We start from the raw sequence: 118907 nt of genomic DNA, 5'->3' as shown, positions 1-118907 counted from the left end.
TCCCTTTCCCCCGTGGGGAGGAATTTCGAAAAATCTCTTCTTAGTGTGCATTCTCGTGACGTACCCTAACTGTGTACCAAATTTCATCTTTCAACTCCTAACCGTTTGGGCTCTGCACTGATGATTATTATCATCATCAACTCGTCTTGATTATATATATAGATTCACTTAATTAGTGTGTCAGGTAGCATATACCATTTGCCACTCGGAGTTTTTCATTTCTACACGATACTTTCTTAATAAATGACCTCCACTAGTGGAATAGATAGGACCACCGAACACCGGTAGTTAGTTTGTAATGTAATAATTACTTTTTACATTAGTAACAAATACGTGTAACATCTTAAAGAAATGTTAATGTTGCTCACCAAAGTACCCTAACTTAGCTATTTATAAACAATGAAAATTATTGGTTTATATCTTAAAAAATACACACACTTTTTTAAATGTAAATTAGACTGGAAGAACAATTGGTTCAAAATTCATTTATAATTCTTCATCTGCTAAGCAATTATCTTTGCTTAACACTTTTAATATTAATTCTATATTTATTACAAGCAGAGACTAAGAAAACAAACGGAAAGGTGAAAAATAAAGGCAGAACACAATCATTATCTATTCAAACTAAAATCTGCGATTCTTAAAATTATTGGTTAACTTTATTTTGTCGGTATTAACAAAGGGATTTATGCAACCGGCTTGTACGCACTTTATGATAGTCATGCAAAAGTTTATCTAATCATTTATTGATAACTAGTAATCAAATATTATTGCTTACCTAAAATGAAATGTTTCTGACAAACTCTTGTATCGATATTCACTTTATTCGTATTGAAATTTTTCTGGTTAATTCTCGAGAGCCATGCAAATTGCCTTCGTCTTGAAAGCTCCTCAGTTTGGGGTCCTTCATGACAAATGATGCTGGGAATTTTAAAACATGACGTTCCTTTGTTCTTGAGTGAACTGGCATTGCACAACAATTCGCCATAGTGATATTCGCGACGAATAAACAATATGAACTCCAGCTAAACCATAAAGATGGCACCGGACAATTGGGCATGTTCATAACGTCACGCATGATGTCGACTTGAAACTTCTCTATACGTCTATCAGTTTTTTTCTTATTCAAATTGCAGCCCAATAAATAAATATTGCTTCACGGAGTAAAATACAATACAAAAAGTTTGCTTACTAGCGCTTTGAGTACGAACTCATCCCGATTCTAATTAGTATTACTAAGAGAACTGTCACCGTGGTAATATATGCATAGGAAATAACAGTAGCAAGAATAATAAATATTTTTATCATCATCAAAATAAAGAATTAACTACGTAAAAATATTTATTATTTAACTTAAACTTAAAATAATTGAAATTCTCATTATTAATTAACCACTTCCAAGTGTTAGGAAACATTTCAATCTCTCTTATGGTTAATTACATAATGCTATGAATCCACAGTAATTCTGCTGTTTTACTAGAATTACTAAATTTTTTTACATCTAATTTCTTTAAGATTTCGGTTTTATCCCATATTTTCAACATAATAATGTAACAATCTAAAATCTTTTACATACTGTTTTAGTAAAATTTCATTTTTAAGCTTAAATATACTTAAACAGTAAAAAATAAGTCTACACCTAGTATGCTGATTTATATACTTTCATTCTATTTGTGTGGAATAGATCACGTTTTCCTTTTTACTTCTTGTGCTGTGATCACACGAGTTTTTCTTTATTGAAAATAAAGTTAACCTTGCCCTAGATATTGTGCAGTTGTGATGTGTATCTCTGTCCACCTTCCAGTATCTACTGTATGTAGATATATACTGTATATACATACAAAAGAGAATTTTTCACACATCTACATTGCTAACTTGATGTGAACTGCTTTTTACTGGTGAAATGTGCATTTCTGTGGCAACCCCATTCAAATTCTCATTAAACTATGTTCAATTTTAATGGCCAAATGATTAATCACTAAATATGTAATAATTTTTTAAATATTAACTTACATTGAAGAAAAATTATTCCTAATGCTATATATAAAGCAACTTAAAATTGACAATTTTCATTTTTTTTTCTCATTTCATTATTCAATATGCAAGCTTCTTTAAAAAATTTTATCCCACTTTTTACTTACATGATTTTCAATTAGTTTGATTATGTTTTGTTAAATTAGTCTCCTAAATTCATGCATCTGCATCTCTACATGAATTAATAAATTTAATGGAGTTTTATAAGAAAAATTTGAACTTGAATATGAATATTTCACCAATAAAAATCAAGTCATTTTAGTTTTTGTCATTTGATTTGTTTTTTAAAAAATTTTCTTATCAGTTGATAAATTTTAATCCAGTGTATTGCATTTCATAGTGTACTTTAATTTTAGCAGAACCATGGCATAGGAAATAATTTACATTTGCAAAAATCATTTAATTCAAATTCAAAAATGATTGTAAAATTATATCTTGAATATGACATTGACAAAAATTCATCCAATAACATTATCCATGGTAGATGAAATTTTCTGTAAGTTAAAATATATCAATTTTGTTGGACAGTGCATATCCAAATTCAAAGATTTAACGATATTGGATAAATTATGTTATATTTCTGCAACAGCAAAAACTTAATGTTTATATTTGAGATTGTGGATAATTGGAAAAATTATTTGATAACAACTCTCTTTGTAAAAATAGTAGTAATACACTCTTCAAAAGTGAATTGCAACACCACAAAGGAATGCATGTAGCCACATACACACTGCAGGACCAGTAGATATGACAGATATATGAAAATGATTAAAAGAACAAAGATATGCAACAGACACCTGTTTATTCAGTTACGAACATGGCCCTCCTTTGAGCAGTTGTACAGACTGCTATAAGGTGAGACATACGATTAATGAGGTGATCAATGAGGTTACCTTTATCCAGGTATTATATTGCTGGAACGTCACATTGGGTGCAACCACACCAGTGGCTGAACTACAGGCCCCACGATTTGCACAACATACTGGTCTGCTGTCAGAATACCGGAAATGTGCAACAAGGACATCCACTGATTGAACATGATGCCGTATGATGCCAGATGAAAAGAGCTGGGACACAGTGTTCCCCAGGATACTGACTGCCACATTTGTCATTCCTCCATAGACAGAAGCAGAATCCATCCATAAACAATACTTGTTTATTACACCATTCAATTGTTCAGTTGCAATGACACCACCACCATGCAAGGCATGCAGCCCAACTTCATGCAACCTATTTGTGAATGGTTTGGGTGGACACAGATGTACCCATTGATATTTACAGATGGCTTTGGATGTCGTGTGCCGTATTGAACAGGTCCCAACATGCTGCTCAGCAAATCTGCCAGTCCATGCACTCTGTTGTGTACCTCTTCAGCACATTCGTAGATGTTACGGTGTTCATTGTGTCACACTAGATGGTACTCATGTTGTGCCCAACACGCTTGACAACTGCACATATCAACAAATCAAAATTGTGCAGCTCCAGGATATGATCTCATTCCCCAGCCGTTAACAGGTGGTATTCAGCTTGCTATCATCTCTGAAGAATTTTCTATGCTTCTTCAAAAGTTTGACTGCCATGAACAATCACTGATAGCATTTACTCCCCGAGCAGCTGCTGGTCTTTATACCCAGAAACTGTTACCACAATACCCAATGAATAAGCAAACTTAATCATTTACATCTCCTCTACTGGTACTGCAATTTAGATGTGGCTATGCACATTCCTTTGTGGTATTGCGATTTCATTTTTAAAGAGTGTAATAAATTTTAGTTTAATAGTTTCCAGAATCAAACAGTTTTTAATTATGCAACTTGAACACTAACTATATAGTGTAATTACTTGGACACATGGCAAATTTCATCACTAATTTTTATTCAGTTGACTGAGTGATGAAATTTGCCATGTGTCCGAGTAATTACATATAGTTAGTGTTCAAGCTGCAGAATAAGTACTGGCACGGTTTCATAAATACTACAATAGTTTTTAATTACTTTTTCTAAGTTTATTATAAGCACCTATAGAAAAAGTAATAAGAAAAACAAAGCAATTTCTTTTGGAAAATTTATTACTAGGCTAAATGCCTTTTTACAGAAAAATAGCTTATTATTTAAATTAATCAAAATTAACAGTTAATCTTCAGAATTAAATGTAAATCCAACCTAGTTCCTTCTTAGATGCTTCACTTTTATTTTTTACACACACAAATGAAATTACTAAAAAAATTTAATTAAATATTGTTTATCAGCTCTCTATTAACATTCAAATCTTTTTCGTTAATTTCCATTATTACCCATTTTCGTACTTCAACATTTTCATATCTAGAGTGTTTTTTGGTATGCTTTGTTAAAGATTTTTAATTTTTTGGCTATTCATTAAGAAGATTCTCATCCTGTTGATTATAAATAATATCACTTCCTTTTAAGTACAACTTCCTTTTGCAGAGTGAGTTCAGCCAGAAATTTATCAGTTTTCTTTTATTGTTATCACTATCTTTTCTCAATTATACAATTCAGGGAGGAGAAAAATTATTAACATTTTTAGATTTTATTCATGTTACGTGTCTAATTGTAAATCTTCGTCCAAATAATTATGATTAATTTTTTGAAGACAAAGTCCTTCCCAAAAAGAGGAACCACCATTTATTAACTTTGTGTTCCAGACATTACACTTTAGATGACTGACCTTTCCTTTTAGGCTACTGGCCGCAAAACAGTCCTTTAAAAACACAAACATATATTCAATTAAAAATATAAACATTTTTAAAAAACAGGAACTACTGATGTATTGATGTCTTCTATTCTGGATCAAACCTTCTTGGGGTTGTTTGGCTTTTATCTACAACAAAATAGGCGCTGGTAAAACGTAGATGAGAAAAGCTGCCCCCTGGTGATGATATTTTAAAAATGTTTTTGTAAATCTTCCATGTTTTGTAAATGTTCCTCTTTTTGGGAAGGACTTTGTTTTCAAAAAATTAATGTTTGTAATTCTTAGACTGTAAACTCAAGAGAGATGTATTAATATTAAATATAGTATTCAATTATTTTTATTTGTGAAATTTAAATGTTTGGTATATAACTAAATAAAAAGAAAAAGTAACAAACAATGAATGCAACTGCCTTTATTGGAATAAACATCAAACATTGTTTACAAATCATGTTCCTTTAACAGGTTCCAAAAATATTGACAAGTAAATGCAATATAACTTGTTTTGATCCTATCTGCAATTTAGCAACAATGATAAACAGCCTATACTCTGGCTATATATATATATATGTTTATGTATATAGATATATATATTTATATATAATTTCTTGTTCTAGGAAAATTAAAGTAAGTAAACATTCTGTTTTTACTGACAAGGAATGCTTGTTAATTCTGTAATACTGCAGAAAACAAGTAATTCTAATCAGCTGAAACAGAAAATGCTAATTTGCAGAGGGGATCAATAATTTGTACCAACATACATTTCTATAGAGGCATAACTAGGCACCAAACCAACTTCAAAATATGAGTCAGGAGAGTTAGTTTTCATTTTATAGTCAACAGATTTTTTTTTTAATCTGAATTTCCTGCTTGTAAAAGAGCACCAAAATATCTCAGTGCTTGTGTAAATACATAAACATTAAACATCTCAAAAGTGTAAACCCTGAAACACCTTACAGAATACTTATCATTTTCCTGTCTGCCATAAAGGCTTTCCTGGTCTGACAGACTTATTTAAAGAAGGTACAACCTATATTTTTGTATAAAATTTGGTTGGTATTGCTTGTAGTCTGTCAGTTCAAAACCTGGTGTTTTGTGTGTTTCTGTATTTCATGTATAGAAGTGTATGTGAGTGTCATGTATGCATGTGTATGTATTTTAATAGGTAGATATGGATTAGTACTATTATATATAGTATACAAAATAAATGAAAAAATCATCACAATCTCATATTGAAACCATGCTAGCGTAAAATTACAAGTGTCAAAAATTCACATACTGAAAAAGTATACTGCATAGCTAGAACATAAAACTGTCAAAAACAATTTAATTCTGAAAATGAACTTTGATATAAAATTATCATTATTTTCAGCAGTTGATCCCTGGCAGTAGTGTTCTAATAATAATAATAATAATAATAATAATAATAATAATAATATAATAATATAATAATAATAATAATTGTAAACTTTCTTGGAATTTTTTCAACTAATAAAGTGAGACTATCTAAATACGTGACAGATTTTTATCGAAAATAAGCATGTATGTTGGAGGTAGCATATAATTTGTCTGTTATCATCTTTATAAATGAATAATTATTGCCACAAAAAAATAAGCACACCATAAAATGCAAGTGTAACAACACTGAAGTAGTAGTAAATATATATATATATTTTTTTTAATATAATTTTCTCCTAATAATCTTTATATCTAACTCTTCTAAACTTCTCAAATAGTATATTTTTAAAGCCTCACTTGCATATCACTGTATAATAATGAGTTGCCCCATAAAAATATTGTGCTCCAAAGTTAGTTATTTTAAATTTATTCAAAATAAAAATAAAAAATAATAAATTTTCAGAGTTTGGTTAATATATTTAGAAATATTGCAGCAATCTAAGATACTCTGATTAATAAGAATATTAAGTTAAATATAATTTGATATGAGATAATGATTTTAAATCAATAAAATTATTTCTCCTGACAAATAACCACACAAATAAACAACATTTATATATATATATACATATATATATAAAAAAAAATTTTTTTTATCAGATCAACATAGGGAGCAAATTAACATGGGGATTTAGCAGTGCTTTTGAGTAAAAAAAAAGCAACAGCTATATATATATATGACTACAAATCAATTTGAATTGTGACATTAATTACAATATAATATATATTTATTTTTTCGGTTTCTGTTCATTTCAAACAGAACATTTCACTTGGAATTATTGCATACAGAACTTAATTTTATTGACTATAAACGAGTACAGGGCAGGAAATAAATTAAACAACTAAATTATCATCTAACTCATATTCAATATAATAATACTTTGGAAAAACAATGAATGAAAAAATATATATATATATATATTAGCAAGATAAAAAGAAATCTAAATATTTCATTGAATGAATTTGAAGATATATTTCAAGAAATCAAAAAGAAAGCCAAAGACTGATGGTATTTTGTACAATAAATTATATTGGAATCAAAGCAAAGACTAAGTACTAGAGGAAAAAAATTTTTATAGTTAAAATAAAAGATTTAAACTAAGTCCAACTTGGACACTATCTAAAGGAAATAATATGAAAAGGAATACAGAGAATTAATTTTAAAACAATCACTTATCCAAACCCCACTCTCAATAATCTGGTAATTATGTTGGCTGCCTATTAATGTAATTCTGACTAGATTTATTTTGTTTATGATAAAACATTTTTAAAGTCTTTACCTATCATTCAAGAAAAGGAAAGCTTGGAATGTCAGTAAAAATAACAAAGCTAGTAACATTGGGGAACAAACATAGTTACCCCTGTTATTTTTATAATTAAATGAACAAATTCTATATAACAATATTGAAATTTGTCCAGACTGCAACCATATTCCCTGCATTCCTTTTTTGTTGTTTTGAATTATCCATTATTGCAGAATGTAAATAACTTATTTACACTCAATTCTCATGACATGGGAACACACGAAAAAGTTGCAAGCTAAAAATTATATATTTGGTCTGACCGACACTTCCGGTCACACTTTGAATTAACAATAGATGATTGACAAAAAAAAATATAATAATAATAATAATAATAATATAATAATAATAATAATATGATGAAAAATATTAAATATAATTGTATATGAAAATGTATTAAAATAATAAAGAATACCAAATAAACACCTAACAGTCAAATAAAGGGTAATGACACAAAATGACCAATAAGCCTAGATTTGTGTACTTCCCATTTTTAATATCAATTTAAAAAAGTCTGAAGAGTGAGTGTTAATAGGATCATTCACAGAAACAGAACTCTGCAGAAATAATATCATATGTAATTATTTTCCATTCAAAGTATGTGAAAATTCTACAAGCAAAAATGTGCATGGGAAGACATTATAATATATTGACTAATCCCTGGATTTTTCTGCAGGTACTATGGTGTTGTTTCTTCTACACTCACTCACAGAAAAACAAAAATAATAATAATAATAATAATAATAATAATAATTAATATAATATAATAATAATAATAATAATAATAATGCAGACATTTATATCAACTAAATGGAATTGTGTTATATACTTTAAGCACAAATTCCAATTAAATTTGATCAGTTAAATGGCTGCATTGTTGGCACTCGCACAAAACTGCTATGAATTTTTTTCATTGCTTTGGAGAAAACAGCTCCAATATGAAGAGTGCAAATAAACCACAGTAATTTTAAACATTCCGTATAAGGACTAGGATTTTGAAATAACTTTGAATACATTTCTTTTAAAAATAAATAAACTTCTTATTATAAAGTCATGACTTGAATAGCTTTCAATGGACAAAAATTTACAAACACAATACTAAAGTATATCTGAAAACAAAAGTAAACAATATTAATTTATAGTAGCATATAGTCACAAATATTCTTTAAAAAAAGGAAAGAATTAAAGAAAAAAAAAGATAAAGAATAATAATGGTTACTCTGATGGTGTATATATGGTTGTTTCTGTTATTGGCTATTATTAAAATATCAGCTCAAAATGGAGCAAAAATTTCACAAATATCAGTTTAATAATTACTGGAGGGCAAAATTGTTTTAAAACACACCATAGACAATCCAATCTATTTAAGTACCATTCAAATTCTCCTCCAGCATACCTAACAAAAATAGATATAAGCTAAGTAGTTTGTATACAACCATATTAACCCAAGAGTAATTATATAAAGATCTTTTTAGAATTTTCAAAACATATTTTGTGTGTATGTGTGAATATGTGTATTATATATATATATATATTTTATTTATTTATATATATATAAAGTAATTTTTAATGAATATATGGACAAATCCAAACAAATTACTATAAAGTCAATAAGTGTAAACAAACTCAATGAGCAGATAGTTATATCACAGGCTCCATAGGCCTACTTCATGGAATGACCTACAACTTTTTAAAATTTATTTTAGATTGATTTTTATCTTTGGCTAAATATAATAAAGAAATAATCTTCATTTTTAGATCAATCCAAATTTCAGTATTTACCATTTCCAAGTTATTAAGAATGCAATTACTCTACTGTCCAATGCAAGAACAGTTATTAATAAAACTAGAACTAAATGCCTACTAACATTCTTTATGCAATTATCCATCATTTCTCATGTCTTCAGTAAATATTGGCAAAGTTAAATCTCATTATTTAAAAACAAATTTAACTACATAAAATTTTAAATCTGACATGAGTCTTAAGGTGTTATAATCAACCATACTTCTATAACGGACAACTTTGGATTTTATCCAGGCACTTTTCTGTATATATTTTTCTACCAATGTGCATTAAACATTAAATGCAGAACACAGTCATCCTAGTGGTAGCAACTAGTGTCTGTAGTAGACTGCATATCTGTGCTTCTATTCATTCACATGATGTATAATGTGTTGAGAATCAACATGTGGTGATTATTTTTAGCAAGGGTAACTATGTAACCTTCTGATGTTATTTTTAGACCACAACAACGGCTAACTTTAACATATGGACATTCAAATTCTGATAAAATTGACCCTTCACGCGAAAACACAACTACATGAAATCTATTTCCATGACTGTCACCAACAAGCACATCTCCCGCATCACTGATATCAATACCATTTGGAAAATTAGTAATATTTTCACATCCAATACGTCTCACAAACTGCCCATCTTCACTAAACACAATAACACAATGACCTTTAAAATCACAGATGTAGTATTCTTTACCACTGATTGCAATATCAGATGGTTCTCTCATGTACTCACTGCAATCAAACCAACGAACTAATTCTCCGCTTTCCGCAATCACAAATACTGTTGGAGAAACACTGTCAACAGCCACAATATTACCTTCTCCAGTAATTGCTAATCCAGCTACTATATCAATATAACGAATTGCTATCTTCTTTATAAAATGCCCAGTTTTAGTAAATAGCTGCATACGGGACCTTTCACTTCCTCGATCACAAATCACAAATTTTCCTGAACTGCGAATAACAGCCACCTTAGAAAAAAAAAATTATATAACTAAAATTATATATATATATCAACTTAAACATATTCTTCTGTAACTAGTAATCTGTGTATGAACAATGACATAGCAAAGTATACAAAATTGCAAATCTTAATTAACAAAAATTTACAATTTTCTGTATTGTAATAAAACAATAATATAATTGATAATTAAAAACAAACTTAAATATAAAAATATATTTTAAAATATACTTCTTTATTAAAACTTTATACACCCAATTCTGTTTATACACGGTAGATATGTTCCAGACAAAACCATGTAAAAAAAGACATGAAGTACATAGAAAAAAAAGGGATTAGTTCAATATCCTTCAACCCTGTAAAAAATAGTTAAAATAAAATGATATTTTTCTTAGGGCCCTAAAATTTAATAAAGATATCAATAAGTTCGAATATATATACTGTATGTACTGTATATAAATATGGCTTACCCATATTCTTATCGATTTAAACTTTTTTTTATGTCACTTAGTCAACAGCTTTTATAAGAACATGTCCAATTTTATTGAAACTAAACAAAAGACTTCTCCCACTCTTGAAATGGATTAATCTAGGTGTTAATGGATTAATGGATTAATGTGTTAATGGATAGTCCAGTGTCATGGTGATATCATGTAAGGAACATGATTGGTCGATTTGAACAGGTAACGAGCACTGCCGAGGAGAGATCGTTGATTAAATTTGAATTGATGGTGCATGCGTCTCAAGAACATTGGGCAATCGTGGAATGTAATGAAATCGTATTGTGAGAAAAAATAATAAAATAGTTTTATTATTAATTAATAAGTTTTCTTATACTTAAGAAAATATTAAATATTGAAAAATACTGTACAGTATACTTAAGCTGCTATGAAAATAAATTAGAAAGAAGAATTCCCTAACTATTTTATAAATACAGTACAGTAACAGATAGAAAAAAATTTCTAAAAGATTACGGTTAATAAAAATATTTTTCTTTAAAATTTCAATCAAATAGCTTTTTTTAATCGTGCTAAATCAAATAAAATCGTATAAAAACAGAATCAATCTTTTTTTTCTAGACCGTGTTAAATCAAAACCGTGTAGAAAAAGACTGTGTAAAAACAGAATTGGGTGTATATACATTTATTGCTTTCCAATTGTAGATCTGAATATTTCAAAAATATTATTTGTTTAAAATCGTTTTTCTTTTTGATACTGAATGATATTAAGTTTCATCTTATAACCCAACTGACAGTTAATGACTATTATCAATAAACTAATAAATACTATGTGAACAGTTGATTATGTTTTTATTAATTCCTAGCATCCCCCGTCACGACCTCGCTTGCTCTTATATACATATAGAACTTCAAAAATTTGACGTGATTGTTCATTAATTATTTTTGGGTGATCAATGTGTAGTATTGTAATAAAGTATTGCAAAATATAAAATCATAATACTTGTGAATAAGTTATATTTCGAGTTTTGAGATATAGATAAAGTTAGAATACAGAACTATGAAATAAATTTAACTTACAATTGCGATTTAAATCCACTTTTAATCAACATAGCAAAAAAAAAAGTTAATAATATATAAAATAGAAATATCTCCAATTCAAAAAATACACAGAAAAACTAAAACATCTTGATTTTTGTCATGTCAAATCATCAGGAACAAGTCTTCCATTGAAAAGACTACCTTTTATTAGAGGCTACACCCCTGCAAATTTTTAGTCTTTTTTATGTATTTTTTAATGTGTTATAATTCATCAGCCATTTTTTAAAAGAAATTACTGTATATTTCCGCAGATAAGACGACCATCAGATAAGACAAGGTATAAATTTTCATCAAAGTTTTATAGTTTTAGCATATATCTGTTCTATAAAATGACCCCCAAACTATCAACGGCCTATGAATTTAGTTTAGATCAGCAATCATCTGGATAATAATACTGTATATGGAATTATGTCCTATTCGTAATTTTTCAAATGAACAAATTTTATTTTCTTGCATCTGGCCTTGCAATTATTGCAAACATTCACACTGATTCAGGCATTCAGGTAATGACCTTGATATTCACAAAAATGTCGTATGGGCTATTCTATTTTGTGGACATACCCTACTTTCTACTAGTAAATAATTACAGTTTGTCCATTTTTTATAATGATTCTTTTATTTATATAAATTTCAATCTAATTTTTTTGTATCTGTCCTATAAGACAACCCTGGATTTTGGGGGGGCCTTTTTTTTATGATTCAACTATCGCCTTATCTGTGGAAATATACAGTATATATTATTTTAAAATTATTTGGCTTGTCACCAGTGAACTTTTTAGACATTTTTGCATGTTTTTGCAGGGGATGCTAGGCCCCCTGGACTGTAATAAAAGGTTGTCTCTGCAATGGAAGACTGTCGTTCCTGGTAATTCAACATGATAAAAATCAAGACATTTTAGTCTTCGCTACATATTTTTTAATGTGTTAATTTGTCAGCCATTTTTTGAGAGATCAAAATTCTTATTTATTTGACAGAAAAAAATGTAAACAAATGTAATTATTATTATCTAATTCTAAATACTTTAATCATGTTTAAACAATAAAATAATACACTTATGTATTAACTATAAACAGAAGTATAGTCTGCAGTATTATAAAGAGAAGGAAAGTTATTTGAATAGTATAGTTTATTTGATTCTAAGAAAATATTTTCCTTTGTATTATAAATTTTTGCATCCTTTTTTCATGAACATGATATTGCCCTTACAAGTAAAAAGTAAAGCCCTCTATAGTTGTGGATGAATGCAAGACTGTGTATATATGTATTTTTATTATTACATATAAATAGACATAGTAAGAAAGTACAAAAATCTATTTATTTTTTGGGATCTCCAGAACGAATTAATCAAATTTCCATAAAAATCTATGGTAACTTAATAATTGGTTAACAAGCAATTCAACTAGCAAACATGGTCTTGAAACAAATTATGTTCATTAACCGATCACCCACTGTATATACTGTAATGATACAGCACTAACAGTATTGTAAATAAATGTTTATTTTGCATGTTCCGTTTTATTTTGTATCGGGTTACAGATCCAACTAAGTATAGTTTCCGTTTTATGTTGGGAAATCACATTTTGATATGGTGTAGATTATGTGCTCACTGATTGGGTGAGGTTTGTAAAACGTATTAATGATGTATGATATAATGGCAGGTAGTATAAATTTTGTGGTTCACTGTAAGGAGGTACCTTTTTCCCTTGGGTTTTCGTCCTCACTCTTCACTTGGATCAACTGCTGGAACATCTGCTACGAGTAAAAAGGGGATTCATTCACCAGTGTAAAACCTTACACTGGTTTTAGAGAGAGAGAGAGAGAGAGAGAGAGAGAGAGAGAGAGAGAGAACTGTTGAAGAGGTGCTAACTGTAATCCAATTCCATCAAAGTGGATATTTTTGATTGTAGAAGAGAAGAAAGTGCAGTGAAAAAGGACAGACTAAGAGGGACAATTGTAAGGTTTTATTTTTTTGTTTTCTTCGTGACCAACCGCGATATTATACCCACACGTGAAGTCGTTTGTCTAATTGTATGCGGGACTAAAAGTTGGGATGACATGATCACGAGGTTCACTGCGTGTAAATAGATCATAACTTCTTGTATATATACACGTTTTCAATTGTACGGTACAATTTTTTTTTAAGGATACCTGACCTGTCTGGTGTCAAGACCTGAATTTTGTTAATTACACAGAATAAAACCAAATTCTCTTCAGTGAAGAAAGGCTCTTGTAAAGTCCTTATTTCTCCATTTTCTTACCCAAACCCTTAAAACCTAGTATACCACGGTATACGAGGGTAGAACAATACAAATATGTTCAAATTGACATTTAAATTTTTGCCAATAAGAATTAATTTAAAGAATGAGATAACCACTGTCTATTGGCCTTAAACTAGCTTGGCATCAGATATGGTAGGACAGGTATCTCTTGTGCATTTTCCAGGATGTTTGACAACATGGTGTTATGTCAGTTTGATTTTGGATCATGTGGTATGACTGACTATTCCTGGTACTGTCTTCCAGTGGACAAATGCCTGTTTTCATGTGGCATATGTTTCCATGTTTATCAAAAATTAAAATAGTATAAAACTCAAACAAGTATTTTAAAATCATTTGTGGTGTCTAAAAACATTACATTTTGCCCAGCAGACTGTATTGCATAAGATTGAAACTCCCTGATCAAAGGAATGTTTTTAAAAATAGCTTTTTTTTTTTTTTTAGAGTGAAGTAGTTCCCTTTTTGATGGTTTTAAAGAAATACTTACAAGTAAAGAATTCAGTAACTGAAATTTTGACCCTTTGGCTCACTCCTTCTATTGTCCATGCCAATATAGAAAACAGTGTTAGAAGGAGATGACACCTTTTTCTCAAGTTATGGAGAAAAGAAATTGCAACACATTTTAGAATTGGAAAAGCCCATAAATTTAAATTTTGATCTCTCCTTTCACTCATTCCTTTGATTGATTATGTCATATATACAAGAAAAAGGTATGTATCAAAAAAGAATATCAGAGGTTTTAATAATTTTTATGGTTATATAAGCAAATGTACATCTTTGTAACCTACATGTGAAAAGAGTGTAGCCATGCAATTTTAACTGGTAACATTGTAAAGCTATTTTCTCATCCTGCCACATAACAGCACCAGTGTACAAGATGGAAACTCTTGAGCAGTAGCTTTCTGTGTATTGGAATTTGCAAAAAGTAATTCAGTCATTACTGTTCAGTGAGCATTCAGACATGAATTTACAACTGATCTCCCATCTGACGACAACATTATGAGATGGTATACACAGTTCAGGACGATGGGATGAATATATAAAAGGAAGAGTATGGTGTGAACATATGTGTTAAACAAGGCAGTCAAAAGTGTGATTATGACTTTTGTACATAGTTCAAGTCAGTCAGTCTGACAGGCCAGCTGTGAATTAGGAATGTCAGCCATGACAGTGTGGAGGGTATTAAGGTGAGCACATACAAAGTCAAACTATCTGCAGCTATTACAGGCTCTAAAGCTTTCATACAACGACCAATTTCATCATCAAAATGAAGAAGCAAGCATCAACTGATGAGGATTTCCTTAGTTGTGTAATTTTTAGTGATGAAGCAATGAAGCAATGTTTTACCTTAGTAGTGCTAAAGTGAATACACAATTTCAATATATGGAGGATGGAGAATCTGCATAAAACAGCGCAACAAGAAAGGAACTCCCAAAAAGTTTGTTTGGCATGCTTTCAAAACAAGTTTATGTACATTCTTTTTCAAGGTACAAACTGTTACAGGACTTGCATATCTTAAAATGCTCCAGAATTGGCTCTTCCCTCAGCTGTGAGATGGATTACAGAATATCATTCAATAACAAGACTGTGCACCAGCCATTTTCTATGGAATATCAAAAGTGGTTAAATAAAGTTTTTCCCATTGCTGGACCAACTGTCACTGCTTGAATGACATGGCTCTGCTCACATGTCCACCAAGATTTCACAATATCATCCCATTCAATTTCTTTTTGTGGGGGTATGTAAAAGATCAGGTTTATGTGCCACCAATACCTTTGAACATACCAGACTTGAGACAGGATTGTTGAGGCTGTTGCAGCCATTACACTGAACACATTGATCAAAGTGTGGGAAGAACAAGACTACTGGGTTGAATATATGCCACGTAATAAAAGGTTCACATTGAGCACTTGTGATGTGTACTGTAAAAACTTTGTACATTCCTCTTTCACAGTGGGCATCGTTTATTATTTTATACTATAAATAAAAAAAATTATACAAATTTAAAATTCTGATATTCTTTTTGATACATTATAGAAAATACGCTATAGAAAACAATGTTGCAAGGAATTAAATGCCCATTCTTGAGATGTGGGGAAATATCTGTAGCATAATACATATTGCACTTTAGTGTGATTGCATCTCATAATACAATGTGTGGCTGTGATCTAACATAATCTGATTTATATATATATATATATATATAAATGAATGTAAATTAGATTATGTTATGCATATGTGTATATATAATATACATATGCTGCATATGTATATTATATATATATATATATATCTATTATATAAAGCTAAAAAAACGGGTAGTCTTTTTCTGTTGCGGTATGCCAAAAACGGCCATTAGGGGCACCCCTAGCTATTATTTAATTAATAATATAAATTATTTTATATTTATTTTATATTTTTACAGTATAATATTCAGTATATTATTATTTTTATTTGTAATTTAGTATGCCCTGATGCCTGCATCAAGCCTTTCAACTTGTATTGTATAAACATAGATTAGGTTTCAAGCTATGTGTCATCTCACAAGTTGTGATTGTACCAAAGTATAGAAAGTATTACGTTCAGATTTTCACTCAAAACTTGAATGGATTCTCAACTCCCTCAGAACATTATTTTCTATATGACATGATCAACTGAAGGGGAACAAATTTCAATTTACAGAATCCTTTACTTGTACCTCTTTTTTTAAAATCAGCAAAGCACTTATACAGAGCTTCCTCTGTATACAAAAAAATTACCAATAAAACAAAACACAGTTAAACACTGATTAGTAGCTTTAAATGAAGACACTACTTCCCATTAACTTAGCAATTTAAAATACTCTAAAATGTATTTCGTTTCTTTGGATGAGAGAACAGATATAACTGATGGAGTGCAACTTGCAATTATTGTTAAATATGAATCTGGAAACATTGGAGTTGAGTCATAAATAAGTTCTGTTAGTGGTTAGGTGTAAATGACTGTCAAATACTTTCCAGATGTTGTGTTGCTTCAACTGAGTTTTATTAGTGGCTATTAGCAAATAGTCTGTAAATGTAAATTTTAACACTAAAGTGTCAATAATGTAATAAAAAATTGTTTTTGAATTCATTTAAAATGGAACATTTGAAAGTGCATGTATGCCATATTATGTTGTGGGAGTTGTGGGAGTTTAAACTCGGCAATAATGCTACAGAAACAGCAAAAAAGATTTGCAATGTCTACTGCAGTGGTGTAATTTCAGACAGAGCAGTTCGAAAGTAGTTTACAAAATTTTGTTCTGGTGATTTGTCCTTAAAATATGAAGAAATACCAGGCCGCTCCTCAGACTTTAATGATAACGTTTTAAAGGTTCTGATTGAGCAGAATCCACGGCAAATGATAAGGGAGTTAGCAGAGAAGCTGCACACATCTCAATAAACCATCAATCATCATCTCCAAAAACTAGGAAAAGTGAGCAAGGTGGGAGTTTGGGTTCCACATAACCTCAGTAAATGGAATAAGGCTGACAGAAGGTTGATAGCTGCTACCTTGCTTTCTTGGCAAAAAGAGGAATCTTTTTTGGCTAAAATTGTTATGAAAGATGAAAAGTGGATCACATACTAAAATGTCATTCAAAAAAGACAATGGATTGACAAAGATGATCAGCCACAACCAGACCCTAAGCCCAGTGTGCATGGAAGAAAAATTTTGTTATGTGTATGGTGAGATTGTCGAGGAATTATCCATTTTGAGTTGTTGCCACACAATGAAACTGTTACTGCAAATGTATACATACAACAGTTAAAGTTTTAGCTGAAATTGCTCTAAGAAAAGTGTCCTGCACTTGTTAACAGGAAAAAGATCACCTTATTGCATCACAATGCAAGGCTGCACACAGTGAAAATTATACAGGAAAAAATTTTGGAGTTTGGCTGGTCTGTTTTGCCTCATCCACCATATTCACCGGCTCTGGCACAAACAGATTTCCATCTATTCTGGGCATAGCAGAATGCTTTACAAGGGCAATGCTTTCAAAATGATGACCAGGTTCACGAGTTCGTCCAGGAGTTTTTTGATTAATTTAAAACTAATTAAAAATTTTAATATTCTAAAATCCATGAGAAAATTTGAGACAACACCCATGCTTACTCAAATAAAAAAAATATCAAATAATGACATTTGAACTTAAAAATTGTAAAATTTTATGCGAAGGATTTCCAAAATTCTTGAACTGTGTTAGAGCAACACTATGTTGTATGAGGATACCTGTATTTGTATGTTATAATCACATTATTATTTTCTTTTCACTTGTATAGTTCAATTAATATCAGAAAAATAACAATAATGAGTTAAATAAAGTAAAATTTGTAAGGATTAAAAAATTAACAAAAAGAGTTAATTTTTTAATTATTCAAATTAAATATTTGACTTCCTATTTGAAGTTATTAAATTTCAAGTTCAATTTTGACCCACCTATTTCAATTTAGAAAAAGGTTTGCCACTGCTGACCTAGACAATAATTTCACAATTTTGGTGACAGTCTGCAATTCTGCACATAAAATTCATTTAATAATATAATTATTATTATTCAGGTTCCAATTTTCTTCTTAAAAAAGCCACAAATTATTCAGACTACTTAAACAGAATTTCTGAGTAAATCTAATGGAAAAACTCTTATATTTTGTTTGATCTTTAAACTTGAAATTTAATAACTTCAAATTGTATCGTTTATTATTTTATACTATAAATAAAACAAATTATACAAATTTTAAAATTATGATATTCTTTTTGATACACTGTAGAAAACAATGCTGCAAGGGATTAAATGCCCATAGAACCTGCAATTTTGTAGACCAAGCTACAAGCCTACTAATGACACAAGTCAGAAATGTTCTTTAACAAATATTTCACAGACCTTTATTAGATATTTAGAGATATCCAAATTATTAGTTTCCTTTTAAATTTAATCATAATTAAAAAGCTAATAAAATTTAAACTCAAAATATTATAATCAGTTTTTTGTTCTTAAAAAATAACTTTCTCATTATTATTGAATTATATATAATGCTCAATGATGAGGAAGTGTGTGTTTAGTCTATGAGGAACATTCAAAAAGTTCCCCAAAAGTGATTATTATTTGTAAACAGAATGCTATGTTTATAATTAATTGATGTGAGCATAAATGTATTGAGATTTGTTTTATCAGGTATTTGTGACAGTGCTGCATGAGACCTATATGTGGTGTTACATCAGTTTGAAACTGCCCTTGCATCTGCAAATATGGACTTTATTAAATGTGAAGTGTGCACTAAATTTAAATTCTTAGTTAAACTAGGTTGGGAAAAAAACCTATTATATATTTCTGATAATTAGCACTGAGTTCAGCGTTAACGTAGATTCTTCTTTTTATTGCAAGCACTTTCGACGAAAAATTACGATCGTCGTCTTCAGGCGAATTGCTACCCCCTATTATACCTACGATATGTTGACGACATCCTAGTAGCATGGGGGAATTCAGAGGAAGAATTCATCCGATTTATGCAGCGATTATCAAGTGTTTATCCCACCATCAAATTCACTTGGGAAAAGGAGCGGAACCAGACAATAACATTTCTGGATATGCAGATACAGAAATCGCCGGAAGGACCACGGTTTGCGGTAACCACAAGTCCGACATGATTCCCCACATCACTCCAGCTGACGCCTTCCAACCATCGCGGTATATCAATGCCGCCATAGCAGCTCTCATCAGAAGGGCGATACTGCTTCCCTCATCGCAGGACCTAATAAACGATGAATTGGAAATCATACGAATGGCAGTATTACACGCTGGGTTCACAGGCGCCAAATTTACGCATGTACTGCGTAGAGTGAACGATTCCATCCATCCGTTCACCACGCTACACAACAAAAAAGAAATGGCAATAGTACCGTCAACATTACCATATCTAGGAGCACAGTCCATACTCATTAGCCGTATATTCCGGCGGTACGGCTTCGTGCTCCCCTTGACCCCTCTACCCAGCCTACGCAGAACCATATGCAACGACCGAGACAAAATCAGCGCATTAGAAAAATCGGGGGTCTACGCGGTGCCACTAAAAAATCCAACAACAGGAGAAATAGAGAAATATATAGGGGCAACAACAAGAATGATCGCCTGCCGTATCGCGGAACACCAGGATGATATAAATAAAGGAAGGCAAACAACAGAGCTGACCAGAAAAGTTCTACAACAAGGTTACACTCCGCTTTGGTCAGAAACAGCGCTCCTAAAAAGCTCCAACAATAGAAAAATAATATTCATCTGGGAAGCGATCCTCACAATAACAGCAGAGGCATGCAACGTCCCCACCCTGGACTTGCCCGAAATTTGGGTCACTCTTTACAAGCGCATAAACACTCAAACACGCCGACAAGCGCACACGTAGCGTGTGTGCTTTTCAGCGCATGCACCGTCAATTCGTGCCGATCTAAAATCTCCTTCGAACCGGCGAAGTTACCGAACGCTAAAAGAATACATTATATTTTTTAAAAATTCGCCAACGAAAATCTTCCGTTATTCGGTTTGGAACGTTCGGCACGTGCCTCTTTCAAATTTGTATCTTTCCACATTCGCCTGAAGACGACGATCGTAATTTTTCGTCGAAAGTGCTTGCAATAAAAAGAAGAATCTACGTTAACGCTGAACTCAGTGCTAATTATCAGAAATATATGCAACTTTGGCGTGAGTTAACTTTTATTATTTTCTACAACCTATTATTATTAAGGCTACCACAGATGTTTAGAGACTGCACCAAAGTAAACCACTCTTTATGAATAGATTAATTGTTTTAGTGCAGGTAAAGAGAACATGTTGCAATAGGAAACCATCAACTTCAGTTTCTAAAGAAAATATCCATGCTTTTGAAAATATAGTAAAAAGTGATGACCAAATAACAGTGCAAATGATAGTTGAAACTTTAGGAATATCCATAGAATCAGCAGAGAGCATTCTAAAAGATAAGCTAAATATAAGCAAGCTTTAATTGTAATGTGTGATAAAGTTGTTACATCAAGATCAGCTGGTATTGAACATTAACTCCTCACTTCAAGTTTTAAACAAATTTGATGATGATTCCTAAGCTTTTCTAAAGAGGATTAATAAAACTTGGATCTACCAGTCTGATTCCAAGAGCAAGAAACAATCAAAGCAATGGTTACGAAATGGTTCAAGTGCACCCATATAAGTTACGCCAGAAAGATTAACAATGAAGGTAATAGCAACAGTTTTCTGGGATTCTGATGGTGTGTTACTTATAGATTTTCTTGAAGACCAAAGAGCTATAACTGTAAGCTATTATGAAACAGTATTAAAAAAAATTCATCAGTGTATCTTGTTCCATTACAATAACACACTGGCTCATTCTGCAATTTCTACCAGGGCAGTATTGCATGAATACAATGAGAGATTTCGCCACACCCTCCCTATAGATCAGATCCCATCAGACTTCTTTTTATTATATTTTCTGGGAACTTTTTGAACACTCCTTATATTTTCTTATATTATTTAAAGTTAAATTACCTTTCGAGGATACCATAACTGCCCTTCCTCTTTTCCAGGAATTCCAAACTGATATTTAAATTCTCCAACTTTATCAAACACTTGTATTCGGTGATTGTTTGTGTCTGCAACAATGATCTCTTCATCCAAACCCAAACAAAATCCATGAGGAGAACTAAACTGTCCTTTTGCTGGACCTAATTGTCCAAATTTACATCTACAAAAATAATAAACCAAATTAAAAATTTAGCAATAATTTGAAAAATTATATTAATTGTTATAGTATAATGAGATCTTATATCATAGGTTTCCAATCTGACTTTGGATAAATTACTAAAGATTAATCTTTCAGAATGGACAAAAAATTTAATTCTATTGTATTCTTAAATATAATAAAAATAATAATTAATCATCTTTAAATTTTAGTTTATGTTTAATAAAAAATTATTAATTCCTATTGAATTTTTAATCTCATCCAATTTTAAATTATTGTTTATATATAGATGCCTTACTTACTGTTGACATTATGAGTACTGTATACATTATGTAATCTGTATCTGATTAGTTAGCCAATATTTATTTGATTAAAGTTTGTTAATTTATGAAAAAATCAGATACAATCTGATGAATTATATCAAATGTTAATCAGCCAGTTCAATTAAATTGGCATGGTGTGACTGAACAGCTCAGTCAGTAACAAATCTGTATTGATCATGTCCATATAAAAATCTAAGGATTTATTCATTAAACACAAATTTTTAAGACAATACTAAACTGATAAAATTTTTACAAATTAAAATAACACTTTAATTTAAGCCCACATTATCATCATAGGATAGCACACACATATGCAATTATCAACTTAATGTAATACTCTAATTAATGAAAATAAAATATAAAAAATAACTAAAGACAAATATAACAAGTATTGACATCATATGGTTAACTAGAGTGAACTTTTTTACATTTAAGTATACAAAATTTTTGTATGTAAGTGGTAGTCAACCACATTGTTTATGAAAAATTATTTAAAAAAATGTAAATTCTTTTACATAGCAAGAAATTCAGATTTTTAAAAAGATATAATTTTATTCAGAACTTTGATTTTTCGACATCTACACTATTATTTTTTTTTGAAAACAACTGTATTTTTATGATTTTTTTAAGATATAGTAAAAATTGAAATTATCATCATTAAAATGTATGTATGGGAAAATATAAAAAATAAAGGAAAATATGTTTACAAAATAATCATAAATCTACTATTTAGCAATTTTTTCATGACATTTAAAAAGTTTTTCAATGCAGTTCATTAATATTCAATTTTCAGTGCAGAAGTGAAACAAATGGGTATATCATTTTAATTCAATATGACAAAAAATTTCAACTATTACATAATGTTGAAAACAGTTTTGAAATAAAAATCAATTTTCTTTTTTCAATCCCAGTTTTAATTTTCAAAAAAACCAAATCAGTGATTTGGTAATTGAGACAAACTCATCCCTACCAATTAAATAATTTCCAAAGAAAATTAATGCTTAAATTGTCAGGAAGAGAGTTCCCAAGCTTAGTGCTTATGTTTAAAAATTAGAAATTTATTGTTTTTATTACATTTTCAATAATTGTTGAAAATAATTCAATAATGACTGAAACATTCAGTTAAATGTGTGATAATGAGCCAATTGCCAATTAAATGGCAGTTTGTATTCCAGTAACTAGCTGATTAAAGATATCAAATTTTTAGCCAACTAACTGAACTTATCAATTAACAATCAATATAATGCATTAGATTGTTAATTTGTATGGGTAAAAATCAGATATCAACTTTAATTAAAGGCAACAGAAAATGAACTATCACTATATATATTATTTGTTTAAAAGAAATTAACATTAAATTATAACAAATGAGATCTTTTTGTAAGATATTCCATAAACAATTTTAATTCCATCGTCAGGAATTTATCAATTTTTTCAGCATTCGATAACATCTTAGACATTTCGAATCAAATATTTTAAAAGAGACAATCAAGAATAATAATTGATTTGATTACATAACAATACAGTCAAACACTCAGCTATTATATTTCCAACTACACTGGCTTATAAATTAAAAGCTATTAGATATCATAGTATCATGATATCTAATAGCTTTTGAGTCATTCTAAGAGACTTTTTACAATATCCTAGCTTACAATGTGCTTTGCAATGAGACTTCTTGTATTGGTAACTTATAGGAAATTTTTTTGTAACTTATATATAAGGTAGATTGAGAATCCAGTCTTAAACAACAAATTATTAATCACTTTTTTTAACTCCTGCATTCTATCACAATGTACTAAATATTGCATTTTGAGATCCATTTCTGATATTTAACTAGGATTATGCTAATTATACTGAATATTACTAATAAACCTATTTTCATATTTATATAGAATTTCCTTTTAATTTGTAATTTTGTTTTGGTTCCTTCTCAACCTGTCTATTTGATATTTTTGTTTTAATCTAGGACTAACCTAAACAAGATTTGCAGACTGTTCTCCATAGTCCAGTTTAGGTTAGATAATTGCTCTCCATTACATAAAATTGCATATATCAATATTTCACAATAAAAAATTGTATTGTTCCCCAAAAGGTGGTTTAGATAGTTGACCAGTCATCTAAATATTTCCATTGACTACTTAAAAATAATTATTTCTGAAATAAACAAAACTGTTAAAACTGTCTTTTGATCTTTCGAAGAATTGTTAACATTGAAAAACATTTTGTTTATTTCATATATAATTATTGGCATTAAAAACATACTTTATTTAATGAAATAATTATTTCATTTTTCATAATCATTTTTAAAACACTACACAGACTACTTCAAATATTTTATGAAGGCATTTATAAGGTATTAAATTAAGACAGTTACAAAAATAAATAAGTATCATTTAGACAAAGAAAAAACTAATCTTAAGTAATCATTATAAAATTAATGGTACTTTTGAGTAAATAAATAGATTAATAATAATATTCAAATATTTCAAATAAATATCTACAGTTATTTGTAACTGTATAATTTCCTACTTAATTAAACTTCCTACCTAATCTGCATGGTATTTAATCGAGAAGTTGAACTTCTTGGTGGTGGATTAAAAGCAGGCTGTCCAGGCAGAGAAGACAGTACTACAATATAAAAAAGTATGTATAATGAATTACATAAATTACTCATATATTTATTAAAATTAATATTTTTGAAAAGCTTAAAAATAATATAATATATTAAATAATGATTATTTTGATATAAAATATTAAATCATAATAAGATAGGCAAAATATTAAAAATTAATATATTTATACATATTTAGAACCGAATTCATAAAATCAACAGAATGTAATACAATTACACAAATCAGAAATATAGAAAACTATGCAGAAAATAATAAATTCATTTCTGAAAAATAATTTCTCTTCTTTCTTTTAATACATGTTTTTAAATATTTTTATAACTTTCTATCTTTAAATTCTAAGTCAATTTCATTGGAATGCTTCAATGACAGAAAAAAAATGTAAATATTTTAAACAAATTACATTTTATAAAATTAGTTTTGTATTAGTTTATACAAAAATTGTTTTTTTATTAAATTCTTATATTACACTAAATTTAAAAGTATACAAATATTAAATCATCCTAATCCCTTGGTCAAATAATAATAAATAAAATATGTCCATATGAAATTGATAAGTTATACTGTAATTTTTCAAGTGAAAACCATTGCTTAAATGTTTTTGCAATGAAAAATAGAAATTGTGATTTATACAAAAGTATGATTGTGTGTGGAAAACTTCATATCCTTTATGAATCAGGAGTATCATCATATAAACTAGTTGTGTTTGATAATATCAAATAATTGACATTAGGAAGTAAATGATTAAAGGAAAAATGGTTTTCACAAATTGCAAATTTTTTAAAAATTTACCAATTCAAAATGTTTTCTATTTTAAAAACTGAAATTATAAAAGTAACTTTTTATAAAAATTAAAACTATTAGTTAACTGTCTATATCTACTTAAAATTTTACAATACAAAAATTTTGGAAAATAAACTAAATGATGTATACTATTGATAAAAATGTTCATGTAAATGTAAGTATCAGAGTGTTTAACTAATTTTTTTTAAATTAAATTTCTTTAAACAAACAGTACTGTGTTACATAAACATAATAATCTAAAAACAACAAAATCAAAAGATATACTATAGAGAGGAATTTTCATGATGTAGTAAACTCTTGATTATTTGAAAATGCATCGACAAAGATGTAAAAATTATATTTATGTATAATCAAATTTTAATAATTTTCTTCTTGGGTTTTGTTTTCTATATAGTGTTACACAAATTTTGCATTTTCTCACTTAAATTCTTCTTGTCTTTCATTAGACAATATTCATAAATAAGTTCATATGTTAAGCCTATCCTACCTTAATTAAATAAAAAAAAGTAGGATAAATTATTTTCTAAATGTTTCCAGACTGAATATTTTAAATAAATAATAAATTAACTGACATTTTCAATTATCTGAAAATTTTTTTTTGTGTGACTTCTGATCAATCAAGAATTCACATTATAAAATCAATTATAATTAATTAATGTTTTCATATTATAATTCTTAATAATCAAACTGAGAATAATTACTTGAATTTGATGGCAGAAGTGGAGAAGGAGGAATATTTCGAGAAAAGGGAACATTCATTGTTGGACTGCCATTAAGTATTGGAGAATCTAAATGAGGACTACCACCACGCTGTATTGGAGTTGTTGAAGATGGTGATAAATTTACTCCTCCATTTAATAAATTGTTTAATCCATTATCTAAAGGAGACTGGGGAGTATGTTGCATGCTACGAATAGGATGTGAATGATTGCCAGATGCTGGAGTCACAGGAGATCTAAGTTGAGACATTGAATCCAATGTTAAACCTGGTACAACTTGGCCATTCAATAATATCTGACCTAAATAATTTTCAAATAAAAATTTATAAATCTTTCAACAATAAATATACAATTATTATTAAAAAATTTCTCTTTTTACTCACCTGAATTATTAAGAGAAACTGATCCCAACTTTGCTAAAGCAGAAAAATTGCTAAGAGTATTCAACTGTGATGCACAATCTGTACTATTTGCAGGAATCAAGAGATCTGAAATAGCTAAAACTGGATTTGGTGAACCACGTGAAGCACTTCTTTCTGCCATACCTGCTAACTGAGCCAGATTATACTGGGCAACAACATTGTTAGCCAAATCCATATCTAATGATGAAGGCACTGATGTATCAGAATGTAGGACACCTGACGGAAGAACAAATCCTTCACTTTCAAAAGATGAAGATGAATGCAAGGGTGATGGTTGTTGAATTGGTGTTGCCTCTTCCACCTTTAACGGTGATTCTGGTTTTCTTAGACTTCCAAATGAATCTTTTACTGCTTCTTCAAATTTTTCTTTGTTTGTTTCAAATGTGATTTCAACATTAATATCTGGTTTGGGTGTATTATTTATGAGATACAACAGCTGTGCACCAACCAACTATAAGCATATAAAAAACAATTTTATCTTAAAATTATAAAATTTTATTCATTTATCATTTTTCTATAAATATCACATCATTATTTTATGCACATTAGATGTGCAGAAAATAATATCTTTAATACACCTTTTAATAATTATTATTTTTTATTTTATTTTCTCATAGTTTAAAAAATAAAACACATGGAATGCAGTTTGATATTTGATTATATTGAATTTTATATATTTAGTAATGTAATTAAATATCAATCTGTATTTCATTTATAGTCAAACCCCATTTATAGGTTGTTCAAGAAAACAGAAATATAGAAATATAGTACATTTGAAAAATACATAAAAGGAAAAGTAAAGTTAGTCTAAAATTAAGTCATGCACTTTTAAAAAATTGATCAAGTTTTGTTTGTTTTTTATGGACTTGTCACATACTGGTACAATATAGGGCATCAATTATTTCCTCCTGCTAAAATGACAGTCATGTGAAAGAATAGTCATTCTAAAGATTAACTCACAACCTAACAACAAAAACACCCCCTCAAATCTAACCATAGGCCTCACCATGGCAAGGGAGTGTAACTGTATAGAGCTCTTACACAGGCTAACTATGGCAATGGCTGGAGAAAGACCTGGTAACTTACTCCAGTATTCCTCACCAACAAAATCATATGGATCGACAAAACACGAATGCTATGAATACAGTACTGGAAAGTAGGACTCCTAGGCTGGATGGTACTTCATTGGTGACTAGAGAGGTCAACAGTGAGTAACTTGGTAAATTATGAGACCAATGGGGTAAACCTTAAGGGAGGCCCACTGGCTGATGCAACCCCTGCCAAAAAGTGTGGCCCATGCTTTGAAGGGAGGAAATGCTAAAAATCGACACCTGGAATGTCTGAAGTATGAACCAAGGCATGCTAGACTTTATTAAACAGGAAGTGCTCAGATTAAAGGTTGACTTACTCAATGTTAGTGAAATAAACTTTCAACTCAGACAACTTTACTAGTTACTAGTTTCAAAAATGATTCCATCAGGAGAAAATGAGTAGCCTTCATTGTAACAAAGAAAATAGCAAGATCTGTTGACTGTTTTAGAACTATAAATGATTGTATTCTGACCATACATATTAATGGAAAGCTTTGTCATACTATGATAATGTAGTATATGCCCCCACCATTGATGCCTCCGTAGAGGAGTTGGATGATTTCTACTCACAAATTCAAAAGTCATTAAATGAAACATCAAGAAAAGACATCATCGTCATCACCAGTGACTTTAATGCAAAAGTTGTAGACAAATCAGAAACAGGAGTCTGCAAACAGTTCGACTTGGGAAAAAGAAATGACTCTGGGGATTGTCTCATTCAATTCTGCCAGAAACATCACTTCAAAATCATAAACATATGGTTCTGCCAAACTAAACAGCAGATTTACACATAGACTTCTCCAAATGGCTTACGTCGAAATAAGATTGACTACATCTTGCGTGACAAAAAATCAACTAACTCAATACATTCAGTTAAAACTTTTTCTGGTGAAGACTGTGGTTCCAATCATCAACTACTAGTTGCCAAATTCAAACTTAAACTTTGCAGTACCAAAAGATCACTGCCCAGACAAAGGTTTGATGTTGATAGGATACCACCAACGTATGAAGTTGACATTATAAACTGCTTAGAAGTGTTGAACAATCCCAACAGCAAACCTAACAATCTATAGGAAGAAATAAAAAAAATCATATCACTGATGCAGCTAAACACCACATTCCCCTTAAAAAGCCTTCAAAAAAATCTATATGGCTCACTGAAGAATCAATTGAAATTGCTAATCATAGATGGGAAGCTAAAGCTGATGGGAAGACATAAGTTAAAAAAATACATGCTGAGTTTCAAAGAGCAGCAAGAAAAGAGAAAGAAAAGTACTAGGCTAACTATGGCAAAGAGATAGAAGAGACCATTGTGAAAGGGTACACTAAATCTCTTTTTTTCCATGTGAAAAATACACACACTTCATTTGCTCCTAGACCAGGGGTGGCCAACAAGTCGATCGTCATCGACCGGTCGATCGCGATGCCAATTTTGGTCGATCGCGCGCGATGTCTTTGACTTAATGTGTTACACTTGTAACTGAACGCAACATGTGAACGTAACGCGCAAAAGCAACAATATGCATGCAGTTATGACTGGACTCATAGAAAAACAGCCTTTAGCTTGAATATTTGATACTGTCATGCGGTAGCTTCTTTTCTTTAGTATTAACAATATTATTATTATTAACCAATATTATTTATCCACGGTGACAACATTGAGTTTCAATTTTTCATTTGTTTAAAATGTAAGTACCTGTTCTTTATGTTTTAAATTAAATTATGGCTTTTCTTACCTATCTATTTACTTGATAAGTGAGCGTTTTTGGCAACAGACCTCTATATTTTTGGATTTTTGGAAATACGTCAACCGAGAAAAATATCCCAGTATCACCAAATGTAGCAAATATATTTATTCCTGTTTCGGAACTACATACCTGGGTGAATCGGCATTTTCATACTTAAAGTTAACGAAGACTAAACAACGTTCCGTCCTGACTGTTTCCCATACTGAAGACTCATTATTATTATCTTTGTCAGAATATACACCTAATTATGTTTCCTTGGTAAGAGACGTGCAAACTCAGTCCTCCCATTAATGTAACGTAATAAAATAAATTCTAAATCTGTTTTCATCAGTAGCTAATTTGAATTAATAAATATTGTTAATAATTACTCGTGTTGTTTTAATTCCCCTGGACATGAGTTTTTTGGCCCGTTAAATAATTACGTTGTTTTTTACGTAGGTAGATATACAGGGTGTTTCAGTACAAAGAGCACTCCCACGAGCTATTGATAGATTAGCAAAAAATAAGTCTAAAAATCTTATATCATTCTTCCATGATAAATTTTCCTCGCCCAAAAAAAGTCGCGAAAGTAAAATCCTATAATCAAATTATCAGCGGTACTGTGCAGTTTTATAACAACTTTTTCAAGTTTACGAACTAATAGTACCACAATTTATACATTGTAATTGATAAAAAAATTAAATTACATTTTAAGTTAATAAAAATCTATCTTGAAAGTGTCGAAAAATCGATTTTTTTAGGTGCCACCTGTACGGAATGAACTCGTAACTGCAAATATCAAAAGTTGGGTCTGGAAATTTATTTTCTTTATGAGCCTATATCTTAAAAATTTAATAAGTGATTTAAAAAATAAAAAATAGTTTAGAACATATATTTTCCTTATCTACCCATAGCTTGCGGGAGTGCACCTCGTACTGAAGCACAGTGTATAAACATAGTATGTATTTCACACCCCTCTTGCCACTTAGACTATGCCTACGACAACAAGTCGATCGCGACACATTTTTAAGATAAAAAGTAGATCTTATGTACACAAAAGTTGGCCACCCCTGTCCTAGACAAACAATGAAGAGGGACTGAGATGGCAAGAAACTGCATGACCAGATAACTATCAAGAATCACTGGTAAGAATATATCATGCAACTTTATGCTGACAACAACCATCAGCATCACCTACAGCCAGCTGAAAAGCAGGAAAGCATAGAATATGAGCCTTCTATAACAGAAATAAAACTTCAATGGGCTATAAGTCAATTACCAAGGAACAAAGCACTAGACATTGATAACTTAACAGCAGAACTGCTTCAAGAGGTACCCAAAAAAAACTCTACTCACTTTATGCCTAAGGATCTGGGAAACTAAATAATGGCCCAAAGATTGGACACACTCCATCTTCATACCAATTCCCAAGAAAGTGTCTCACGTCACTGTTCAAACTAACAAACCATTGCATTAATTCCACATGCAAGCAAAATATTGCTAAAGATTTTACAAAAATGGCTTACAGCCATTGTAGAGTGGGAATTGTCAGATGTCTAAGCTGGTTTAAGAAGAGGCAGAGGCATCCATGACCACATCTCAAATCTCAGACAAATCATGAAAGAAGCAAGAGAATATCAAAAGGACCTATCATCTGCTTCATTGACTATTGACTATGCCAAGGCAATTGATTGCATAGATCATACAAAACTGTGGGCCTGCCTCTCACAAATGGCAGTGTCATCTCATCTTGTTAAGCTAATAAGATTACTTTATCTCATGCAGGAGGCAATGGTAAGGACTCCTTTTGGTGACACCGACTGGATTAAGATCAGCAAGGGAGTGCACCAAAAGTGCATTCCATCACCAATACTTTTCAACATCTATGCTGAGTACAATCATGAGAAAGGCCAAGCTGAATGAATCCAACATCAGTGTTAAGATTGGAGGCAGGAATATAAACCTCCTCTGCTATGCAGATGATATTATGCTCCTTGTTGAAAACCAATAGGATCTAGAACAACTAATTCTGCAGGTGAAAATAAAAAGTGAAGCCAATGGGCCGTTTCTGAATATGTATTAAAAAAAATCCTGACAACTGCTAATGTAGACAAAGCCACAATGACAATTGGATGTGAACAATTTGAAACTAACCAAGATTATATTCTTAAAATCTAAAATAGTCTGTGATAATTATTCCAGCCTGGACATAAAGAGAAGGATAATACTAAGTCAGCCAGCTAAGTTAGGAATAGAGAGGTGCTGGAAGAGCAAAGATATAAGCACTAAAACCAAATATAGACTTATACTTGCTGGCTAGACACAATCAAGGCTGATTGTGGAAGCTGAAGGAAGCTGTCAGAGACAGATAGCATTGGAGAATTGTTATCCATATGGTGACCAAGGGTCGGCAATGACTGAATGATTATCACCATCATCATCAACAAAAAATAATGAAAACGTAGTTGTGCTTTTAACTTATTGATATTTTACAATATTTTGTTTTATCTGAACCTGTTAACATTAAAATGCCTATCCTTGCCCATGGGACAACAAATTTACTTCACATTAACATGGACTTCCTATAAGACCAATAATGTAATAAAAGGAAGGTCCAGCTGTCTAATTCCGTTCTAGATAGTGATGTAACGAATAGTATATTCGGCCTCAGCCGAATACCGAATATTCGGCCTGGAGCGTGGCCGAATGGCCGAATATTCGGCTTGATTAACGCACACATAAAAATTAGCGCGCAAACCTCATTATTCAAGGATTGCGCACCCTGCTCTTTATTGGCCCGATGTCACTACGATTTTTTCTTCCAGTAGGTCTAAATTATTTAAATTAATTAATTAAATTATAATTATTAAAGTTAATATGAGATGAAGCCTAACGTCTACCTCTAGTGCCAAATTGGTTTATAATTTATGTAATAGCCGTAAATAGCCCGATACGATTCGGCAGTTGTTGGTATTTAGATGTAAGTTATAACTTATAAGTTATTTTATTTGCAATCGATCTTTTTAACTCTTTAATTAAGCAGTAAAATTTTATTTTTACTATATATTTGTAGACTGAATAGTACCCTAAGGATATATACTTTAGTGGGGACATATGGTCTAGTTTCTCCCCAGATGTGGAACAGTTAAAATATATTATTGGGGGTTTCTATTTATGAAGTTTTGTGATAATTTGTTGCTGTTGTTTTTGTCAATATTTTTAAAATTAACATGATTTCAAATGTTATCTTTTGCATATAATGAGAAATGCTCATTCTTTGCTTTATATATAAAATAAATTATATATTAGTTACTCATCTTCTAGAAATAGATAAATAATTCTTTCATTAAATACGATAAGTTTCAATAAAACGTTTCGTAAATCATTTTAAAATATCGTAAAAAATATTAAAACTATACAAGAATACGAATATAACATAATTAACTAAACAATAACACTAATGCCCGATACATTCTAACCTACATGCCATCAATGCCATAAGATATCGGGCTAGATAAAGGCTATAATATTATTTTAATTACGAAATAATTTACTAGAGTTAGACACTATTTCTTATTAACTTTAATAATTATAATTTAATGTTTAGCATTAATAAAAGTTTCCAAAATGATTAATTTACTGTGTTTTTGTTATTTCTTACTCCTGTTTTTAGGTATTCGGTATTCGGCCGAATAGTGATTAAATATTCGGTATTCGGCCGAATAGTGATTTAAATATTCGGTATTCGGCCGAATAGGCCGAATACTGGGTAGTAACCGAATATTCGTTACATCACTAGTTCTAGAACATCAGAGAAAAATGGTGATCGTCAAAATTTTGAAGCGACTTTGTCTTCTATTTGTAAAAAATAAACTTACTCATCCGACGGAAAACCGTAATAAAAGGATTTGATTGTAATATAGTAACAGGTAGTAGAGTACATATTCAGGTAAAATTATTATAAAATTAAAAAAGTTTTAGAATTTATAAGAGAAAATAATGTATAAATTATTAAAAAAACAGTTACAATAAAATTTGACTTTTGGAATTTAATAAACAACAGAATTAAGTTTTTCTAATTACAGTGGAACTTGGTCAAGTCAAAATCATGTTTACTCGAAATTATTTTCTTTCCCCTGATCACCTAGTATGCAGATTTACATGTTAAACCAGTAACCTTAAATTTGTCAAACTGTTTAATTTGAATGAGGTTTTAATACAGTATTTTCATAAACTCTGAAATTATAATTTACCATTAAATAAAATAATTAATGTTCATCTATCAAATAAACTAATCAGAAACTTTCTATTAAGTGTAGAAACCACATATGCCTAAAAATAATCATGTTACGTAATGGCAAACAGGGATGGTGCTTTCAGACAGCATGTGAGACCTACATACACTGCCATTTGAACTTGCCTTTTTTTTGCCAAACATTTTTTTGTTTTATTTAATTGCTGATAAATTTCTATGACTAGCTGATGTAATAAAGAACTGGATTTTTAACATATTAATTTTAAAAAACAATTACAGTCCAATTCTATTTAATATTGTTTTCAAGTTTGAGCATGTTTACACAAGTATTTTGTTAATTGTGAAATGTTCTTATATTGTTTTTTACAATTATAAATTACAGCAAATAAATTCGTAAACCTCTGTAGCAAAATTTTAAAAATATAACAATTGTAAAGAGTGATTTTTGTGATTAAAAAAAAAAACATTGATTCTAGGTAAGAAATATCACAATTAAAAAAAAATCCTTACTAAACACTTAGAAGTGGATATACCAACCATTAAGAAAAGCATTTTTTAATAGCTTATTTAACCATTTAGTTAAGTATTTGAGTTTCTGAACAACACCGAGAGGTTTACATTGACACAATGATTCTATGTAACAAGACCCATGGAAATATCATATGGATACTTTATTATGAATTATTGATAAACCAAAGCACAAAATCTTGATTTTTAGCCAAACCTCTGTAACTCAAAACTTTTTAACACAAACTTCAAATTTTCCCTCAACTGATTCAGTTAATCAAGTTCCACTATATTTCATTTCAAAAGCACAAGAAAAGTAAACTTTTGCAATCTTGATTACATCTACTAAAATGGTAATATAAATTATATAGTTAAACATTTAATTATAGAATCCAGAATTGTACTAAATATGCAAGACAATTTGTATTTTTTACAATATGTTTTTTTAATACAAGACAATATATATTTAGTAAAATTTCCCAATGCAAGACAATATTCAAAAATTATTTTTGAAATCTGAAACAAAGATTTTTAAATATTTAATTCAACCATAATACACTGGAACCCCATTAATACAGATCTCTAGTTTATCCAGAATAAGAAAGATGAACATATAGAAAACCTATATATGCAAAAAAATCAAAGAACTAACTTATAGGTAGTATATTCTTGCCTGAATATAATGTTGCAGCTGTAAGAATACTGTTTCCCCTGGCTCAATGTCAATTTTGAACACATGTGACTTTATAAGAAAGGATCTGGTAACAAAAATAAATACAGTACAGTTTATCACAATAACTTCAAGTCAAATTAGTCCTTTGTTTCCCTATGAAGTGCTAAGCCTAATTACTGGCCGACCTTGAGAAAAGTCATAAAAAGAAGTTCTACTCCATATAAATGGTCAAGAAACTTATGTATATGTACTGTACCAGCTGATAGAAAACAATGAACTGATACTGTATGTAAACATGTCTTTTGCTTTATACTGTTAATATTGTTGTAAAAGTATATACAATGTGCAATAAATAAAATATAATGTACATCTAAACTGTGTTATTTATGTTGTTAATGAATTTTCCAGATTATGCAGATTGGGCCCAATCCCATATGAGTCAGATAAACAGGGTTCCACTGTACACTGATATAAAAATACAAAGAAATTTCAATTACCTGTTTTAAAGATAAAATCTCTATTGTATTTCCGTGCTTCAATAATCGATCAGTAAATTTCCACGCATCTTCAATTTTTTCAATTGTTTTCTCTACATTATGGAAAGTATCCATGATGTGTAATTCTTGAGCAGAATGTATTAATTTTAATTCTTGAATAATTTCTTCTTGACATTTTTCCAGTATTACTTTATAACTTTGAAAAGTCTCCTGAAATAAAAAAAAGTAATTATATATATATATATATATAATGAAAATAAGCAAACTGTGAAATAAAAGTTTTCTTTAGTCACATTTGTAAAGAAAAATGAAACCAGTCAGATATGATCTCAATTAATAAGTTTAAATTTTTTCCTGTTCCATTCATACACTTACTTCAAGCACAAATGCTTTAATCCTTTCTTATTTGTATTTATTTCTATTTTGAATTTATTTTTTATTTTAAAACACTAAAATAATTTTTAACATGTATCCATGAAACAAGGTTACAGCCTCCACAACATCATGTTTGACATCCTTGCCTACACATCAGGGCCTTAGTTCTCAACTAGACCACCACCTAGATTGGGCTGATTGGGCAGGTATCTCTCTCAATGAAACTAATGTGCATACCTTTCAGTTCTTGGCAAATCCCACACAACTGGTTCCGTTGGGCTTGACATTAAAGGAATACCAATTCCTGTTCTGGGTCCGGAAGATTTCTACAATCACTTAAGGATTCCCACTGGCTTTTCAACCGGCTGGACGGCACTGTCAGTGACTGATAAAGTCCTGACAGAACTTGAAAAACTCCACTTTTCTAAGTTAGCTCCCTGGCAAAAACTTGACGCTGTTAACACGTTCATCTTGCCAAAGCTAACTTTCCACCTCACTCTAGGTACAATGGCAAAAAAGAAAATGGACACCATTGATAAGGTTCTGAAGAGATACGCCAAGAAATGGCTCAATTTGCCACAACGTGCCAGTGCGGAAATCTTATACCTAACATATAACCAAGGAAGTTCAAACTTCCTTCCACTTAACACCTCTGCGGATCTTGCTCAAATTAACCACGCATTACATCTCTTCCAGTCCCGTGACAACAAGGTAATCAACATTGCAACAGGTGCTCTGAAAACAGTAATCCGGAAACGCATCAAATGCGGACATCTGTAAGTATCTTAATGGTTCTCTTCAGGATGAATTTGGCTTTACAGCTATGGACATCAGGTCTACCTCGACACGTCTATGGATGCAACCAGACGTCTTTGCAAGCTGTTCTCACTGAAATGGGTTCCTTGCGACGACTCTCCCCTCCTGGCAGTCAACAGCAACATAATCCACAAGAAAACCTGCTCCAACATCCTGAACGGTCTTGTCTAACTAAGGCACCTAAAGTCACTCCACAATAAGCCTGACCAAGGTAAGGCCTTTCACATCACCAATGCTTGCAGGGAGAGTAATCACTTTATGCAGGATGATAAATATACTCGATTTGCAGACTGGCATTTCATCCACCGTGCCCGCATGAGTGTGGTTGCGCTCCAGGGGCATAAGCGTTTTGGTAATTTTTCCAAGAAGGGTAGGTGGTGTACACACTGTAATGAAACCTTAGCACATGTTCTGTGCCACTGCCTTCTGAGCATGATGGATATAACTAAGAGACACAATAATATCCTACATCGCTTGGCCAATGCCTTTGACAAAAAAGGAAATCTTCTCATCAGTCAACGTGTCCCGGACTTTCCAGGTAACTGCTAGCCGGATCTGGTACTCCTCAATGAATCAGCAAAAGAAGCAACGATAGTTGATGTGACAGTGCCCTTCGAAAATGGGGAAAATGCCTTTACTACTGCTAGATTTGCAAAAATCGACAAATATAAAGACCTAGCTGACTTTTTAAAAGGTAGGGGATTTAATACGTTTATTGATGCGTTCATTGTAGGTGCTCTGGGTGGCTGGGATCCAGCCAATAAAGCAACCATCAGACGTCTGGCTATCCCTAGAAATTACGCCAGCATGATGAAGAAACTCATGGTCAGTGATACCATCTGTGCAAGCCAAGAAATATACATAAAACATCTCAACGGCAGTCACAGCAGCAACAACTACAGTTGAGCTGGGATAAAGAACAACACCTTTGTGAACCGTAGTAACCAGTACACCAATGCATACCCCTCTAGGTTGTGCTGAGCCGAACAAATAACTCCATCACCCAGACTCCTGCGTTCCACTGCGCAAACCACTCCTACGCTTATACTCACTGGCTGGCTATGTGCTCATGGTCATGCACCATCCTTCTCCTGTAAATAATGTACGCACGTTCAGCTGGCTCTGTGTCCATATTAACTTGTGTTACCTACATATCTGTGTGTGACATCTTTTGTGAAATCCTACATTCGGTAATAGGCTAAGTGCCCATGGCCACGCGTGTCATCAGCATTGTTGCTGACTTGACTTGTTTTTCTGTTTTCACATAACCAATGTATTTTAAAATTAGTTTATTAATAATAAAAGGCTTTTAAAAAGTTTCTTTTAACCTTTCAGTCAATTGATACACAGCAAAACCTATTATCAAATCCTGACATTTGTTTTCAGCAAATTTAATGATGATTGAAATCCAACTGCAGTGCAGAATCTATGGGATTCTAGACATTATCCATTTTCAAAACACATTAAAAATATGCATTCAACATTTCGAAAAATTAGCACATTCCTGCATTATTATTACTCCAATTCTCAATAAACATATTTTATAAAAACAGAAAAGGGAATATAGTTTGTTTTCTTTTCTGATATTCTCTTTCTAAGTTTTCACATTTCAAACAATAAAAAACAAAACATGAATGTACTTTTTAGTAAGAAAAATAGGATAAATATGAGACCTAAAGTTATGAAATTTGAGAGAAGTTAAATATACATACAATTACCATAAAAAATATCCAGAAAATTAATATTAGATGCATGTTTTCAGAATTCATGCCACAACTACAGAGTTAAAACAAATTTCCAACTCATGCAATATTGAATTTCATGCAAAGCTGAAACTGAATACTACACTCTAATATCTAAAACAAACATGTTTCTGTCAAAAATTGATAGTTTTACTTTAAATGAAAGAATTCTATGACATAGCCACAAGTAACTCTTAGCAGAATACAACAAATCTGTAAACAATCATTTTTCTTTCCTGAATCAATAATATTTACAAAATATAAGAATATTTATAATAAAAAAAATATTTTTTATTCAAAATTATTAATAATCTTAAACCATTAAAATGATTATACAATCATTTGATATAGATATATAATAACTTTTCTGTGAAATAAGATACAATTGAAAAGTAATAAACACTACAAAGGTTAAAAATTGGCAATTTGCTAATGCATGCACCAAATCTCTCTAGCATACTGTAATTTTATATAAATAAGCATATTTTTTATAAGATATTTTTATATAAATTTATTTCAAAATAAATAGTGTTAAAACCACAAATAGTAAAAAAGTTTGTTCCAAATTATTGATATTTTGAACAGAGATTTATTATTCCTGTACAGATAAAAAGAAATTGTTTGCTTAAACTGTCACTTTTTTCATTTTATCATATATACATATCATATCTTCACTTTAAAATCATTCATATATTTTATTCTAAAATATGTGAATAGTGTTATTTCAGACAATTTAAATGGAATAAGTAATGTATAAACTTGAAAAACATTTTACCATTCAATATTTGTAATTACTTCAAAACTATTAATTTTACATTGTTGCTAATATCTAAAGTTGCAATATAATGTTTAATGTCTACTGTCATGAAGCATTACATCACAGAAATTTGCACATATACTATACATGTGTATTTTACAATATATGGAACTAATTATGAAACTTATATGAACATATATGAAACTAATTTAACAAATCCTATAATTAAAAAATTAATTTATAATTATATTGGTACTAAAACTTCATAATTATCATGCAATATCTTCCTACCGATTCCAAAATAACAAATATTTGAGAATTATTAATAGATAAATGATGACCTAACTATATGAAAATTTTCAACATACTAAACAACATCTTAACTGTTCCAATTTTTAAATTTATGTTAACAACAAAAATAATTCAATAAATTCATCTCTCTCTTACTTCGATAAGAGATTTTGCATTATCACGCTGCAACTGTAATTCAGATAAACATGTTTGAAGAACAGAAGTCGCTTCTTCACAAAACTGAACTTTGCTTTTACTTTCTGTCATCAAGTTTTCCAATTCTTCCCGGTGTTTTTGTTCTACATCTGATGCTCGTTCATACTGATGATCTGGCTGCTTATGATCAATTACCATACATTCATTACAAATTGGTACCTAAAACAAATCAACTTTTAGTAATATTTTAAACTGAATGAAACATATTATCCATAAAATTATAACTATAATAACAATAACTCTTGATGTTAGAGAATATTCTAAAACAGTTATCAACCTGGTTGCTAGCAAACCGAGGGATCAGTTTTACCTAAGACCAGTAAACTATGAGAGATCATTTGGAGAGTCACTGGACAAACTTTTTAAATTTTTATTTAAAAATATAAAAAAAAATACAGTAGTGTGTCGTTTATCCGAAAGCTGGTCAACCAAAACGTCGGTTAACCGAAAGCTTTCCAGTCGGACTGTGTCCTGCTGAATTGAACGTTTTGATACTAGATTAACTTTTATAGTATAATTTTTTTGTTTTTATATTTTTCAATATATTTATTTTGTTTGTACAAAATAAAGTAATAATTTTTAACGATACAATAGCCTCGATTATTATTATAAAAATTTTCGGTAGGCTTAAAATCTATGAAAATTCAACACAAAGCAACACTTTCAACATTGAATAGGTTAATATATTTTTTCGTACATAATCGGTTATCTGAACAAATCACTTATCCGAACAACCCCAGTCCCCAATTGATTCGGATAAATGACGCTCTACTGTAATGCTATATATAATAACAACTAACATATCTTTAAATTTAAGGAAGTAATTCACATAATTTTGACTTTTAACTTATGTTTACAAAATATTATTATTATTAATTTCTATTCAATTTCATCCTATTAGTAATTTATCTTTATTTTATATCAAGTGGTTAGCAAATTATATCTGACTTTAAAAAGGTCTAGTAAGCAAAAGAGTTGGGAACCTATTATAAAATATTCTCTATCATGATTTATTATTATTTAATTGAACTATGTGTAATAACTTATAGGTTAAATATTGCTTAATAATATTTAAAACAAGACTAACAGAAACTATGAAATACTATAAAATTCTATGATACAAAATATAAATTGACCAAATGGTATAAAGAGATTTGTTTAAAGCAGCATGTTTTAGATGAACAGCAATTTGTTTTTAATACACTAGAGCAGTAGTTTCCAATAACTAATGTCACCCTTTATGGCAGTAGTATTATCTAAATGGTAAACAGGATGCAGTGGAGATGGTCTTCTCACATCACATTTTCCTTTATGATTGATAATCAACAATACTATAAGAGCAAATCAAAACAAACTGAGATTAATTTTAACTCAGTCATAAGTACTGAGTACTCATAATTAAAATACCATGCGAGAGATATTCAGCAATCTAAATGCAACCAAATCAGGTGAAATTTTAGGACACGCAAAAAACATTTCCATAAAAAAAATTAATATCGAAAACTCACCATTATGGTACTTTTGCAATGCATGCAACAAACATGTTATTCTTACAAAACACTCTTGTACAGAGACCTTAGCAATAAGGATATACTACTCAGTTTGGTCTCCAAGTCTGTTTCACAATCATCAAGTAAGTGAAATCTGCATAATTCAAAAAGTAATATTTTTGTAAAAATGTCCATATAATTCATGAAAAGTTTTTACTTTCTGCTTCTGTTTCACCAACTTTCCTTACAGATTTCTTAAAAATGTCCCTATTGGTTAAAATATGTGGTTAACTGATCAGTTAACATCAACAGAGAAAATGGTAGCCAGAATGTTCAATGATTTTACTGTCCTCAGATTGGCTGGAATGTTTACAATCTGCTAGATTTCAAGCAAGACTTGAAGATGAAAATCTGCCCTCAAACTGGTTGCAGAAACTGATCCATGTGATTTTACAGAGTTATGAAATGACTGCAAAGTAGAAAACTTGTGATTGCAATGCAAATCTATATCCACTTGTTTTCATGTAGCAAAGGGTAATTGCAAAACATGTTTAGAATCTGATGATGGTGAACAATACATTCAATGACCAACTATAACAGATCCTCTGCAATGCTTCTCACATGTACTATAGTTTCAAGCTTCTCAAATTTGCAACATGTCCTTAATAAACCATACTGTTTAAGTCTCACACAAATTAAAATCAGCAGAATGAGGTAGTCTGGTGGTAGAAAATGCATGAGTAATCACTGTTATTAATCAAATATTTTCAAAGAAACATCTGTATGAGAATCCAATATGTACTCTCTCTTGCATGAAAGTGACTCAAGGTAATGTTACTATTGCAGTTAGAGTATAACAAATATTAAACATCAATACCCAGACCTTTTCTCAGCATCTCTAGGTCATCATAAACATGTAACAGACCCATTCAAAAATTATATATTATGTCATTGATGGGCTATGGTCATTAGCCTAATAGGCCTAAACAAAATGATAATTTTGTACTTCTTAGTGCCCAAACTTGAGACATGACACACAATCCTGTTCTATCTCCCCAGCCCCGAGTTCCATATTTCAAAATTTAATAGCATCAATGTGCCTTGTATACCACACACAATTTCATTTCTTAATCTTTACCCCCCCCATTGTGAGATATTAAACAAAAAAGACAAACACACAAAATTCCCCTTTTTGACTCTTTTGGGTTCAGAAGTCTCAAAATGTCAAAATTTGTTAAATATCCAGAGGGTCAATTTTGACATGATTACGATAATTTTCCATGTTATAACAGCCAGAAAAGTAAAAATCAAAAATGTATCATATACCACCATATAAAAAAAAGTTTAAATTTTGAAGTTTTTTTGAAAATTCAATCATCATTCTTTTAAACATTGCTTAGCAATGACAACAGAGTATATGTATTCAAGATCCAGCCCATCAATCCATCCTTATTCTGGAAAATACTATAAATACATAAAATTTTTTTTAATCTATTTATGGTAATGCCAACAAATTCTTAACATCTCTTCTGTGAACAGAATGTTATAAAGTTGACAAATTTCTTTTTTCTTACACAAAGCATTTTTGTCAGATAGTTTATAAAATAAGTTTGGTAATTCCAGAAATAAGTGCTGTATAAATCAAAAAAACAATTTTTTTTAACTAATATATCGTTTGATGATTGTTTAATCATCATCAGATCAACTAAAACTACAAAATTTTATAATGAAACAATGTAAAAGTGACAGATGCAACTCAGACCTATTACTGTTATAATATACTGGAATTACAAAATATTATTTCAATTTATTTGTAATTATATTTGGTCTCAACTTAACCTACCGAAATAGTCTATGAACGCTTTTTTATTAGTGGCGATGATGTTGCTATTATATCATTCTACTGGTTCCATGGAAATTTAACACAAGAAAAAGTCGTTAACATATAGGTGTTAACAACTTTTCCAACCAAATGTATATGGTGTTCTGTTCTTTCATCAATAAACAAGTTTTACAAACTACAGAACACCATGACACATGTAAATAGAGCTTATGGGTGCCACCAATAAAAACACACTCATAGGCTCTATTGTGGTAGGTAAAGTTAAGACTAAGTATAATAATGATTCTGCAAGTATACCTAAGACATTTTGTTAATTTTGTTTTTAAATTCTAAGTTTAAAATTATTATAATTTTGCATTTACTGTATTTATATTTTATGAAGATAATGACTATCTTTAGATTTATAATAAAAAAAAATATCTAATATTTGATAATTTAAAATTATAATGAAAATAAGAACCTAAGTTACATTGAATCATATTGTAGAATAAAATTTCCAAACTGACTACTCTCAAAAATAATAATCCCCACCAATATTAATGTATACATCATAAATGAAAATACTAAAAATGATTTACCTCACAAGTATGACAGTAATACTTCAGTGATTCACCTGAATGTGCTGAACATGTTATTGGTTTATGAATTGCAATCCCATCACTGGATGATTTCATGTCTTCAAAGGATACTACCTAAATTAATAATAAACTTTTAAGTTTACAGATGTAATAGTAATTTCAGATTTAAAAGCACATGAGTTTTCAAATTCAAAAATAAGAATTTGAAATTCAAACTCTAACTTTTAATAAAATTAAAAATTTATGAACCTAAATTGCATAATTTTCTTACTGTATAATGATTTCTTAACATATCCTGTGTTATTCCCACGATATCTCAGGGTTGTGACCTCTGACCTCGACCAGTTGACCCGCTATCTTGTTACAGCATTGGAATGTTTTTGAAACTAGATGTTGCTAGTCGTTATAATTTTTATATTAAAACTAATTTTCAAAATATAATTTTTTTGGTTATTACATTTATTAATATATCTATTTTGTTTGCGATAAATAAAAAAATAATTAAACCAATACATCACCAACTGCCGTAAATAATCGGGCTAACTTTTGGATATAAACGATTATTTACGACTTAATGGTGATGTATTGGCTTAATGTTATCGGGTTTAGTGTGATGTTTATTTGTATAAAAAAATAATTTCAGATGATACTATAGCCACAATTATTCTTTTCAAAAACGTGTAATTTTCATTAGGCTTAACATCGACAAAAATTTAATATGGAATCACAGGCAACATTTAAACATCCGATAGGTTAATTTATATAAAGATTAAGGAGTATATAAGGATTTGGGATTACCATGCAATTTAAATTCATGTGAATTGTAAATAATCATAAAAAAAAATGTGAGTAACTTAGCTAAGTTACTCCTACTGGAACACCGCAATACAATATACATAAAAGCAAGCACACAAATGAAGCAAATGAGCAAATGGTCCCATTCTGTCCTCACATGACAGTTTCTTTAAATATATTTACCACAATTTATTTTAAATTTGGATAATTTAACCATGTATCAGTTTAATACAGGACATTCAAAAAGTGTACATCTAGTATATTACAACTTTATTCAGTTAAATTATTAATATAATAATTTAGCAGACTTTGTCTTCAGATATTTATTTATAATATAATTGTCATTGAACAAAAATCTACAAATGAAAGTTTATAAAGTATTGTCACCAGGGAGCAGCTTTTACAATCTACATTTTCCAGCGTCATTTCCTCATAGATGAAAAGACGAAACACCTCCAAGAAGGTATGAATGGAAACAGAGCCGAATTAACCCTCTTTGGGGCCCTAGACATTTTCTTCTTACCAGCCCTATCCCTCTCTCACAAAAAATATAAAACAATAAATAAAGCAAAACTAAATAATACGAAAAACTAAAACAAATCTTAAAATTTTTATTGATAAAAATATTTAATATCTATATATATAATCAAGATGGTTGATGATGATAATAAGTGCAGGGCCCAAACGGTTAGGAATTGAAAGTTGAAATTTGGTACACAGTTAGGATATGTCACAAGAATGTACACTAACTAAGAAGAGATTTTTTCGAAATTCCTCCGTGGGGAGAAGTGTTAACAATGGAAGTGTTAATAGAAAGTGGCATGCAAGATTTACAGGTGCAAATGTGGTAATTTGCATTTTTGCAGGAAATCAAATATATTTTTAGACCCATCTAAAAATTCTCTAATTAGTCTGGAAACAGGGGACCTAATTCTTGCATTCTGTGAAAATTAGTAAGATTGGCTATAATGTAATAATCTTAACCTTCACTATCATTACTTTTTGCCCAAGCAATGCTGGGCTTATCTGCTAGTACAACAATAAATTTTAGTTTTTCTAGAAAAATTTAAACAGTTTGTTTATAAATTTAAAAAAATTGAAATTTATTTTATTAAATGTCTAACAAAAGTTGTTATACAATAACAATATTACCTTAAAATATTAATTGTTTAACTTAACCATTTTGGTTAATATTTAAATAAAATAATATTTTACCCATGAAAGATTAATTGAATAATGAAAAAGATAATTTAAATAAAAGCCAAGGTAGTTTAAAAAAAATAAGTATATAAATATGAATAAACTTTATTTAAAAATTCAGAAAAGTAAACTATCTTATTTACAAATCTTTTCATAATAGACAGTTTGACCGAGCCCTAGACATTTGTCTATGCGATGATCCGGCCCTGGATGGAAACCATGAAGCCATCCATATGTCAAAATTCCTTGTTTTGTATTTTTAAATGGATATATTTTTTGTGTTTTTTAAAAGGACTTTTTAGATTTTTTGGCAGCAAGTAGCCTAAAAAGAAAGGTCAGTCACCAAGAATATGTGTAGCCTGGAACGAAGTTAATAAATGGTGGTCCTGTTTGGGTGGACTTTGTCTTCAGATATTTATTTATATTAATATAATAAATTATATATCAATTTAGCTGCATAACAATGTTTCAAGAAAAATGTATGCAAACATATACACACACACAAAAATATTATATCTTTTTAACTTTTCTTAACCAAAAGCAAGCATAATTTTTAACTCAAGAAATATTTTATTGTAGTTATAATATCATTGTTTCATTAAATAGTTACCGATTAAATATTTTGATTCCAATTCAGTTGTATTTAGCATCACTTAATTTTTTGTGAATTAAAAATGTAGTAATGATTTTCTCTGTTCATAAATTTTCATGCAATATTTTAAATGTAAAATATGTGTAGCAGAGAAACAAACTTTGGGCTGAAGGCATGTTATAACAAAACTGATGTAACCAATAAAGTAATCATGATATACCATGCTTTAAAATCTGGAGAAATTATTAAATAAAGATATTAAGAAAAATGACAAAAAATAATTACCTATGTATTTCTGCTTAAAAAAATCATGCAACTGTAGAAAGAATTTATATTTTTAAAAAAAATTATTTTTTAACTTGAGAATTAATAAATTATTGGAAAATATCTTATGTATGAAAATAAATCCTAGTGTTGTTAGAAAGTTAATTTCACTAAAATATTAAATAATTTCTTCTTATAATAAATTCCACGATATCTTTTTATTAACTTACAAAAACCCAAATTCAAAAAAGGGATAATTCTTATCAATGAAAAACTTTCTTTTAATAATGGTAAATATAACTAACACAAACAATATCTTCAAAAAAACTTTCTCCAATATTTAAAAAAACACAGAAACATCATAAATCAATTATTATTTGTGAAGTTAATAAATTAAGGTGTTAGAAGATTATTTTATAAATATTGATGGAATTAAAAATGCAGCATAATACACACATTTTTAGAAAAATTGTTATTTCTATCAGTTAAAAACAAATTCCAAAATGGGTTATGTTTCAATAAAATTTGAAAATGTATTATGCACAAAAGATAAATACAGCTATAACCTAATATTCAAACTCTATATCCAATTCTTAATACAATGAATGATGTTCTTTAGTATCCAAGGCAATACTCAGACTGAATAATCTTAGTACTGTAAAACCTTGTTATTTTGACATTGGATAATTTGAAGTATCATATAATTCAAAGTCAAGTCTACTCCATGGCCAAGAGAATGGAATTTAGCATATAGTTTAGTTTGGATAATTTGAAATAAGCATACAATTAAATTAAAAGTCATTATCTGGTCCCATAACCTGAAAAAAAATTGCATAATTCAAAATCTTCCATCATATTACATGTTTATAAGAAAAGTTTCCATGCCCAAGTGGCATTTTTGGTTTCAGTTTTACCAATTATACATTGTTGATTTTGTGGACGTCTGTTCAAGGTCATTTTGGCATTGTACAGCATCACCAATGAAAATAATTTTTTTATTTTCATGGGAGAAATCTGTCATTTAATTATGCAGGACATTTTCTGCAAAATTCTATTGTTTTAATAATTCCAAAGTTGATTAAATATATGTGTGTACACTAAAATTGTATAGATTGGAACCTATATTGTATACCTCCAGTGCCAAGAGCTTTATCCACTCAGTTATCATCATCCAAAGAGATGCAAAACTTCCAAAGACTTAAAAGCTAAACACTCAATTTTCATAGGCTTGTTTTTTGGAAATACTTGAGAAATGGGTCCTATTATTTTGGTCAAAGATCTGTATGTGTTTATACCTTCATGTTCACCAAGTTTTGTTCAAATCAGAGATCCAAACATTTGACCCTCTCCTTGTAAGTAATAACTAGTAATATTAATGCATCTGTAACTGAACAGATGAAATTATATAAGATAATGCCACAATTTTCTTCAAGAATTACAAAAAAAAAAAAATCTGATTCAAAAAAAGTTCAAACCCAAGTAATTCAGTCTTGTTGTTTTGGTCCCTTTAGTTTCGAAATAATGAGTTTTACTGTGTTATAAATTTATTCAGACCACATCTGTAAAAAATTCAAGTTGTGATAGTAATGTAAGGATGAAACCTGAATTTTTTAAAATTTTTGTTATTATTTCCTTTTGCTTTTAGTTTTGATGCACTTTGTTTAGTTAGAGGAAAACTTTACATCACTGTCAAAAATCAAGTAAAAACTGAACTTATGTGAAACGTATTTGGAATGTTCCATCATTTAGAACATATCACTGGATTGAGAGACTTTTGCAGTTTTGCTTTCTCTAATTAAAGTTTGCCAATGGAAGAATAAAGTTGAAAAAATTTATAAAAAATGAAGACTCAATATATAGAAAACTTTGGTCATGATTAACTTTATGACAGCAATTCTATAATGGTACACTCAGCAATGCTTGAATTGATGATGATCAAATTAATGACAAAAATTATTTTAAAAAATTTGTTAAATTTATTTTATGAATATTTTCTTGAGACTACAATTAATATTAATATGCTTTGGTGACATTATATTGCTTGGTATACTTTACTGAGTTATTGGTGTATGTAAATTATGTTTTCACTAGAACACACATTTTATTAACTGTTTATACTTACAAAGTTAATGAAATACACCAGATTCTGGTTTTTCATTAAATATAAACAGCAAGGTTCTTGCAAAGAAACTACTATCAGATATAATGAAAATTTTATATATTGTTCTTCAAAACATTGCTTTTGTTCTAGAAAGGACTGTTATAAGTAGTGATGGAATGATTAATTAGAATCAGAATTAGAAAAACTGAACATTTTTCAAGAATCATAATCAAGCAAATGTCATCATGATTTCCAATTCTTAAAATTATTCTTCCACATTTAATAAGTAAATCCATTATTTGTTTCAGTTGAAAATTAAAACATTTTAAAATTACAATATTAAGTATTAATTTATTGAAAACATTCATGTTGACAAAGCAGAGAGTACACCACATCCCATACATGTGGCAATGTTTTCCATGGCAAACTCCTTTATTTTGTATAGGCAGCCTGATGGAGAGAGTGCATTTGGTCAATATTAACTGCCCCCATTTTAGGAGAGATGTGCCATGCTGGGATAGTTCTGTAGTATTTAACACAACTTGTTTTGAAAGAGAAAAGTTACTGTCATGCTTGATCAAGCATTTTCTTACATGTATGCATGTAATATGTAGAGTAATTATATGGGGAAAGGAAACTGTGTTGATAGCTGTCACTTCATAATGGAGTTACCCCCAATTTTACTTTTTCAATATTAAATTTTTTTAGGTTTTATGAGCTGCAATTTGAAAAAATTGTAGACCTATAAATTTCACTCCTGTCTATCCATTTGTATTTCCTTAACCCTGGGTTAGTGCAGTGAGTTTTTTTTTGGCACTAGTGCAGTGGGGTTTTTGACCACCCCAACTTTTATTTTTGTCAATGAAGCATGTAAGTAAAAATGCATGAAGTTTTAGTCATTTATTTGGTAGAGGCATGTCTCATTATACATATGATTATATTCAAGTATGATTACATATTACATTAGTTCATAAATCCATGAAAATACAAAACAACATGTATCAAAACTCATTACATTAAACCAATAGTAAAAATCTAAATTGTTTTTTTCAAACATAATTGTCACTCTGATTCATTGTACTTTGGCACTCAATGCAACTGACAAGCAACTTGCTATGCTTGGTATTTTCTCAGTGTGTTTTTCGAAGTCAGCCATGTTGAATTTGTAAGGGAATAAAACTAATTAAAATAAACTTATAATAAAAAATGAGAATAAAAATAATTGATCTATATTATAAATAATAAATGTACTCAAATTATAGTTATTTTAAAACTGAAAAAAACTAAATAAATATTTATAAAATTTTTAAAAACGTGACTGGCACTGAAAACTGTCGTCGTTCTCTTACTGGAGTTTCTGCATTACCATACAAATTTTTGAGTGTGTTCTATACATAAATCACGAAGCTACTGAAGAGGAAACGGATATTAGTTGCAAAATCTATGAATAGTGCAAGTTTTAAAGCATCTGGGGTGGCGAAAAACCCCACTGCCCTAACCCAGGGTTAATCTCAAGAACAGATTAAGATACATGAAAGACGAGACCAGATATGGAAAACTTAGGAGCAGGCAGCCATGATTAACTATGTATGAACTTCTGATGCAAACTGGAAGTCACATTATTTCAATTCAAATATTTGACCCTGAAAGGAGTTAGATAGATAACAAGCACAACTCTATTGCTAACAGGAAAAGTATAATGTACAGAGGCAAGACACTATTAATTTGAAGTGGAGACCATATATTTTAAATTAATTTTAAAAATATTAAAAATTGAAGCCTGGCCCTCTGATGATGTCACAATGCTAAGCTGCAATTTTTAATCATAATCATTAGCTGTAATTTCTTTGAGGGTAGTGTTCAAAAACTAACTTTATTTGAAATAAGATTAAAAGTTCATTTTGTAGTACACAATAAAAGTATGCATATTCAAATATAAATGGAGAATTTTTGGTTTCTTTCAAAAAATTCATTCTGGATTTCCAATCATTTTTCATTCTTAAGCTTGATGTTTATTAATTACTGAATGTATCCCATGTAATGTAAATCATTAATTTTTCTGAATTTATGTAACAAACTTAGAAAGTACTCAAAAGAATTGAAATCAAGAATTGTATCTGAATTAGGAGTTTTCAGCAAAATCAGAATCAAGAGAAATTTTGGTATTGTCTGATCACTAGTTGTAGGCCTTAATGATTTTCTCCTTTTCACCAAGTAATGATTATACTGGCTGTATGTAGCCTAGCATTGAAATGATGGAAGTATCTAATTTTTCTATCGCCATTTTCAGGTTGTTTCAGAAAGATTGTTTTGTGTAATTGCCATAAAATGTTAAGTTAAAAATGTTGATTAATTGTTTATCCTTCAAGAGTAAATTCATAATTCTTTGGATGGCGCAGCATAGCCTATATGGCTCTTGTGCCAAAAAACTAGAACCAACCAACCATAATTCTTTGTTCTTCCAGATCTTTCATGACAAAGTGTGTAAAAGATGTTCTACTAAATTATTATTATTTTTTTTTATGAAAATGAAATCTATTACATAAGCACATGTGAGCTAGTCCTATGAATGCCATCAAGTAAATGCACAAAAGTGACCAATGTAAATTAGAAAAATTATACTTTCTTTGATAATTTTTTATTTTACATGCCTATTCCTAAATCTTTTTGAACACAACCTGTATTTATATTAATAAAATATTAAAATCATAAATTGTATGTTGATTTACTGATTTAAAGCCATTTTCTCATTATATATTAACATAGGATATAATTTAATGAACTGCAATAAAAACAAAAAGATTTACAAATTACAGATACTTTGAAAGTATTTTAAATTGAATGTTTAATATTAGATGCACATTACATATTTATTTTATCATAAATTCAAAATTTTATCAAAAACTTCAAAATTAGTGAAACATGCAATATTTATGTATGTATTCGTGTTTGTTTGTGTGTGTTTACATGTTTATGGCAGTTACTAAAAAAACGCTATACAAAATTAATTTATTTTATACAAAACATATTTCTCACTTTAAATAATATAAAGTAAATAAAAATGTTTACATATTTATTACCAAATAAAATATCATATTTATGTATCCATCCCTAAATATAACCATTATTAATCTGCCCTGTGTTGTTCCAGAGTATTTTCGTGTTGACCTCATTTGACCTAACCATTGACCCCGAATATACTCGTTTCTGCATTGGAATGTTTTTGATACTAGATGTCACTATGCGTCATAATTTTTTATAATAAAATGAACTTTCAAAATATAATTTTTTTTGTTTTTATATTTTTCAATATATTTATTTTGTTTGTGAAAAATAAAAAAAAATGATTTTTAATGATACAGTAGCCATGATTATTATTTAAAAAAAAACAAAATTCATTAGGTTTAACATCAACAAAAATTCAACATGGTGGCCACATGCAATGAAAAATTTCAACACAGGATAGGTTAAATGTTTTCCTACTTTATATAATTTTAACTACATTAATACTTTTATGAAAACCCTGCCTTAATATTTCATTTATGAATTAACCCTTTGAAGCAGAATTGTAATTAATGAAAAATTTTGAAGTTTTTTTTTTTTTTTGCACAAGTAAGTTAAATGTAGTATATGTACTGTAGGTTTAAAAGTTACATGTAGTAAATATACATTTAGAAAAAAAAATCCACAATGAGTTGCTCAACTTTCTGGCAACATTTAAAATTTTGGTGGAGCCATCTGTTATCATATTTTATTTTAAGAGTTTTTGTATTTTTAACTATTATAAAATGGCAAAAAGCTTAATTTTCAGGGTAGGGATGGGTTTTATAAAAAGTTGTAAATGCTAATAATAAGTAAAATCATCAAGTCCGACCCTACTGGACATACACACGACCCCCATTATCTCCCAACCCCATCAACCTTTAAACATCAAAATTTAATAGCTTCAATCTCCCTAAACAAACCTGCAAAATTTCAGAAAGTTTTGAGAAAAAGCACAGGAATTATGAAGCATCAAACAGGGTGAACAAAATCTTGCCCCATACACACTAACATCCATACATGAAAAAAAAATTTTGGGAATAATTTTGTATCTCTCAATGTTTCAGGGTGTCCTAAGTCCGAAAATGTAAAAATCTGGGTGGTCATGTTTTGCTGGATCACCATTCTTTCCCTCTGTATAACAGCCAGGAAAGTAAAAATAAGGCATGAGACAAATATGTCCCAATATATCAATAGTACAAAAGCACATACCTTGAAGATACATATGGGAAAATGGACTTATGACTTAAAAAGTCTTTATTAAAAAAAAGAACACATAATATTAGTTTTCATGTATAGCTTGAAAGCAGTTTTTGTTGCTAATTGTACACCAATTAACCTTGCAAGTCATGCAGATGACATTTGTTTGGTTAACAATGTTCCTTTGGGTGCATTGTTGACAGAATTTTTTCATGCATGTTGTGTCTGGTAAGTGGTCATTCTTTTCCCAGCTATCTTTTCTCTTCCATTTTTTGGGGTAAAAGTTTAGATGGCATGTTCTTGTTTAAACAGATTCTGATAAGTCCTCATTCAAGAGATTTCCTGAAGTCAATGGACTTCATCTTTGAATTTAGGTTGAGTATTTGCCAAACAATGATGGCATTGTTCATAGAAATATCAAGATCATTGAAAAGTCACAATAAAATTCAACCTAAAGTAATACTTTATTTTAGATTCCCTGTCAGTTTTGAAAGTTACCTTTCTCTTGTCTATGAAGTCCACTCCATCCATAAATTCATTGTAGATATGCACAATATTTGGGAACTTTTGTTTTATCTTTCTTTCCTTTCTCTCTATAATATATTTTTCATCAAAATCATATTGTTCTTTGTCACTCTGATCAGCAAACAACAATTTATCAACATTACTAATGAAAGTTTGAATTGTTACTTGCCATAGTTTGATTTTTGAATGTTTCACGTAAAAAATATTAGCTGCTATAAGGATTATTCATTGAAAGTTTGACCTGAAATGAATCACAAACTAACATTACCAGAAAAAGTGGGAAATACAAAGTAAAAGACAGAAACCAACAGTAAGGTTAATTTACAAGGTATCCCACTAAAGCCAATATATGTGTACATACAAAAAATTGAAATTAAAAAGTTGTAAAGAGCACTTCAGTAAAAATATACAGCAAACACTATAAACTTAAAAAAGAACATAATACACATTGACAAATCTTATAGACAGAAACTTTAATCACTGCTATAGTAATATGTAACAATAATGTCCCTTCATACATAATGGGACAACAATGTACCAATTAGTTACCTGAGTGATAAATCCTACATGTCAATATTTCAAGTAAAAAGAACCCACTGGGATTATCCCAACTCTAAAAATAACAACTTCCACAACTATTGCGACAGAAAAACTCAGTTTACTTATTTAAAAAAAAATAAACCTAGAAAATATTTTTCAGAAAATTTTTTCAAACTTAATGCTGTTATACAATTGTAATAAAAAAAAATATTTATCAAATAAATGTTATAAAATAGTAACCATACTTTTATATTTTATCCAAAAACAAGTCTATATAGTTAATAATTATAATAAGATCTAATTTTAAAGAAATGGGACACCCACATACCATCTGCTTCAAAGAGTTAAGATCTTTAAAACTTTAAAATAAAATATAATACAAAGTAAAACTGAATTATTAATAATGGATATTACCTTGTGATTTTCAAAACAGCGCATGTACTGATGAGCTGTAACACAATTTGAACACAGAAATGTTGCACAATCTGTGCAACGAGCAACTGCTTTTTCTTTAGCTTTACAACTTGTGCAAACAATCTGCATATTTTCAATAGCAGTTATATCCAGTTGATTACATAATACATAATCAAGATGTAGACCCGAAACTCCTTTATTTGAAATCTGTAATTTATACGAAAACATTAGACATTAAACATATCGAAATAAAAAAAATAAATAAATAAAAATCGAACTTTAAATCTATATGCATTCAATATACAGGGTGGTTATAATTAAAGCTGCCATACTCAGACCTATACGTATAGAGTCCGTTCTCGTTGATGTATTTTGATGAAACTTGGTGTATACATTATATGCACCATGGGGAAAAGCAAAATGCAAAAAATAATTAGTTCAAATTTCTACCACTAGGTGAAAAAATGGTGCAAGAAGAACAAGAAACACAAAATGGAAACACGCAAAAGGTTTTTATTCGTGATATTTGTTCAATATGCAATCCATTTGTGTTAATCACATGTTCAAAGCACCTTACAGCATGTTCAACAGTAGCCCAATAGGTTTCTTGGGAAATTGCAGCAATATGGCATATTATGCTTGCTTTCAATTCAGGTAGAGTCTGTATGCCTCCTCTATAGACTCTATAGATATCCCCACAACCATACAGATTTGAACTATGGTTGTGGGGACTTATGGTTGAATTATTTTTTTTGCATTTTGCTTTTCCCCATGTTCCATATAATGTATACACCAAGTTTCGTCAAAATACATCAAAGAGAATGGGCTCTACACAGGTCTGAAGGGTCAACTTTAATTATAACCACTCTGTACACTAAATTTTAAATCACAACAAAGTAAATTGCTTTTACTTGTTTTCACTATTAATAAAAGAAGACATAATCCAGAATGTAACTTTTACTGAATCTTTAAGTCAAATTTGAAATGTACATAAAACACTAAAACTGATAATTTAAGTAGTTTTTCATATGAATATTTATGATAAAGTTGAATACAATTCAATAGTATCACCACAGATATTTAAATGAAATGAATGCTTAAATTACAAATTTCTGTGTTTTTCATACACTTCTAAAAATCTGCCAAATAATTCACAAGAACAAACATTTATGAAAATCCCAAAACTTAAAGAACTAGAAATACAATAAGAAAGAAAACAGCGTGATAAAATCCAGGCAAGAACTAATTATTATTCAAATATCTCTAGGAATAGTGAAATTATATAGATAATTGTTACAGGCAGAATTTATATGTGTAAGTATAGCAAGTCCTCACTTAATGTGTCATCAATAGGTTCTTGGAAATTAAGACATTAAGCAAAATGATATATAATGAAACCAATTTTACCACAGACCAAATGATATAAACAAAAGATATTAAACTAATATTATTTAATTGGATCATGTTTGCAACTTCTAAAATTTATTTTCTGCCAGGGGTTTTGACTGTATACTTTACAGTCAAAACCCTGTGTCAACACCTGCTCAGGAAAACCAGGATTGCCCAAAGCTAATTAGCAAAGCTTAAGTTTCCAATTCTAAGCTTTGTCCAGCTTGTAATAAGCAATTTTAGGTGCAGCCTTAGTTGACAGAAGTTTCTAGATCCCATTATATTTTTATCAAATCATTGTCAAATATTTGATATTATATCTCAGACACTCTATTACTTGGCCATACTGATTAACTTTTATGTTAATGCTTATATTTGAATTTGACAAAACTGGCACAAAGGAAGAAATCATTGATGGATGGTCTTTATGTCCAAAATCAAATTCAATCCTATAAGCAACATTATATAAATATTGATAATATAAATCAAGAAATTTAGAAAAACAAACAAAAACAGATCCAAGTAGGCTGAGACTTCAATTTAATGTAACTGTAATACTGCAAAAGATGTGTTAGCAGATTTGATTGTGTAAGAAAACTAAAGTGCTATGTAACTCCAGATGTCATAATTCTGGATCCTATAATAATAAATAAAATACAACTTATTTTTCAATGTTAATGACTTATTAAGTAATATTTGTGTAGTAGTTTATATCTGTAATAATTTTTTAAAATATTACATTTTTAAAACTTTTGTAAAAAATTTTAAGTTGTATTGGTAATTTTTAAATGTAAAAATTAAAAATATTTTAAGATAAAATGCTGTGAAAGATATTTATTAATACTAATTTCAATGGAACAGGTATAACTGAAAAGACAGATTTCTTTTATTTGTTTATGTTACAGTTATGCATTCATTCATGTAACATAAATCTGTTTGTCTTCTGAGTTATGTCTGTACCATTGAAATTGGTATCAATAAGGATCCTACAAGGATTCAAGCTTCTGAGAAATCTATACTGAGATTATTCAATTTGGATAGATTGATGGGTATTAAAAAACATTCATTGTAACAAGAATTCAGATACAAGAAATTAGATAAAGAAATATGGCTGTATTTATTTTAAAAATAAAGCATTTAGTTTATTATTCTCATAATAAATATTCTAGTTTATAATTGAGTTCTCCCAAAGATCAGTGTTCCAACTCTGAATACTCACATTTTACAAGAGATATATTTTTTTAAAATAGTATTCTTTAGTTATTTTATATCAACTTGATACCAACAGTGATTTGTGGGACCATTTATAAGTTATTAAGTATTATAAACAAATTTTCATCATCTTGTGTGGTCAAGTTGATATGATATGATATTTTTTGAGAAGCTGATTTGGGATGTTGTTCTAATGATCAAATAAATAAGATATTCTTACATATTTTATTTCAAAATATCACCCTATCACCCAAATAACAATGAAGACAATATAAAATGGTAACGAATGCTCTTAACACATTACTTTCCATAATCAGAGTCATCTTTATTCCATTGATATAGATGACTCCATTAGTCAGACCCCCACTAAACTTTCAATAAATACTGTCACAGTTTCATCAATAATTGAGTTTCCTTTGCTTTGTAAGTAGAGGACAGACCTTACAGGATTTTCATGTAGGTGTTGTTGTGGTTAGCCATGTCATTTTATAGCAAAGTAAATGTTTGTATTATTCTTCCACCCATATGAATCAGCCACTTCATACTTGTCTGGCAAAAAAGTAAATTTGGCATTTTTTCCATTCATAATGGTTCTTCCTTTTTTCCTTGAATTTCATTATTTCCTTCCGAAGCATGCAACTCATCTGGTTTGGTTTCTGCCACGTTTTGCTTCCCTATCAATATGCACCATCTTGCAGTCAAACACTGCAAGATGGTTCACATTTCAACAATATCCAAAGTCTGAGAATTGAGATGTTGTCAGAACTTTAGGGGCAAGTAAATATCATTTACAGCTTCATAAGTCTAATCTGGGACATAGTCTTCCTCGAGATGCATGCAGGCATGAGGTTTACAACCAGTGAAAACAAGAAATCACAGTTTCGTTGACTTGGGATATTTTTTTCCCTACTGGCTATCTCAAATATTATGTTACAATAGAGTTGAGGACAATGTTGTGTGTACTGAATTTTATTCACTTTTACTTTTATATATCTATAACAAACAGCCTTAAAACCAATCTTTTTATTAAAATAGCAAAAAATGCTTTTATAGTTTAGAATTAAAATAGATTCCTGATGGATTGAAATGTTTTTAAGATATATTGCATGATTGATTGCAATATATAAAAACTTGGTATTTAACTAATGAAAATTAAATTAATGTTAAGGAAAAAAATATAAAAACAATATGAGAACAAAATATAGTTTGCAAAAATAAAAACAATATTCAAAATAACACTTAATAAATAACTATTTCAAATTAAAGCAATTGAAATGTCTACAGATTTGTTTTTATTATAGGCTTTATTAACATTCTGCAATTAGAAGCACTGTTAAATGCCATACAGTAGAAATATAGCAAAAACTAAAACCAGAAGATTTGTAATTCAATTAATTCAAGCTCTATTGAACATTTTTGGAGTATTTTTTCTATTTTTGAATTTAAATCATTAACAGTTCACTTTATTTCTTTACTGTAAGTAGTATGTTGCTGTCTCCAAGAAATGACAAAATAGTATCCAATATTCTATATATTCAAGAATAATTTTGAAATGTTGGAAACAACAACAGTTTATAACAGAAAAAAGTAAAAAACATAATTACGTTTAAAACTATGAATACTTCATTTAACTATATAAATATCCCGAAGCCCTATATTTTAGTAATTTGTCAAACAACTGCTGGATTAAACTGAACTGCTTTACCATTATTATTTTTAATAGAATTCTAAATAATTTGGTACTAGAGGTAGGCATTAGGCACCATCTCGTATTAAATATAATAATTATAATTAAATAATTATTTATCATACAGGCGTTAAACTACATATAAATATTGCTATAATTTCTAGTGCTTTCAATGAATCTATTTCCATCCTCATCAGATGAATAAAAATGTTTAAAATCCTTTTTCAAACAAAGGTTTCAATTTAAAACTAATAGCATTAGTCCTTTGGAACAAAACTAAATTTAGAACAACAAAACGTGAAGAATTTAAAATGACACGTGTTTGGTGACAATGTGCATGCACTATAATTTGCTGAGAAATGGAGCTAGAGATGATGTTTTAATCTTTTATACAAGTTGACCCACATAGCAGGCAACTCAAGTGTGGAGGAGTTGCATGGATTTAGTAATAGTAAGGAGGGCCTCCCAAATATACACCAGGCTCATGGTGTTTGTAAGTTTCACAAGATTTAGCATAGAATTTTCTAGGACAAATACAAATGTGGCACATAGTTGTCATTCACACTCAGTGCCAAATTGTTGGAGTTATTCGACACAATTGAATCTGAAGAAGAAAATACAGTGCTTCTGGTGTATATTTGGGAGGCCCTCCTTACTATTACTAAATCCACGCAACTCTTCCACACTTGAGTTGCCTGCTATGTGGGTCAACTTGTATAAAAGATTAAAACATCGTCTCTAGCTGCACTTCTCATCAAATTATAGTGCATGCACATTGTCACCAAACACGTGTCATTTTAAATTCTTTACGTTTTGTTGTTCTAAATTTAGTTTTGTTCCAAAGGACTAATGCTATTAGTTTTAAATTGAAATCTTTGTTCAAAAACGGATTTTAAACATTTTTATTCATCTGATGAGGATGGAAATAAATTCGTTGAAAGCACTAGCAATTGTAGCAATATTTATATGTAGTTTAATGCCTGTATGATAATTTTCTCTTCTCTTGCTTATCCAAAGATTGACGTGAAATACAACCCTCAAATTCAATTTAACTAATATTTAAATAATTTAGAATATTATGGAAGAAAAGAATTGGCCTGGGGCAGAACTGAAACCTGCAACTCCCGCTTACCATATGGATGCTCTGCCAGTTACACTACCCAAACTTTTGTTCTGATCTTCCCTTCCAAACACATTTAATTTTGATATAACCATCCTCAATTATTTATGCTGACTGGGGATGCCTTCAGCACCCATGTCCAATAATCACTTAATCAGGCTGGCTGAGTGCCATAGTAGGTGATTATTGGATGTAGGCAATGAAGTCATCCCAGTTGGTGCTGTAAGTAACTGAAGATGATTGTATCAAAATTAAATGTCTGGAAGGGAAGATCAGAACAAAGGTCTGAGTAGTATAACTGGCAGCACATCCACATAGTAAGTGGGAGTTGCCCCAGGCCAATTCTTTTCTTCCAGAATATTCTAAATTATTTAAATATTAATTTAATTATAATTATTAAATTTAATAAGAGATGGTGCCTAATGCCTACCGCTAGTACCAAATTATTTAGAATTCTATTAAAAATAATAGTGGTAAAGTACCTCAATTTAATCTGACAGTCATTTGGTATACTTCTTTTAATTCACATCTAAACATTATTTCAATAAACATAATATAATTTTAATTATATAAACCTTTGTTTCTTGACCACAATCAGGGCAAATCAAGGCACCAGTAACAGAAATTAATTCATCTTCTAACTTTTCATCTGTAGTTCCTTGCAAGAGCTTCTCCAAACAAGATTCACAATAAACATGGAGGCATGAAAGAATACGAGGTTGTTCATATTGATGACTGCACAAATTGCATACATGTTCTGTTTCCAGAGTAGGAGAAGTTAAAGGTGATATATCTTTAGAGGCCATATTAGACCAAATATTCCTGTTAAGAAATTAAAAAGATTAAATTAAATGACTATTGATTCTTTCATTAATTTCTATGTATCTTAACCTTATATCACCACTTAAAAAATTATACTAGACACTACTGATATTACTTTATTTTATGCATTCCTATATCAATTAGACTATTTGACTATTACTCATTTAAATTCATGAAAAAGCTTTTATAATTATTTTACTCATGCTATTTTCTTCTTTCACAAATCTAAATACTGCTTTTCCTGTAATATTGCCCACTGGGTGATTTTTTCAGTTTTAGTGGATGATTATTGGAGTAAAAAAATATTGATGCTATAAGAAGGAAAACAATACAATTCCAAAAGAGACAAAACTAATACAACAACTAATATAAAACAACTTAAATCAGAATATCACAACAAATATATTGTCATTGTACAAGTGAATGCCAAATGCACATTGACCTAAACGATCCATTGTGCAGTCCATGAGATTTCTTCAGAAGTCTGATTTCTTTAAAAGAAGACAGCAGCCTTCTGAAGAAAAGCTTAGCAACTTCACCAAAAATCAATAAATTGGAACCAAAGACTACCTGAGTAGTGACTACTCACACAAATGAGATTAAGATGAGTTTCTTCAGCAGATCCACAAAAGTGGAAAGAGGCCGAAGAAGAAAGTTTCAGTTGATACATGTTTATAAAAGTGATCAAAGCCAGTCACATCACTAACTAGACAATGAACAGGATTCCTATTAAATGACAGGAAATCTTTACTTTGTCCAGAGAGCAGGCTAGGCCAAAAGTCTTGCTCTGGTGACACAGTATATAAAAAATAATTTGAATGAAATACTTAAATGACCTTAATTAACTTCCTAACTTTTGATACTTCCCAGTATCACTAACATTGAATATCAATAACAGTATCAGATATCATTCATTTTTCCAACTTCAATAATAATCTTTTCTTTCAGAAATTCTAAATTATAGTTATCTTGTGATGCAACCTAACCACCAACCTCTAATCAAATTACTTTTCATCTAACTATTAAATTAAGCTTATTATAACCCAATAATACAGCAAATCATTTGGGATAATTCAATATTATTGACTAAAACTAATGTACTGGTATTTAGATCAAAGAGTGTAGTTTACTTCTGTGAGATCCAGGATCTTAGAGCTATTAAAATCCATTTTTAATTACAATAGAGCATCGATTATCCGACTTAATTGGAGACAGGAGTTGGTCGGATAACTGAAAAGTCAGATAACCGAAAAGTATGAAAAAATACATTATTAGTATAGTGTATTAGGCCTGGTTTAAATACTAGCCTCCCTTTCATGGTCGAGCCAGTGCTGCCAGCTAAAACATGCAACAATTTAACAAAAATAATATTAAAGTAGCCAAGACATAACCAAATATTGTAGCACCACATCACTAGCGGACATTTGAATTTGCCAACTAGAATGCGGTCGGTTAACTGATAAGTCGGTTAATTGGGGTCGAATAATCGATGCTTCTACAGTATTCTTATTTAAATATCGCACAAGCTACCAATTAAATAACGCTCTCAATCAACCAACAGATGAGACTTTTAACAGTTAGTTGTTAAATGATAACATCTGATTATAAAAGGAGAGGAAAGTAAGCAACAGTGTGTCAACATGAGTCATTGCTGAACCTGCACCTGCGAAATCAACCTTCGTTTCTAAACAACTGCCGATCACATGACCACTTTCCCAGGCCAAACACACAAAAAGACGAGACACCGAGAATTCCGGGCGTTTTGTCATAAGTTCCAATGAATTAACGTTGGGCATAAGTGCATCTTAGAAGCATTTGCCTTCGTCTGAGGAGAAGAATTGTTCTCCATACAAGGAACAAACTCATCAAATCCCAAGCGGACTGTGCAACCACAAGGAGGAACACAAAGAGGACAAAGCCTGTCGTATGACAACATCATATACTCCTTCGTCGTCAATGATCAGCATTTACTCTCTGAAGTATTTCAACAGACCTTTGTAAACTCTCTCTCTGCATTCAAGAAACTAAGAATAGCCTCATGGCATAGAAGGTAGAATAGCCATGCAACATAGTTTAGTCACCTCATTGTATAATCATATTTTAATTGTATTTAATTAGCAGCTGAATTTTTAATAATCTGAAGAATGTGTAAATTAGACAAAAAATAATAAAATTTTATATTGATAATTGCCTAATTGGTAGTCTGTATATCTTAGATTTATAGAGTATATTAAATAAAGTATTAACTTTATTTGTTATAGTTAAAATCTTGTCTGCCTGTCTCTTATTCGGTAACACAGCACCTTACCGACTTTCCCACTGCGTTCCCTACTCGATCATTTAACGAGCCCTCCTACTCATAAATTGTGTTAAGAATCGTGAGTTAGGACGCGATTTAAATTATTCCAAAGTCATCCTAACTGGTGTCAGCCTGACAGGACAAAGATCTTGCGATCTTTGGCCATCTCATCATAAAAAGCCATCTGAAGACAAAGTGAGAAGTTTTTACCAAACTGTTGCCAATTAAGTGGCATTAAGGGTGATCCTCTTTTGCCCCCAGTTTCTCACACTTCATAATAAAAGTTAAATGGACGATTATTACAATAAGAATATTTACATGGATTTAGTTGCTAATCACCATATAACTGCTGAGAAATCTTTATTTAAAGTAATGGTGGGATGATATCAAAATTTCTCCCTATTCAGATACTTTTGAATACTTTCTAAGTTTGTTACGTAAGTTCAGAAAAATTAATTATTTACATTGTGAGCATGGTACATTCATTAATTAATAAACATCAAATGTAAGAATAAAAAACAGTTGAGAAATTCAAAAATCAATCTTTCAAAACAAACATGAAAATTCTCCATTTATATGTGAATACACATGCTTTTATTGTGTACTACAAAATAAATTTGTAATCTTATTTCAGATAAAGTTAATATTGCAACACTACCCCCAAAGAAATTACAGCTAATTCCCTTTTACTCAATGAACTATTCCTTCATGTAATACAGAATTGCCATCTTTGGAAACTGCTTCATTGGCTGACAGAATGACCAGGAAAAGGGAACATAAATGAGAAGATGCACTTTTTCACACTTCTCACAATGGGCTGATCTTGTAAATGATTTAACTTCATCGTATTTAACACTACATGAGATTTAGTAAATGATGCAATGAGCCAAACAAATATCAGTATCATGATTTTAACCAATTTTTGAATTCATTCTCTTGAGCCATGAATGATGTCTAGACTGACTCATCTTAAAAAATCTATTATTAAAACTCAAAACAGCACTAAACTTTGCATGAACAAGTATTTTTTTACTCAGAATTGCATGAATTGAATTTGAAAATTTCATGTATTACAGTATCATCTGTGAATCATAAAAATTTTCATATACATAATGACAGTCATTTTTCATTTTATCATTATAAGTAAACATAACATGAATGTGTCCAATCGTTGAGTGTACTTGATCAGGATATTACTGGGTTTTCTGAAGTGTTAATAGTTTATTTAATTACGGAAAAATTTGATAAAAATACTAGGAGTTGGTGGGAATATATCTTAAAGAAAGATGAGCTAGGCATGCTGTTGACCTTGCTTACCGTCTTGAAGGATTATGCGAGAACCCTTCAAGTCATCAAGTTGCCACCTAAGGAACAGAGAAGTATTTCATATCCAAAGGTAACATTGTTGGTATTTTGGCAGTAATACTTGCTTTCTTTGTAAGAATGATCATTAATTATCTAAGTGTTCAAGGTTCACGCAGTTGAGCACTCAGAAAAGGATAGATATGGTAAGAAAGAACAGACTATGCTTTAATTGCCTTACTGTGCCACACCGAGCTAAAAACTACGAGTTTAAGTAGATGCAGAATATGTGGTAAATTACATCATAGCATTTTACATATCGATAGGGATTTTGAAGTGTCTTCACCCCTGAAAACTGGAGAGGTATTTAATACACCCTTGACTGATGCTCCTACCTTCCAATCGATGCCATATGATTTATCGAATCCAACTACCACTACTTGTGCTAGATTTTTTTGATTCTTTAAGTGTAACTGGAGTAGGTCTTAAAGGAACTAAACAGGTTTTACTTTGTACTGCTATAGTCAAGGTAAGCAACTCATCTGGAAATCTCGTAACTTGTCGGGCTTTACTCGATAGCAGTTCTGAGGCATCCTTTATAACCGAAGACTGTGTCAATAAACTATGTTTGACAAAAAGCAGTGCTAATGTTCAGATTTCTCGCTTGGGATATTACAACGCTGTGACTGCTGGTGAAATAAAGTTGAACTTTACCCCCATTTTAGTTCCAATTTGAAATTTAGTACAAAGGCATTCGTGATTAAAAAAATTATGTCAGATGTTCCTAATGTTCCTCTCCCTACACATTTTCTGAACAATTTTAATGATCTAGTTCTGGCTGACCCATTCTTTTTTGTAACAAGACCAGTTGACATTCTACTAGGTGTTAATGTTTTCTTTACAATGTTAAAGGAAAATATAATCCGGAGAAAGGAGGCACTGCATTTGCATTTAGAGTTTGCACCAAACCTGAGTATTTGCACCAAAGGAGACATTTGCAGTTTGCACCAAACTCAAATGGATTATTGCTAGAACTGCCTTTCTCAATACCATAAATCAACCTATATTCTCTGTGAATAATATTCAATTAATCACTAAAGAGTTAGTTGAGAAACTTTGGGCATTGGACTCTGTCCCAGAGGTAAGGAAAATGTCAAAGTTAGATCAAGAATGTGAAGATCATTTTTGAAATACTCATTACCAGGATAAAAGTGGACATTATGTTGTGAAACTTCCCTTTAAACAGAACCCATTGTATTTGAGCTATACTAAGGAATTAGCATTACAGCGATTTAAGACTTTAGAGTACAAACTCAATAGAATACCAGAAACATATGAGTTGTATAAGGAGTTCATGCGAGAATACATAGACCTAAGCCACATAGACTTCGGAATTAGTTGATCAGTCAGGATCACGTGGTATTTTCTATTATATTCCACATCATCCAGTTATGAAGGAATCTAGCACAACTACAAAGTTATGTGTGATTTTTAATGCATTGACGAAGTCTTCTTCAGGAGTGTCATTAAATGACATTTTATTGGTTGGTCCTAGGATTCAGCAAGAGTTATTTCCAATTTTGATGAGGTTTAGAACTTTTCCCATAGTCATTACTGCTGATATAATGAAGATGTTTAGACAAATATTAATTAACAAAAAGGAGAGAGATTTTCAAAGTGTTTTGGAGAAATGATGCTAGTGATCCAATTCAAGAATATAGACTTGTTACAGTTACTTATGGCACAACCCCTGAACCCTTTCTGGCTACAAGGATGCTTCACCAACTTGTGGATGATGAGGGAGACAATTTTTCCCTAGCATCTAAAGCTATTATAAGAGATTTTTATGTAGATGAGTTGTTATCAGGTGCACAAAGCATAGAGGAGTGTAAGACACTAGTCAACCAATTAACAGATTTGATGACTAAAAGAGGATTTGTGTTACGGAAATGGACTTCAAATGACCCTTCAGTACTAGAGAAGATACTTAATGAATTAAGAGACTCTTCTGAGTCAGTAAAGCTTCAAGAGGATAATGAAATCAAGATCTTAGGAATCAATTGGATTCTTCAGGAGGATTGTGTTAGATTTTCCATTCCGTACTCAGATGAGAAAGCAGGCTATACCAAAAGAGAAGTCCTTTCAGATTTAGCAAAAATCTTTGATCCCTTGGGTTGGCTTGCTCCATGTGTTGTATATGCAAAGGTTCTGATTCAAGAGTTGTGGAAGTGTCAACTTTCATGAGATGAGCCCATCTCTACTAAAGTGGAACGTAAGTGGAAGTTATTTCAAAATGAGTTAACCCTTCTTAGGAACTTAAAGATTCCAAGATTTGTTTCGCTTCCAAATTTAAACGTCCTTGATATCTATGCATTCTGCAATGCCTCAAAGAAGGCTTACTGTGCTGTAGTCTATGCAAGAACTACGTCAAATAATTGTAATGTAAAGGTCGCTCTACTAACATCCAAAACCAAGGTTGCTCCTCTCAAGGTACAATTTCTTCCCAGGCTGAAACTTTGTGCTGCTGTCCTATTGGCTAAGTTATTGCAAACTGTATTGAAATATATTGATGTTCCCATACGTGACATATTTGCATGGTCAGATTCTACCATTGTATTAGCATGGATCTTGTCTGAATCTTATTGTTGGACACCATTTGTTGCCAATAGAGTCCAGAAAATACACAACACTATTCCTACCGTGAAGTGGAAACACGTTGATGGAAGTCATAATCCTGCAAGACTGTGCAACAAGGACTTCTCTTTGAATTACTTAACTGTGAGATTTGGTTCCAAGGAACAGAGGGTTGCAACAGAATAATCCTGAACTTTGGTCTGAAAATGAGAAATTTGTTGTTGATGATAAAGAAGTACACCTTGAGGAGAGGAAAACATACATGATGGCTACCTGTACAGTTGAAGATGTAATATTTAAAAGGTTTTCTTCATGGTCAAGATTATGTCGCATCGTATCCTTATGTTTGAGGCTCCTGCATAATTGCCACAACTCTCCAGAGAAATGTTTAAATGGTTTTCTAACGACCAGTGAACTAAAGACAGACATTATGTCAATAATTAAGAATGTTCAACAATCATATTTTACTGAGAAGATGTCTTGTTTAAGATTAAAAAAGGAGTTAAATGTTCACAGTAGAATACTTCAATTGGCTCCCTTTTTGGATGCTAAAGGTGTTATCCACGTGGGAGGTCAGATAAAGAATGCCAATATTCCTGAAACACAACAGCATCCACTCTTGCTTCCCTCTAATACTATGTTCGCACACAATCCTCGACTAACTTCGATCTCGATTTACCTACAATCTGGATTGTGACTGTCGCTATTCAAACGTCGTGCCGTTCGCACAGGTAACTCGCTTGAGAATAACCCGGTTATTGTAAGCGATGATAAAACTGGCATAACTACTCGGTAAGTCACAAACACCAACACACAAAATGGAAGTTTTGATTAGAAATAAATACTTTTTCTTGCCATATATCTAATAATAGACAGATGTCATCGTCTCTCCAAACCTCTTTTTTATTTCTTTGCCGATAGCCCGACACGTGTTCTGTAGCCATCTTGTATTTTCTCACGCGTGTGGGATTGTGGGATCTCTCTTATGACTGGATCTAGTTTCAAGAACTCTCTCCAGTCAATCGCAATTGAACGTCGTTTCAGTCGAGATTGAAATGGTCGAGGGTGTTTGCACCAAGGCATAGTCACTGACCTTGGTCACAATCTAGATTGAAATGCTCGGTGCGAATGGGGTATAAGAGTCATATCCCAAATCTTATCATAACTTACTATCACATTGTTCACCTAGCCAAGAGTTGCTCTCGAGTATTCTCAGAATGCAGTTTTGGATATTGTCTGGAAGAAGTGTAGTTCATAATATTATACATAGGTGTGTCACCTGTATAAGAACCAAGGGAAGAACTGCCTCTAAGCTGATGGGTGATTTACCAGCCCCTAGAGTCCAACCCAGTAGGACCTTCAGTGTTGCTGGATTAGATTATGCTGGTCCTTATTTGTTTAAGTTATGAGGTGGAAGAGGTGTTAGATCTCCAAAGTGCTATGTTGCTGTATTTGTATGTTTTTCCACAAAGGCTGTCCACCATGAGTTGGTCAGTGACCTATCTACACCAACATTTATAGCTGCATTGAAGAGATTTATTGTGTGTTGTGGAAAACCAGTTAAAATTATGAATGACTGTGCCTCCAACTTCAAAAAGGCCAGTAAAGAACTACAGGAAGTTTATAAGAATGTGTCACTTATAGACAAGAGTGAATTGGCTCATTTCACAACCAGTAAAGGCATAACGTGGATTTTTAATCCACCAACCACACCTCATTTTGGAGGAACTTGAGAATTTGCCATAAAATCTATGAAGTTCCATTTCAGGAAAAATATAGGATCTACAAGTATACTTCTTACTGCATACTGGATAAATTATAATTCTTTCTTCCCCAAAAAACCTTCGTAATCCAGTGGTAGGTGTTTCTACAACAGCTAACGTTTTCAACCCCCACGGGGTCTTCTTCAGGCACAGCACAAAAAATAGTTTCAAATTCCAGTGAATGGAACAAAAACCGAGACCGAATTCTATTCCATAATTTCGAATCATCGGTTTTTGTTCCATTCACTGGAATTTGAAACTATTTTTTGTGCTGTGCCTGAAGAAGACCCCGTGGGGGTTGAAAACGTTAGCTGTTGTAGAAACACCTACCACTGGCTTACGAAGGTTTTTCGGGGAAGAAAGAATTATAGGATCTACATTGTTAATGTACGAAGAATTTGTAACGTTGTTAACACAGGTGGAAGCATGCTTAAACTCCTGCCTCCCTTTGTCCAATGTCAAGTAATCCCAATGACTTGCAGGTATTAACACCTGGTCATTTTCTAGTAGGTGCACCCTTGATTGCCATCCCAGAACCTGACTTGAGTGATATAGCTCTTCCTAGATTGAAACATTGGACCCTAGTACAGGGGTCGGCAGGAGTGGCTTGCAAGCTGCATGTGGCTCTTTGCGTAGATGTTTGCAGCTCTTCGGACATAAACTGCAATTTCACCTCATCTCAAGCAGCCTTATAACTTATGAGTTTACGAGATAGAGCCGCCAAATAAACTTCAACTCATACGGCATACTCTCTACCACTCTGTAGCCCGTCTACATATGACCACACTCGCGTTGATCAATATGAATCACATGCTAGTGGTAGCATTTGAAGCATATCTATATATATAACCCATTGAATGCATGTCCATCTGTGTAACATTATGCCAAAAATGGCCGCTAGAGGCACCCCTGTTGTGTGTCGTATTTCACACATTTAAATTAACAATATAAATTATTATTATTCATTTGGTCAATAGCCAATAACTATAAAGTGCTTTGTGAAAGCAACAGAAGAGCTTTTTTATGACTTTAAAAATAAAGAAGTGATCATGAAAAGAATATAAGAATTGCCTCTATCTGCAAAAACAGTGCAAGACAGAATTTTCACAATGTCTTCAAATGTAACAGAGCAGCGAGTTGAAGTTATTAAGCTGGCTTCTGCAATATCAATTGCAACTGAGGAGTCATGTGATACAGCAAAAGTAACCCTCTTCATGCGATATATGTCGGCACAAGGTCCCAAAGAAGAACTTCTTGGACTGTTGCCGCTCAAGGGACAAACATGCAGAGAAGATATTGCAAATGCTATAGAAACATATCTGGAAAACACTGGAATTGACCTAAATAAAGTAATTTCCATTGCTACTGATGGAGCTAAAAGTATGACAGGCGTAAACAAAGGAGCAGTTTCAATTTTAAGAAGAAAAATTGACCACGAAATTCTCACGTTCCATTGCGTAATACATCAAGAAGTGCTTTGCACCCAAACATTTCCCGAATAAATGGTTGCAGTAATGAACTTCGTCATCAAACTAAGTAACAGCATCTTGGCCAAACCAATTGCCAATTTAAGGTACTCCTGGACGAAATGGATAGCGAGTACCTAGATTTACTTCTGCACAATAAAGTTCACTGGCTTTCCAGAAGTAATGTACTGAAATAACATCTAAACAACATGAGAAAAAAACATCAAACATCAAGAATTGGAAGAAGACACATGGCTACAAAAATTACATTTCATGGTCGACATTACTTCACATCTTAATGCTTTGAATATATTAATGCAAGGGAAAGGAAACATCACATACATTATTGGAAGAAGTAGAGTGCTTTGAAAATAATTACAAGTTCTCACTGAAGATATAGAGAGAGGTGAATTACTTCATTTCAAGAATTTAAGACATTATCGTGACGAAAAAAGCAGTTGTTTTGATGCGATTTATTTCAGCAGTGTATTAGGTAAAATGAAGAACAGTTTTGGTGAACATTTTCAACAATTCAGAGCAAATAAGGCTACACTAGCTTTCATCGTAAGTCCTCTCAAAATAAATGTCAATGAACTTAACACCTTTCGACACAGATGCTGGTAATAGCTTTAAAAAGCAAGGAACTGTGGAACAACAAATTCACGGATCTGACCAGCCACTTGGAAGAAATCGAAAGAGAGAAATCTGATTTAATTTCTCAGCACAAGTGGACAGCTATAAAACAACTGCCTAAAATAGAAACAATAATATTTGATACATGGAATAGTTTGCCTGACACATATGACGCATTAAAAAAAACCAGCTTTTGGTATTCTCACAATCTTTGGCTCCACATATATATGCGAACACACATTCTCAACTATGAACCAAATAAAAACTAAACTTAGAAGCAGAATAATGGATGAAAATTTACAATCATGTATTCAATTAAAAATAAGTAGCTAATTGCCAGATAAAGCTATCAAAAGCGATGCATGGACATTGTTCTAATTAAATTTTTAAATATAACATCTCAAACTTTTTCCCCCTAAAAATCCATATCCTATACATATGTATATTACATATATGTGGCTCTCTGGTACTTTTGTTATCCTGTTTCCATGACAATTTGGCTCTTCTCACCTGACAAACTGCCGACCCCTGCCCTAGTACAACAAACAGTCTCACACTTTGGGAGACGGTGGAATGCAGAGTATTTGACAACTCTCAAACAACATCGTAAATGGCATCATTCCTCACCAAATTTGGAACACTTGGTGACCTAGTGTTACTAAAAAATGAACAACTTCCTCCAAACCAATGGAAATTGGTCGTGTTATACAGACCCATCCTTGTAGTGATGGTTGCGTAAGAGTTGTTACAGTATTCACGTCTACTGAAAAGCTAATGAGACCAGTTACAAAATTGTGTCTATTACCCAGTAATACAGTAGAGAGTCGAAAATCGGAATCAATTGGGGACTGGGGTTGTTCCAATTACCCATTATATACAAAAAAAAATACATGAACCTGTCCGATGTTCAATTTTTCTCCATTGCGTGTCGCTTCACGTTGAATTTTCGTCGATTTTAAGCCTAACAAAAATTTTTATAATAATAATCGAGGCTATTGTATCATTAAAAATTATTTCTTTATTTTGTACAAACAAAATAAATATATTGAAGAATATAAAAACATGAAAATTATACTTTAGAAGTAAATCTAGTATCAAAAACGTTCGATTCAGCATGACACAGTCTGACTGAAAATCGTTCCGATTACCGGCGTTCCAATTAACAATTCTCTACTGTAATTAATTTTTTAAGATTCAAATGATTGTCGGGTTCACTACAGCTAAAGGTGTAATTGATACCTTGCAGATGTCAAGGCTGGGGGGTAATGTGTAAACTATTACAGTAGAGCATCGATTATCCAACCCCCGATTAACAAACTGCATTCTAGTTGGAAAATTCAGATGTCTGCTAGTGATGTGGCGCTACAATATTTGGTTATGTCTTGGCTACTTTAATATTATTTTTGTTAAATTTTTGCATGTTTTAGTTGGCAGCACTGGCTCGACCATGAAAGGAAGGCTAGTATTTAAACCAGGCCTAATACACTATACTAATAATGTATTTTTTCATACTTTTCGGTTATCTGACTTTTCAATTATCCGACCAACCCCAGTCCCCAATTAAGTTGAATAATCGATGCTCTACTGTATTTATTATTATTTGGAAAATTTTTGGTTTAATTTTATTGTGAGAGGACGCTTTTTTGGTGAGTCATCCTCTATTGTTGTCGCAATCTTGTTTTGTATACCGGATTCAAGAGGAATCCAAACCATATTGCCTGAATGATTTAATAGAGTTTAAATTATTAAAGTAATCAATAATTAACTAACAATTGTATTTAACATTAATATTAATTTTTCTTCACTGTTAAACACTATTAAATTGAGATACTTTCTTTTTGGTAAATATTGTCATCTTCTGAGTTTTCCTGCTGGCCTTAATTTGAAGTATCAGTAACATCTTGATTTTCTCATAAAATCCAATATTTTCATTTGCTTGTGTTTTCCTAAGAGATCTTTAAAAATTTAATCTTTTAATGTAGTAACCTTTAATTTAAACTACAAGTATAAAAACACAGCAACAATCTTTCAAGTCCATTTAGAGTATTATCACCAATGACAACAGAAAAGCCAGATTAGGACGCTGGGATGAGGAAAAAGAAAAATTGTACAATCAGTTCTAATTAAAAAACTGGGCAAAAGGCAAAACATTAAAAATTTCAATATTCTCATATTCATGGGCAAATATGAGACAATAGACATGCTTGCTTGAATCACAAAATATCAAATGATGGTGTTTAGACTTAAGTGATGTTTTATATGGGATGTCTCCAATTCTTGAATCATACTGTACAACAGATATCGCTAAATCTTGAACTATGTTAGAGCAAAACCATGTTGCAGGAATACTATGTTGTACTAGTGATACCTGTACTTAAATATTAAGGTAATAGGAATATTCGCATTCCATAGCTTTTCTCACTATAATGGTTCTTATATTGTTCATGAAAGTCACAAAAACATTGTGTTTTTAAATCTTGTTTTCATTAGTGCAAGTTCTAAGTCAAAAACTAACAGCTTAATAGAAAGTGTCCTCAGAGCAGTATTCACCAATTGTTGAAACCTGCCGATAGAGGGACAAGGACTGTTTTGTTTCAAAAAATGGCAGATAGAATTCATCAAAAAAGATAATGACAACTAATGAAGTGGCCAAACAAAAATGAGATAAGAATTGCAAATTTTTTTAGAATGTTCATGGCTTAGAATGCTGCTTTTGCTCAAAAGTGAGTAAACATGAGAAAACCTTTCCATTATGTATGTGTGTGTATATACAGTAATACCTCGGTTTTCATCAATTTTTCTGTGAAAAATTTGTCTCGGTCGTCAGTTGCCTCAGATTTTGTTGGCATGCCCACGTGACCTCACTGCTAATTTTGCAAAAACAAAGGGCAACTCATGCATTTTCCTGCTCAGTGTGGCATTTCTCATTGTGTGAGCATTACCCCATGTGTCTGGCCAAACAATTCCATTGCTTTGCTTTCCTTTTAGCACCATCATAGGACCAAAGAAAATTTCCAGATCCAGCAGCCCTTCAAATTCCATGTTAAATGTGCATTTATTCTTTATATTAGTCTTTTATATTCATTTTATATTAATTTCTTATTGTTTTTAGTATTAAACACTATATTTATTCTTTATAAAATATATTTTTGGTATATATTTTGTAATGTCTAGAACAAATTAATTGGATTTACATTGATTCATACGGAAATAATTGCCTCGGTTTTTGTCGGTTTCGGATTTCAACGATTGTTTTCAAACAGATTATTGACAAAAACTGAGGTATCACTGTATGATGTATATATATATATATATATATATACAATTACTAATATAATAGCCATTGTTTGTGTGTGTATAAATTCCTTCTAACTCTTGCAATTTTTTGTTTAATCCAGATAAAATTTTGATTATATTCATTTTATGTTCTGATGGAAAGTATAGGTTACTTATTTTGTGGAAATATTAGCTATAGAATAAATGTTTTATCAATTTCGGATTGGTGATTGCACTATTGTTGCAATGACATCATTGACCACGTGACATTCATTCTCAACGAGGAAATTTCCCCTAAGTTGCATTTTTACATATTTTGGCAAACGGCATATTTTAAACTTCATTACATTTAAACTAAAAACAAAAGCCGCATTGGGTTACTTCTTTAAAAAAATCTTTCCATAATGACCATGTGACATTCACCATTTTCATGTGCTAATTGGAAGTAACAACATTAATGAGCCCATTATTTAGAAAGTGTTATTTGCTTACCTAACTAATGTACCAGTACATACAATTCATCTTTGTTTTATCAAAGTGAAATTTTAGAAAAATTTGTAAAAAAAAAAGTGTCCAGGGTAAAGTGTAAGAGTAAAATTGGTCAACTCTATGTTGCTTTATCCCATTCAATCAACCAAAACAATATTAAGCTATCTATTACTAAATAAAGACAGCCTTTTAAAAGACAATAGAGTGTTTACTCAGAATGGAAAATATAAAAAAAAATTTTATAAAAAAAGATTTTAATATTTCTTTTAATATAAAGGTCATCATCTGTTTATGTGTGCATAAGTAAATTCCCTATTACTCCTACTATTTTTTCCACTCACAGTGAGATTTTGTTTTGTTGCTCATTATGTTCCAGACCCACCAGTGGTCAAGCAGTTTTGTTCCCTGAACACTAGTAGTTCAATTGTGGGTCATGCCTCACCAGGATGAGCTGTCCACGTGAAGTTTTCCAGGTTTTTTCCAAATCATTAATGCCTAAATAGGGGCCAGTTACCCTTAAAAGACCTCTCAGAAGACATCCCCACTAGACAGATCATCCAAGTGTTGCATTGTCGTACATAACAAAACAAAACTATATGTTACAACAGGTAGTATAAACTACTTAATTTGTAGAAATATTAGCAAATTTAATTGAAATATCTACTCTTCTCAATTGTTCAATTTCTACTTTCTCATAAAAAGTATTTCATCATGCTTGATGGAGGAATTTCTAGTTATATTATAACAGTTAATAAAGTCAAATATCAGTTAAAGCATCAAATAATGAAAATAGGAATAAGAAAATTAAATAATCGCTAAAACTTTTAATATTCTAATATTTACTCTTTTTAATGTAATTTAAAAACAAAATAATTTTAGTAAATAAAATAAAATAGTTAAACTTGTATACCACATCAAAAACAACTCATATGAATTATGAAATATGAATTACTGGCTTCTTAACAATTTATATGTCTTTTTAATTATTATTAAAATAAATCTGTCAAGTAATTAAAAAAACAGGTGAATTATTTTACTAGCTTAATTTAGCAGCCCTTCATCTATATTACAAAAACAATATGTAAAAATTTTAAATATAAACTGGAATTAAGGTAAACACAAAGATTAATTTAAGAAAAACAGAACAATATCAAAATAAATTTCTGAAAATCATGACTAGAGTCATTATGAAACTAATATAGTTAAGAACTAATATATGTTAATATTTCATTTATAACGACTATATAGTGTATTAAAAACATGGTACTGCACATCCTTTATTTGACAATTTATTACATTTGCCAAAATATATTTCTAGCACAGCTCTTCAGTTAACACTGTAATAAATAAAATCCTAACATATATACATATAATGACATTATTCCAAAAGTAAATGTGGCCAGAAAAACTTTTGTTCTGATAAAAACAATTTTTGTTTTTTTTTGCATTTTCATTGCCATCTTTATTTTATTATTTAATAAACTAGAGATGGGCAAATACACAAATTCCCAAATACCAGAAAATATTCAAGATCTCAAATATATCAATAAAGAAGAAATCTGAATACCACAAATTCCTTCAATATCACATCACATACAGATAGCACCTCTGGTTTAATTTGTGATAAAAGAAGCAGACTGGATCCTAAGCATGTTAAATGCTACTTTTTAAAATAAAAACATGTAGTAGTTGAGAATAAGAACAATTATTGATTAATCTATTCTAGATGAGACTAAGAATACTACTGTAAAACTCAAAGTCAGAATAAAATGCTTAAAGTTTCATTTCATATAATTTAGTAAATTGCTTTTCATTTTATAAATTTATTTAATTTATTGAAATAAATACATAAGTTAAATAACAAATATTTTAAAAAATTATTAATTAAATAAATTACATAAGATAATTGAGTTCACACTAAGCATTCAGGGTATAAAATATTAGATTTGTTTAAGATTCAAATTCCATGTTGTTATAATAAATATTTAAGACACTTCTGAGGAACACACACACACAATTACTGAATGCAATTTTTCATTTTTATCAAGAAAATGAAAAATAATTACAAAAAATATAACATAATATAAAAAAAATATAATATAATATAATATGTTTTTGTGAATAAATACTTTATTCACAAAAACAAATTTAGTATTGTCATGCCGGCTCCGGGGGAGACTAACGCTATCGTGTGAAGTGTGGCTGAACGAAAGAGAACGGTCTGGAATATTCAAAAAATAACGTTCCAGATGTTTCTTTTAGCGAATGGTTGAAGGCTCTGAGTTGTACTGAAATGTCCTAGAGTACCAATCCATAGATGTGTATACTTCTAACTTTTTTGACATTTCAAGAAGTTACGATAGAGTGGGGGAGTGGTAGTAGAAAGAAAAACCGGTTGTGTTGCTGAGGAAGTGCAGTTCTACCTTCGGTATAGACGAGTAACAAATTGTTGTTAGAGCGACAGAGAAGTGAACAGTGCAAGTGCGAAGTAATTGTAATTGTAGTGTAATAGTAGTCTCTATTAGACTGTGAACTTGTTAGTGTATCTAAATAAAAGTATCAGTTTCGGCAAACTGTATTTTGAATTTATATCCCGAGACCCACAGCTCGTAACAATATTTTAATTTTGTCATTTTTCCTATTCCTAAAAAAATGTCAATCACTTTTGAGAAATAATATTTAATTTTATTACATCTTTAGTGATTTGGTACAATTAACTAATCTGGCAACTTTGGGTAATAATTTAGATTGTTATTCCAAACTTTTGATATTTATAGATGTGTTGTAATACAACTAATTAAAAACAATCATCAAATATTAAACTATTGTAATTAAGCTAGAGCACAAATCATCATAAATTTTACAGAGAGGCTATTTTTGCCAAAACAAAATAAAATGGATTCATAACCCTTTTAAAATTTCTCCCAGTTTAGAAATTATAATAGAGGAAATGAATTATCTGAAGAAACATTGTATTCTTATTTAAAAATAACCTGTGAAAAATTAGATTTTCACTTGTTATTTTTAAAATGTCTCAACAAAGATTTTTTCTTTTGTTTTTTGCTTTTAGAGATCTAAGCAATAATAGTTTTTCAAAGAGAAAACTGTAAAAACAAAACAAAATTTTGGACTTAATCCAGATAATATTAGATTAAAATTTCCAAATTTTATGCAAAATCTAAACCAAATATCTGTTATTCATAATAATCCTTCATACTAACACTAGATTAAGAATGTATATTTTTTTCACAATGCAGCTTGATCCTCACACCAAATATTAGATGAGAGGAGAGAAAACTCACTGAGTGCGGTATTAAGTTTTTTAATTACAATAAAACTATTAATGCCATACTCAGTGAATTTTCCCTCCTTTTATTTGTATAGTTTTTTATTTAATAAATGCATTTGATAAAACGTTGATTGTTGATTTTAACAAAATTAGCTAGTAAGCATATGAAATAAAATAAAAAATGTTAACTGTATAAACTCAACAGAAAATAAAAACATTGAGAGATCAAATAAAATGTATTTCTACAAACAAGTCACACATACTAGAGTAAAATAAATTTATTGTCTCAGCATTCACATAAGACTAATGCTATTTCTCCTGTCAAGCATAAACAAAGGACAACAGATTTATGATCTCATTATTTCAAGTGTTAATTAATACTAGAAGTAACATTTTTTATATTATATTATTTGTATATATTATTTTTGTTGTTTCTTAATTATTTTTATCAAAAAAAATGTTTACAGATCTTATTAATATATTTTTATATTATTCAACATATAATAATAATAATTACAAGAACTTCACATAATCTTTTCTGCAGATGTATGTGTATAATTTAAAAATAATAATAATAAAAAGTTAAATAGTTACTAGTTTATGGGAATTTGCTTCCTAAGACAATGAGCTAAACTCAAAATATATAAATTTTAAACTTTTAATATGAAGTTTCAATTCTTTTATTCATAGGCCTATGATTTTAAATAATATTCTATATGTATATTTTTCATCTGGTTAATAAGACACCACTTAAACTAGTTCATGGCATCAAAAATTTATTATTTGATAAAACACGTTTTCAGACAATTTAGTTCTCATTGTCAGATTAGACCTTAAAAAAATGACATTGCCTATTCAAACAAAATATGTAACTACCATCATTCAATGGTAGTTGCATTGATATCTTATTTAAAATATAAAATAGTAGTCAACGAAGAATATTTCATTTCCTTTCAATAAATAATAATTTATTGTAAAATGATAATTTATACCTTTACCAATACTTTACACAGGGTATTTCACATAGTGTTACAAGTGAAGAACTTGGAAAATATGCTTCTAATAAAAAGGTTGATAAAAATAAAAATTTAATATTTCCAAGGGGTCTTTTTTTTAATGTCATAAAAATAAAGCCTAATCCATTCCCTTCTAGACAGAGTAAAAGACAACTTTAAATTTCAAATGGAACCCCAAATATTTTTATATTTTTGGATATTCTACTGAAAAATAATAAATGTTTATTCAGAAATTATTTCAAAAGTTAGTTACAATGGCCTGATTTATATGCACATGTAAGTATTTTTTTATGATAAACACTATGTTGAAACATTGATATAAACATGATTTATGTCAAAATAAATCAAATTAAGGTTGTGCAATAATGTATATAAAATACTAGCAGCCCAGGACGCTCCCTAGTGAGTATTCTAGCAGCATTACAAATTCCTTTGAGGCATGTTTGATACACTTAATATATTAGTTTTATGTGCTTAATTTTTAAAAGTTTGATGCATTTAATATATATATAAATGTATACAATTCTTCATCTTAAAAACTAAACTTAAAAAATCAATACACAAACAGCAAACAGTATTTCTGTTAGAAAGTGAAGATATTCTTTATTCAAAATAGTTCACATAAATGGAATTAATATATAATTTTCAAAACTATTCAAAACTATCCATTTTTTTCGTTATTCGCCCCTAGTGCATGTTACAGGCATTCCGTGACAATAATAAATTCCTATTACAAATATACTGAATTATTTATACTGTTATTGGCCAAATGAATAATAATAATTTATATTGTTAATTTAAATGTTTGAAATATGACACACGATAGGGGTGCCTCCAGTGCCCATTTTTGGCATAACGTTACACAGACGAATGGACGACAGACAGACTCTTGTTCAATGGGTTATATATATTGATGCATCTGAAATTTTTACTACACATTTTGAAGATTTAATTATTTTCAGGACTAAATAATGCTTTACGAACTTTATAGTTTGTTTGCATAATTACAAGTGCTATTTCTTCAAATGATCTACAATCCATTCTACTATCTATGGAGTGAATCTTTTTTTGTGCTTGTACAGTTTATGTAATAAGATTACTCTGCTATGCATTTACAGATGAGCATGCAAAATTCAAATGTTTTAAATTTGAACTGTCTAACTCTCATTCTTTTAAAGTTCTACAAACAAACACATCTTGGATTGCCAAGGAAATCTCTCATTTTTCAAATTTTCAAAATCCTTTGAATTAATTTAATTAAAATTATTATAAATATTATACTTATTAATTTAACAATGTTAAATTTAAATCTTTCAAAAAAATTATGTAAATATAATGTTTAGATAAATACAAAGAAAATAATTTCTTGAATAAAGTAGTCAAACTTCTGTGTATAGAGTATACACAAAAAATATTCTTGTTATATCAAGTTCAGTTCAACCAACAACATGGAAAAATCAGCAAAAACTAATGTTGAATTTTCCTTCCTGCTAGATAAGTACAGTAGACATTTGGATAATAGACATTTAAAACAGATGGAAAAATTCTTTATTGTAATGTAATGCCGCAAAAAAGAAAAAAAATTGTTTTCTGCTAAAGAAAACTGGTTTCAAGTGTTGAAATATCCTTATATCAGTATAGTGTAAAGCATCAAAACAGTACAAAATAGCATTTGATCACAGGTTAAGTTCTACTTGCACTGAACACTAACTTTATTAGAATTCTTGATTATCAATTGGAAACAAAACATCATCAACTTCAACACTAAATCTATAACTAGTTAATAATTTACCAGTGTTTGCTGATTTCTCATTATTTCTACAAGAGTATAAATAAAAATTTACAACTGCTTTAGACCTATGACATAACTATAGGACAAGGGAAAATGGAACATGGATTTTCTTAAAATCTGTATTTGACCTGATTTGAAATTAGATTTGCTAAAAGAAAATAGAACAAGAATTGCACTTAGAATTGCACAAAAGAAAATAAAAGTAATTTATTGAGTAGTATTAGCAGTGTCAGTAGCCACATTATCAAAGAAATTCAAGACTGCTGCTCAAATGTGGAAGTAACTATCCAAACTGTATGAAAACAATAATCCAAATAGATATATATATCACTAAATCAGGAAACGTTTGGTACAATTTTAAAAAATTGAAGAGATGCAAGTGATTACCTCCTGAATGTCATCCTAAAGAACAAAAACATACACCATGTAGTCACAAACTTCCATCATTGATAGCTTCATCTTAAGTTATACTAATCAATTAAAATTTGGATGATCAAGAATACTGCTATAGACAAATGTTTGTGCAAATTTTAAGAACATGACAAATAAAAGCTACAGGACTCAATGGTCACGTGACTTGCTCACTTCCTGTTGCTAACAAAGAGGATTAGAAACATTTCATCGCAAATTGTGGCAACAGCATAGAGTTTCTTTAGCCAATAGCTAAAGAATGAACAAAGACTAAAGAAACTATATATTCTCCTCGTCTAAATGGTTGTTGAGCTATAGTTTTAACTATCATCAGCATATTACACTTCCTTTTAGATAACAATATCATGTAGGCACCTCTAAAAAACAACTTGCCATGGTGTCTACAAACAGTGCACAAATGCTATATTCAACAGCTCAGTGAAGATTCTTGAGAATATGTCTTCCTTCCTCTGACAGAGTGACCATCCATTCCTGATTTCTAGGGACAGTCCCCATTTTTGACCCTCTATCCCCAGCAAAAAAGCATCCCAGGTTTTGTCCCAGGAAAGAAGACTTGTCCTCATTTTCTCATTTCCTTGTGATTACCATTGTCAATGTTTCTGCCAGAGAATGTGTCCATTGTGTTCACAGTTGCCATGTAATTTTTTTTATGAAGTAACCAATTTTTTGAGGAAATGCCAAAAAAAAGCTAAATTTTAAAATGCAGACAAAAATATAGCTAAAAAAGGACCAGAAGTAAATAACTATAAACCTTATTGCAGGAGAGATATTTGATTAAAGCAAACAAGTTCAATCAAAATTAAAATGTTTAGATCTCACAATCAGTCATATGTATGTACAGTACCCATTTAACAGTATAGTACTTACATACATAGGCTGCTACTGTATACCCTAAAAAGTGACAATTGACATGTCCTCAGATTTGCCATAAATATCTGGTCACCCTATCTATGACCTCCAAGTGTCTCATCTGCAGTCATAATCTCTCTGGCCAACATAGTCTGTCCTTTTATATTCCTCACTTTTTGTGTATTATGTACAGTACCTCAGATTTCTTCTAGAAACTTCTAGATGTGAGCCTTCTTTGTTTAGCTATCTTTGGTTCCCAACCTTTTCTAGGATGCAGAACACTTTTGTGAGCAATTTTCTTTAGCGGAACACTTACTTAAGTTAATATGAAATACATAAGCTTGTCATCAATTATTTTATTAGAATTGAGCAGTTATAATTCAAAATCTCTACTCATATTATTAACGCCAATTCTAAGACAGGAAAAAATATACCTAAATAACTTTAATGGGAAACTTGTGCCTGATGTTTTTTACATATTTCATTCAGTTTTTATCATTGCCTTTATCTTATTCGAAACAGTAGTACACTCCATAAGTACGAGTCGTACATATATATTTAAGTTTATGAAAATTTTATGATTTTAATTTTTTGATATTCAGTGGCTCAAATACAATTGTACACTTTCCGATTTGCATCTAAATCTGCGGAACACTTGGGAGATGCTTACGGAACACCGGTTGGGAACCAACCACTGGTTTACAGGGAAGTGACCCTTTTGTTAGGCACCCTTTGTTTATGAAGTGTGTGGACATAGGTGTGTCCATCTACCATCTGGATTCCATCTAGGAATTCCCATGGCCTAGGCAATGTTAGAACTTTCTTTGTGGGGGAGAAAAAGACCTGGGCCGTGTTCAGTAATGCAGAATATCTAAGTTAGAATTCTGAATGGCTTAGTGGGCAGAGCTATGAATGTTCTAATCATCATCGAATGATTATTTGGGTGTACTATAGATTACTCCCTATGAATTTTAGGACTTTGATTACATATTTGAACTCAGGGAACAGAGACGAGTTCAACGGTACCCTATTTTTGGACCGGAGACGAAAAATAAAAAAGTTATCACACTTTTTAAGTTACCATACTTTTTTAATGCTCTCATGCAGACAGCACCGTAGTTGCAAGTATTGCCATCTTGCGGTAAACTCTGCAAACCGTGACGTCGGACTACGGTCATCTCCCGGAGCATTCAACACGCGATACGAGAGCGGAGAGAGCGACGCGACTTCCGATCATCGCGCGATTGCCATTTCGGTTAATGTTACTTATGGCAGCAAACATGGCGGCCTGACTGACCTCTCGTATAGGAACCACCACACGCCGCCATGTGCTAAACTAGTGATCGATTCACGGTAGTTCTTGAACAAACTAAAAAACGGGAGGGGGGAACGTCTACTAAAGGCAATTTTAACGGCAAGCACGCGACTCCCGATCGCGATAACGAGGCCAACTTAGCGGAGAGAGCGACGCGACTCCCTATCATCGCGCGATCGCTGGAAAAAAGTATGATAACTTTTTTATTTTTCGTCTCCGGTCCAAAAATAGGATACCATTGAACTCGTCTTGGTCCCATGAGTTCAAATATATAATCAAAGTCCTGAAATTCCATAAGGAGTAATCTATAGTATACCCGATTATTCTTAGTTAGACAACTGGGTAAAATGGTGGACGAAGTTAAAATTACATTTGCAACAATTGTTGCAAACGAACTTGTTGAAAAGGATGAAGTAACCAATACAATTATTCAAATGAAAGCTGCATCAGATCAGGATAAAATTAACGAAGCAATTATTAATTGTAATCAATGAAATGGACCGTTGTCCTCCGTTAAAATGTATTCGAAATCTGTTATACGAACATATGATAATTTTACCTTTTGAAGTCATTTTAGAATGAGTTAATGATTTGAATGAGAGAATAACATTGTAATTGTTATAATAAAATATGTTTAGTCCAACATGAGTAGCCATCTTGCAAATCGTACGACGAGACAAAAACAATGATGTCACTAGTAGAAGTTAGCATAGATAAAAGAAACTGACTGAACTAGCTAGAATTCTATCAGTGGGAGAAATCAAGCAGAAGCTTGAAGCAAGTTCAACATTGCAGCTTAACTAGACTTAGCAAGAATTCTGCATTACTGAACACAGCCCTGGTTCAGATAACTGGTGGTTCTAATTATCAGAATTCAGAAAATTAAAATTCTATTGTACAATACAAGTTATCAATACTTACTTGTCAGGTACTGTTATCAGTCTTTTAATGTTACCAGAATTAGCAAATCTGAGACCATATAAATTAAAATACACTTATAAAACTTTGTTTAATGTAATCACAGTTTTGGTTGGAGTTATCATTACCTTCAGAGACATTTCTATGCTCTTTTTTTGATTCTATTAGTTTCAATCTATGGCTGAGTGCACAGCAACCACCAGTTATGATTATCAGTCTTAGCCAGTACTTTAAATATCAAACAATTAATAATAGCTGAAATAAATTATTTGCTCACAGTATAGTAATTTAAATTGTTGGAATTTGTTACTTCATTTATATATGGATGAATTACTATTAATTAATAATAATCATAATTAATCAAATTACACATTTTTTGATTGTATTAATATGTCCTTTAATATTATTGTCAATAAAACAAGAATTTCTATTAACTATAATCTTATTTACTTACTATGCTGCTTAATTAATGTCAGTTGTTTATTGTTGTTGTTATCCTATAGCACATAGTAAACAGATTCTACTATATTAAAATCTAACATGATTTAATTCCTACAATTTGTAAGACAATAAATTCATCCTTTTAAACTGAATTTTACATCTGACAATGAAACTAATGCTTCATTTTTAAATATAAGATATATAAGTTTAAGCATTTGAGTGTAAAAAGAACAAATTTTTCAAATATTACTTCCATGGAGCATTTTTAAAATATTTTTACCTTAACAATATAATTATATTTTGATTAGGTAGCATCTATGAAAAATTAGTAAATACACATTAGTATAGGAATATAATGTACTGTACAGTACAATAGAATCTGTTGTATTTTAGGTAATTTTTTATTATTTAATTTGCTTTCACAGTTATTACTTAATGTCCATCTCTTGTTGGAAAATATAAAGATTTGTCTGACATAAATATTTATACATAGTAAACTAAGCCCAAAATAATAAATTAATCAAATCACAATGCCAGATTCCTCAAGTAATAACTTGTCTAATTAAATATATAAAGTAATTTGGACTAAAGATAAATAATCACATTACCTACCTTTAATCCAACTTACTTGTATTAGATTTAATACCAGATGGTGACTTAATCACCTACCTTAGGTCCAAATTATTTTATAAATTTAACTAGTTACATTATTTCCCAATGAATCTGGCATTATCATTTGAGTGGTTTATAGTTTCAGGCTTAATTCACTATATACCATTTACTGTAGTTATCATATGATTATAATGTATTTATAAAGAGTAACTATAAAGAAAAAGAAGAGGAAAAAATATTAGGAGAATGGAATCAAAATCACAAAATGTGGAAGTACAAAACAGTGATTATTAGTACCAAAATACTATTTTTATGATAGTATATACTGTACACTTATTTTAAATCATATTTCAATATTAGGCCTAAAATTTTTATTCAAAACAGATCCTTATTGACTTTTATTTTAAAGACACACTCTCATTTTCAATACACTCATTTAATGATAAAAGCTTAAAAAATCCCAGAGGCACCAAATGTGACCTTTCTTTGTTAGTGTTTCAATTAAAATGCATTTGTATAACATAATTTACAATATTAAATTAGTAGGAAAACAGTTCTCCAAATAATTTTAAATTTATTTGCATATATTTCCTAAAAAAATAAAAAAAAATACAAAAAGTTAATATTAAAATTTTTTGTTAATTATATAAAAAAAATTTTATATGTAAAACCATTTGCATTTCTTAATAAAAAGTGGCTTATGTTCTAATTCTAATTTGCAGCAATCATACCATAATATCCTAACAATATAAATGTATTTCCATAATTAAAAAATATAAATTTTGGGTGCAAATACAAAAAAATTATCAATTTAGAGATATTTTAATATTTAAAATACAAATTACATTATCTTCAATGTTTTCAGTAAATGATTAGTACCTGGATCTTAGACAGAATAATATAACTGTGTTGACATTTTGTCAAGTGTCAACACACAGTTATTAAGTACCAAGTACCAACATGAGTTATTAAGTACAGATATAAAAAGAATATTGATAAAATGAAATATATTATTACTATTATAATGCTTTGTCTAACTAACAGACTCAAATAGACAGTTAATGTAGCAATCATATGATTTTATGGTTTCAAGGTTAATTACCAAATAAAGTTAGATGGACTGATAAATTTGCTTTCAGAAAATTTCAACATATTTTTTTCACTTATTTTCATTTAATATTAATGTTATACAAAGCCCTAATTCTAGCAGCTGTAACAGTTATACCAATAAAATATTGTGTACATAAAAAGTCAAAAACTACTCGAAATAAAATTCAAATTTAAACAAATATATTTAACATATTAATTCAGTAAAAAATAACATCAATAAGCAGTAAATAATTAAGAAAACAACAATTTATGCAATAACATCTTAAACAATACTTACAGCATTTTCTTAAAATCATTTCTAGAATATAATTTTGAACAAATCAAATAAATTATTTTCCAACATCAAACAAAAATACAAAATTAAAAGATCGAAACCAAGTTTACGACTTTACCGTCATTTAATTAATCAGTAAATCTAACAACAATCTAACTATAAAACCGTGTTACGGTTTATACGGTATCTACCGTAAAGTAATTGTGTAAGTTAAATCATTTGAAAAACCGTTCTAATATTTTTGTGAATCCCTATCTAACATACATATTACTCCCTGCAACAGGGAAATATTCCTTTTTTTTTTTCTAATAAAGACTGATTGATTGATTATAAAACCGTTATCACGTGTTTTAATAAAGAAAAGTGACTTCAATTTACTGAAATGCATTCAAATCATTAAACTTTAAAAACAAAAAATTAAACAATTTACTGAAATTGAACTAAAATTTATGAAAATGGCAGGATTTACTTATTTGGATCAGTAAACAATTCAAGGTCAAACAAAGAAAAAAAAACATCATCTTTACCATAAAATTAAACTTATTATTGCAAATAATCCACACAACCTTATCATTCCGTATACAATTATTACCTTTTTTTTTTTTTCTGAAATCAATTAACATATCTAATCTAAAATAGAAAATGCAGCTATAATTATATAAACAATAAAGTATTTTTAAAATGTAAGAATAATAATGAAAATCTTCTATTATAATACACTATTTATTATAAAATATGTTAATAAAGTTTGCATTGATTTTCTTACATGTAACCTTGAATGATTTTTACTATAAACAGAAGTATATGAAGATGTATTATAATAAGGCCTTATAAATTCCCAATTTACATTACTTTATTTTCCCCCAATTTTGACTTTACCTTATCGAGGGCAAATATATAAACATTAACCCACAAATACGTTTTTCGTCCTTATTAAGGAACTTCACGAAATTAATACGTTTTTTTATTTTATTTTTTTCCTTTCAACAGCGCATTTAATACGATAACGGATGGAAAATAATCAAAATCGCGATTAAATATTCGGAAAAACTTTCATATTTCAGGTAATTGACTAAATTACACCTTAGGCCTAACTAATTTATAACTTATAAGAGAGTAAAAAGAAGAAATTTATATTTACCTGAATGTAAATCACAGTCAAAAGTATATAAAAAAAGAAAAAAAATGAAAGTTATAATATTATCTTTTGATGGAAAAAAACAAGATTCGTTTGTCCTGTATTTATATATCTTTTAAGAAAAAATATCTCTACTCGTCCATCTCGACATCCGCCATCATAACAAATGAGTAAAAGCGCATGCGCCAAAATTGGATCCGTTCTCTTCCGTACTTGATAATGCCCTTCTTCCGGTTAAAGTAGAATGCATACTTTGTCGGAACGAGGTGAAAAGTTTAGTCCGTAGAATGCTTTTCTGGGAATTTTTTTTTATTTTTATTTTTCTATTTAATGTAATGTCGGAAATAAAATCGATTAATTCGAATGGACGACACTTAAAATATTTAAAATTAATTTCGACTTCGATCTACGCGTATCGTATGTGTTTATTGTATGTATATACATACAACGTACGGTACATTACGCGCACATATGTAATACAAGGTAGTTTATAGAAAAAATATATTTAAATACAAGTATATTTTTGTGATATATCATTTGAAGAATTGTGAAAAAATATATACCGTATATATTATTATGTACACGAATATGTAGAATAGGAAACGGAGTTAATCCGAACACTTGTTTAGTCCCGGGTCAAAAAAGGTTAAGAACAATAGTCGCACAAATTGTGAAATGACCCTTGGAAAATCGAGATTCCCGCCCATTCAAAGAAAGGGTCTTAGCACAGATTAGGGACCGGATAGGGACCAGCGCCCTCACCAGTGACAGGCAGAAACAAGCTATTGTACTGTACTAACGCGTTAATGGCTTCAAAATTACCATTTTAATCATTTTTTAAACATTAAATTAACTTTCAAATTAATTATTGTTAATAATTAAACCGCTGCATTTTAATACATCTGATAATTGGTAAAGTTTATTATAATTTTAAAAGGGGCACTTCTAAAATCGAGATCGCAGATTTTACTACTCAGCACGTGAATTATATCCTATTATAAAACCATTCAATTTGATTAATATCAGATTTTATATGTTTAAATACAGAAAACGATCTAAAATGTATCATCATAAGTTTTATTTAGTAATTTACATTTAATTAAAAAGGATTAATTATTTTTGTTTTATCTGTTATGGACCGTTGAACCGTTCTAGTGTTAATCTATTCTTAGGACGTTATTTCTCTTGGGATCGGACTAGATAGTCTGATAGACGGAAGACGACTGGAAGTTCGAGTCGGAAGTCAACGAAGAATTTACGAATGCAGTGGAATCCGTTGATTATCATTACTTTAGGACTTGCTACTTTTGATAACAATAACAAAGCTGATAATATTAAATAGAATAAAAAATGTTCGTTATCGAACTCAATTTATTACAAACAATTACAGTATGAATGTGTACAATTTATATTTATCATAAACTGTATACTTAATATAACATTACACATTTTTACATGGTATAGTACATTTCTTCAAACAGCTGTTTTTAACTAAACACATCACAAAATTAAACTAGAGAAATCGTAACAGTAATGTTCATCCCTAAAGGTACGTTTCGAGTAAATATTTACAGTACACGTATTTTCTAAGAATTCTTGTCATGCGCTTGTAGTAGGTGAAAGATAAAAGTTATTCTTCTGTTAAAAATAAGTTTCGAAGAAAATGTCCATTATCGTTTGTCCCCGAGCGTAATTATCACAACAATAGCCGATTATCTCTTATTATAATAACCGTATTCCATTGTATGTGTGTAGGCCTACATATATACACAAACTAATACCAATATATACGCCAAAGACATTGTATGTATTTTATTACGAACAACTGAAACGAACCAGAAAGACATTCTCAAATTCGTTCAATTGAAAAAGAACCAAGATTTATATTTTTATATATGTATATGTATAGCAACTGCCATGAGAACACTAACAAATCAATTATTAACAAAGTAAAACATTGCACAAATGTGAGGCGCGTGACGTCAGAATGTCCGAATCGCTCCGAAGCGTGAGTGGGTGCATTTGGGAGTGGCAAACTCCACAGTTACAAATAGTTACCTGGTTTATTATAACCCAAAGAATAAGCTTACAGTTACAACAGTCAACAGTAGGTGAAGTCGGGTCTTCTAATTTGTTTCGTCCCTCGAAGGGTGAATCCCACTGGAACTATTCTTTCGGATCCCTTTCGGAAAGTCGCTGGCCCCGCGTTGGAAGGAGAAAGTCCGTCACGAGGTCGAAGTGCAATCCAGTTCGATACCGAGATGCAGAGGCGATTTCTTTTTCAGCGTATGTTGCCACACAATAGGAAGACTGGAAGAAGGTCTCTGCGTCCTTGAAAATGCCCGTTTTATAAGTTTTTTCGGATCCCAGACCGAACATTCCGATAGGTCGTTTCCGACTCACCTCCGCTTTCCAATTGGTCTTCACTCGTTACGAAATGTAACAAGATCAGAACCCAGATCGTGAGATGAATCAACACAATTCGATCCCTATCGAAGTTGTTCGATCTTAGGGCTCACGTCTTAATTTGAGAAGTACGTCTTTTTCAGAATTTTCTACAAACGTGTCTTTTTATGGACATGTTATGAAATTTTCTATTTTCCTCTTTCTTTTTACTTTTTCTTTCTTTCTCGGTTTTTACAATATATAGGCCTAATTTTTTTTTCTTTTACACAATAAAACAAAATTTAATTTTTCTGTATGTGTGATCCCGGCTACTTCGGGAGCCTTACAGAAAGACATATAACAGGAAGCACTCATCATACAATATCAAGATTCATGACACATCAAAATGGAACACATGATAAATCTGGTGTAGATTTATGATGTGGCCCGTAAAATACTTGACCTTTTTTAAATTGTGATGTTAAAGAGTATAAAGCTATTGCCATACTCTTGACAGTGTTTATGGCAATAGCTTTACATTATATCATATACAGGGATAAAATTAAATTTTGTTTATTAAAGGTATTTAATATAAGCATTGTGCAATATCAATGTTAATAAAGAATTTTCTTGCATTTTATACTGTCAGCGTTTTTCTACCAACGTCCCAGCTATTCTCCATTCTAGAGGTTGGCCAGAATAATTATTATATACTATTTGTGTGTGTGTACATGTATTTTTTACAGTTGCGTGTATAGTTCTATTTAACTATTTAAGAACTTATTTCTTGTATTCGAATCAATCGTTTCTTCTTACGCTTTAATTATTTTCAAATAATGTCCCTTCACTTGTACATAATTTATTTGAAAATATTTTATTTTTGACTCGAATATCGATTTTATTTTGAATGTATTATCTGTTATGCATTACATTCATAAAACAATTCGATTAAGGCCACAAAAAATCGATTTTTTAGAAAAATGTAGAAAAAAACTTTTGACGAATATTCGTTCCAAAACATGTTCGTATTCGTTTTATTAAACCTTCTAACTAAAAAAAATTAATATGATAAATAAAGAAGTATTATTTGAAATAATTTCGTACGCAATACGAAGGGAAATTATTTAGAAATTTAGTTACAGTACTGTATTTTGTTTAAATCCGGTCGATTTTAAATTCCATAAAATGCGGATTTAAACATTAGGAAATGTATTAGAATTCGTTGTGTATGAGGATAAAATGTTATACAGTTAATCAGTTAATGTATATATATATAGGCCTATATATTACATATTACATTGTAATTGTTTAATCGATTCATATGATCCTTCATAAGATAGAATGAAACAACAATTATCATGTGAAAGTTGTTAAAATTTTATTTATTAGAAGACTACAGTATATCCACGGTGACCACCATACTGCGACTCCCGAATATCTATACGATTTCTTTTTATAAACTTGATACATACTTACAAATATGCAATATTTTTGTGAGTATGCTGTCTATTATGTAGTGCGATATACGTAGAGATTGTAAGCGTAACTCGTAACTCGAATAGCAACTACGTTCGTATGAACCGAATTTTAAACAGTGTTCTGAGTCAAATCCATAAACCTTCTATAGTAAATAATAAAGGAGAAACATGAATATATATTTAGACAAAAAGAAAAGAAATTAATCTATAACAAACTTATTTTCTCGATGTTTTCTAGACAGCCTTTATATATTAAACACTGTTTAATAAACAGTGATATAGTATTATAGTATTACAGTATATTTACTATATACTGTATATCAACAGTCACGGCAGTGACTCTCTGCCAAGTAAAAATGTCACCGACTGGCTGTATATATAGGAATCAGAGTTGCCGATTTTTGGAGGTCGATTTCATCGTTCCCTCAACGTCTAAAGTAATTCCGAATATCCCATTCGAAAGGCAATTGTTTTTTAAAGTAGCGTACAAAATTTCGAGATTTTCTATAAATCGGTTGCCGAAATATACGCAATTGAAAAGTGCAAAAATCGTCTAAAAAGCTGTATTTGTTTTTTTTTCTCTTTCTTTTTATTCATCCGGTACTGCAGACGCCCGTAGAGAAAAACCAGTGTCTAGAAAGCTCAAATTGTAAACGTAAGCCTTTCTTGTTATCAGTGAGGTGATGACGAAACTTCCGGGACGATAGGTCAATAAAATTTAGTATTGATATCAGAAACGCAGATGAAAGAATATAGAAATTCCATAGCATATAATCTAATCTGTTTAGTAATTTTTAGTACTCGGTTATATCGCGCTTTTTCTTCGTCTCTCGACAAGCGCTATATAACGAGGGGCTACTGTACTAAATTTATCTTTTAAAGGATTTTTTAAATTAAGCTATATAAACAAAATTAATTCATTTAGTTCTCTGAATGGATTAATTAAAATCTTTATTTCGCTGAAGTTTCTTATAAATTTATAAATTGAGGCTTCAGTACTTAGTAGACTTAAATAAATAGACTTTTTTCCATTGTTTTCATTTATCGCATTCTGCAGATTTCAGCAATATCAGGTCTAATATGTGATATACCAATCCCCATTTCTTCTTCTATATTAAGAGAGACGTGATAAATATTGCTAGTCTCATTATTGTAAGAAGAAACATTCACTTATAACTTTTTATACGCTCTCCAGCATGACGAAATAAAGTCTGTCTAACTACTGTCCTTTTCTCGAAGGCTTTGTACATTTCTAACCTTTCGAGTTGTTTCGGCGGAGGCACTATTTTCTCTCGATGGCGTCTTTTTCATTTCTAAGGAGAGAGGAAATTGTAGGGTTCTTCTAATTCCGTACTTACTATATCGGGCTATCTCCTTATAGATGGAACAGAGGGCCTTCTCGTAGGTGATTATCACACCGTGTGATAGAACTGTCTGGGCTGAAACATTTGGAAAGGATAGATATCTACAAACTGTTCGGGATAAGGACGGCATGAATATACATAATCCATTTATATGTTATATATATACGCCTATTGTACAATTTAGCAAAATCGCTGTTAGGGATTGCAATTGCTGGATCCCTCATCCAGCAATCCAGCTGGATCCAACGCATTCTTCGGCCTGCTGGATCCAGCGCTGCGGATCCGCAACGCTCAATTAACTTTCTAAATAATGGCGCAAAAGTTTACGTTGTCGGCGTTGCCGCTTTGTTACGTGCGCTATCGCTCGGCGGCAAGAGTGACGTTGCCGTTCAATGCGGCACTTGCTACACCCCTCTCTACACCGCGCTGTCCGCCTTTTTCCCTCTGCCGATGTAATTGCTAGTTGACTTTCCGCTCTCGCTAAATAAAGTGTCTTCGCGCTAAATAAAATAAGTAACTCCTCTCCTAGTCCTGGTACATAATTCTAATTTACGATCAGTTGTGACGTCAATGAATCACGTGACGGAACGATTTATGATTATTTGATGACCCTGAAACAAACTAACGTAGAGGCAGAAAGGGTCTTCTCCGCAGCGGGATATATATACAGTTCATTAAGAAGTAGGTTGGGAGACAACACCATCAATACCATTTGTTTCTTGAGATCCTACTTCCAGAAAAGTCAAAAAAATAACAGAAGTGATTGATTTAATTTTATTTAATCCTTTAAAATACTTTATTCAAGACAAGATTAATATTTTATAACTTCTACTCTAATTCTATTAAGTTAGAGTTTTTAACTTTTATTCTATAAGTGGTTAGTGGGCTAGAATAGGCAATTTTATTGTGAAAATTAGTGAGAAACTGAGACTACCTAGTTAGTTAAATAGTTAATTAAATTAATGAGTATCAGCATCTTAGATATATGATGATATGAATGTATGTGATTCATGATTGTGATAATAATAACTAATTACTTACTCACTACTTTACTAACACTAATAATTAAATTAGTTATAAATAACAACAAACTGATATGTAGAGCCTATATAAAAAAAACTGATAAGACTGATAGCCACTTAGCCACTGATTATCCGTCCTTACATTATTATAATATATTAATATAAATTAATTAGTAGAATTACCTTTGCTATTATTTAACTTAAAGATTACATTATAATTATAATCTAACTAAACATTTAATTATCTCTATCTCAAGTGAACCAAAGTTAAGTTTACTACCTAAATGTGTAAGAAGTTTTACTGATTTATAGTGACCAGTCTAAATAATAAAAGTTTCTTAAGTATTTAAAAAAAAAATGTTTTATTTTCTTTAAAAAAAAACCATAAATTGCTGGATAGATAGATAAATAGACAGATAACACTTTATTGCACCAAAAATTCATCTGCGCTGGAATGATGTTGGCCCAGCAAAAATCCAGCTGGATTGAAAACACTGCTGGATTGCAATCCCTAATCGCTGTAGAGGAAATTACCGTCAACTTTGATGTTATAAATATATTTTAAATTATCATCATGTTACTGAATGCCGTTTAGTAAAATTGTTATAAGAAGTTTTAATTGGCATAAATTTGAGCCTTTTTAATTTTGAGTAATATTTTGAATAAAAATTCATTTGTTTCCATGCAATTTTATTCTTATAAGTATAAAATTAAGCCGTAAAACCGAAATAGCTGTATGGGAAACACCTGTGAACTTTGACCTATCGACCGGGAAGTTTCGCCAGTATATGTAGTCAGTGACTTTTTTACTTGCCGGGGAGTCACGGTAGTGACTACTGATATAAGACACTAGATTACTGGATCAAATTTCATCCGTTATTATTAAATACAGAACATCTTCAATATATGTCATACTTAAGTTTCTAAAACGCGTCGTGAACGAAATGGTGTACAGTACATCGAATATCAATTTCTCACAGAAATAATACATTATGTCAGAGATATGATACATTGCCGACCAACTAAAAATAATTTGTGCGCGAGTGTCTAGTGTACAATAAGAAACTGTTTATATGGAAGTGTCGCTACTTGTTATGCTTTCAAGACCTAGTATAACAAGGCGACGGCCGGATGTTTGAACGGTTAAGACTTCAGTCTTCGGGAGGAATTCGTGATGCACAACACCACGACAGTCAAAGAAAACACTCAACACGATCTTGATTTTTGACTGACTTTGACGTGGTCTTTCGATCTTGTTTCACATTTTGAATGCCATTCACTCGATTGTTGAACTGTTTCGGTGTCGAAAGCGTTGATCCATGTTTCATCACCCGTAATGATATGTTTTAAGAACGAGTCGCCTGGAGAAAACATTTACTCAGCCACTTGAACACGTTGTTTTCGAAAAAAAATCAACGTTTTTGGCACAACTCGAGAAGCGACGCGCTGCAAGCCCAAATGATCTTTAAAGTGTGATAAAATGTGCATAAATATTGAATAAAAACGGCGTTTTTAAAGTTGCAATTACAATGTTTCAAATATAATTAAACACTTATTGTGAGTTCCATTATATTTGAAATAGTTTATGCCGAGAAAAGAATTTACGTATTTTACTGTAATTCACCTTTGCTCCGCTGCACGATGCTGGAAAGCATCACTGCCCATAATTTAATCGAACAAAATATTTTATGAAATATCGACGATTTCTAAATTTCTACTTTCTTGTGATTAGAAAGGGCATTAAATTTTATTTTACTTTCACTTCTGTTTCCAAAAGTAGAAACGTTCTGTAGTTTGGGCTTTATTTGCTTAACAGCAGCAGCGCGGTTTTAATAGTTTAATTTGCAGTACAATTACAAAATACAGTTGCTTTGGTATAAATGCAGCATGAATGAAGTGGTTGAGAACTTATGAGATATATAGACCATGCCATAGGAGTAAAAAGTCAAAGGAACCGAAGGTCTACATGTGATTATTCGCGAGTTTTAGTTTCCTGAAATAGACCTATCTAAAATTTTGAAAACTCTCAAAAATGTGATAAAATTTAAGTATGAAAAAATCTGGAACTATTTCTCAAAACAATGCTAAAAATCAACTGTTTTCCATTTTACTAGAGACGACTAAAAATTTATAAAACACGATAAACGCCATTACACTGGGGTACGATCGGAGGGAGTCACGCTGCGCGCTGTTTTAAGCCTATTGCATGTTTAACATGCAGCCCAACACCAAAAACTTTGAATGCGAATATCTCGCCAAAAGTCACAATTACAGATGTGGTTGGTTTAACTTGTTTGGTTGTCTAGGGCGGGTCAAAACTCCTCATTCAAAACTGCAATTTTATTCAATTTAAAAGCGAAAAAAGTTGTAACTACTTTCAAACTGACTGTTAAACATAGATAACCTGCAGACTATTCATAGAAAATTGCGATAACAGGGCTGTTGTAACAGCATTATAGGACCCTGGGACTGCCTACATAACAGGCAGGTAATCGGAAAATTAGTGTTAAATTCTGCTCTGTCCATAATAGGATGGAGGCCGCTGAGCAACTGCCCATCCTGCCCATGCGTTGAGACGGTACTTTAAACTTTAGTTGCCATTGTTTCTAGAATGTTTTTAGAAGTGATTACGAAATGAAATTCTTCTGTATCAGAAATATTGATAATTTTATTTTAGGTATTTAATAAATACAAATATTTTACTTTTAACAATATAATTATTATATTAATTTTAATATTATATATTTTATTAAAATTTTAATAATATATTTTAATAATAATATTAGTTATTTCTTTTATGTCATTAACAACATATCATCAATCTCTGTTTAAAAGAAGACAAACGCCCCGTAAAATCCAAAAGCTTTTATGCTCAGTAGTATTTAAATAAGCTTCAAATATAAATCCTTCTCCTAGTGAATTACAACGATCTGAAGTGGCATAAACAGGACAACAAAAGGTATTCTGAAAAATGAAATAATTTAATGAATACTTGAGTTTAAAACAATTATAAACAAAAATATTTATTAAAATCATAAAACAATAACAATATGATGTATATTTAGAGTTAACTAATACATAAAATATATTCTCTCTTTTTAATGGTAAAATATGTTCATCATTGAAGAAATCACAGTTAGAACCTACATAAAAACTCCAATTAAAACTTTGAGTAGAGTATGTACTCTACTCAAAGTTTTAATTGGAGTTTCTAGAAGTTATATCCACAATTAATTCATACATTTTATAATTCAACATTTTTTCAAAGTATTTTTATAATTCTTTCTTCTGAAAGTGTATAAATATCGTAATTATAAATATTAGTTTAAAATGAGTTGCATCGTTTGTTATATTATTTAGTTGAATAGTTTCACAAATTCATAAAATGCTCTGTTAAATTAAATAAGCAGAATAGTAGAAACTAGTGATGCACCCATAAGAAAATTGACCGATTATCCGATTAGTTATATAAATTAAAGAATTTTTAATAATATAGTGTATAATAAATATATTATTTAAAATTCTCTGCAAGTGAACTGTAGTGATATCGGACCTTCTCGTCCTCCCTCACTTGCGGTTTGGTCGGAAAGGGTGCAATCCACCTACACGCGGTAATAAAGGGTTGTAAAAGGGGATAATAAATGTAGACAAAGAACCATAAAAGGGAAGGGAGAAAAAAGGCGGGAAGAGGGACGGTGACAGGAGTTCGGGACACAAGAGAGAGAGGAAGGACGAAGTGGTGGTCTCTGAGTGTAGATTAAAGTTATTTTGTGTGGATTATCTGACTGTTTTTTGATTTTGTGAGACGAACCGACGGGGTGGAATCCGCTGTTTCAGAACGGGTTCCCTTACATGAACGTTCCACAAAAGCAATAAAAAATATTAATCAGATAACAGAAAGTACAAAAGTCATAAGACTTCTATTTTTTTAATATTCTAACTTAAGTCATTAGCAAACACATTCATCTGTTTACACAATGATCAATAAATACTTACATTAAATAGTTGTATATTTTTGAGTGAAATTTTTAATAAATCATTGTTTTTAGCTTTTTAAATAATATGATATGCAAATTAAAATTTTCACTTAACATTTACTTTTTAAAGATTATTTTTTCAGGATCGGTAAGTTATTAAAAGGTATTTTTTCCGATTTTAATCCACACCAATAAACTATAAAGCTCGATAAACAGTTAAAATATTTATTTATTAGTAAATATCAATAATCCATTGTTAAAAATAACGCATAAAGCTAAATTTTCGCGAGGTAACATACAATACTAATTATAGTTCTACACATTTTACGTTCACTGCATCGATTTACAAGGTATGAAAAAATTCTCTATTAAAAAGTTATTAATTAATAAGATTAAGTTATTCGGTGTCGACTACAGTATTATTAAAATGACAACTGTAGCTTGACGTGTGTAAACGAAACGATACATTACAAAGACAGCATTACTTTCACCTTTTTTGCTAACAGATGATGTCATTATAATTTTGATTTATTTGCTAATTTTTTAAATTTCTAGTATGAAAATTTGTTCATATTAGTCAAAATGACATTTTATATATTTTAAAATATTATTTAATATCGTAGAAAACTATAGTAAAATCATTCTAAGTTTTGCGTAATATTTTGCTTATCCATGTTTAGATAATAGTATTAAGCAATCTATTGAATGATCTGACCATTACCAGATCGACTATGCCATTACTTTGATCAAGTCTTTACCATGTAAGGAGGCGTGTCTTTGGTTTGAATGAGTTCGTTACTATATTATAATTTTTTATGTCATATGCTTTGTTATTAAAATACTCTAAATTACAGTATTTCTTAAAAGTTTAAGAAATAATTAGTTCATACCATGACGGTATAAATACACGAAAAGGCAGCGCATAGCTTACTGCTACTGGACGGTGGCTGGGTTATAAACTCTGTACCGTAACCGTAAAGGTGGTTGCAACGCTGGTACTTATGGCAGTAGTTATAAAATACAGTGGGTGATCGGTTAACGAGCATAATCCGTTCCAAGACTTTGTTCGTTATCCGAATTGCTCGTTAACCGATTATCGATTTACCACAGGTTTTTATGGGAATTTGAATAATTCGTTCTGGGAACTCCAAAAAATAAAAAAATATGCGCTTTTGTGGCCGTTGGCCATATTAATATATATTTTTGTAATTAATAATTCTATAAATTTAAGTTAGACTTCAGATTTATTTTGTTTCTCTCCCTTTCCTGTTGACTAAAAAGACTTCCTTTTTAATTATTTTACTATCTAATTGCTTTATTACCTGGTGGGGAGTGATGCCTCCGACTCGAAAAACAACATTGTTAAAAACAAAGTAATAAAAGAAAGAACAGAGGAGAAGGGATCTCGGCTCTTGACGAGAAAGGTCGAGGAGAACGGGCTCTGAAGCGGAACGACGGAAGATAGGAATTGAGGCTCGACGAGTGAGGTCGAGGCGGAGAAGCCATCTAGTCTGTTAAAGTAGGCAAAGAACGTCTCACAGATCTGCCAATTTTGTTAGACTGATTCGGCAGTGGATTATCGATAAAGTGAACGATAGAAATCTACTAAATTAGATTAAAGAAAGAGCCAAGGAAAGCCTTGTTGATAGGAGTGGATGATCGGAGACATCGGTGACCCTGCCCAGTATCACAGAGCACCCAGAGCAGAAACCCGGATATTTCCACCTTCCTCTTATTCTGTACTAAAATTCTCTTTTCTTTCCTTCTTTTAGTTTGTAACTAGGTTAAGTATAGATATAAGGATACTTGTAATATTAATAGTATTGTTTTATGTATTCCGGATTTTGTAATTTCACCGCCTACACGTTGGGATCCAGTGTACAAAGAACCCGATATTGTAGCGAATAAAAGTATAGTTTGTAAATTAACAAAGTGTGTTTGTTAATTCTCGCTTGTCATTCGCTGTCGGTTATCACACTTTCTAACTACGTTTATTTATATGTAATAATAAAAACACATATATACACGGTCATGCTTGTTTGTTAAGTTATGGCAACGCTATACATAGGCGATCTGCCTTCCGGGAGATCTTTTAAGAGAAACTGGCCCCTATTTAGGCGTTACAGACATGGAGAAAACCGGAAAACTCCACATGCCCAGCCCGTCCAAGCGAGGCGCAAACTCACGACCGAACTCCCAGTGTTCAGGGTACGACGACCGCTTGGTCACTGGTGGGCCACACAGTCTTGCATTTTTATTAATCATGTATTTTTCCGTTCGTGGGGGTAAAAGTATCTGTCCAGTGTCGATTGCTTTTCTCTCTTCTTCAAGGATTTCCCAGAATTAATTAATAGCATTGTAATTGTAGAGATCCCTAAGCCTATTAACCTCAACCTGGTTGGATGCCATTTTAAAACCGTTGTTCTGACATCATCCCACTTCTTCAAAAGATCTTTAATAGCAGATATCGGCATAATCCTTTTCAGAAGAAAACATATTTCGCCGAGTTTCTTGGCGTTCTTCTTTCTCCAGATCAGTTTCAGGTTCCATTACGAGCTCTTCAATGTTCTCAGATGTGATTTTTGTTACTCCTTTAGATGATTGAATCTTCTTGATTATACAGTATCTTTCTTAGATAAGATTGAACTGCAGTCTACTGTAGACCTGTTCGAGCCATACCGTCCAGCAACATCAGACACCTTCTGCCCACTTTGCTTTTGGATTATACTCTTTGCTATTATACTCTCACCTTTCGAAAATAAAAACCGACGCAAAACTTAACGAGTGGCCGCTCGACAGTCTCGCGAATACTGTAAAATAATTATTTCTATCAGAGAAATAAAAGCTAGAATTACAAGGGAGAGTTTCAAAGTTCGGATGAATACTATCCGATACAGTATATACCAGGTTGAGCGTCGATGTCGACGTCTCCCGCGCACTGGAAAGTTTCGAATTGTTGCCTGAAGACAAGAGAAGACCAATCGGTATTTATTATTTTACGTCGCTTCATCTTGTGTTTGTTCTGTGAGGTGTTCGTTGTCCGAACATAAAAATCTTTTGCGAAAGTGTTCGTTAACCGATCACCCACTGTACCATAAGACCGTACCAAACTGTTTTACGGTGTACGATGCAGACCAGGGCCGTGCCGTGCTATGACGCAGAGAGGCGGCCGCATCAGGCGGCACCGTAAGAGAGCGGCACAAAAACTTGGCATTAATCTGTGGTTTTTGAAACGGTATTTAAGAGGCAGAATTTCAGACTTGCATCATACTGAGAAAATCTACTGCACGATCCTGATGCAGACTGCCATACGTATGCGCACTCTTGATGTAAGTCTAATGTAGACGAGCGTGAAAATAAAAAGCTTTAAAATAGCGTCCGTGAGTTAACTTACTCTGTCAGTCTGTAAAGGAAAAACTTCGCAATTCATCTACTTCCCAATTTCCGATCTAGTTAAAACTTTGCACACGTCTGTATTGCCAACGACAGTACATTTTTTAATTGTTTGCAAACACCTTTAACAATTAGCGAAAAATTAAAATTTGTAAATAAAATCTGATAACAGATGGTTACAACATATGACTGTTATTTGCCATCCTACACGTGGGAACAAACGTGAAGACAAAGAATTTGGTTATCTCGCCAAATAGCTAAAGTAAATCTTTAATCATTTATGTATATTTTTTATATATTTTTAAAGATATTAGTCTTCATTACTTTTACTAACCACCTTATCAGGCCGGATGGCCGAGCGGTCAAGGTTAGCAGCCTGCCGCCCTGGGGGACCCGGGATCGAATCCGGACGGGTCGAAAAATCCCCACGAATTTTTCGGGGGATGGTCCGTCCGGATATGTCGGTCCCCGTCCCTCACCACCCGGCCGCCCCATTGTGGGCCTGGCCGAACCCATAATGGGCTTGCTATAAGAGGCCCTCTTAGTGCCCACAGGGCGGAAAGAGTTAAAAAAAAAAAAAACCACCTTATCAGCGATTTTACAGGCGAAAGAAATTGTCATGTTCAACGAAGCATTGTCACCAAAATAATTAAGAGAACTAATCACCCACTACATCAAATATAAACGACTTAAAGCTTTTTTAATTCGAAACAAACCTCACAGAGAACAATTCACATAAAATTAAATGCTAAACTAAGAAGAATTTCGACAGTTCAGTGTATTACACATATATAGTATACCCAACTAAAAAGTAGAAAATAAAAAATTAACGCTTTTTATTCAGATAAATGTACTAAAAAGTAAAAAATACATTTTCTTCGGCTTTCACAGTATTTTTGGTATTATGCGACCAAAAATACTGTTTCAAAAACCACGGAAGTGAAATCACGCTCATCTGACATTAGCCTTATGGCAAATACTGTCGAATATTTAGGTGACGAGCTATTAATACAAGTCATACAAGAATTTCCTTTCTTGATTGAAAAGTCACACAGAGTTTTCCATTTCCATTGCGTTCCTGATCTGTCCAGGTATCGTCAGCTACTTCCTGCTTTTGACTTCCGATAGAAAGGTAACTCGGCGCACGTGTAGTCCGCAGATTCTCCATATACAGTACAAACTTTTCTTATGGAATACTGTACGGCCATACGGATACGATGCGGAGTGTATAACCCAGTCCTAAAACCACGAAGGGAAACGAATTAGGCTATTCGGCCCTGTTGCGAGTGGAATTTGTTTTATTAACAAGCAGTGGCGTAGCTAGCATGGATGACACCCGGTGCGGATATCGTGGTGTCACCCATTTTAACTCTTTTATAAAACATTGTTAAATGTGTAATATCTTTGCACTAAGAAGCCGACTTCCAGGGGCAATCAGTTAATTGCGCGTCAGTGATGGTCTAGGACAGTGGTTCTTAACCTTTTTATAATCGCCGCCCACCAAATATTTCATAATTTTTTGTGACCCCCATTTTTAAATAATAATTTATATTTGATAATTTATCTATAATAAATTGATTTTTTTATTATTGCTTTATTTTTTATATAATAAATGTAAATCATAACTTTATTATTTCATTATCTATTTAAATAACATTCAAACTTCACAATTAAACATGAAAACTCATTAATTTTTAACAGAAAATAAAATAAGAAACATGTCGATAAATCGATCCAATGTCGATGCTAAAACTAAACTAAAACTAAAACGCCCACTTGTCGTAAGGATTTTGCATATCTTTTGCAAAAATATTTAAATTTTCAAAGCCTACTATTTTTCCTAATTATTTTTAAAATTCCAAGCATTAATAGTTTCTTAAAATTGCTTTGGAATAAAAGAAGTAAATACTGCGGTGTAAATAGCATATTTGCATTTATTTCTTCTGTACTAACAAAGTTGTATGTAGGAAGAAATACAAAATAAATAAATAAAAACTAAATAGAAAAACTTTATCTTTCTTATTTCACTTTTCAATACGATATTCGGATTATACATCAATTTTCTTTTTATTATATTCTGAAGGAAATTTTGCATAATTTGGCGGCCCCCGGCAAACTTCTTATGGACCCCCAGGAGCCGCGGCCCCCCTGTTAAGAATTACTGGTCTAGGGTCCATTCGTATTCATTTGTTCGATAAGCCAGTAAAAACTGTAGACTTCTCTAAATGTATTTTTAATATCACAATTACATTCTGAATCGCTAGCCACGATATAAGGGCTAAAATTAAAAATAAATTATAAAAACTTACTCGGTGAAATAAAATGTGCGGTGGATATACATACCTGGTACAATGTATTGTTCGATTGTATTAATATACTTTTAAAGAAAATTATAATTAAAATATAGCTTTGTAAAGAAACGTACATAAAAATAACATAAAATAGTCTTTACTTTTTAAATCTTAAAACAATCCACTTACTTGTTAGTCAAATATCTTGATACGAGTAGCTAATGGATGGAACTAGTGACGGTCCATGTAGGTGTGTAGTGAGTGTGTGCGTGCCAAATCCCGAGGGTGCCGATACCGGTCAATGTCAAATGCCTCTTTTGTCGCATCACTAGTATATCTCAAAGGACGCCACAGGGCTGTTGTAAATTTTAAACGTTTCTCACCGTAGCTGTAAAAATCTAACTATGTTAAACTTAATAGTCATTCGTTTTCTAACTAATTCGTTTTAATACCAGGTGTACACGGAAATCAGTTTCCCACTGTACTGAGCGAGTGATTGGTTCTATTAAGCTTTTGTTGAAGTAAAATTCTGGCTCTTTCAACAGGGTTTTATTTATGTCCCCATTCCCTAATCTCTTAATTATTCAGTCACTTCTTAAGTAGAAATAAGTCGAAACCAGTTACTTTGTACCTGAATATCTGTAGTCTTGGGAAAACAGTGGAAAGACAAATTTTTATGACAACGGATATATAAATCGTAAATTTAAGGAAAATAAATTCTAGAGCTTTTTTTTTGTACCATTGTATGTACTGTACGTCTCATTCATTAAATTTGGTTGTAAATGATGCTGCCAAAGTAACAGTTAATTTTTAACACTGTACTAGAATTGTACACGTTTTTTTGCATTCCTTTACAGATGGGACATACTAAATCGTAATATCACCGGTTTAACATTGAAATCCGTAAGTAATATAAGATGGGAGAGCGGAATAAACGCAGAATAAATATATCAAATATTTTAATGGAGTTTTTTAAACTCCCGTCAACTATACAGAACTATCATAAAAACGTTCCAGTAAACTCCTATCGGTTGGGTTGTTATAAATCTAGTCTAGGGTGGGCAACCCTTTTTATAACATGGGCCAGAATAAATTTTACGTTTTTTTCCGCGCCGTAGTAGTTAATTGACGCTTTCTTGTGACTCGTAATTTTTTTAGTCTGCAAATATGAAATAAATAAATAAAAAGTTAATTACTACATTTATTTCTCTTATCGTTTTCGAAAATTACAAAGAATTGGAAAAATAACTATTAATTAGTTATTTTTCCAATTTAATAATCTATTAAAGATCTCGCGGGCCGGATAGAAACTTTTAGCCAGCCGTAGCTGGCCCGCGGGTTGCCCGTTGTTGATCTAGTCTCCTCGTTATTCACATAATCGGGCGAGGGTGGCCGAATATCTAGCAGGCGGCTAACAGCCCACAACCGCTCCGGGATATAAAGTCGCGTACTCTTTACGCGTGTGTCGCTTCTACCAGCTAAACTGTGACGTTTGTGCTATGTAAAGCGCATGCGCCAATGCCTATAATCTGGCTGCTTGGAAGTTGACAGGCAGGCGGATAACAGCCCACAACCGCTCCGGGATATAAAGCTGTACTCTTTACGAGTGTGTCGCTTCTACCAGCTAAACCGGGTGAGGTTGGTGCACTGTAAACCGCATGTGCTAATGCCTATATAATCTGGCTGATTGGAGACTGACCCGGTTTCGACATTCCTTCCGCCACCGAATTATTCGACTATACAATAGCAATCTTATAGTTTTTTTTTTTCACATGTAGTATAGAAATTTGTAAAAGATACATAATGCAGTTATAATAAAATATTAATTTTAATTAATTCAAAGTACGTTAAAATATGAAAATTTATATTTTATAAAATTCAAGGGAAAGTCATTGGAAGGTGGAATCGGCGCTTCCATCGCTTCCAATGACGGCACGCCACTGGGTGTCACCCATTTTAACTCTTTTATAAAACATTGTTAAATTGTAATATCTTTGCACTCGAGCAACTTGAACGCTATATTGAATATGCGATGTCGCGACGTATGAGTTTAGATTTATAGAATAAATCATAGTAAGATTTTCAGCTGGTGCGAGCTCTCGTGGCGTCTCCTCATAACGAAGAAACTATCATGGGAGGCGAACCGTTGACCCCATTGCAAACACACATTGCACCAGGTTTTTAGGTACAGGTCTACCGGGTGTCACCCCTACACGGGTGACACCCGGGGCGGGCCGCCCCCGCCCCCCCGTAGCTATGCCCCTGTTAACAAGTGTGGGCCGAAGTAGTACGGTCCAGATTAGTGGACCCGAGATTTTCGACCTCCTTTAGACTTTATCCCTAATTTTTAGCGTCCAGAATACAATGGTGATGGTCTCTCTGACGCCGAGGCCCTTTTCTCTAGATATAGGACCTCAAAGTTTGGACCTTACGACTCATTTTTCTTTTATAGTAAACGGAATTAAAAATATGAATGAATAAATAAAAATAAAAGAAAGTATCAGTAATTTAAAAACTATATATTTTAGTATTTATAAGAAACGGTTCTCAAACGAAAGAATTATAAACGTCTAAAATAAGCAAAGTTGTATTTATTTACGTAAATATGATTTCAATACGCTTACTCTTTTATTTTTTTACGAACTTAATAGAAATTTTTTCACGATGCTCAAATTTTCATAATTATCGAAGTTTCAGGCATTGAACATTTTCCGAAAGCAAAGCGCGATGTTTGCGAATTTTCTGTTTATGAGGTAACTCGTGGAAGGCGTTGTTTGTAAATATGAACAAATGAAAATACCTCCGGGTACAGTAGCAATGTAAATTCGTGTTCCGGATAAGTCGGACCTCCACCAGCCACCCCGTTGTGATCTTGCCAAACCACGATGAGTTTGGATAAAAAAAAAAAAAAAGCTTCCTTGGTGTCCATAGGGCAGAAAAAGTAAAAAAAAAAAAAAAAAAAATATGAATCGTTGATGAAAAGCAGTAAAAAGAACGAATGTTGCATTGACTGTGATGTTTTTCTGACAAATTTATTTATTTAGGCCCTATTTGCAAATCGCAAGTGTATTTTAACATGTTGATCTCTTTTGCTAACGAAAAACATTCACCACTAATTGAAAGAACAAATTTCTGAAGATGAAAAGTTTGAAACACAAAAAAAATGTACTATTTAAATTATAAAAATATAATTTATCTATCGAAAATTTCAAAATTAATCAATGAATTAAGTACAAAACAATTGCTATTATCACCGCCATCTTGTTTTAATGACGTTTAATATGGTTCGCATATGTTTAATTCGTGTTACATATTACTGTATATTTCTGTGCGTCGTTAGATTCGTTTATTTGCTTCATTTTCTGACAAAACGAAATAAAATTAAATTGTATTAATCAATGTAATTTTCTTATTTTTTTTATCTTTAAAGTCACACCTCGACCTATATGCAAGATCGTCTTATAAGCGAGTAAATACGGTATTATTGTGACATATATGAGCTACAGTTTTTTTTAATCATATTTTAATTTAAAATCATGACTTCCGATCCACACAGGAAGTTCATATAACTTATAGTTAATCGGGCCTCTGGCTTCTAAGCTATCCATACCTGTTCTCGATTTTCATCTAACAACATTCTCCAGATTAAGGATAGACAATAGACAACCGGCGACAGTAGGTCTGCAATTTGAAAATGGTAGCCCAATTAGCAACCACCCCGGTAATGTATATATGATGTAGTCAGAATTAAATTCCTTTTATATTTTAATGTGGATTGTATCTGTTTTCCGTGCAGCTAAATAATTAGGCCTATAAGAATCTTCAGGAATCAATACATAGGGTCATCCATAAGTTATATAACCCTATTTTTATACTTTCAGCTACCACCATCCCATCCTCGTAACGCTCCATAACACGTCACACATATCAATCTTCAGAATTACGTAGAGTATATCCTAGATCGCCTCCCTTAATTGTACTAAGGAATAATACACAGCACAGGGTCGTTTTAACAAATTAATTACGTACAAGCAGTGTCATGAACAGTAGGGTTCGCTTTGGAAAGAAAAGTCAGTCATTCTGTTATCCAAGGGTTGAGATCTTAGCATTACTTAACGTTTCGTAAATACCCCCTCCCCTTGTTAAGGCATCATAACGATTACCAATTCATCCATATCTGTATTATGCATTTTTTGGAGAGCCTCTAGTTTATAAAACAATAATTTAAAATTAATTGCGTTGTCTGGATATGAGCGAAACTGATACTTCGAAAAAAATTATATACTGTAACAATTTCAATTTAAAAATTCCATTTTTTAGTGTTTTAAGGCAAAATAGAAGAGCCCCGTGTTCGAATGAAACCAGATCACCATCATTAATACCTCCGGAATAGGAATCGTTTTCGTCTCAATTATAAACACAAAGTAATTTGGAAAGTAATTAACAGGTATTTAGCTGTTATAAAAATATATGACAAACTTTTAAATAAAAATGTACCGTAAGTACTCGAAATCATCGATGAATCTTCAAAGCAAGAGAAATAATGCCGGCATTTCTGGTTTGCTTGTGTGTGCAGGTTGTCAACCTTATGGGAGAAAATATCATATCTGCTCCTTACATCTCGATCCATTACACTTACACCCTCTATCCGTAGAAATATTAACTAGGTTCTCCTATATCATAATCTCTCAAATTTTTTATCTGCGACCTCTTCTTACAATAAAAAAATCTTTAGACTCCATTTTACAACAAAGTTTTTACGACTCTCTCTTAAGTAAGGATTTTGCCAACTGGGAAAGGAGGAGAGTTAGTTAGACTCAGGTCAAGATGTACGAGGGGTTTAGGACAGTATGTGAATGTTGGTGGAGACGCACTGACTTAAGCACCATTACAATTAAAACCTGTTTATTAAAGTTTGTAAACTGGCGGATTACAAAGTTGTTGGGAGATGCTCCTTCTCGGTCAAGAATCTTGAAACAGAAAATGTCTAAAGCTTTCTGTTGCAGGTGTCCTTTCAATGTTTCTTTGGCAGCCCTGGGGTGGTGTCATGGATAAGTCTGATGGACATAGGACAATGGTCAACCACAAAATGAAGTTAGGAACTATGGTGAGGACATTGACATAGAGAACAAAGAGAAGAGTGCATGGGTCACTTTGGAATGTTAAAAATGATGGAAATCCATGCTTTGTCCTTGAAATTTTTGGTATTTAAAGAATTTCATCCCCGAATTGATTACTCTGAGTGGTTCTGATTCCCTCTTGTTGTTTTTCGATTGGTCTCCTCCCTTGTCTTTAGGTGGAAATAAGAACAGATTGGGTGACAAGAAAGGCCAATCTTCAGTATGAATACTGAAGATTGGCCTTTCTTGTCACCCAATCTGTCACTCGACATTGTCTCTAGACTCTGATTGGGAGATGGTGGAACTTCAAAACCTGTGCTCATAATATAGATAGTTATGGTTTACGTTCTGACATTTTGGAATTTTAATTACTATACACAATATTTTTCTTTTGTTAAACTTCCCAGTTTCTCGACTCGGTTTAACTTCTATAACTTTTATACGAGTGTCAGAGTCAAAGTTCAAACTCTCCAGTCTGACATTGATCTATTGGGACTCACATTGTTTGTTTGTGTCACTTCATGTTGCATTTAATTTATACAATTTCTTTTTTGCTTTAAAAATATATTTTTTGTGCAATTAACAATAGGTTTGGACTCACTCTGGAACCACACACTTATAATATATGGTGCAAAACAAACCTCTAAATGGGCATGATCTAAACTTTACATTTTTTCATACAATTTCAACATATCAAACATTAACCAATAATTGTCAACAAATATGTAATACATTCTTTCATTATAAACCATACTTATTTCATATGCATAAACTTTAGTTTTTCCAAATTTTTGCCATGATCTAAAAATTTTAGTCTACTTTCTAGTTTAGAATGATAGGGAATTCAAATGGATACATATGATAAATGTTTTTCCTTTTTCTACAAGTATGCTCCACACTTTTGCTAATCTCTAGAAGGGTTTTTCTCCCAGCACACCTTGGAGACCTTCTCAAACTGTATTTGATGCAGGTAGTAAGATTTCCTCATCTTTGTTTGGATTTTTGACTTGTCACTGAAGGTTTATTAGAATCTCCCCAGGATTGACTTCTCTGTCTTGTAACATTTTCCCCATGTGCATCATCTCTCTATCTTACATTTATTGTTTTAATCACATCTATGAATCTGATTATCAATCTCAGATTGATAGTTTACAATCCAATTGACAAATATATCAATATTATGGTTCACCATTGCAGTCCAGCACAACAGAGCTTCCTCCTTTTGTCTAAACACTACAGTCTTGTTTACATCTCACATTCAGTAAAGCCATAAGTCTGCTGACATTTGCAAATTCCTCAGTGTTTTGATGGAGCCAACCTCACATATTTGAGAGAATGTAACAAATTTTTTCAGAGGGCAAAATTATAGAAAAGTAATTATGTTGGATTTTACTATTAGTGATTATTCAGCCTGTGATTATCAGGCCTGATCAGCCATGTTATAAAATTTTTTTATATACATAAATAAAAGAACAAAATAATTACATTTTTATAATTATTTTGTATTCTATTACAGTATAGTATTATTAAATAATAATAATGTGTAAAAATGTGATTGCAAATGTCTTTGTAAAACATGATTATTCTATGGATAATGTGTCAAGGTAATTGTATGAGGTTCCAGACCAGTCCAAACCTCTTGTTAAATGTACTGAGAAAAATAATATTGAAAGGACCCAAGTAAGATTTGAACACATGTTAGTATCTAAATCAATGTCAGCCTGGCAAGTTTGAACTGACTCTGATGCTCTATAAAAATGACAGAATTTAACTGAATCAGAGAAACTGCACAGTTTAATAAAAGAAAAACGTTGCATGTTATAATTAAAATTCCTGATGTCAATTAAAAAGATGTCAAAATGGGAATTATAACAATCTAAAATACAAGCACAGGTTTTGAAGTTCCATCAACATCTCCAAGTTCCAGTCAGAGGTGAGACATGGCATTGGGTTGAATACCAAAGATTGATCTTTCTTGTGGCCTGATCCAATCTCATTTCCATCTGGAAACAAAGGAGAAGACCAATTGGAAAATGACAAGAGGAAATCGGGACCAATTAGAGCATGGAATTCAGGAATAAAATTCTTTAAAAACTCTGAATTTCAAGGAGAAAGTGTGGATTTCTTTCTCCCAATCTTGCAAGATGACTCCATGCCTTCTTTTTTCTCAGTGCTTATGACATTGTCATCTCCAAAATGTTGTCAACCTTGTTTTTGTTGTGCTGTCGTTCATCATCATTCATCCACCAGACTTATCCATGACTCCACCCTGAAGTTGCTAACACAACAACAAAGACACACTACTGACCATAAAATCTTTGGACTCTCTTAAGTTCATCGTCCAAGGAGGAGCACCTCTCCAAAAGACTTTGTAAGCTGCTAGTTTATATTTTAAATAAACAGGTTTCATTTGTAAAGGTGCCAAATCTCAATATGTTCACCATCACTCATTCATCTTGAGTCTATCTGATTCTCCTTTCCCTGGTTGAAAAACCTTACAATTGCAAGATCTTGTTGGCTTAGTTTTGCCAAAAAATTTTGTATTATAACATTATGTACCATAAAAATCACAGCTGAAAAATAACTGTATATGGGAAGCACTGATGTACTGTACTTGACTGTACAGGAAATGCTTTATATTAATGCTTCTCTGTGTTATCTGGCTTTTTCTAACCTAGCTCAGCCATCTGCCACATTAAGACAGTCATGAGTCTAGTGTACTGTACTACTGTTGATAAAAATGCTAATTTTTTCAGTAAAAAATTAATTATTAAAATAAAATTAAAACATAACAAAATATCTAAATACCTGTTTTTTAATACGATGATTTTCAATGGGTATTATTTTAAGAATGGGCATTGGTTGTATTAATTCACCATACTTAGCTTTTTCTAGCAATCCACTATCTTCATTCCAAGATGCACCCTCAAGATATAATCCAGATATGTAAGAACCTTTATTAATAAAGATATATTTTTTAAAATCCATCTTAAGAAACGAAGCAATAACCAATATGTCTACTCTAATAACCTTAAATAGCTTTGCAAGGTATAGTTATCCACAAACGTTTTTGGTCCCTTAGGACCTTCTTCAGGTGGTATCTGAGTAGAGAGTGACCCTACGTTCTAAACTGTTACGGATGCATTCCAACCCCCACTCCAGATGTGTACTATAAACAAACATTGTTGCGCATACGTCGGCAGCTATAACACCGGGTCATACATTGCTTGCCACGCCTTCAAAAGTTGCTTTTCATCTTTAAAGTTGATAGAAAGGCCCAGGCAATCCGCTTTAAAGATCTCTAGCGCCTCCAAATACTTAAGGTGGTGTACCTGCCCGGTTCTCTGTATCAAGGTCACTTGCTGCAGCTCGGGCGTAATGCCGTTTTCACTGGCATATACAGCTAAGGCAGTATTGGTCTTTTTCTTCTCGATATCCGTTTTATGCTCTCAGATGCGTTGCCCGAGGAATCTTTTTGTGGAACCGATATACACCAGATCCCTATCGAATCTATCATCTCGGAGTGGAATTCTATATACACCAGGCGCCTTTTCAACATCCACCGGATCCTTCCCGTTCCTAAGCAGGGTGAAAACGCCTGGTTTACGTTTGTAGGCTATTTTTGTATTAGTATATGCACCAATCTCACAGTATAAGGATACCTTGCAAAGCTATTTAAGGTTATTAGAGTAGACATATTGATATATTTTTTACTACATTCTTAAAATTTTTGCTTTAATAATTAAATGATATTAAATTCTCATTCTGACTTGCATACACAAACTCCAAAAGAACACATGAACAACAAACAACACTCTATAATCTGTAGAAAGGCCAACTCTTCTTTTACAGGAGGAGGATGAGGCCTCACAGATGTAGTAAATCTTTACTATAAACAAATACATACAGCTTAAATTGTGATGATTATTGCAATACAACTCTTGTAGACAAAAACAGTACATCATTAAACTTATACAGAAAATTTAGACACACATCAAGCAGTCTTAGATCCACAGTAGACATTCCTAATGATCTCAACCAGAATCAAGTTGACAGGAATGCATCAAACTGCTAGTTGACTTGTGGATTTCTCTGGAGTACTGGCATGCTTTTTAATATGAGGCTGCTAAGTAACAGTAGCCTCATATTAAAAATAATATTAGGGGGAACAATGTTAGAACAGACAAAATATACATTTCTATTAGTGCACATTCAAATTTTGTTTTTTATGTTCTTATTAATTTTTTCTTTGTAAAATAAAGGTAACCAGAGAACCAGGTTATGCTACTACTGAGTTGAAACTGTTTTACATAACTATAGGCCACACTGTTAAATGGCACAGTTTGAGCTCAAGCATTTCTTTGAATTCCAAGATGGTCGAACAAATAGAACTGTTCTCTGAGTAGGCAGAATGTGAGATAACCTTGGGAGATGGCACTGCACTGTTTAACAGTGCTGTTGCAGGATTGCACATGGCATACAAGTACTCATCAAAACATTATACAAAATCAAAATAATTCTATTAATGCTAAAGCTAATTTTAATTGTATATAATCTATTGGTTTTATAATATAATCTATATATATAATCGAGACGGGTTGATGATGATAATAAGCACAGAGCCCAAATGGTTAGGAGTTGAAGGTTGAAATTTGGTACACAGTTAGGGTACGTCATGAGAACATACACTAAAAAGGCATTTTTCAAAATTCCCCCGGGGGAGAAAGACAGAATTAAGGCTTCAACAATGGAAGTGTTAAGAGAAAGCAACGTGCAAGATTTACAGGCGCAGATGCAGTTTTTTGCATTTTTGATTGCATTTTAATAGGGTACTTCATGAGAATGTACACTAAGAAGGGATTTTTCGAAATTACCCCTGCAGGGGAGAGGTTGTTAACACTTTCCCCCACAGGGAAGTGTTAACAATGGAAGTGTTAAGAGAAAGCGACATGCAAGATTTACAGATGCAGTTTTTTGTTTTCGTGGGAAATCGAATAATCTTAATCTTCACTATCGTTACGTTTTGCCCAAGCAAAGCCGGGCCTATCTGCTAGTAATTTATATAATTAACATGTAAAATAATCAAGACCCTTATTTTGTGATTTTTTCCTTTAGGGGTGCAACAGTTCTTCAGTTCTTATCATGAGCTGCTGCTGCTTTGGAGAGACAAAGGTTCATTGATTGCCATACAAGACCAAGTCAGATACAGCTTCAGGAATCCATTTTAAAAGATAACATTCACAGGCAACACCTGTAAAAAATGCCACATCATGCATGAAACTATGTAATACAGTGTGATTATAAAGTTCCTCTGCAATGGATCATGCTCAAGTGGCTCAGTCAAAATTTACTTTAACTCTTTTGACAGACAGTCTGTCTGTAACATCATTACTTTGTGCCTGGAAGCACCTTCCATTTCCCTGCCCATTGCAGGACTTCACAATCATACTGTATACCATATCTGGTTGAAAGCTTTTAACACAAACTGATTACTTATATAAATATAGTCAAATAGCAAAAGTAATGCATCAGACTTTCATATACCCAGCAACTATACTATGAATACACCCCACAAACAATCTGAGAAAAGAATTCACACAAAATATACTATGATAGAGCCATAATCACAGACAAAACAATCTAACACGGTGATTTTCAACCAGTGTTCTTGAAAATTTATATAAAACCTTACCCCTTTGCCATTTGTTACTATATAAAACTTTAGATGCATACATGTAAGGTTTTATATAAATTTGAATGTTTCACCTTCACTTTTTGTTATTTACTTTTCCCTAGTAAGTTTATAATATGACAACTGTGCAAATGTCTAGAAACATTAGGCCTTAACAACAACACATACAGTATCTTACACTACAGCAAGCTTTCATTATAAAAACACATCTTGTATAGGAAAATTTTAAAAAAAAGATATACAGTGTGTATTATTCTTGAATAGCACATAATAATAGCAACAATTTTCTGTAGCTATGCATTGATTTTGATCTAGCATAGCACTAGGCTTCAATAGTAACTGAATAGGACACAATCCACCAACACTATATAATAATAATTATTATTGTTTTGACTTTCAATATACACCAGACGACAAAAAAAATAACACACCATAAAGGACTTGTTGGATTTGAATAAAAATTGGTATGTGACATCATCATAGCTAGACAGGTATATGATTGCAACCATAAAGCAAAAACATACTTTATTGTGCAGTAATGTGCAATACAGTGCAGGTGCTAATATCCTGCTGGGCCGCCTCTAGTGCGGATACAAACTGTGATATGTCTCGGAATGGAAGCATAAAGGTTGTGTATAATGTTCTGCGGCATATCTGTCCATGCATGATGCAACTGGGACTCAAGATGCATCAGATCCCATGGCTGTTGCAGCTGGCATCCCAGGTGGTCTCAAACATGTTCGATTAACAATAAATCTGGAGACCGTGCAGGCCAAGGAAGTGTGGCAATGTTACGTAGGCATGCTTGGGAGATCGCTGTGGTGTGTGGCTGAGCATTATCCTGCAGGAATATGCCTGTCGTAAGCCCTGCCATGAGGGGCAACACATGTGACCAGAGGATGTATTGCACATATCATTGGACTGTGAGGGTAGTACACGCGACAACTAGGTGTCCTACTGTCGTATGTTATGACTTCCCACACCATAACACGAGGTTGGGCCTGTGTGCTGCTCCACAGTATAGGCCAGGTTGATGCCTTGACCAGCAGGCCACCATACCCTCACATGGCCATTGTGAGCCCCCAAACAAAAGCAGGATTCATTGCTGAAGACCAATACACTGTCAGTCGGTAGCTGCCCATGATTTTCATGCATGACACCACTGCAGACAGAAGCGTCAGTGGGTGACTGTTAACGGTATAACACGTACTGGGTGTTGGGAGACCAATCTGCCTTCTACTAAGTGCCTGGAAATGGTGCAGCTAGATACACGGTTTCATAACACAGGTGCCACTGCTGCATGAATGGTAGACGACGAAGCTGTAGGCTCTGTCCATGCTTGACGTACAATGAGACAATTCTCCCTCCTGGTGATCTGTCGATAGCGTCTGAGCCCATTTGTCGTTTGTGTGTACCCCTACGTACCCATTGCTCATCACACATCCTAACAGTTCCGTCAGAATGGTTCAGATGGCAGCCAATCCGGCAGTATGACCATCCTCCTCTTAATCCAACGATGGAGCCTTTCTCAAACTCACTTAACTGAGTGTAAGGCCATTGAATGTATCGTAGAGGCATGTCTGTCACTCAATGAAGTCACAACCATCAACATAAGTGCAGGACATATGCACAAGTCATCACAGCATGCACCTTTATAAAAGACAGAGGAAGCACTTTTCTGCCCTCTGGTAGCGATACGACACAAGAATCTGTTCCCAAAGCTAATCATTTACATATCTAGCTATGATGATGCAACATACCAATTTTTATTCAAATCCAACAAGTCCTTCATGGTGCATTATTTTTTTGTTGTCCAGTGTATTTAAAAAATGATATATTGTATATCTCGGCAGATTAGACGATAGTTGAATCATTAAAAAAATGCCCCCAAAATCTGGGGTCACCTTATAGGACAGATACAAAAAAAAATTAGATTGAAATTTATATAAAACCATTATAAAAAAACAAACCATAATTATTTACTAGTAGAGAGTAGGGTATGTGCACAAAATAGAATAGCTCATACAACAATTTTGTCAATAGTCAAGGTCATTACCTGAATGCCTGAATTAGTGCGAATGTTTGTAATAATCACAAGGCAGTGCTGCTAGATGCAAGAAAATAAAATTTGTTCATTTGAAAAATTACAAAGAGGACATAATTCCGTATATGCCATACAGTATTATTATTCAGATGATGCTCGCTGATATAAACTAAATTCATAGGCTGTTGATAGTTTGGGGGTCATCATATATGCTAAAACTATAAAACTTTGACGAAAATTTATACCTCGTCTTATCTGAAGGTCATCTTATCTGCCAAGATATAAGGTATTTAACTTCATATATATAATATGTAGTTTAAGTAAATCATACCTATTGGCATTTTTTCATTTATTTCAGTATCTGATGTAAATTTTGTAACTGATGTAAAAAGAGAGCATTGGTCAAGAGACCAATTGTTTTCATGGCATGCTGCTTGAATTAGTGAAATTAAATATGAATTTGGGAAATGCAATCCAGATAACCACATCACTGTAAGCTCATCAGAAGCAACCTGAAATCAAATAAAATTTTTAAAATTTATAAATGAATTATTTTTTAATATTGTTTCTCAAGATTACAAAAAAAAATATGTTTAAAAAGTAACAAAAAGTGCCTTATTATTCCAGGATTAATTCTTATTATTCTGGATTAATAAACATTTTTTTAAACTAATGGAACTGGGAATCATAGCTGATCTACAAAATGCCCGTCTGATCAGACTCTCACACTGTACAGATCAGCTCAGAATCATAGAGACTCTTGAAATATATAAAGCAGGATTGCATAACATGTGCATCAACTCTAAGGATGCAGCCAACATATCTCACGCATGGAAATTTTGTTATAAGGGAGTGCACCCCCATAACTGATTTTGCATTGGGTATATTTCACGTGTATTCACCGTTTCATATGCATGATGTTACATGTGCTTAACTGTCATTTCAGCACGAGCATAATGTTCCATTTTCAATCTTTCTTTGATGTTCTAAATTTTGAATTGCATTCATTTCGGTTTCTTGTTCCATTTCACACGTATTTGAATTCCTTATAATTGTAGCCTGAGGAAGACCCGGATGGGGTCGAAAACGTTTGCTGTTCTGTAAACACATATCACTGGAGTTTCAAAGGTTTTGTGTGATGAATTATATTTCCTCCAGTATTTGCTAAGAAGTTCATTTGTTTTTTAAACTAACACTATCAAGATTGAAAAAAACAACCAAGTAAAAATTATCACAAGTTTTTATATATTAGAACAAACTCCTTACTCTCCAATCTCCCATCTCTGTATCTGAGTGTGTAAAGTGTTTTGGAAATAAGCATCCATTAATATAAAAGATAATATAGATTAACAGAATATATAGAATAGAATATTTTCATTTTTTTAAAATTCTTTAACATTATATGTTTTTGTTTGATTACTTCTACTTTTCAACTTTTAAATATTTTAAAATGATAAACTAGAAGAAGCATTCTATGTCTATGCCAGTATGGTAGTATTTTGATAATAAATAATCTCTAATTTTATAAGGCATCATTTGTTATTTTTTAAACAGTTTTGTTAAGAAAATATACCTTTAAAAAATTTATAGTCAATAGCATGTTGAACCCGATTCATTATTAGTGATAGAACATTATCAATCTTTAATAATAAGGTTTATGTTCCTGTGTAAATAACTTTCTTATTTATGCTTGCATTTTTTGTTATTTCAAAATAGTGAGTACTAATATTAAAGACATGATGATAAATCTTAGCTATGTAACTGAATTACAATATTTTATTATAATTTATTTTTAATAGGTTGAAAAGCATTTCTTGTTAAGCATTTTACTGTATAAGAACTATACCATATCATTAATAAACAGTGCCAGTGAATTTTATCAGATGGATCTTCATCCAATAAGAAAAGCCTATGCCAAGCATGAAAAGAAAAAGAAAACTGTTCAAATAGAGTAATACTTCCTTGTAATCGTAGCCTGAACTTCATTCCAGAACTTTCTGGAGAGCAAACTCTGCTCTTGCTTTTGTTTTTGTGCATTCAGTTACTTTGCATTTAAAAGTAAGTAATTTTTCTTTATTTGTTTCATTAACTCCTTTAGTAAACTTTGTTATTGTTTGCAAGAGAGTTGTCTGCTAATAATTTTACTTTGACAATACATAAAACTAGATTGTTTTGATTAATTATTGGTTCATTTTTTATTCTTTCATTCTGGTTCATTCAAAATTCAAAGAATATTGCAGTTGCAATATACTTTGAATTTTTCTTGGCCATGGTGAGAAGCACTGTAATTGCCATTGCATTTCATTGAACTTATCAAAGCAGAATTGCTTATAAGTGTCAGTTATAAATGAGGTTGCATACAAGTTTTGAAAAGGTACAGAATGATTTAGAACTCTTAAAATATGAGAAGAATGATAAAAAATATAAGTTCAGACATAATGAATGAACAATATCCTTTTCATTCATGATATAATTTTCTTTGTAAAAAAACATAATTTCCTGTTTAGTTAGGAATGTGAAGTATCTGATAAACCATACTTGGTCAAATTTTTTATTTTATCAAAACATTTTGATGATGTCAATTGACTTCAATAGG

The 118907-nt window shown here is 31.3% G+C and overlaps 2 protein-coding genes across 2 annotated transcripts; both read right to left on the bottom strand.

Moving 5' to 3' along the window:
• Positions 1-5140: 5140 nt before the first annotated feature.
• mei-P26 (meiotic P26) lies at positions 5141-87718 on the bottom strand. The gene is made up of 11 exons (XM_067268358.1): positions 87549-87718; positions 60251-60497; positions 54268-54474; positions 43595-43708; positions 39624-39842; positions 35487-35696; positions 26698-27187; positions 26297-26614; positions 24708-24789; positions 21643-21838; positions 5141-10270 (listed from the first exon to the last, which is right to left on the bottom strand). The coding sequence occupies exons 2-11, from the start codon at positions 60479-60481 to the stop codon at positions 9656-9658; spliced, it is 2682 nt and encodes an 893-aa protein (XP_067124459.1). The 5' UTR covers positions 60482-60497; positions 87549-87718; the 3' UTR covers positions 5141-9655.
• Positions 87719-96571: 8853 nt separating this feature from the next.
• Positions 96572-116818, bottom strand: LOC136973631 (dynein axonemal heavy chain 10-like). The gene is made up of 3 exons (XM_067268368.1): positions 116643-116818; positions 111384-111529; positions 96572-96758 (listed from the first exon to the last, which is right to left on the bottom strand). Exons 1-3 carry the CDS (start codon positions 116797-116799, stop codon positions 96612-96614), a joined length of 450 nt encoding a protein of 149 aa, XP_067124469.1. The 5' UTR covers positions 116800-116818; the 3' UTR covers positions 96572-96611.
• Between the last annotated feature and the right edge of the window lie 2089 nt (positions 116819-118907).

The sequence above is a fragment of the Centruroides vittatus genome, unplaced genomic scaffold (genome assembly GCF_030686945.1).
Source record: "Centruroides vittatus isolate TY-2023 unplaced genomic scaffold, ASM3068694v2 contig_3254, whole genome shotgun sequence".
In the NCBI taxonomy this organism is placed as follows: Eukaryota; Metazoa; Arthropoda; class Arachnida; order Scorpiones; family Buthidae; genus Centruroides; species Centruroides vittatus.
This window is presented reverse-complemented; position numbering and strand designations above follow the sequence as displayed.

Bases quoted from the DNA above. Each gene is read 5' to 3' on its own strand.
- mei-P26 (XM_067268358.1), bottom strand. From the start codon at position 60,481: ATGGCCTCTAAAGATATATCACCTTTAACTTCTCCTACTCTGGAAACA. The intron at 54,475-60,250 runs GTTTATATAATT...TATAAATTACAG, and splicing joins ATTGTGGTCAAGAAACAAAG to ATTTCAAATAAAGGAGTTTC. The intron at 26,615-26,697 runs GTGAGTAAAAAG...AAAATTATTTAG, and splicing joins AGTTTCTCTTAATAATTCAG to GTCAGATATTATTGAATGGC.
- LOC136973631 (XM_067268368.1), bottom strand. From the start codon at position 116,799: ATGTGGTTATCTGGATTGCATTTCCCAAATTCATATTTAATTTCACTA. The intron at 111,530-116,642 runs GTATGATTTACT...TTATTAATAAAG, and splicing joins AAATGAAAAAATGCCAATAG to GTTCTTACATATCTGGATTA. The intron at 96,759-111,383 runs GTATTTAGATAT...TTCATTTTTCAG, and splicing joins ATCATCGTATTAAAAAACAG to AATACCTTTTGTTGTCCTGT.